This window comes from Ascaphus truei, chromosome 6 (assembly GCF_040206685.1).
Source record: "Ascaphus truei isolate aAscTru1 chromosome 6, aAscTru1.hap1, whole genome shotgun sequence".
NCBI classification, from domain to species: domain Eukaryota; kingdom Metazoa; phylum Chordata; class Amphibia; order Anura; family Ascaphidae; genus Ascaphus; species Ascaphus truei.
In genome coordinates this window covers 92,187,725-92,331,903 of record NC_134488.1, presented here as the reverse complement: position 1 = coordinate 92,331,903, position 144,179 = coordinate 92,187,725, and the positions used below count along the sequence as shown (strand labels likewise).

The 144,179-nt window shown below is 42.3% G+C and overlaps 1 protein-coding gene across 1 annotated transcript; it reads left to right on the top strand.

The window, feature by feature from the left end:
* Positions 1–63,904: 63,904 nt before the first annotated feature.
* On the top strand, positions 63,905–118,191 carry WNT4 (Wnt family member 4). The gene is made up of 5 exons (XM_075605125.1): positions 63,905–64,536; positions 100,208–100,443; positions 112,831–112,962; positions 113,618–113,760; positions 114,186–118,191. The coding sequence occupies exons 1-5, from the start codon at positions 64,460–64,462 to the stop codon at positions 114,651–114,653; spliced, it is 1,056 nt and encodes a 351-aa protein (XP_075461240.1). The 5' UTR covers positions 63,905–64,459; the 3' UTR covers positions 114,654–118,191.
* The last annotated feature ends 25,988 nt before the right edge of the window (positions 118,192–144,179 follow it).

The following is a 144,179-nucleotide window of genomic DNA, read 5'->3' as shown; positions in this document are numbered from 1 at the left end:
AAATTGCCGGGTGAGCCCTTTTCAGAGAGCCGATCAGCACGTCGTTGGCTTCTCGCCAGTTTAGCAAATGTTGCTATCACAGGTATTCTGGGCTTTCTGCATACCGTGATAGCAACGTTGTCAAAAATGGCACTTTAAAAAGAACTGTGATTTTTTTTATTGGCGCTTAGTGCATAGGCCCCAATGCATTGTATTTATCGCAGTATAAGACATGAAGTCAAAAGCGGAATTCACTAAGAAGTGAAGGCCATATTTTTAAGGCCGATAAAAAAAATCATCCGACCAATTTTTTGTATCAGTGTTATCGTGCTATAAATTCCATAGCGCGTTAGCTGATAGAAAAACTGCAGCCTGTATGAGCTGCATGGAGATGCTGCGTCTCCATGCATGGCTCTTACAGGCGATCGTGCAATAAAAATATTGATTTTTAGAATAGTGTACATGAGCAGGGGGTCTTCTGAGATGAACCGCATTGGTTTCAGCCTCGGGGACCCCTACTTCCCGAGATACAGGCCCCGTTATGGGGTGCCCGTATCCCCTGTGCTTTTAAATCTCCCGCGTCATGTGACCGTGCAATTTAAATCCTGCACTGGGATACCGGCACCCCATAATGGGGCCTGTATCGAGACCCCCTGGTCATGTACACTAGTATCAAAAAACTAATAACAATTTTTTAAAAAATCATTATCGTCGCGGCTATACGCTATGGTAATGAAGCAGCTTTCATTTTTATTAACAGTGTGCGGGAGCAGGGGGTCTCCTGTGATGAACCGCATTGATTTCAGCCACGGGACTCCCTGTTTCCCGAGTTACAGGCCCTGGTATGGGGTGCCGGTATCTCCTACAGTATTTAAATCCCACGGTCACGTAACACGGACGATTAAAAATGGCGGTGACACTGGCATCCGATGCCCCATACCGGGGCCTGTAACTCCAGAAGGAGGGGGTCCCTGAGGCAGAAATCAAAGCGGTTCAGCTCAGGAGACCCCATGCTCCCGCACACCATTAATAAAATTTACATTAAAGCAGCTTCATTACCTTAGCGGATAGCCACTAAGGCAATAAAGGGGTTAAGGCACAATAGCAATATGTACTACCCACCAATACACAACCCACCCACCCCCTGTGCCCCCAATAACCCCTATACCCCCCTAAAACACATAGAAGCAATTTTTTGTTTTTATGCACAAGAATGATACCAGAGGCCCTCAGGTGGTCCCTGAAGGTGTCTGGGGGCCCTTGGGTTGTCCCAGTAGGTGTACAGGGGCCCTCGGGTGGTCACTGCGGGTGACCAGGGGTCCCCGCTAGCCTGCGGGACCAATCCTGTGCCTAAAAAAAAAATATATATACATTCAAATAAAAAAAAGGGTTCAGTGTTGCACACCATTAATCAGAAAAGAGCGCAAAATACTTGCGTTTTAATACCGGTGCACCATGGTTCAATAGAGGTGTTAGTAGCATATTGTGGGACCATTTATTGATTACTTGTATCTCTTCCTCATATGGTGCTCCCTTTCAAGTGACAACACACCGACACGCAGTGGCACTACCCATACCCCTTGATCCCTAAGATGGAACCAGGATGGATGCGCATTCAAGCACAGTACCAGCGCATGCGCAAAGACGGATGGTACACAGCAAATAGGAGAAAGACCAGAGCACAACGCCAGCGATGACGTCAATGCGGCAGTACTCTCGCAAGATCAAAGAGTCAGAGGAAAAGCGTGGTGACGTAGATGGGACCAGAGAAGATACGGACAGTCCATGACGGCACCAATCAGGAAACGCGATTACCAAGGACCAATGAGGATCCACGGAGAGTGAACAACCAGACACGATGACGTCACCGGACCGGAAAAACCATAGGCATTCAACGGAATGCGGAAGAGGAATCAAGAAATAATTGGACTCACATAGGGTAACTGAGGGGAGTGTTTAGTTTTAATCACTTGTTTGTGGGACTATAAATATTGGACTTTTTGACACTTTATTATGCCAGTCACTTGATAAAGAACACTGTGCAGTTCGAAACGTTGTGCCTTTTGACAGAATAAATTCATTTATCAAATCCGAAGTGCCCTGGATTTTCCATTCATACATTCAAATAAATACATCCCCCACCCCAATACATACAGTACAGTAATGGGCAAAATTACAATTATCCAGATATGGATAATAGTGCATTTGCCTATTTAAAATAAAACATTAACAAGCAGAAATAAAGTAAATAAAACTTGCACTCACCCCTGCCAGCCTGCCACGATGAAGGCCGTCCTCATCCTCATCACCGTCAATGTCCTCCGTTGCCAGAACAATACAATAAAAAATACAATTAGAGGGCCCCTAACCCTTTAATCACCTTAGCGGTTGGTAAACGCTATAGTAATTAAGAGGTTAACCACCCTTCCCCACTACCCACCCAGGAGACCTAACCACCCTCCCCAGGCAACTATCCCCACCCTCCGCCCATTCATTGGTACAGTGTGAACATCATACTCATATAATATGGGCATGATTTGCCACTATAGCAATAAATGGTGAAGCTAAAAAAAAAACAGGCCCAAAATAAAACACATTACATAGAAGAATAAACATATTACAAATTTCAATAAACCAATTGATTGGCACAGTGGGTACATCGGGCATGATTTAACACTATGGCAGTCAATGGTCAACCTAAAAAATAAACAACCACCAACAAAATCCAATGCAATCATAACAATCACCAAATAAACAACAACAAGTAAACACCACAAAATGACCAGCAATCAATTAAGAAAATGCCAAATAAACACCAAAATTAACAATTAAAACACCCCCCAAAAAAATCAATAAATAAAAGAAAACTCCAAATAAACACCATTATTAAAAATCAAAAGACCAAAAATAAACCACAATTAAAAAGCAAACAACAAAAAAGTAACAGAAATAAACAATTGAAAACACCACAAAAAATTCCATCATTAAAAATCAAAACACAAAATAAATAGCAGAAATATTTCAAAGCAAAGGACCAAAATACATTTAAAAGAAATAAAAGCAAGTATTTGCCAAAAATCACTGCTTGTCACTGTATATATAGCCCTAAAGGGGCATAAATAAATACATTGACAATCAATGGGCAATGAAAAAAATGACAATTAAAAAAAATACAATGAAAAAACCTATAAAAGGAAAATAACATATATTCAATTTTTTTCTTACCTTTAGAGGTCTTCATCCTCTGATTCCCGTGGTCTCAGCATCTCTCAAACAAATCCACGATCCAAAACAGTAACGGGCAACAGATAAAGTCCAAAGTCCTTTTCTTCTCTCTTTATCTTCATCTGTTAATTGTAATCCATTTGGGGGTCTTCTTTCTTCTTTTTCTGTATCTTCATCTGTATCTTCTTCTGTATCTTAATCCATCTTCATCTGTAACACCATTGTAAGTCTGGGGGTGGGGGGCTCTTTATAGCAGTGTATTGCACTTTTTATTTTTCGGCACTGGATTGGTACTGCAGGCCAGCGGGGACTCCCAGACACCTGCGGGACAACCCGAGGATCCCCAGAACCTGTGGGGCCTCCGGACACCCGCAAAGACCAACCAAGGACCCCCGGACACTCATGGGAACCACCCAAGGACCCCCAGACACCCGCAGGGACTACCCGAGAACCCCCAGGCCCCTGTGGGGCCCCAGAACACCCATGGGAACTAACCGAGGACCCCCAGCCAACCGCATGGACAACCCGAGGACCCCCAGAACCTCATGGGGCCCCTGGACACCTGTATGACTTTTTTTTCACTGACTGTTTATGGGTGATAAAAAGCCATTATAGCGTGATACTGCACTGTTATCACTGCTTTGTGAATAGCAGAGCACGCAGTATCGCACTATACGTGCATTTATCGCACTTAAAAGCACTTATCACTGCTTTGCGAATAGGCCCCAGTATGTTTTCAAATATGTCACTGAAAACACAGAAATCATTGTTTGCCCTCACTGTCCTTGACCTATGAATATAAATCTCAATCATATTGCTGTGGTTTCCGTTTTATTGCAATGCATTTGCAGTTTTCTTTTGGTAAGAAAAAAATGCATCCTTCTATGGAACATCAACCTAATTACATTTTTTAAGTAAACTGAGATATCTATTTCCTTCTGAGTAGTCCATGACTCATCCTAAATTAAATGCTTCTGGCTCATATGCTTGATGGCTGACCTACCAGCCAAGGAGTCATAAAAATACAGCAATTGGATGTGAAAAACATGAATTACATAATAGTGTTCAAAAGTCTCAAAGATTTCCTGTCAGCTCACGTCCCTTAGAATGTCGATGTACCACAGTGACAGAAGCCGTGACCTTCCTCATTACTAAAAGTGAAGGTAGCTTCTACTGTACAATATTTACCCATCTTATTTTAGTAAGAGCATCTTAAATACAATGCAAGGTCAATGAGTGAGATGTGTGAAATTTGCCCTTTTTACTGTAAAGTCATTTTTTTCACAGTTTTAAACGTTTGCGAGCGGTTCGCCCAGTAAAACACAAACTCACTTCCTTAGCCTGAAATATGTTGTTTTTTGAGTGAGAGAAGGCCTACATGTATTTCAGCATCTGTATGGTGTTTGAAGATACCATAGATTCGCTGTTAAATTAGCCAATTTCCAGAGAAGTGAGACAAGATTGCCAATTCTTGGAGTCAAGAAGGAATTTATTTTCCCCCTTATGAGATATCATTGGATGATATTTCACTGGGGTCTTTTGTTTACCTTCCTTTGGATCAATATACTGTAAGTACAGATATACAGTGGTGTGAAAAAGAAAGTACACCCTCTTTGAATTCTATGGTTTTACATATCAGGACATAATAACAATCATCTGTTCCTTAGCAGGTCTTAAAATTAGGTAAATACAACCTCAGATGAACAACAACACATAACATATTACACTGTGTCATGATTTATTTAACAAAAATAAAGCCAAAATGGAGAAGCCATGTGTGAAAAACTAAGTACACCTTATGATTCAATAGCTTGTAGAACCACCTTTAGCAGCAATAACTTGAAGTAATCGTTTTCTGTATGACTTTATCAGTCTCTCACATCGTTGTGGAGGAATTTTGGCCCACTCTTCTTTACAACATTGCTTCAGTTCATTGAGGTTTGTGGGCATTTGTTTATGCACAGCTCTCTTAAGGTCCATCCACAGCATTTCAATCGGGTTGAGGTCTAGACTTCAACTGGGCCATTGCAACACCTTGATTCTTTTCTTTTTCAGCCATTCTGTTGTAGATTTGCTGGTGTGCTTGGGATCATTGTCCTGTTGCCTGACTTAATTTCGGCCATGCTTTAGTTGTCGGACAGATGGCCTCACATTTGACTCTAGAATACTTTGGTATACAGAGGAGTTTGTGGTCGACTCAATGACTTAAAACAATGTAGAGCAAAGGAGCACAGCAACAAAAAATAGATGGCAACGCCAGAATAAAAATAAAAGGTATTTAATTCATCAGCTTCCGCTCACAGAAATTGAAAGAAACAAACACACCAACGCGTTTCGTCCCGTGGGACTTTGCCAAGGTGTGATTAGAACAACAAATATTCTTACCTATATAGTGTATGCATTTCACGCCAAAACCAGACCAGTGTGACGTCATGGCCGCGCGCCGGAGGTCCGTCGCGTCAACGCGACACCCACCCAGATCAGCCAGAACAATCTGGCGCTCGGGGTGACGTCACAGCCACGCGACCAGACCCCAAGCTGACACGCAGCCAGGCACCACCCCATGTATGTTCAGGGAACCCATGCAACATCTCTGAACAAGGACAACTTATTAATACATATAAACAAACAAAAGAGTAAAAAAATATATAATTAATAAAAATACGCAAGAAAACTATACAAAAAGTGATGAAAAATACAAGAAAACGATATATATAGAAAAAATCATGTTGACAAAACACAAACAAAATCACTGAATAGTGAAGTAATCCCTAAAGGAATATTACAGAGAATGTGTGATAATAAAATATATAAAATTGAAAAAAATAAATACATAATCAATTCTAGAACAGCATATAAACCATCACTTTCATTTTAATGTTTGTGATATGTAATTGTGTCTTTCACCAATGATCTAAGGTAAGATATTAAGGTTGAAACATGTCTGTGAATGGTTTCTCTGGCTTTTCATCTGATTCCCATGTGCTTTTAAAGCTGTGTTAACAGCAAGCATTAGCTTATATGGGCTCCATGTAACAATGGTTTTTCAGACAAAAGGTGACACATTGTGTGCTCATTTGCATGTCTTTTCCCACTGAACTGTAGCATACATACAGTACTCCTAAATGTTAACCCCTTAGGAAGCACATACATGTCAGGTACCCCATGCTATTGACTATATCATTGTTTTGTTTCTGCTTTTCTCTATGCCAGTGTTTTTCAACCAGGGTTCCTAGGAACCCTTGGTTTCCCCGGGCATTACTAAAAGGTTCCCAGCAATTTTCAGGTAATTTGAAAATTGTACCAAATACATAAGAATTTACAATATTTCTGATCTTAGACGCGCTATTAGAGAGGGTTGGGGTTCCTTACAAGCATCTGATCTCGGATACACTATTAGAGAGGGTTTGTTGTTCCTTATGTAGCCAGGGTCCCTCCGTCCCCCTGTCTCCCGGGTTCTTTCCCCCTGACGTGTGTGCTGCTTCAGGGGCTCCCGGTGACATCAGTGATAAGGCGTCGCCATCTTGTGTGTGTTCGCGCATGTGCGGGAGTTCGCACATGTGCAGAAGGTGTCTGGTGGCCATGTTGAGGTTGGCGCGAGGTTCGCACATGCGCGGATCGCGTTTGCAGTCATGGTGGCCATTACACATAGCACAGGAAAGTGTAGAGAGGAAGGAAGGGACTCTAGAGTTGCGCATGCGCAGGGAAGTGGCGCGGCGGCCATTAGTCTAGTGCAGGCGCAGATAGGAAAGGGTAGGCGGCCATTAATGGGGGCCCATGCGGTCTCCATAGGCAAAAGCCTCACAGGGAACTACAACTCCCAGCAGGCTTAGAGGCAGGTGAGTCAGATGATTGCAGACAGCCAATAGTGTTTCCAGCTTCCCCTGCAGAGAGTAGATACATTGTATGGGCAATGGGCTGTGAGTCAGTCAGACTGAGGAGACAGTGGGGGAAGGAAGGGGGGCAGAGAGCTGTGAGTTTCATCCCTAGGCCAGAAGTTCCTGGGCTAGAGTTGAGGCCCTGACTCCCCACTAGTGAGGGTGGGTGTTCATAGGGACAGGCCCTTAGGTAAGGACCCGTGCCCCTTCAGCTGTGTGCTAGGCAGGGAAGGAGAGAGAGGCCCTGCTGCATGTTCCTTAGTGCAAGGAAGGAGAGAGAGGCCCTGCTTTATGTTCCTTAGTGCAAGGAATGAGAGGCCCTGCTGCAGTTCCTTAAGGCAGGGACCCAGTGATAGTGTTACTGCATGTTCCTGTATGCTGTGTTGCTGATCCATACGGTGGGACGTCTGGCTGGACCCCATCCCACGCGAAGGTACAGATCAGCGCTGGACCAAGCAGATCTGGTAGACCCTTTGCGAAGACACCCAGGTGCAGGGGCATCTGGGCAGGTATTTACACCCTTCCACACGTGCACCAACTTTACCTCGCTCCTCACATGTGACAGGCCTGTTCACACACTTGGGTGGGCTTGGACTCTCTGGACATGAGGTTGGGAAGGGGTGTAAGGGTATAGCCCAGTTAGGGTCAAGGTTATAGCCACCAGCTAAAGGCAGAAGGTGGCCTCTATATATTGTTGTGTATGCTGATGTGTATTGTGTTATGTTTTATTCTTCATATAGTAAACTGTTCTACTTATACTCCTGTGTATGTGGTTACTATATGTGGGTCTTGTGTAGGGAACATTCTACACTCCTAGAATCCTGCGTAGGTGGAGGCGCTGTAAGTAAGATCGTTCCAGAGGATTCACCCCAGGCTCTCACTGGCAGAGGCTCAGGCCTCCTGTGAGCTTGCAGGTATACGCACCACATCTGGTAACATATAGGTTCCCCCTCACATGCACTCTATCTGCGATTGGGGGTGGGGGAAAACCCATTACACTTACAATGCATATGATATCAGACGCGTTATTAGAGAGGGTTAGGCTGCACCTTATAGGCTGCACCTTATAGTGCCGGCGACGCGACGGTTACGTCACGCTGCGGTCCCTGGAAAAATCAAATTGACTTGACTTCCAGCGATCGCGACCAAGCCGTCTCGTCACTTCTACTATAAGCGCACGCGATGGCGGCAATACATTTGTTTTGCCGCGACGTCCTGGCAATGTTGCCATCGCTGGCACTATAAGCGCAGCCTTAGAGTTCCTAACAATGCATCTGATCTCAGATACACTATTTGAAAGGGTTGGGGTTCATTACAATGCATCTGATCACAAACACATTCTTAGAGAGGGTTGGGGTTCCTTACAATGCATCTGATCTCAGACGTGCTATTAGAGAGGTTTGGGGTTCCTCAGAATTTCAGATAGTGTTCCTTAAACAAAAAAAGGTTGAAAAACACTGCTATGTGAAGTGGAGGACATACAATGGACTTATTATAACATTGGCAGTATAGGCACCTGCTGACAGGGTCTCTCCCTTGATGTGGTGAATGCAGTCTAACATGTTTTTGCCAAAACATTGAATTAAATGACCCATACTTATGAGAAGAAAAAACAAAGAAATTAATCAAATAATTTGTAATATTGGATATGCGTTGAGACTTCTTTGCTTACTGTTATATACTGTACTTGAGGTCACTTTCCCAGAAGCGCTGCAGTTGGCACAATTAAATATCTACATATACTGTATTATACTGTGGGACTGGGTTTTGAGCTCGTTAAGATAGTGTATGTCTAATTATGTGAAAATCCTTCTCCAGCCATTTAAATGAATTCAGAGGTGGTGAACTTCTCTTGTCTTGTGTTTCCACCCAATGTTGCATTACCTTTTTCCATCCTTCCCTGATATTATATAAAATGATTTATAGATCAAATCTACTTTTCACATTAATGCAATTTTCGACAAAATGTAAAGCTCGCTTAATATTGTGAACTACTGCACAGTAATTTTATTTTGAAATTGTTTCCTGCAATGAAAAAAAGCAAAACATAGAGCGCACCTGACTATATGCATCAAATTGGTGATTTAGTTATTAATATTAGATATGAAGAACATACAGAGAGGGTTCTCCCTTTGTCAAGACTGAAATAAGGGTCATAGTATATCTGTTAATAAAGACATGATGAATCACTATGTTTCTCATACAATGATTCATTATTGAAAAACGTATCCATTTAAATTAGTATTTGCATCTATATGTAACTGTCTGACAGATATCCTAGTTATATAGCAGCTTCACAGACCATACTTCATCAGAGGGCACTATGGTTTATATTACTAGGGTTGATGCTACAACACTTATGCAAAATGTTCCTCACTATGTATATTTACATGGTATATAGGCCAAAGATACTGCATATTTAACATTCCTTCCACTCATATGCACATGTCAAATCTTAATCTTTTACATTTGTGGAAATAAAGACATGGCTCACACTAATGAAGACCTAGAATTCTTCTCACCATGTAAATTTCTACATTAATTTTACAAGCATCTTATAATTAGTGGTCCACCCAGGAAAAGTATGTGCATTTTTTCATTTTATAATGACAATTTATTTAACTAGATACATTCACATTCCATTTGTTGGACAGACAGGCAAAGTTACGCCCATATCATCTCCATGGTGTGTATATTTTAATACTTTTTGGGTGGAGTATAAATAAGCAAATATCTCTAATAATGCAGCCGAACAATTCCCAGGACTGAACGTTGAAACTGGATAGGAAATAGCAAGCAGCTCATCATAGTCATAAAGAGACGTTCAGGGTTTCTCTCAAACTTGACAAAAGTACAGAAGTGCTTCTTTTATGTTAGAAATCACAAATCATACCGTTAAATAACGGAAATCACAAACATGGAATCTTTTGATTGTCTATATCTAGAACTTGAAAATAATATTCATTTTAAAGATGCAATCCAAGCGTGTGTATTTGTTTTGCACATTTTGTAAATGTTTTCACATAGGATTGACGAGGGGGGTCTCCGGATCTGACCCTCATTAATTTCATCTCTGGGTCCCCCTGCTTCCAGAGATACTTACCTCCGCAGTGGGTGTTGGTATCCGCTCCGCCAGCAGTGATCACAGAATGCTCGCTTTGTAAAGCTTCTGCGTCTTGTGGGCTAATAGGAAGCTGTGACATCACCCGGTGCAGCTTCCTATTGGCCCACATAACTTGCAGGAGATACCTCTTCAGAGGTAAGTTTCTTCAGAAAAAAGGGGTACCTGGAGCTGAAATTAATGGGGTTTAGCTCAGGAGGGCACCTGCTTGAATCCTATGTTAAAAAATCGCCCGCTTGGATTGCTCTTTTAATCACATACAACCTCGTGTGATTTAGAGATAAACACACGATAAAACGTGAGACTTCTATCCCATCTGAGGAAGCTCCACAGACAGTGGTAGTGTAGATTTTGTTTTTCCATAGTTTTTAAACATTTTATTGGAAATTAATCCTGGAAACCCATACAAAACTTCTTAAATATGTGTTGCATATAAATAAATACAAAGGTATTGTATGCACTCTTGGAAAACCAAATATAACAAATGTACATTCCGATAAATACAGTGTTAAGTTTAAAATCTAAGGAGACGCCCTCACTGAATAATTAGAACACAGTGTGGAAACAGTCATATAAAGCAGCAGTGTGCAAACTTGGGGGCGCAAGATTTTTTTTGGGGGGCAGTTAAATTAAATGCCGGGGGATTGTGCGAGGCCTCTTCAACCTCTACTTACCGAGGTTCAGCAGGCTCCAGGACGCCGCGGGCCATGTGATGTCACGGTTGCCACGGTAACGTGACGTCAAATGACACCACGGGTTATGTGACATGACGTCACACGACCCAGCGGCGTCATTTGACACCGCTAGGTAAGGAGGGGAGGACACACCAAGGAGGAGGTAAGGCAGGGGGGGTGCCGCAAAAAAAGTTTGCTCACCCCTGAAAAGAGTACCTCCTGAAAAGAATTACTGTAGTAACACATTTAATTGAAGTTTGGGGTATTTTACTCTTTGCAGCATGATAGATGTTTGGGATGGACAGACTCTTTAGCTTGGAGTCATCCATATTTGGTTTGTTTGCATTCTGTAATGTATGAGTGAAAAAGTCTATATCCAAAACCAAATCAGAATGACAAGGCACAGATAAAGTGACAGAACACAAAACAGAATGAAAAACTTGCAAGCACATTCATATGTCTTTGACAGGTCTGCAACCCTGCCTTTTAACATTATCACCAAGCATACAGTGCTTCCACTGCAGCAAGGGATTCTGGGAAATGACATGCAAATGAGCACACCATGTCACCTTTTGCCTGAAATCCATTTTACATGGAACCCTTATAAGCTAATGCTTGCTGTTAACACAGCTTTTAAGCCCAGCATGGGAATCAGATGCAAAGCCAGAGAAACAACTCACAGACATGTTTCGGCCTTAATGGGTCTCATCAGTGTGAGGTTGGTTGTACTGGCTTTGCTATCTTCCACTGCAGTTCCATGTAAAAATGGAACTAAGCAACTTTGGGGCTATGTGTTACGGATATGAATACTTTAAAATGAGATAAATTAACCTTCAAAAATGTGCGACCATCTCAGGATCTACCCTTATGTAACAGGGTAATAAAATGACACTACAAGATGCATTTTTCATTGTACATCTAACACGGTCGATGGATCCAGTTACTTTACAACTACTTCGTGACACTTGTATTAGTTTGCAATCTGTGATCTTCAACTTTGTTTAAAAAAAAACATTGGCGCAATGAGAAAATATTTTTAAAAAAAAACCTTTTTATGTGCATAACCCCCAATCTCCAACTCTTTTAAACATGATGACTTAAAATCCTATCTCCCTGAATTCCTAATAATTTAATTGTACCCCGCTGTCTTTGGCTGTTGGTGCAAATGCAAGACTTCTTTTTCCCCATTAGCCTTCTAACGGAGAGACATGAACTTCCTACTGACTGGCAACACCATTGACAATCCCGTAAAACTGGCAAAATGCCACATGGGAACACCCGTGCCACACAAGCTGCCTTGAGGAATTATTTGGTTATAAAGCAATAGCATGAGTTGTTACCATGGGATTTTCATGTCTGAAAAATGAGCGTGTTGTTACAGCTATTCCGTCATTTCAATTAATTGTGCTTGCAACTCCATGGGATCAGCACATTATTTGCTTAGTAACTGTAAGCCACAGGATAGTGTAAAATGTATTACATCTCTAATCTATACATGACAGATTATCACTTTGCGAAATGCATTCAGCTGATATATACATATTGCACTTTATTCACGGAGTAACGACAGCCAGGTGTTAACATGTTATTTCAAATTAAGGTATTACACAAATGCAACAAAAATGAAAGGTTTCAGTGTTATGGGGAAATGTTTCTTAAGTGATATGGATTCTGTAATGCATCTGGTTAAATGTTAAATCCACTCTGAAGATTTTTGATGACAGCAGCGTGTCTGAGTGATCCCTTAATAAAACTGCTTAGTGCATTCCTTTCCTGGGGTGCCCCAGAACAGAGGGTGCTCAACTCCAGTCCTCAAGCCCCTCCAACAGGTCAGGTTTTCAGGATATCCCTGCTCCAGCACAGGTGGCTCAATCAGTCCCTGCTTCAGCACAGGTGGCTCAATCGGTCCCTGTTTCAGCTCAGGTGGCTCAATCAGAGGCTCGGTCAAAGACCGAGCCTCTGATTGAGCCACCTGTGCTGAAGCAGGGATATCCTGAAAACCTGACCTGTTGGGAAGGGAGGGGAGGCTTGAGGACTGGAGTTGAGCCCTCCTGCTTTAGAACATAGATTATCAGACTGCAACGCTGATACTATCACTGAATATATATGGACCACATTGTTAAGGAGTAAATGTGCCTTTAAACGTTTTCCCTAGTTCAGTAAAATCTGAATGAGACGTGAGGAGGACACAAGTGAATCCGTTGATAGGAATAGAAGAATTGCTGGAGGGAAACCTAACTCTCTACTACTATTCACTGTCACAAGCATCCAAAGGAAATGAGCCATGTATTTATTATTCAGTACAGTATATGTGCGTTACATGAGCCCTAGTCTTGGTATTATGTGAATTAGGTAATATTATTATTATTTCATATGTGTATTACATTCATTAGTTTGTATAACTCACTGAAATCCCAGTTCTCCCCTAAACAAGCTTATGGAAAGAGCACAGTCTCATTATTGTCGTTGTAGAGGTAAAAGTCATTAACTACATTCTTTGAGTACTGAGGAAAAGGCGATTAAATGTTCTTTCTTTACATTATTTTTAAATCATACTTAATGAGTTTTATATTTTTTGCTAACTCAGAACTATCACTAAATAGGCACTTGAGTTTTTCCATAGGAATATCAAGAAATTCCCAGTCCGGAAGTGCATTTAGTGAGGTTTTCCAAAAAAATTTTTTTGCCAAAAATGCACTTAATGAGTTTTATTTCTACAACAACTATATGTAATTAGCAGTATCAATGTTTATATCGCGAGCTGGGCCCTCATTACCTTCTGTATCTGTGTGCGGGTGTTTGTCCTTATTTGGTAGGTAATTCTGTTTATGTAATGTACGTAACTGTACACCCACACTGGGCTGCAGAGTATGTTGGTGCTTTACAAATAAACAATAATGATAATATATATCATAAAGGTTCATGAGAGTAAGAAGCCAGGCCTTTGCCATGAAACGGCTAACTAGATGCTGTTATAATCATCCTGAAGTTGTTCCTTGTATATTCCTAGCTCATCAGCACCAGTGCTCGGCAGTAAAGAAGTGGGTTAGCATGTATGTATATCTTTATTTATATAGTATATGTATTAACTAATGTAATTACCTCACGGAGTCTCCTCCTCACAGCTATACTCAGCGCTTTACAATAGAGACAATACAGTACATTATAATACAATATGGGCAACAAACAAAATGAGATCATAGGAAAGGCAATCCCTGCCCCAGAGAGCTTACAATCTAAGTGAGCATCCAACAATGAGACTATTGTAATCATTCAAACCAGCGCTCTTTCTTAATTATACTGCGCCCTTAATTATTTACAATCCCAAAAATATATAGTGACCTTTGTACTTCTCTCAAAGTAAAGCAGCACAGCTTAAAAACAGTCAATAGAAAACAAGGGGAAGGGGCAGCTAAAATAGTGTCCATCCTCCCAATTATCTATGCAGCTTTTTGCATTTGTTTCGTTTGGTAATGTTGCAATTCCATATCTCCAAAGCAATATAAGGACGGACGCAGGGAATACGGCTGCTGTAACATTTCTTTGAAAAAACATCCAGAAAAGATTTGATTCCAGTATATATCTAACACTAATACATGTTTAATAGGGATTTGAGGGCACTATTTACTATTTACTAAGATGCAAAGGTGCAGGCACTTTATAGCTCGTTAAAATGAATATAGCCCTTTTTTCTTAATCCCCAGGACTTTTATGTGCAGTTTAATATGTACCGGAAATTCATCGTCATCCCCTTCACTAGGGTGTGTACACAGCAATATGTTTCTGAATTAAAATGATTCAAACCATGCTTATTTTTGAACAAAATGTCTCTAATTATATAGCTGTCTACAAAGCTTCAGAAATCCCACCATGGATTGTTAGCAGGTGTAGGCAGAAGCGCACAACACCATTTCTAGGCACATAACTGCATTTCATTATCAAAACACAACTAACACGTGCTCCATGGGGCACTGAGGATGAAGCTCTGTAGAAATTGAACAGCTTCAGCACAAGTGGTTCCACCAGTGGCTCTGTCTCTGACCAGCCACCTGTGCTGAGCAGGGATATCCTGAAAACCTGACCTATTAGGGGTCTTGAGGACTGGTGTTGAACAGCACTAAAATAGACCAACACAAGATTATGTTGAACAGTGAATGGCAAGACCACACCCGTGCTGCCTTAACTCCAATCACTCACGCTGTAACCCCTGTACTACAAAGAAAGACAGTAGACTGTAGATTTATACTGTAAGCCTGTGTGATTATTCTTTTACAGCAAAGGCAAAGGCAGTTGCTTACAAGGATTACACAAAACCCCACACATATCACTGTCTGTAATTTTGTCAATCACCATTGTAGAATAGGGTCCACTGAAAATGTTGTTGATCTAATATATTGCTGGTTGAGTGGATCTGACTAGACTGCAGTGAAGCCTGTTTACCTAGAGTTTCAATTGATCTGAAGCTATGTAGGTGCTTGGGAATTCCCTTCAATACGTTTTTCTTTGTATAGCTGCTTTGCATATAATCCGATAGGTAATCTTCAACGTACAGCATATTATGTATAGCCCAATGTTTACATTAAATGTTATGACAATTTCCAATTTAACAGCTTCAGCCGGTCCCAACTGTGACCATAAAATATGTGACATTTTTTTTTAAAACTCAACATTTGTTTGTAAATGTGAGATTACGAGTCAGCTGCTTTCATACCAAATGGTCATTCTTCCATAACACAAATATGTCAACAGTGGTTTTAATGATGCAGGTATACGTCAGAAATAGGGAAGAGCGAATACATCAGACGTAGGACACATCACAAAGTCAGAAAGCTTTTGTAAATGACGTGGTTACACAGCATGTTGTGTATGGAAGACCATAACCTCCTAAGTAAGGTTGCCAGTCTAATTGTAACCTAGTAAGAAAATAACTTACATACAGTATTAATTAACCACAAGATTTATTGATGAGGAAGTCATCAAATCATGAAATGTGCTGGGATATAAGCCCCATCAGCTGAAATTTGCAAGGTTAGTGTGTTAATTGTTTATGGTTTTGCTGTCATAACAGGTTTAGAATGGTATATGAATCCGGTAATTAAATGTAATTAAGCATAGCTGACATGCCTACATAATACCTTAATAATGTTGAAATTTGAACAGAATTCATTGTATGTATTAACTAATGTAATTACCTCACGGAGTCTCCTCCTCATTTACATTTTTATAATGCAGCTTCTTTAATCCAAGAATAAAGCAGCCCAGTATACTCACCTCCACTCCGCATGTTGTTCATGCTATTTTTTCATTCACCTTTTCATTTCATCATCTTACTCCGTACTACTGTACCATTGGTAGTATGAAATTAAAAGTTAAATGTGTGAGACAATTTCCTTCCACGACATACTTGTTTTGTAAAACATTGGTTGTTCAACGTTCAACAGGCAAAATCTATTTTACAAAGTTATGCCAGGAATGTCTATACAATGATCAGCATGGAAATCCCAATGATACTGTATGTTTATGATGAGTGTTTGGGAACGGAAAAAGTAATCATTTTGTGTGTTCTTGGGGTAGTGTGATTTGCAGAATAAAACATTTTTTCGTAAAGTAATAATGGAAAATTCCTCTAATACCTCCTCCATGATTTCAATCATTTTTGGACTCCAAGTTCTTCCAAAACATAGTTGCTGCCAACACTGGGACATCATTTTCAGCCTTGGATGTAGATTTCAGAGCTGCTAATTGTGGGACTGCCCGATCATGAGTAGCAGGCAATTATTATTATTTTTTACCACAAAATCATTCAAAGCATTGCTAGACATAGCTGACAATCTTCATCACATTCCTATACTAGTGGTGTGCTAAGCGTACTAAAATCGGTATGGTTTATAAACATGCCAGTCATAAAATTGAACAATGGCTCTTTTTTTGCTGGTTACATTGACTTTTTTCCGATGCCCTATATTTTTGATAAATTAGAAACACAGAATTTTAAGTTTCTGTGCAACTGCTACCTGTGGACAGAGTCCCCACCTACTGCTCAACCGTGGACTGTCAGTATTACACTAGTGCCGCATAGAAACATATTGTAGGTACTGAGAAAACACTGGATATATGATCCGTATTTAGCTCAGATGATCTCTTTGGGCGTGATGTGGTAACTTCACTTTCTTGGAAGATCGTGTTGAGAAGCAGGAAGCTCTTCTGTCAGCCGGGGATAATTCCTCTCTATGTTGCTTGACCTGTCTACTCGTAGTAGTCAGGTTTAGGATTCCAGTTTTAGTTGCCGGTGTTAAAGTTTCCATTCGGTAAATCAAAATGACTCGATATCTCGCAGGTCCCGCGTGCCATTAGGAAGCTGCAACAGATGTTTGAATTCTGTCACAAGAGGACTATGTATCCAGCAGTTGCAATATTGTCCCTCAGTCAAATCACAATTTGTCCTTCAGCCTTCCCAATTCTGGCGTTCTTCCCCTCCAGACGCGAAAATAGAGCTAGTCCTCTCTCCTCCTGCAAAAGCACTATTTAAGGGTCAGACCATTTTTCTGTAGATCATATGACTTTCACGTTTTGAGAAGAACTTGCGGGTTCTCTAGGCTGCCATTTCCCTACCAGAGACATCTAATTCTGTCTGGGTTATTACCATTGCCTTGTTGATTTTGCACTGTGTTTGCACACTACCATCACTGAGCTAATTTATTCACAGTTTACAAACTAATTTCTGTAGGTGCAGCACTGAGTGTATGTTTATTTCTTTTTATTTTCATTGGATATATGATAATTGTATGATTTCGTAACCAGACAAGAATCTATATTACATTTATTGTTGAATACTGCTATTTTCACTTTGTGTAAAAATATGCACTGGCCTTATCTGCTCTCCCATACGCTTAACAACTCAGTCGTTAATCACTAAGGTTGGACACATTCACTGGTTCTTGTTTTGCCAGAATTTGATTAGTTTAGGTTTTGTAAAATGTCTGGAAAAAGGCAAAACATTATTTAAACATTTTTGGGAAATTCAAACTTTTGTGCAAAATGTTGTCGAGTTTTTCATTTGTGAAATCAAAAGTTTGCCCAATTTATATACAAAAAACGGAAATAAATAATTCAGAGGATGAGCCGTTTGCTGGGGTTGGCTCATACAGTATTTTGCTTGGAATCGAAAATTTGGTGCAGAATTGGACTTGGACATACGAACGAAAGTTGAAATTTGTGAAGTTTGGATTTTTGGATCCCATGACCCTGCCCACGTAATGGGACATTTAGTTGCAGCCATTTCGGTCGCTGGATACTTCGTTGCTGGCAGCTTCTACAGTACAAAAAGGTATGTTTTAGGGGTTTTAGTGGTTTGGGTAGGGGGTTAACTTTAGGGGTTTTAGTGTTATGGGTAGGGGGTTAGTGTAAGGGATTATGGTTTTAGGGATAGGGGCTAGCATTAGTATTAGGGGTTAACATTAGAGGGTTTGAGAGTAAGAGTTAAGGTTAAGGACTTACCTTAACTGCAAAGTGGCCGGTGGCTGAGTGTCCCAGCAGCGATGTGAGTCACAGCTAACCGCGGGTGGTCATTTGGTCACAGCAAAATGGGCATGATCAATTGTCCTAGAATGGCCCTGTTCATGCTTATTAATCACACCCACTTATTTTGTATAATCCTGCTCAAAGTATCACTTTGAGTAAATGACAAAGACAATTTCAGAGCTTAGGTTGAATATAGAGAACATCATGGACTTTTAGGCGGTCTAGGATATTTGGCTGCAACCAAATCGCCACCAGCACTCCGATGCCATAACTACTGACTGCAGGGTGACTCACCGCAGGTCACCTCAATGTCACCACCTTCCACATGTCCTCAGCTCCTCTCCCAACAGCAGGGCACCTCCCCTGCAGCATGTCCTTAGCGCCTCTCGCAGTCGCAGTGCACTCCGCCACAGCATGTCCTCAGCGCCTCTCCCAGCCGCAGGGCACCTCCGATGCACAGTACATTCAATGCGGCCGCCAGCAGCCAGTACACATTTTTTTTATTTCCCACACACCATGTGGCATCCTGGCTGCTGCACCCATGATGAATATCCTGTGTGTCGAAGCAGTAGAGGTGCCCTGTGGCTCAGAGAAGTGCTGACGACATGCTGTAGCGTAGGTGCACTGCTGGGAGAGGTGCTGAGGACATGCTGCGGTGGAGATGCCCTGCTGGGAGAGGTGCTGAGGACATGTTGCGGTAGAGGTGCCCTGCTGGGAAGGGCCCTGAGGACATACTGTGGCGAAAGTGCCCTTCTCGGAGAGGCACTGAGGACATGCTGCAGCGGAGGAGCCCTGCTGGGAGGGTCGCTAAGGACATGCTGTGGTGGAGGTGTTCTGATGGGAGAAACACTGAGGACAGGCTGCGGTGGAAGTGCCCTGCTGGGAGAGGTGCTGAAGACATGCTGCAGTGGAGGTGCCCAGCTGGGGGAGACACTGAGGACATGCTGTGGCGGAGGTGCCCAGCTGAGAGAGGCACTGAGGACATGAGCCGGTGGCGCCCAGCTGGGAGAGGCGCTGAGGACAGGCTGCGGTGGAGGTGCCCAGCTGGGAGAAGCGGTGAGGACATGATGCTGTGGATGTGCCCAGCTGGGAGAGGCACTGAGGACATGCTGCAGTGGAGGTGCCCTGCTGGGAGAGGCGCTGAGGACATGCTGCAGCGAAGGTGCCCTTCTGGGAGAGGTGCTGAACACATGCTGCGGTGTCGGTGCCCAGCTGGGAGAGGTGCTGAGGACATGCTGTGGCGGAGGTGCCCAGCCGGGAGAAGCGGTGAGGACATGCTGCAGTGGAGGTGTCCTGCTGGGAGAGACGCTGAGGACATGCTGCGGCGGAGGTGCCCAGCTGGGAGAAGAATTCAGGACATGTAGAAGGCGGTGACGGTGAGGTGACCTGTGGCGACTTGCCCTGCGGTGAGTAGTTATGGCGGCGAGTGCTAGTGGTGAATTGGTTACGGTCAAAGGTCCCATTCCGACTTACAGTACATGGGCCTATTCATCCATTAAGCTTTCTCTTTCTCGCTCTTTTTTCTGCAGAAAAAGCCCTATGCCCTCTTAGGGAGGTGAAAATTATGACCTTGATTTTCCAGGTGGTTTTACTTGCTATTTAATAAATAGCCCATAAATATGTCATTTTTCGAGTTTGCCTCATTTGCACACAAAACTTGCTGATCGCACTAATTTGCATAGCTGGAAAAAATTTGGTGTAAAAAACTGCAGAGTATGGACGTGTGATAATGGCTTAATGATTACAGTATGATTCAAACCTGTGTGAAAATGGCTGTTATTGTCTGGAAATGCATTTAGTGCAGTTTAATGGATAGGCCAATTGGAGTCCACCTGCTCACTATCAAAATGTCCCACTATTGCAGCGCTCAAGTCCACCTACAGTACAATTCCAAAGGCAACATCATGATCTGCACACGCTGACAAACTCACAACTCTAAAAATACTTCCCAGCTGAGCAGTAACCACTTTCATGACACACTTAGCCATAAAATTGCACCCAAACCACATCTGAAAATCTAATTGTAGTGTTGTATTCCTTCTTTCTTTAATTGAACTCTGCAGAGAGTTTGCCATTTACTAGTGTAGATTTTGCTGATCTCAGAAAAATCATAGAATTGTAGCCAAGTGCATGGCTTTCGAATATGAAATCTGTCCTTGCTTGTCTATGAAACCCAGAAGAAATTAGTACAAGGATGTCTGTAACCAATATGTCAAAAATCCCTTTTCCCCCCATTTAAATAAATCAGTTCTGTAGTATTAGATCAGTGTCTGCATTTTCCGTTAACTCATAATGCCATTTTTAATGATTTGTCTTAAAGTACTGATCATCCTTTGGTTGCTTCAGCAACAATTTAGAAAGTCATATCCACTTCCTCTTTTGAAAAAGGCTCTGACACACACCTTTTGAGCTCTGCACCTTGGCAACAAAGTATCACAAACTGATCTGTTGCTGGGTTCCAAAGAGCAAACTGTCTATTGGTCTGAAGGCTGTAACAATAATGTGTTACACTTAGTAATATAATGTTACGTATGAGCTGCAGCATTTCACAAACAGCAGCACAGAGTCAGAAGGCGGCCATTTCATTAGGCACACAAACAGGATTTTAAACATATTTTTAACAGGTGCACCAAACGATTGCCAGTTCAGGTAAGAATGTAGAATTATACATTGTCATATGCTGGACATATAAAAATAAAAACCAAAGAAAGAAAATGGGGGGAATGTAGAACTGCTGCTTTAATAGAATGAAAATCTCCCTTGTGTTTTATACATGGCTCTTGGTAAACTGGGCAGCTTTCAGCTAAGAACTATAACACTTTTGGCAGTAATAGTCAGAGCTACTCTTTTAAAACAGAAGATTTATGAGAAGTAAATATCAATATAATAATAATAATAATAACTTTATTCCCTATAGCCTTTTTCTCCCAATGGGACTCAAAGCGCTTCACAATTACAGTATAGTGCGCGGTACGCAGCACATAAGAATGTTACAGACAACCCCTGCCGAGATGAGCTTACAATCCTATGGTTTTGGTGCCTGAGACACAGGGAGATAAAGTCAAAAGGAGCTGACACCAGGAACAGAGAGAGAGATATGTACCGAAGCCTTTGTGAAGCGTAGGCTTGCTATGTTCAAACACTAACTTAGGCTTGTAATATAGTACAAGCTGGTGCGCGTGCAGATGCACGCGCGGAGTTGCGCGTGCACTTAGTTTCTATAGCGCAAGCGGTGACGTGCGGGGCTAGGTGGCGTGGCTATGACGTCACAGCGTTAAGCCACGCTGTGATTGGTTCATAGCATCACGTGGCGGGGGCAACAGTGCGAAAATACAATTTCCTTGTATTTTTTCTGATCTGCCGTGCCACCGCTCATGGCCGTGCGCGCGCGTCTCAAGTGTACAAACGTCAGGCTTACACAGCCAATTATCATTGATGCACGTGCACGGTAGCACACACGCGCGCACTATATTACAGCCCTTGGACTGTGCTCCGGCACCTGTACACACGCCCTTATACACAGTCGGGTGGTCACGAGACATGGGTACACACCTGCGCAGTGTCTACAATGAAGTGTTTGAAGCATATTGTGTATGTAAGAATGATCCTCTCGTTTGGGGACCACATGTTATCTGAGGGCCTAAGAGAACATGCTATAAATATTCTTGTGTTATTTACATCACTCCGGTATGTTTCCATTTGTCCGACCTACAGCCACGTGCTGAGTATAAGGGAGGTGGACTCCGGCCCCCACCTTAGCAGCGGGTGTCAGTATAAGAAGAAAATGTGGGGCTACATAAAGAAATAAATATAAACAGGTCAGTACAACATAAGATGCCTGTCTCCCATTTTTTAAAACATAACTAAGCTGACACTATAAAAAAATATACATTACAAAAGGTTTGAGCAGATAAACAATTGCACTAAATATATACTGTCATAGAGAGATGGCAGAAGTATTCCTTTTTTTTTGTTTGTTTTGTTTTTTTTTACAAATGTATCTGATCACTACTATAGAATTGTACATTAGGTCAAGGAAAAGCTCACTTTTTTTTAGGACCAAATAAATTAGTTAGACAGGGGCTTTAAATAAGCCCAAAATCTTAAAACAAATGTTTATGGTTTTGGTAATCCGTGTGAACCACAGCACTACTACTGCCAGCCACAATGAACTCTTGCTTTTCTGAAGACCAGCCATTTCAAATAAAAGAAAAAAAAACTTTCCATTTCCATTGTAAAAGAACATACACCTAGAGAAGTAAAGAGGAAACTCATTCTCAGCTGTTTTGAGTTAGTAGTTATTGTACCATGCCCAGCATTTAAAAAATAGCCTGTAATGCACATTTCAAAGCAGCAATACTACATTCACCCCTTTTTTTCTTTTCTTATTTTAATATGTAAATCATGTGACAATGTACAATTCTCCATTCTTACCTAAGCTGGCAATCGTTTGGTGTTCCTGTTATAGATCTATAAAAATCCTGATTGTGGGCCTAACATAATGGTCACCTTTCAGTTCCAATCAATCCTACTGTCAGTGCAACTCAGCAACTACAATATATCCTGATATTACAACGGTAACATTGACTATTAATTCAATTTACAGCTCAAACTGCTGGGAACATTGGTAACAAATGATCACAAACAGAAAGGTGTTACAAAGATCTTGCACTGTGGGGACATGTGCTAAAACCTGCTATAGACATCAAAGGATGCTCAGTATATTGAAACTTATTAAAAATGTCATTAAGAGATAAAAAAAAAAAAAAGTCACTGTTACCTAATAATAATACAGAACTGATTTTTTTTTTTAATCATATACGATTTCAAATGATTTTCTGATGCAGATTGGGTTAGGGTTAGGCTTGTCTAATTCTAACACAACAAGAGAGGTTATCACTCTTTCTCCACTTACTGCTGGTAAGAACAGGAAACATTGTTGTATTATATTCATGTGCTCAGAAAGCAATGATTTCCACTGCAATATATGGGAGGCAGCATTAGTGCTCGCAATAGAGGGAACCCAGCGCGCTTATAGTGCTGACGACGCGACTGTCGTGTCAAAACAAATGCATTGTCGTCGGCGCTTATAGTGCACGCGACGGTGACGGAGCGACAGTGCTACCAAAAATCTGGTAGTCACTGATATTTGTTTTTTCGGCGACGGTCTCCCCTTTTGAACAATCAGGAGCTTCTCCGTCCCTCTGCCTTCCCCCTTTATGACGTCGCTGGCCTTGTAGCCAGCGACGTCGCCTAAATTTGAAATGGAACTATCTCAATGGCGACGGGTGACATCATTGGTAGCGTCGCCTTCACCGGCACTATAAGTGCTGCCTTAGAGAAGAGATCAGCAAAAATATATTACCATCCCATAGAAATTCTTTGCTTATAATGATTGTAAAATAGAATGCAAAACATGGACGGAAGTACCATAACAATTCACATGGAATAGTAATGTGGAAAGTAATTTGGTTTGGTAAATTGGCCGTACCTTAAGTGATTAGAAGATCAATGGTATAAAAGTTTAAACAAGATACTGTAAATCACAGTTCTCAAATTGAGAATCAGCTTAATTCATTATAAGATGTTTGTGTCAAGATCCACTAACATTTGGTGATTGCAGTTGTAGCCTCTTTTCCCCGTTACTAAAGGAACTACCAGTACTGCTGTTACCTTTTTGGCTAACAGAAGGCCTGAGCCTCTGCCACTGGGAGCCTGGGGTAATCTCTTGTTCGCCTCGGTGCCGCACCTCCACCTGTGCGGGATCCCAAAGTGGTGGGATAAGCCAGGAACAATACCAATAATAATCACACACAGGGTATATAATAACTGATTTTACTGACATAGGATAATCCACCAGTACCCCATAGTATATAGCCCACACACACACAACCCTAGTACCCCAGAGGAGTGTCCCCAAAGTACATTGAGTTATATGAGCTTACTGGGTATCTGTGTGTTTATTAAGTTTGTCCAGCTGGTCTCGGCTGTTTTGGAGGTTAGTGGCCCCTCCACTCCAGTTTTAAGCTCGCCCAAGCCCAATTTTCATATGACAAGGTCTTTTCGTGCAGCTGTTTGTGACAGATCCAATGCAGATCATTCTTCCTGTAATTATACAGGTAAATAAGAATTTGAATCAGTTAGTGTTACGACCTGCGATATTATGGTCATGCCTTGAAGTGACTCGCAGGCTTATAATGCTTTGGCCAAAGGGTTAAACTAAATGACCCTTTAACAAGAGATATATATATAGGTATTTCACTGTGTATTTTTGTCATATTGGAAGTAGCTCTGGGCTCCCTTTGTGTTTTGTTTTTTGTAGTATACAACCAAGGCAGCAAGGTCCAAAAACAAAAAAGTTTTATTGGGTAATGAATAAAAAATAGGAGGTTCACAGCTCTCCTACGCGTTTCGTACATTTCTGTACTTTATCAATACTCCTTGATAAAGTACAGAAGTGTACGAAATGCGTAGGAGAGCTGTGTACCTCCTATTTTTTATCCATGACCCAATAAAACTTTTTTGTTTTTGGACCTTGCTCCCTTGGTGGTGCGCTGTTTTTTTTACCATTTTACCATTTTTACTCTACTAAACTTATTATAGTGGCTGGCATGCCACATAAAGACCTCTTGAAGTGGGATACTCTATACCAAATGGGAGTACTTTCCTGATTAAGGATTATTTTGGAGACACCCCCAATAAGGTTTTTGATAGGTGTGGGGGACTACACGTTTTCATTACCTTCAGGGGATATTTGTCACACTGCAATCAAATGATGTTTTCAGGACTGAGAATTTATACTATTCATTCCCACTAAGGAGGTCATTGCTTAAATATTATGGAATATTGAAAAGATCCAATTTCTTGAGCACTTTTATGCTCTTTAAACTATTACAAAACAAAACAAAACATAATAGCTGCATGAAGGAAGGGAGGTGATATTACATTTGAGACACGATTGCAAGGTGAAGGGAGCTCAGACCTCCTACTACACTGCTGAGAGAGAGGGGGATTCGATACCCCTGGGGATTTCCCTTCCGACTGGCCATGGAGCGGAATGGAAAACAATATGGCCTCCATTAACCTGAGGAAGCAGAGTCCTTCCTCCGTGACATGGGTCTGCATCTATGGCTAAAGACAGAGTGCCACACTATCCATCCCTAGACGAGACGACATAAGGAGAGTCGGTCCGACCCTCACAGCGGGAATCGCAATAGAGGGAACCCAGCACGCTGAGATCACGCTCTGCTGATCATCCCACTCCAAGAGATGGAGAGAGCCTAAGAAGGCAGCAAAGGAGTGAGCTTGATGCAACCCAGCTGAGTCTAAAACCAAAAGAGTTCCTCATCAGCCTGACATTTTGACAGAATCCTGACCCGGGTGAGGTAAGGGAAGACTCCCTTGGAGGGGAAACATTAAAGTCTTGGGAAGATTGCCTTTGCCATCCCTGGACTTATCTTGGGCTGGAAAGAGACACCTAAAAATAAGAGCGACATACTATCTTAATGGTACAGGGAGACCTTACACGAAACAGGGAAGGGGCTCAGACATGTGCTTCCTCCAGACATTATGGCATCTTCCCCTAGTGAACACTAGAATGTTTGAAGGGAGTGAGAGGCGAGGGAAGTCTGACATATAATTAAATCGAAAATAAATAGAAACCAGTTCTGATGGAGTTACAATGAACTTAGCACGGTTCTAAAAAAATTCTATTTCCCCCATACTAGTAATTAGAAGAAACAGTAGAATTTTGTTTGAGTTCAAAGCGCACATTTACAGTAGATAATCAACCAGTATTTAAAGGGGTAGAGATGTTAATAGCAAAATTAAGAGAATAGTAATCCTCCACGAATTATTGCGGTTATTGCAAATTGCACATAAACTTAGAATATATACCTTGGGAAGGTTGATAATGTTAACGTTATGGTTACTGTTATTATTGTTGAAAATGTTGAGGTTTTTCTAAAACTATTGTACCCGCTATGCCTGATTAAGTGATCAGAGGATTCAGGGGTTCCTGGGACCAGTAAGGAACATTAAAAAAAGTCTCTCCCTGTAGGAGATGGGAAAGGATGTTCCATGTAGCACCCGGGCCCCACAATTGGGAATTAAAAGAGGTGCATTGCTGTGGATGGGGTGACAGTCTCGTCCTCGCACCCGTGCCATCCCCCTGTAGGACATTTCTTAAGTTAGCAAACTATTAGAATTATCACTAACTATGATATCTACCCCACCCTTCTTCCCCTGTAGTTAATACGCCTTATCCCTTCCTTTACTACCCCCCTTACCCCTCCCCCCCACACACCCTCTCCCTTGGAGCCATCACCTAATAAATATATTGCTTAACGTTACCTGGACGTTGCAAACAGGGAACCGGGATCAGGCATCCATAGGTCTTCCCAATATTCCTATGGGAAGGAAAACACAAGACAAAGAAACAAACAGTATTTAGCCAGTCACACAAAATAAATAAAAACGGCCAAGCAAACTCGTATTAAACTCTTCTCTATAAATGTCAAGGGCCTAAACACTCATTATAAATTATGCTTTCCACTGAATCTGAAATCACTAGACTAAAAGAGGATACTATATTCAAAAAAGAAACCCATTTTGACTCAGCAGACCCCCACCCCCCCCCCCCCCCCCACCCCCAAACCAAATACCTTCAAAAGGAAGAACAAGAAGCACAGAGTGGCCATACGTATAAAACATTATGTTCCATTTCACACTCAGCAAATAACAAAGGACACAGAAGGGAAATGTATAGTAGTATAGGGTCTCTTGGCACGAGTTGAAATCACTCTTGTAAACATTTACTGTATGCTCCTAATGAGAACCAGATAGGATTCCTCAAAATGTACTAGAGATGGTGGTGTCTCCACTCCATGATAGTTGGAGGGGATTTTAACATGGTGCAACACCCATATATAGATAAATCTAACACAGACAGTAGAAGCCATTCAGCACAGACTTATAGGTTGGGGAATTACTTTAGAGCTATAATGAAACATTGTTAGAAAAGCACACTTATCAGTGTATACCCTTGTGTAATAAGAATAAAAGAAATAAGTCAAAACCAATGTGGCTAAATAAACAGGTAGGAGAGGAAATGGACAAGAAGAGGAAGGCGTTTAGATTCTTTAAGTCAGAAGGGACGGAAGCATCGTATCAGAATTATAAGCAATGTAAAACAATTGCAAAAGGGCAATCAAATGAGCAAAAATGGATAATGAAAAAAGGATTGCAATAGAAAGTAATTTCAACCCTAAAAAGTTCTTTAAGTACCTTAAGAACAAAAAAATGAGAAAAGAAAATATAGGACCCTTTCAGTGTGAGATGGGCAGGCAGATTATTGGAGATAAGGAAAAAGCAGAGGTATTAAACTAATTCTTTGCCTCTGTGTTTACCAGGGAAGAATCAATTTCAATAGTAGTGCCACAGGAGGAAGCCACAACCTCCATATTAATGAACAATTGGTTATCTGAGGAAGAAGTTCATAAGCGGCTTGAAAAAATTAAAGTAAATAAGGCACCTGGCCCCGATGGCATAAATCCAAGAGTTCTCAAGGAGTTAAGTTCAGTAATAGCCAAACCATTACATTTAATATTCAAGGACTCCATTTCCACAGATTCAGTACCACAAGATTGGCGTAAAGCAGATGTGGTGTCCAATTTTAAAAAGGGAGCTAGATCACAACCGGGGAATTACAGACCTGTAAGCCTGACTTCAATAGTGGGAAACTACTTGAAGGTTTAATACGGGATAATGTTCTGGAATACCTAATGGAAAACAAAATTATTAGTAATAGTCAGCATGGATTTATGAAGGATAGATCATTCCAAACTAACCTTATTTGTTTCTTTGAGGAGGTAAGTAGGAATTTAGACCAGGGTAATGCAGTTGATGTGGTCTACTTAGATTTTGCAAAGGCTTTTGATATGGTTCCACTCAAGAGGTTGGTGTACAAAATTAAGCAAATTGGACTCAGTAATAATGTATGCACCTGGGTTGAAAACTAGTTGAAGGATAGACAACAGAGGGTTGTCATAAATGGAACTTTTTTCAGGTTGGGCTAAAGTCGTGAGTGGAGTATCTCAGGGATCGGTACTGGGACTCCTGCTTTTTAACTTGTTTATTAATGACCTTGAGGTTGGCATTGAGAGCAAAGTCTCCATCTTTGCTGATGATACTAAATTGTGTAAGGTAGTAGAATCAGAGCAGGATGTAATTTCTCTCCAGAAGGACTTGGAGAGACTGGAAACGTGGGCAGGTAAACGGCAGATGAGGTTTAATACAGATAAATGTAAGGTTATGCACTTGGGATGCAAGAATAAACAGGCGACTTACACATTAAATGGGGATAAATTGGGGGAATACTTGATGGAGAAGTTTTTAGGAGTGCTTGTAGACAGCAGGCTTAGCAATAGTGCCCACATGTCCAAAGTCATGCAGTAGCTGCAAAGGCAAACAAGATCTTATCTTGCATTAAACGGGCAATGGATGGAAGGGAAGTGAACATAATTATGCCCCTTTACAAAGCATTAGTAAGACCACACCTCGAATATGTAGTACAATTTTGGGCACCATTCCTTAGAAAAGACATTCTGAAACTAGAGAGAGTGCAGAGAAGACCACCAAATTAATAAAGGGGATGACAATCTATTTTATGAGGAGAGGCTAACTAAATTAGATTTATTTACATTAGAAAAGAGGTGTCTAAGAGGGGATATGATAACTATATATAAATATATTCAGGGACAGTACAAGGAGCTTTCAAATGAACTATTCATCCCAAGGGCAGTATAAAGGACTCGGGGCATCCCTTTAGGTTGGAGGAAAGAGATTTCACCAGCAACAAAGGAAAGGGTTCTTTACAGTAAGGACAGTTAAAATGTGGAATTCATTACCCATGGTGATTGTGATGGCAGATACAATAAAATTGTTCAAAAAAAGGTTGGACATCTTTTTAGAAAGGAAATGTATACAGGGGTATACCAAATAAGTATACATGGGAAGAATGTTGATCCAGGGATTAATCCGATTGTGAATTCTTGGAGTCAGGAAGGAATTTATTTTTCCCCTTATGAGATATCATTGGATAAAGTATCTGTTGTCTAAATTTAGCATAGGTTGAACTTGATGGACGTTCATCTTTTTTCAACCTCATCTACTATGTAACTATGTAATAGAACATTCCATGTTAGATGCATAGAGGATTTGGAATCAGGGCCAAAGGGACGATTCATTCTACGGATGTATTACAGGGGATCTCACAGAAACATATTTGTCCAATCACATGATCAAATCATGCCCCAATAGAGGTTCACCTAAAAACTCCTTTTTTGATCCAAATGAGTAATAAATGGAGACTTAATGACTCTCTACTAAATTTCCCTGACATTGAGGCGAGGATAAAAAAGAGTCCCTAGAGGAATTCTTTAATCTGAATGAGGGCACCGTGGAATCATATGCAACCCAATGGGAATCGCATTAAGCAACTATTAGAGGAACAATCATATCCATAGCATTGCATAAAAAGCGCAGTAAAATGCAATTATACAAGGACCTGGAAGGCAAAATATAATCACATCTCCCTCTAAAAAACGATTCAGGTCACTCCTAAAAGCTAGAGATGATCTTAAACAACTAAATATAGAAAACATGGAAAAAAAGCTTAGATGGACCAAACAGCTGTTTTATGACAAAGGTAATAAGGCTGACTGTATCATTGCCTGCAAACTAAGAGGGATTCAGACAAGAACTCAAATAAATGCAATTAAACTTAAAAACTAAGAAATTACACTTAAGGCCCCTAAAATAGTGAAAGAGTTCCCTGAATACTACTCGAACCTATACAATCTAAAAGATAATAACACTCAAAATAAGGGTACCTTGTCCGCAAAAATGTATAAATGGTTAGATCTATGTAACCTGACCACATTGTCCGGAAAATTTCTAACGATATTACAGCTGCAGCGGCCGTTATTCAAACAAATCTCAATCGTCAAATCGTCAAAAGATTTTGTGTACTCACGTTTTAAGGTGGTAAGGTTGGAAGACATCCCGTGTCATGACATCGGTATTCCGATGTACACAACGCGTGATTTGCTTGAATAAAGGCCGCTGCAGCTGTAAATTAAAAAAAAATTAAAAAAAGGAGAGCTACAGGAGGCAATCAAAGAACTGAAAACCAATTAAAACCAAATTTGGCTTAATCGAAAACCCGTCAAGACTGATCCCTTCCACCAACAATCCAGGTTTGATCCCAGGATATACTGTAAATGATGTCAATTTGATGTGTGGCACGACAGGAATATTGTAGATTTTGGGCACATATTAACAAATGGTCAGCTTATGACATTAGAGATGAAAGCGAAATACTCCCTGACCAATGAAGATATCTACAAATATCTTCAAGCCAAGCATTTTGTCAAACACACTTTCCCAGGTGCAACTTTCCCAGCTTCCACAATGTTTGAAAACTTATGTAGAAATAGATCCTATCAAAAAAAACTTGTATCAACTACTGTATCTACCAGGAGTTAGGTCAATGGGGGTCAATGCCTGACCATAACTACATGATTAAGTGGGATATAACAAAATATAATGCCGCTCTCCACCTATGAAAGATATTGTAGAGGATAGGGTGCATACAGGATATGAACATACATATATAGAGGGGGATGGGGTACAAGGAGAGTAACCCAGCAAGAATCTATTTGCACTCGCTTATCTCAAATAGATGGTTAGGAATAATTTAATCCTTGGGTGGAGCCCATACACCATCTAATATTACATATAAAACATTTTATTAGCATCTATGCAAAGACACTTAACAACTAATGGTTAAAAATGATCAGGGGGTAGGTGGGGACAGAGGATAGCGTATAAGGTGCCTCCTGTGTATATATATATATAGTAGTATCACACAGGTATTTCTCTAGCACCAAAGGGTCGGGCTGATTGATACAATGCTTTATCTATTCCCTAAGTAGGCTGTGTATAACAGCTTATTGCTCATATGGAAGCAATGGAGAAGGTATGCAACATTTGCCACCCTTCATTCATATACTGCACAGAAAAACACTCGACCTGCTTCACAACGCATCAACCTGTACTGTAATACGTGTGTATGAATATATCACTAAGTGCACTCAGCGGCTGATACAAACGATCGATTCCAACGGGTATAAGCAGCCTGCTGCGTCAACAAATGTATATAGTAAACAGCCCTATTTGGGTGAGGGCTCACAGTAGGCTCGATCGCACACAGTCACAGTTTAACAACATATCCCAACTGGTCAATATACAGTCTGCTGCAGCATACAAATAGAGTACAAACAGTGTACAATTGTGCCCCTTAGGGTAATATGGGACCGGGAAAACAGACCGACTTCAGCGGATATAGGCAGCTAGCTGCGTCATCCAGGATATGCGGTATACACACCAGTCTCAATGATAGCCTCTATTAGGCTCGATCGCCCACTTGCGATCCTGCTGGGGAGAAGGCATACAACCTGGTCTTTCCGTCTCTCAGCTACCACTCCGACCCCGCGCCACCTGATGACGTCATAGTTGTGACATCTAAAAACGAAACCGACGTACGTTTCGCGCCGCCTGGCGCTTTCTCAAGGTAATGCAGGCACTGCTTGTGCGTCATTTACCCAGTGTTTTATCTATGTTGGCTGGGGGTGCGTCTTTCTTAACAGCCAATCATTATCGGCGGGGAAGCATGACGCGGGCATATAGAGACCCGCCCATTATTAGTTTGGCAAATGTGATGCTCTTGATGCCCTATTACAAAGATATTCCTTAAATGTGGTCCAGTTAATGTATCATAGCAATGAACCTCATAGGTGTAAGTACACCCATGTTATAATGTTAACAGAAATGGTATGCCATGGATTCAGCTGTATGATTGTGTGCAACATGCACAAGTGATACGATGGATAGGGGCTATGATGTGATGAATCAACACTGCGGATGGAGGACCCCACTACATATGTATCTATACATATACCCATGTACATACACACACATATATATATATATATATATATATATATATATATACATACACGTGTATATGTAAATGCCCATGTGTGGCGTAGGAGTGTATGGTCCTTAAATCGGCCGCCTCTAATAGTCAAAACGACCAAAGTGAGTTTTAAAAACTCCGACTGTATACCCAGAGCCCCCAAATCAGAAGCGAACATGTGCACCGTTATGTGCGTGTGTAGGACTGTAAGATCTTAGTTTCGCCGCCTCTAACAGTCAATACGGCTGTAATGAGTTTAGTACTCAGACTGTATTTCCCAGAACCCCAAGATGTGAAGGTACTTTAGTATACTAATGCATACCCAGAACATGTATACCTGGGGAAATAGAGATGTGTTAAACTATAAAAACGGAGTATAGATGTACCCCTCATTAAGCCCGTTTGGCTGAAGGGTCTGGAGGGTGAATATGTATTGACATTCGCGTTGTAGTAGACGCTTATCCCAATTACCTTTCCGTGGGCCCCATGGGAGGTGTTCAATCCCACAAAACGTTAAATATTTTGGGTCCCCATTATGGAGTTCATTGATGTGGCGTACATGGTTGGGCGACAGGAGACCAGTGGGATCATACCCTTGTGGTCGCTGCCGAGCTTGTCCCTATATGGGGGCTACGAAGAGCATCCCCGGCAAGATAGACACAACAGATCATAATATCAAAAGCTTTATCAATTGCCTTACAGTGGGAGTTATATATCTTATCACCTGTAGATGTGGCATGCGGTACGTAGGGAAAACTCACAGGGCCCTGAAGGTGAGGGTCCTTGAACATCTGGGGGCGATAAGAAATACTGTTGATACCCCGGTTGCACGCCACATCAATGAACTCCATAATGGGGACCCAAAATATTTAACGTTTTGTGGGATTGAACACCTCCCATGGGGCCCACGGAAAGGTAATTGGGATAAGCGTCTACTACAACGCGAATGTCAATACATATTCACCCTCCAGACCCTTCAGCCAAACGGGCTTAATGAGGGATACATCTATACTCCGTTTTTATAGTTTAACACATCTCTATTTCACTAGAAAGGGTGAAGGATCACAGAGGTGGCCTAAAAGACTCCTATTTGCACTCGCTAGACCAGATTTACTAGGCTAGGAAAAATACAATCCTTGGAGTTGCCCCCATAGCCATACATAAACAATTATGAAATCACATTTATTAAACATATATACAATAGACCTTATGTCTAAAATACCACTATGTGGCTCCAGGAAAACACAGAGAGAGCAGGGGTAGGGGAATAATTGCTAAGAGAGTTATCCAGATGTTGAGAGACTGCTATTGTATACAAGATCGTATTTGATATGCCTGTACACTCCTAGAAGAGATTCCCACCACAATCCTCTATTAGTGTAGTTGAGGCATATAGCCTCTATGGTGTGGACAGGATTCCCAGCGTGGGAAGGTTGCTAGATAAAATGAGTAACTTATATCAGTGTAGCATGGGGATATATAGTCTAAGGTAGCGTCCCTGTATACAGTCTGAGTACTAAACTCATTACAGCCGTATTGACTGTTAGAGGCGGCGAAACTAAGATCTTACAGTCCTACACACGCACATAACGGTGCACATGTTCGCTTCTGATTTGGGGGCTCTGGGTATACAGTCGGAGTTTTTAAAACTCCCTTTGGTCGTTTTGACTATTAAAGGCGGCCGATTTAAGGACCATACACTCCTACGCCACACGTGGGCATTTACATATACACGTGTATGTATATATATATATATATATGTATATATATATATATATATATATGTGTGTATGTACATGGGTATATGTATAGATACATATGTAGTGGGGTCCTCCATCCGCAGTGTTGATTCATCACATCATAGCCCCTATCCATCGTATCACTTGTGCATGTTGCACACAATCATACAGCTGAATCCATGGCATACCATTTCTGTTAACATTATAACATGGGTGTACTTACACCTATGAGGTTCATTGCTATGATACATTAACTGGACCACATTTAAGGAATATCTTTGTAATAGGGCATCAAGAGCATCACATTTGCCAAACTAATAATGGGCGGGTCTCTATATGCCCGCGTCATGCTTCCCCGCCGATAATGATTGGCTGTTAAGAAAGACGCACCCCCAGCCAACATAGATAAAACACCGGGTTAATGACGCACAAGCAGTGCCTGCATTACCTTGAGAAAGCGCCAGGCGGCGCGAAACGTACGTCGGTTTCGTTTTTAGATGTCACAACTATGACGTCATCAGGTGGCGCGGGGTCGGAGTGGTAGCTGAGAGACAGAAAGACCAGGTTGTATGCCTTCTCCCCAGCAGGATCGCAAGTGGGCGATCGAGCCTAATAGAGGCTATCATTGAGACTGGGGTGTATACCGCATATCCTGGATGACGCAGCTAGCTGCCTATATCCGCTGAAGTCGGTCTGTTTTCCCGGTCCCATATTACACTAAGGGGCACAATTGTACACTGTTTGTACTCTATTTGTATGCTGCAGCAGACTGTATATTGACCAGTTGGGATACGTTGTTAAACTGTGACTGTGTGCGATCGAGCCTACTGTGAGCCCTGACCCAAATAGGGCTGTTTACTATATACATTTGTTGACGCTGCAGGCTGCTTATACCCGTTGGAATTGATCGTTTGTATCAGCCGCTGAGTGCACTTAGTGATATATTCATACACACGTATTACAGTGCACTGGTTGATGCGTTGTGAAGCAGGTCGAGTGTTTTTCTGTGCAGTATATGAATGAAGGGTGGCAAATGTTGCATACCTTCTCCATTGCTTCCATATGAGCAATAAGCTGTTATACACAGCCTACTTAGGGAATAGATAAAGCATTGTATCAATCAGACCGATCCTTTGGTGCTAGAGAAATACCTGTGTGATACTACTATATATATATACACAGGAGGCACCTTATATGCTATCCTCTGTCCCCACCTACCCCCTGATCATTTTTAACCATTAGTTAAGTGTCTTTGCATAGATGTTAATAAAATGTTTTATATGTAATATTAGATGGTGTATGGGCTCCACCCAAGGATTAAATTATTCCTAACCATCTATTTGAGATAAGCGAGTGCAAATAGGTTCTTGCTGGGTTACTCTCCTTGTACCCCATCCCCCTCTATATATGATTAAGTGGGAGCAAGATCTCAAAACAGAAATAACACAGGAGGACTGCTGGGATATTTGGGAAATGGCCTCGAAAACATCCATATGCACCACTACAAAAGAAAATATATTAAAAAAATACTTTTTAGGTGGTACCTGACTCCCAAAAGATTAAGTGTAATTTTTCCAGGAACCTCACCAATGTGTTGGAGGAATTGTGCCCAGGTGGGTGACCTGATACATATTTGGTGGTTGTGTCCAGGAGTCCAAATATTTTGGAAAACTATACAAAAACAAATAGAGGAAACAGTGGAAATTACTATCCCATGGGAACCATTCATAATTATTTTGGCCAAGCCAGTAGAAAACACAAGCCACTCAAACAAATAACTTATAGTCCACATTCTGACAGCAGCGAAATGTACAATCTCAGCCATCTGGAGAAAAAAAGCAGAAAACTCCATCAAAAATCATGGTCAAAAATAGAGTAGACGACATGATGATGATGGTGATGGTGGTGATGTGACTTAGTCCCAGAATATTAGGCAGCTGTCTGTCCGATTTTAAGGCAGAAAGTGGAAAAAATTATCCATCCCACAGTTTCACAGTTGCTGAGACTGTGGGATAGAAACTCCAGGCCAGAGATTAGTGGTTCTGGTTTTTCACTCACCTGCTCACCTTATTACTAGAACAGCTATTTAGAGCAGAGAGGGTTGCTTTTTCAGTCTCTCTCTTAGAGCCTGGAGGCTGGGAGGAAAACTGCTGCTCCCCAGTATCCAGTTTGGGTTAGCCCCCCCCTCACCCCCCACATTTTGCAGCATCAAAGGATCTAATGGGACGCAGTCCCCATCTCACAGTTAAGGACTCAATGTTATCTCTGTGTTTTATTTTAAGTTGGTAAATGGCTTAGCCAGCCAATATTGCAGAGGGATATGCATGTGAGTTAAACTCCTGACAGGAGTAGATGTTATTTTTATGAGTTTGTTTTGACTAAAAGTGACGGTGTTTAAAACTATGTAGTGTCACTAATGGAAGAATAACCTGCTGAAGGTTGAGAGCTGAGTGCCCCTTGTGTGTATACACATGTTTGTCCCCCTTTAATACAAAACAAACCCTAGAAGACTGTGTCAGGAAGAGCCTGGGCAAGCGGCAGCGCTACACAAAGGAGCAGTTTGCCATAATTTACCCCCTTAACATTTTCCAAACGGATTAAAAAAGAAAGCAAAACCAATTATAGTATTGAGTGACACAGAAGTGGGACTCAACAAACAATAATAAAAAACTACCTTTGAACTACATCATGACTCCACTGCCTTCTGCTTTACCATTACATTACACTTTATATCCAACCACTGTGGGTCGGGTAAATCCATGTGCTAATTAATAATAATAAAACATAATCTACTTTTAGGTCTCAAATTATGTCTCACATCTTTCTGTCTGCATTTCATTACTGCCGAGCCCAGAACTCATGAAACAAATTGACTACAAATCTGCAGAGCAGTGACAGTAGTTTCTCCTTTTAGAAGTGACTCACTGGTCTGCAAGTTATGTTGTGATGGCATAATCACCAAATTAGGTGTGTAAGAACATTTGGTCCCTAATTTAGTGCTCGTCTGGTAGAAGAAAACCTACCTTTTGCAGCACGATAAAAAGTATCACTGAAATTGGAATATCTAATAAAAATCACTACTCTTCCAGATAATTCGTTGTAAATCCAGGTCAGAACAGAGTGTCCGAAATGCATTGCTTGTGCATAAAATGGTTTGTACATTTGTTATCCTCCTGAGAGATGTAGTATTTCTGGAAAAATAATAATACTTCAGGCTGGATGTAGTACATTGGTATAGTATATGGTTCCTGGTACATAATAAGCTTGTACAACTTAATAACAAAATGGGAATTAAAACGGCAATAACACTTACAAGTTAACACAAATTAATTGTACCAAAAATCTCACATTTCTTTTGTGAGCCATTACCTACCACAAAAGTTAAAAGAGGCCACCCTTTGTTTTACTAAGTTAGCCGGACTTTCCTAATGCCCGGTTTAACATTGCTAATGGAAGCTGGACCAGTTTGATCTGCTTTTAGACCAATTCCTTCCTGGTGGGAAAACTGCTATGTTACCAAGAAAATATGCTTCCCTTATTCACAAACAAAAAAAAGATCTTAATTGCTGACCAACAGAGGGTCCCAAATTAAATAAATTGGTCCCAAATGAAAGTGCATTGGCCACACACTAGCATTTTCTATAAAAAAAATTTTTTACATTTGTACCACTTTTTATTTTGTGTAAATAACCTCTTTGTGAAAAAAAACCATAATTGTTCCTGTCATGGGAGACCAGGTCTTTTAACGCCTTTATACCTTCTGGAATTAATTTACTAGGCAAAACAAGGTAGTGGAATAAAATGTAGTTTATTCGGGTAAACCCGCATACACACAATAAAATACAGGTAAAATACACACTTACTGGGGGTCTGGGGTCGAAATCTAGCCTCAAATAGGTGCAGGGCTTCTGCTTCGGAAGGCTTAAGCTGACCGGGACTTAGTCCTGAGCTTCCTGGTACTCTTTTCGGGGTAGAATACCTGATCGCGATCACTACAGTATGTTCTATTCTGAGAACTTGGTCCTCGTGTCTGACTTAGTGTCTGCTGGGCAGGCTTTCCTAGCTCCAAAAATAATGCCGGTTGCTCTGCTATTCACAACAGAGCAACTTTGAAAACCCGCCCTTGCTTCACCGACTTAAGTCACTAGATGGTCTGGTTCTCTGCCTCGGCCGTCTCCTTACATACCCTCCACTGAGCTATCTCTAGCATGGATGTCAGAGCGGCAACAAATCAGAGCGTGGGAATGTCTCCCACCGATCAATTGAAATGGGGGATCGTCTGGCTGCCGACGTCAGAGGAGGCGTGCCAAGCCTGCTGGAAAAGCCGGGTGAGCAGGAAATATGAATCAGCCAATGGGACCAGCAGCATCATCACCCAGGCAAACCATTGCACCCGCTGGGCAGGGTCCACCAGGTCTGGCAGTCCAAAAGGTGTTCCAATGGGGTGTCCTTTGTTCCCCGGACATGGCATATCGCCCTTCCCCGCTCACCAAATGTTTTTCTCACCTCTGCACATCCTCACTTCTTTGAACTACGATGTCTATTCAGATATCCCAGCACCTATGTAGATGCCCGGGCTGACTGCACAGACATTAATACCTACAGTATTAAACATTAAAAGACTGTCTTAATAAACTTATATATCTTAGTGAACCTTATACCTGTGAGGGAAATGGATCTGGGATACTTGGGCTTGAAAAACAGGCTTGGCGTAAAGCAGATGTGGTGCCTATACATGTGGTGCCTATATTTAAATCTGTGAGATTGAGGAAGCTAAAATACTTTTGCAAATGTAGAAGACATCAAAACTAGGTCATGTTTGCATAATGGGTGATTTTAATTATCTAGACATACTAGGGCAATGAGATTAGCATTACAACAAAAAGAAACAGGGTTTTGGGGGTGATTAAAGACAATTACATGACCCAAATTATTGAGGAATCAACCAGCAGAGAGAGTTAATTGCAGCCACTCAATTAACTAGTCTCCACCAGGACTAATGAGAGCTCTGTAAAAAAACCTCATGTGAGACACAGGAGAGAGATTTCTTAGTTCATATTTGGGCTGACATAAGGAGAGGAAAGACTGCAGAGATTTTCCTTAGCCCACAACTGGGATGACCTGAGGAAAAGATGATGTCTTGATGCACACAGAAGGACTGTATGCTGATAGCAAGATAAGGGGACAAGACCTCTATACCTGGACACGGACATTTCCATAGCCCACCAGGGTGCTGACACGGGAAAACAGAGAGATCTTCCCCTACAGCCACAAGAACAGAAACCGATAAACAGATAAGAGACTTTTCTTGTTGGACTGTTGTGTGTAAAAAAAAAAAATATATATATATATATATATATATATATACACTGTATAAAGCATTAGTAAGACCACACCTTGAATATGGAGTACAATTTTGGGCACCACTCCTTAGAAAACACATTATGGAACTAGAGAGAGTGCAGAGAAAAGCCACCAAATGAATAAAGGGGATGGACAATCTAACTTATGAGGAAAGGCTAGCTAAATTAGATTTATTTAAATTAGAAAATATATGTCTAAGAGGGGATATGATAACTATATACAAATGTATTTGGGATCTGTACAATGAGATTTCAAAATAAACATTTATCACAAGGACAGTACAAAGGACTCGGGGTCATCCCTTAAGGTTGGAGGAAAGAAGATTTCACCAGCAACAAAGGAAAGAGTTGTTTACAGTAAGGGCAGTTAAAATGTGGCATTCATTACCCATTGATACTGTGATGGCAGATACAATAGATTTGTTCCAAAAAAGGTTGGACATCTTTTTAGACATTAAAAGGTATACAGGGATATACCAAATAAGGAAACATGAGAAGGATGTTGATCCAGGGAATAATCTGATTGCCAATTCTTGGAGTCAGAAATTAATTTATTTTTCTCCTTATGAGATATCATTAGATTAAATAACACTGGGGTTTTTTGTTTGCCTTCCTCTGGATCAATGTTCTGTAAGAATAGATATAGGATAATGTATCTGTTGTCTATATTTAGCATAGGTTGAACTTGATGGACGCATGTCTTTAAAAAAAATATATATATATATATATGATGTGGTTGGTTCTGGGGTTAGAGCTTGCTGGGATTGTGTGTTTATTCATTTTAATTTTCAACTGGTATCAGTTGTTTGGAGGTTAGTGGCCCCTCCTCCCAAGGTTTAGCCTCACCCATTTTTTAAGTAGAAGGTTTTTTCATGTACCTTTGCAGGGCAGGTCTATTAAGACCATTCTCCCTCCACTGCAGAGGTAAATGAGAATTTTTACAGGTAGTGTTAGGACCTGCATACTGGTTATGCAATGAAGTGGCTGCAGGCTTATAACGCTTTGGCCAAAGGGTTTAAATAAATGACCCTTACTCATGAGAATAATAACATTGAAGTATTTAACTTCAGTATGTATTTTGTCACATTGGATGTAGCATTGGGTATTTTTGTCTTTTGTTCAATGAAAGCACTAGCCATAAATTATGTCTGGTGTAACAGAATTGATGAAGATATAGAAAGAGTTGTAAATGAGTGCAGCGTACACAGGCGGCACACTTAATTCGAGTACGGCTCATTCCGCAAGCCGGGATATGTTCCGGCTTGCGAGCCGCACTCCCTCAGCGTGATGCGCGGTCACGCATCATCGGGTGCCTGTGCCGCCTGTACGCGTGCCCAGGGCTCCCCGAGGGAGCCCTGGTGTCGCGCGGATGTTAGGACGGCGGCGGGACGTTCCGGGGGACCCGGCGGACCCGGTAAGGAGAGGGGGAAGCCCCGATCGGCGGGCCTCTCCTCCGAGGCTTCGGCGCGCGCCCGGCACCCTCCGGCGCGCGCCAGGTTACTGCTGCGGCCGAGAACGGGCAAATGCTCGAATAAACTCGGCCGCAGCAGTATGCCAAGCTACTTGACACAACCCACCAAAAGCCCCAACTTTTCTATGGGAAATAACTAAGAAATCTTGACCCAGACTTCACATGACTTTGCTGCTCCATTTCAAGGGAATAACTCCCTGGTAATTGTTGACTTCCACAAATATCTCCTGCAACAATCATTGCCCTTTAACATTTGTTTACAACTCGTGGGATACCAAATGTCCTTGCGTCTGATAATGGAACAGCTTTTACCTCTGAAAAATTCAAGATGTTTGCAACAACCAAAAATATGTAAATGATCTCTTAGCATACAATGCTTCCACTGCAGACAGGAATTCTAGGAAATTACATGCCAATGAGAACACCCTTTGCTTCTTACCCATTTTAACATGGACCCTTTAATCTTATGCCTGCTGTATTATACAGCTTTTCAGCACAGCCTGTGCTAAATAAGTGCATAGCCAGTAAACCTACTGACAGACGGATGTTTCGATCTTTTGGGTCTCATCAAAGTGAGGATGGTTATACTGGCTTTGCAATGTGAGGCTGGATGTGGTTTCAATAAGTTATGGTGGGTAAAAGATTTACCAAAATTTCCACCGTACAGTACACAGCAAATAAAATTACCACTTGTGACCACATTCACATGTCTTAAAAAACTAATTTGAGCTGTCACCATTGCTCGTCATAGTCCTTTAACAAATGGACAGGTAGGACGGATAGTATAGCCAACCAAAGATGCTTTAAGAAGAATGATTGAGGGTGATTGGCAAACAAGACATGCCAGGTTCCTCCTTACTAAACATGTCACTCCATGCCCAACTACTGGAGTAATTCCAACCAAAATGCTTATGGAACACCATCTCAAGATCTGCCTTGAGTGTCTTAACCCTGACCTATCTGAGGACTTACAACAAAATCAGGAACAGCCTCTGGAATCTCTCTTGTCATCAACCCTACCTTTCTTAACTTCACAAGCTCTTGTACTCAATGGAAGCTGTCAAGCTGGGCCAAAGTGGATTCCTACTACAATTACTGAGGTCACCGGACTGACATTGACATGTTGACCACTTATGAATACGGCCATTCACAACACATCACTTTAGAAGAGCCTCATCAGCCTCTGCAGCCAACTACCAATGATCGAGTTTTACTCACAGTTTGTCAGGACGAGCTCACCACAAACGAGGCGGGACCGCGGTGCTGAGGTGGGATAGGATAAAACGCCACCCACAGCCTCGAGGGCACATCTTGAGTGTAGAGTGTCTGGGAGTCCGAGTCGGGGCAGGAGAGGTTCGGATGGTCGAGGGTACTGTTTGCCAAATCCGGGGTTAGAGAGAGGAACGTAATCGTTTACCGTTTGTCGGTTCGGGGTGCCAGAGGTGCGGAGAGTCGTATAGCCGTATGCCAAGTTCGGGATGCCAGAGGTGCGGGTCGTCGTAGAGGAAGCCGGTTCGGTACACGAGGAAGACTGCAAAACAAGACAGGACAAGACAGGACTAGGGAGGCAGAGAGTGATGAGAACAACTGGTTCTATGCTCAGCCGACGAGTTAATGAAGCTGCAGGGTATATATAGGCAAGAGGGTCCAATGGCCGAGTAGCAAGGTGGGGGTGTGTGAATGGGCCAGACTGAGGCAGGGATAGGTCCAGAGGAACTCCTGGAGGAGGGACTAGACGAACGGGTACATTTGATTGAAGCATTATGAAGGGGAGATATGCCTTTAAGAGGCTGGCGCTCCTCCATGTGGGCGCGCCCCCGTGTGGCCGTACTTGCGGGTGCGTGACCGGGCACACGCCCAGGCCCGACACTAGAAGGAGAGCGCTGACGTGCGCGCGCGTCTAGGCAAGATGGCGATCGGCGTCCTGGAGGAAGGATCGCTGCGAGGCACGGGAGAACCCGGTGGAACCGCGGGTAAGTGGAGAGCACGCCGAGGGTGGCGTGACTCCCAGGTCGTTACAGTACCCCCCCCTTCAGGGGCAACCTCCGGGCGTCCATGACATGGCTTGGAGGGATTCTTACGATGGAAAGCCTGGACGAGTCGAGGTGCGTGGAGATCCCGGTGGGGAATCCATGAACGTTCCTCTGGTCCGAACCCCCTCCAGTGGACCAGGTATTGTACTCCTCCTCTGGAAATCCTAGAATCCAGGATAGACTGGACCTCGTACTCCTGTTGACCTTGGATCAGAAGAGGAAGTGGAGGAGAAGTAGTCTTAGAAAAGCGAGGACTCTGAAATGCTGGTTTAAGCAAAGATACATGGAAGACTGAAGGCATCTTCATCGAGGGTGGAAGGCGCAGGCGATAAGCCACAGGATTAATCCTCCTGACCACGGGAAAGGGACCGAGGAACTTGGGAGCTAGCTTCATGGTAGGAACCTTTAGTCGGATATTCCTGGAAGAAAGCCAAACCCTGTCTCCTGGGGCGAACTCCGGAACCTGGCGTCGAAGGCGATCTGCCTGGAGTTTCTGTCTCCCTGTGGCCACCTTTAAGTTCTCCTGAATCCTCGTCCATAAGTCTTTCAGCCGGGAGATGCGCTTATCAACCGCTGGTACTCCTGAGGATAGAGGGGAGAAGGGTAAACGGAAAGGATGAAAGCCACAATTTATGAAGAAGGGAGATTCTTGAGTGGAGTCATTGCGGAGGGAGTTAAGAGCAAACTCGGCCCAAGGAAGCAGATCCACCCAGTCATCCTGTGTATCGGTTATAAAACATCGAAGGTATTGTTCCAGGTTTTGTTTGGCCCTCTCCGTCTGCCCATTGGTCTGTGGGTGGTATCCCGAGGAGAATTGTAGTGAAATACCCAATTTTCAGGAAAAAGCTCGCCAAAATCTTGACACAAATTGGGACCCTCGATCAGAGACGATGGTTGAAGGCACTCCGTGAAGACGAAAAATCTCCTGGATGAAAACATCCGCAAGCCTGGAGGAATTCGGAAGACCCCTCAAGGGAACAAGGTGCGCCTGTTTGGAAAAACGATCAATTACCACAAGAATCGTATTCATCCCTTTGGAGTTTGGGAGCTCTACGATGAAGTCCATAGAAATATGGTTCCAGGGCCGGTCTGGAATGGGTAAAGGAAGGAGAAGGTCTGCTGGTCTGACCCGGGGTACTTTGTTGCGAGCGCATGTGCCACACGCTTTAACAAACTCCTCCACATCCTGGCCACCAGAAGGTACGTTGAACGTTGAACAAGGTCGTTGGTTTTCCGTATCCCTGGATGTCCTGCCGATTTAGAGGAATGGCACCACTCGAGAACCCTCTTGCGGTGTTGGGGTGCCGTGTAGAGTCTTCCCTCCGGAACCTTGAACCCCATCGGAGACTGTGATTGCTCGGATTGAATCTTGGCCATGATATCAAATGAGTTGGCGGACAGAATACATCTAGAGGGAATTATCGTCTCTAGCTGCTCTTCAGACTTGTCCTCTGCAAGGAACTGTCGAGACAGGGCGTCCGCCTTCAGATTTTTGGAGCCAGGAATGAAGGAGATGAGGAAATTGAACCGTGAAAAGAATAGTGCCAGCGGGCTTGTCGAGAGCTCAAACGACGTGCCCCTTCTAAGTAGAGAAGGTTCTTATGGTCTGTGAGTATGGTTATGGGTGTCTCCGTGCCTTCTAAGAAGTGTCTCCACTCTTCTAATGCCAATTTGATAGCCAAAAGCTCCCGGTTCCCGACATCGTAATTCCGTTCTTCGGGCGAGAATTTCTTCGAAAAGAAGGCACATGGGTGTAGTCTGGCTAAGCGAGAAGTCCTTTGGGACAGGACAGCCCCAGCCCCGATGTCAGAGGCATCTACCTCCAGGGTAAATGGAAGTTTAGGATCTGGGTGGGTGAGGATAGGGACAGAGACAAAAGCCTTTTTTAGAAGATTGAATGCCCGTATGGCGGTTTCAGACCATGATGAAGGATCTGCACCCTTCTTGGTGAGAGCAGTTATGGGAGATACCGTAGAAGAAAAATTGCGAATAAAGCGCCGGTAATAGTTTGCAAAACCTAGAAAGCGTTGCACGGCTTTGAGGGTGGTCGGAAGGGGCCAGTCCAAAATAGCCTTAAGTTTTTCTGGATCCATATTGAAGCCGAAGTCAGAGATAACGTATCCCAGAAATGCCACGGACGTGAGATGGAACTGGCATTTCTTCAATTTCGCAAAGAGATGGTTCTCCCGGAGGCGTAACAGCACCTGTCGAACGTGTTTGATGTGTTCTTGAGTGGACTTAGAAAAAATTAGGATGTCATCTAGGTAGACGATAAGAAATTTGTTAAGAATGTCCCGAAAAATCTCATTGACGAAATCCTGAAGACTGCGGGTGCGTTGCACAGACCGAACGGCATGACCAGGTATTCATAGTGGCCGTCATGGGTGTTAAAAGCAGTCTTCCACTCGTCCCCCTCACGTATCCTTACTAAATTGTAGGCACCTCTTAAATCCAGTTTAGAAAAGATAGTAGCTCCCTGAAGACGGTCGAAGAGTTCCGGTATCAAGGGCAGCGGGTAGCGGTTCTTGCGCGTGATGTTATTCAAACCCCGGTAATCGATGCATGGACGAAGAGAACCGTCCTTCTTTTTTACGAAAAAGAAGCCTGCTCCGACTGGGGAGGATAGACTTTCGGATGAAACCCCTCTCTAAATTCTCTGCAATGTAAGTGTTCATGGCTTTAGTCTCTGGGAGAGAGAGAGGATAGGATCGTCCTCTGGGAAGAGGTGCCCCGGGTAGTAGGTCAATCGGGCAGTCAAAAGGACGGTGCGGAGGTAGAACCTCGGAACGTGCTTTGTCGAACACATCACGGAATTCCAAATACACAGAAGGTAGGGAGTCAACCTTCTCTGGCAGGGTAGACAACTCACCAATCTTCTGGAAAATCCTGGTACATGTCTTGGCACATGGAGCACCCCACTGGATGGGTTCCCGATCCATCCAGTCGATGCGAGGATTATGGACTTGGAGCCAAGGAAGACCCAAAATCAGCTCAACAGAGGGAGTGTGGATAACATCGAGGGTAATGATCTCCACATGAACGTCGACGACCTGTAGTAGGAGAAGCACCGTCTGTAGCGTGATGAATGCCGGCTGTAGGGGTCGACCGTCAATGGCCTCCAAACCTACTGGCGTCCTTTTACTGATAAGTCGAATATTGTTCCGTTTGAGCTTTGATCAATGAAATTGCCTGCGGAACCGGAGTCTATAAATGCCCGTGCTTGAGTCTAGAACCCCTCTCCAGACAGTGTTACTGGCAACAGTATCCGGGTGGGAAGGACGTCTTTCATGATGGGAGAAAGGGTCAGTATTCCCAACGAGACTCTCCGGGATCTCATTGGGAGTTGGCGTTTCCCGGCTCGTGGGGACACTGGAGTACTACGTGACTGGAATTGCCACAATACATGCAGAGACCGGCATTGCGCCGACGTTGTTTCTCGGCAGAAGACAGCTTGTTACCTCCCAACTTCATTGGTTCCGGGGCATCCCCGGATGGGGGTGTGGGAGACACGAACGATGGAGCAAGAGGCCTTGAAACCCGTTGACGGTAACGAGAACGTTCAGTCCTCCGCTCCTGCAGACGCTGATCAACCCGAACGCACAGATCGATCAAATCCTCTAGGTCAGTGGGACGTTCCCGCGCCGCGAGCTCATCCTTTAGGGATTCGGACAGGCCTTGCCAAAACGCTGAAGATAGTGCTTCATTGTTCCATCCTGTCTCAGCAGCAAGTGTGCGGAACTCCACAGCGAACCGGGCGACGGAACGATCTGCCTGGGTTATGTGATGAAGAGAAAATGCTGCCGTTAATTGCCGTGCAGGGGTGTCGAAGACTCTTCGGAACTCATGGACGAAGAGGTCGATGTCCTGTGTGATGGGTCCTTGTTGTTCCCAGATGGGAGAAGCCCATGCCAGCGCCTCGTCGGTGAGAAGAGCCACGATATAGCCGACCTTAGAGACGGAAGAGACAAAACGAGAGGGCGAGAGTCGGAATTGGATGAGGCATTGATTAAGGAAGCCCCTACATCCTTGGAGATCCCCAGCATAGTGTTTGGGAGAAGGAATACGGGGTTCCAAAGCAAACGGAGGTGCTGGAAAGGCTGTTGCGGAGGCTGTGGAAGCTGTGGTTGAAGGTACCCGACTGGAAGCTCGGGCTTGGATGGTAAGGGAATGAAGGCTCTGCTGAAACATCTCCATCCGCCTATCATTTTGTTCCAGATAAGTCTCTAGCCTGGTGAAGAGATTCGTGTGGGTATTTAAAGTACGCTCCACCTCAGCGGGGTCCATGTTTGTAGGGCTGAGCATAATGTCAGGACGAGCTCACCACAAACGAGGCGGGACCGCGGTGCTGAGGTGGGATAGGATAAAACGCCACCCACAGCCACGAGGGCGCATCTTGAGTGTAGAGTGGTCTGGGAGTCTGAGTCGGGGCAGGAGAGGTTCGGATGGTCGAGGGTACTGTTTGCCAAGTCCGGGGTTAGAGAGAGGAACGTAATCGTTTACCGTTTGCCGGTTCGGGGTGCCAGAGGTGCGGAGAGTCGTATAGCCGTATGCCAAGTTCGGGATGCCAGAGGTGCGGGTCATCATAGAGGAAGCCGGTTCGGTACACGAGGAAGACTGCAAAACAAGACAGGACAAGACAGGACTAGGGAGGCAGAGAGTGATGAGAACAACTGGTTCTATGCTCAGCCGACGAGTTAATGAAGCTGCAGGGTATATATAGGCAAGAGGGTCCAATGGCCGAGTAGCAAGGTGGGGGTGTGTGAATGGGCCAGACTGAGGCAGGGATAGGTCCAGAGGAACTCCTGGAGGAGGGACTAGACGAACGGGTACATTTGATTGAAGCATTATGAAGGGGAGATATGCCTTTAAGAGGCTGTTGCTCCTCCATGTGGGCGCGCCCCGTGTGGCCGTACTTGCGGGCGTGTGAGCGGGCACACGCCCAGGCCCGACACTAGAAGGAGAGCGCTGGCGTGCGCGCGCGCGTCTAGGCAAGATGGCGATCGGCATCCTGGAGGAAGGATCGCTGCGAGGCGCGGGAGAACCCGGTGGAACCGCGGGTAAGTGGAGAGCACGCTGAGGGCGGCGTGACTCCCAGGTCATTACACAGTTCTTGGCATCCAGGATTTTCCAGAACAGCTTTCTGCAGAGGAGGACAAATTTGTCTCAGCAGAGTTTCAAAGGTGCAGGGACCTACTTCCCTGCAAAGTGAGGTATAACGACTACAGCACAGTAGAATGTCAGTGCATTGACAATTACATCAACTAAGGAGGGAGAGGTGTTATGTATGCAAAGAATGTGCTACAATATGTAGAGGGAATTTGTGTCTTCATTGGCTGATCCACTGATTGAGCCACCTGTGTGTGACGGTTCAGGGGATTCCTTCCCCTTCTTATGCTCCTGACGTTACCCTCTCTGTCATTCCCCGGCCAACCTCCCTTCGTTTACCCACTCCTGTCCCGCTCCGGCAGCCTCTGACGCCATTCCTTTGCCACGGCGCGCACCCCGCAAGTCTCGCGCACCCGCGTGGTCTCCAAGCCCCTGTGGCGACGCTCCCCGCTCCCAGGTCCCCTCAGTCTCCGCTTCCATTCCCTCACCTCCGATGGCTGTCACCTCCGTTCCTCCGTTCTCCTCTGCAGGTGTGCCCGCGGCGCTCCGTGCATCTCGTGACGCAGCCTGTGCGCGCGCACTCTCAGTTTACTTAGGGCTCACGCACACGCTCCTTTTATAAGGCCTGTCAATCCCTTAACTCCTCCTCCCATGCCCTGCAAGCAATCTCTCTGTCTGATCCTCCTGTCTCCTCCTCTTTTCCTCCTGACCTATCCCTGCTGTCTCCCACTTCTCCCTCTGCTCCTCCTCTCTTTCCTATTGGTGTTCCCTCCTTTATAATTCCTGTCTGTCCTCTCTATCTTTGCTCTGCATAGTTCCTGTTATCCCTGTGTGTGCAGTCCTATGCTTTGCTCTCTCTGTGTTCCAGCCTGTATCTTTGGATTTCCCTGGTTTTGACCCCTGCTCGTCCTGGACTACCCTGCTCTCTGTTACCACTGAACCCTGCTACGAACTCTACTTTGCTGACCTCTGGAACCCTTGGACTTGGCTTACGAACTTTACTACTCTGCTTTCTGGAACCCTGGACTTTGGCACACGGACACGACCATTCTTACGTTATATCACCAAGACGCTGCAAGTATACTAACTCTCTTCCAACAGGCCCAGCAACGCCGTACCACACTCCGGGCTTGCCCCCACTGCTGTGGGTGTGTGGTAATACCGTTCCCACCTCAGTATCGGGGTCTTGCCAGGTCTGCGGGCATACAGGTGTGACATTATGCAGAGCCCAACAAACGCAGACCCCCCTGAGGTGGGTACAGGTCTTTCTGTAGAGGCCTTACAATTTGTGAGTAACCAGTTGTCCACAGTCTCCCAGCAATTGGCTAAACTCTCCCTTCAGGAGACCCCCATGGCTCCAGCACCCCCGGTTGCCACAACCTATGCCAGCTCTGGACCCCGTATTCCTTCACCTAATCGCTATGATGGGGACCCCCTCGCCTGCCGCGGTTTCCTAAACCAATGCGAGGTGCAATTCGAGATGTCCCCCTCCCTGTTTCCCACTGGTCGTTCTAAGGTGGCGTACATCTACGCCTTGCTCACCGGAGACGCCCTCGCCTGGGCCTCCCCCCTCTGGGAACGTAAAAGCGAACTAACCCAAGATTATCCTCTGTTCAAATGCGAATTTCAGCAAGTGTTTGATACTCCTGCACGGCGCGAGACAGCCGCATTCTCTCTCTTCCATATTTCACAGGCCCGAAGATCTGCTGCCAAGTACGCAATCGAGTTCCGTACTCTTGCCGCAGAGACCCAATGGAATGATGAGGCACTCACCGCCGCATACTGGCACAGACTCTCAGACACCTTGAAGGACGATCTTGCTACACATGCCCGGCCTTCGTCCCTGGAGGAGTTGATTACCTTGCGCGTACGCATGGATCAGCATACTCAGGAGCGACGGCACGAGAGGCACTGTTCTCACTCTCTTTCTTCCTCTGTTGTCTCTCACAGGTCGCCTACAACACCTCTCCTGGCACTGGAGGCTCCGGAACCGATGCAAGTCGGCAGTCAGCAACTTCGGGTCACGGAGAGAACACGACGCAGTATGAATAGACTCTGCTTCTACTGTGCTTCTCCGGAACATCGTCTCCAGAATTGTCCCCTGAAGCCGGGAAACGGGAACACCCAGTAAAGATAGAGGGGCTTCTACTGGGTACTGTCTCTCTTTGCCCCTCTCTCCCCGAAACTCTCCCAAATAAGTTTTTGCTTCCTGCCACTCTGGAGGGTCCTAACCTTTACCTGCAGGTAAAAGCTTTCATTGATTCTGGATCTTGTGGTAACTTCCTGGACCAGAACTTCGCTTCGGAGAATCAAATTCCCATGGTCAGGAGGAAAACTTCTATTGGTCTCGAGGCCATCGACGGCCGACCACTCCAGCCAGCGTTTATCATTTGGGAGTCTATCCCTCTCACACTGACCTTGGCCGACGGTCATAAGGAGGTAATAATCTTCGATATTTTTCAATCTCCTACTGTACAACTTATTTTAGGATTGCCTTGGCTTCAACTCCACAATCCGCGCATTGATTGGACCGGTACCCTGCCCATCCAGTGGCCTTCGTCTGTGGATTCTTCTCCTGCAGTGTCTCCTGTTGCGGTGCTTGCCGGTCTGGATTCCGTTCCTTCTAATCTATCGATCCTGCCAACCGTGTATCATGAGTACTTGGATGTGTTCAACAAGGTACAAGCTGAGGTTCTGCCTCCCCATCGCCCGTACGATTGTCCTATAGATCTGATTCCTGGGACCATCCGGCCTAAGTCTAAGTCGTAACCTCTGTCCGTTCCGGAAACTGATGCCATGACGTCCTACATTCAGGAAAATTTGGAAAAAGGATTCATCCGCAACTCTACCTCCCCTGCCGGGGCTGGCTTCTTTTTTGTGAAGAAGAAGGATGGATCACTTAGGCCGTGCATTGACTTTCGGTGACTTAATAAGATCACGGTAAAGAATCGGTATCCCTTTCCTTTAATTTCTGAACTGTTTGACCGTCTCCAGGGGGCCTCTATCTTCTCAAAGCTCGACTTAAGAGGCGCCTATAATCTCATTCGCATAAGGGAGGGGGACGAGTGGAAAACAGCATTTAATACACGATCAGGACACTATGAGTATCTTGTTATGCCCTTTGGTTTATGCAATGCTCCTGCCGTCTTTCAAAAGTTCATGAACGACATCTTCCGCGATGTGTTGGGAACATTTGTCATAGTATATCTGGATGACATTCTTATTTTTTCTAAAAACCTGCAGGAACACATTCAACATACCAAACTAGTGCTGTCTAGGCTCCGTTCTAACCGCCTATATGCCAAGATGGAGAAATGCTTATTCCACCAGACCTCTACTGCCTTCCTAGGCTACATCATCTCCAGCCAAGGCTTCTCTATGGAGCCAGAAAAACTAAAAGCTGTTCTCGATTGGCCGCTGCCTAATTCACTCAAGGCTGTGCAGCGTTTTCTCGGCTTTGCAAACTATTACAGGAAATTCATCAAAAAATGTTCTTCTATTGCTCTTCCCATCACAGCGTTGACCAAGAAGTGCGCCGATACCACCTCCTGGTCCCCAGAGGCCATTCTTGCTTTTGAGGTGCTCAAGAAAGCTTTTGTGTCTGCACCCATCGTACACCATCTGGACACCTCCCTCCCTTTCACTTAGGAGGTCGACGCGTCAGACGTGGGAGCTGGTGCAGTTCTTTCCCAGAGGTCTTCTCCCCAAGAAAAACTCTATCCCTGTGGGGTTTTTTCCCGGAAATTTTCTTCTGCCGAAAGGAATTATGATGTTGGTAATCGTGAACTTTTGGCCATTAAACTGGCTCTCCAAGAATGGAGGCATCTTTTGGAAGGTACCAAGGAACCGGTTGCTATCCTCACCGACCACAAAAATTTGCTGTATATCGAGGGGGCCCAACGTCTGGGATCCCGCCAAGCTCGGTGGTCTCTCTTCTTCTCCCGCTTTAACAATACCATTTCATACATTCCTGGTACCAAAAATGTCAAAGCAGACGCTCTCTCTCGTCAGTTCGCTAAGGAAACCACGGAACTTATTCTTCCTGCCAAATGTATAATCTCCGCTAACAATTTTGATGTGTTGGACGAAATCAACAAAGTTCAAGCTCACATTCCCAGCAAGTTCAGGGTACCAGAAGGGCACTTATACGCAGCTCCACGCTTTCGCCATAAGTCATGGGTCATCCAGGCTTCAAAAGGACAGCAGATGTTATTAAACGGACATTTTGGTGGCCGAAGATGAACAAAGACATTTTCGACTTTACTAGTGCCTGTCCTGTATGTGCCCAGAGTAAAACGCTCCACCACAGACCTTCTGGACTCCTCTTGCCTCTTCCCATTCCGGAACAACCCTGGAAACATATCTCGATGGATTTCATTGTCGAATTGCCCAATTCCAAAGGGATGAACACCATTCTGGTCGTAGTAGACAGATTCTCTAAACATTCACACTTTATTCCCCTCAAGGGTCTTCCTAATTCTGCTACTCTGGCCGATGTTTTCTCCAAGGAAATTTTCAGATTACATGGCGTTCCCATTTCTATTGTCTCTGAACGTGGATCTCAATTCATCTCTAAGTTCTGGCGGGCATTTCCCCAGTGACTCGGAATTTCACTCCTGTTCTCCTCTGCATACCATCCTCAAACCAATAGTAAGACCAAAAGGATGAATCAAACCCTAGAGCAATACTTAAGATGCTTCGTATCTGACTCACAGGACAACTGGGTGGATCTTTTGCCATGGGCCGAATTTGCAATCAACTCTCTCAAAAATGAGTCTATCCAGGAGTCGCCCTTTTTCATTAATTTCGGCTTCCACCCCAGTAGTCTTCCTCTCTTTTCTTCCACTTCTGGCGTTACTGCGGCCGACTCTCATGTTACGACCCTACAGGACTCTTGGAAAAGGATCCTCAAAACCCTACAATCTGCAGTTGCCAAACAAAAGACCAAGGTGGATCGGCATCGTCAACCTGGGCCTTCTTTCAAGCCTGGTGACAGGGTGTGGTTGTCCTCAAGGAATATCAGGCTCAAAACTCCATCTCCTAAACTATCTCCAAGATTTCTGGGCCCATTTAAAATCATAGAAAAAATCAACCCAGTCGCTTATCGTCTTGACCTACCCCCCACCATGAGGATCCCTTTCGTGTTTCATGTCTCCCTCCTTAGGGGGGGGGATACTGTGACGGTTCAAGGGATTCCTTCCCCTTCTTATGCTCCTGACGTTACCCTCTCTGTCCCTTCCCCTGCCAACCTCCCTTCGCTTACCCACTCCTGTCCCGCTCCGGCAGCCTTTGACGCCGTTCCTTTGCCATGGCGCGCGCCCCGCAAGTCTCGCGCACCCGCGCGGTCTCTGAGCCCCTGCGGCGAGGCTCCCCGCTCCCAGGTTCCCTCAGTCTCCGCTTCCATTCCCTCACCTCCGGTGGCTGTCCCCTCCATTCCTTCGTTCCCCTCCGCAGGTGTGCCCGCGGCGCTCCGCGCGTCTCGTGACGCAGCCTGTGCGCGCGCACTCTCAGTTTACAGAGGGCGCACACACACGCTCCTTTTCTAAGGCCTGTCAATCCCTTAACTCCTCCTCCCATGCCCTGCAAGAAATCTCTCTGTCTGACTCCCCTTACTCCTCCTCCTGACCTATCCCTGCTGTCTCCCACTCCTCCCTCTGCTCCTCCTCTCTCTCCAATTGGTGTTCCCTCCTTTATAATTCCTGTCTGTCCTCTCTATCATTGCTCTGCATAGTTCCTGTTATCCCTGTGTGTGCAATCCTACGCTTTGCTCTCTCTGTGTTCCAGTCTGTTCCTGCTCCTGCATATCTTTGGATTTCCCTTGTTTTGACCCCTGCTCGTCCTGGACTACCCTGCTTTCTGTTACCCCTAAATCCTGCTACGAACTCTACTTTGCTGACCTCTGGAACCCTTGGACTTGGCTTACGAACTTGACTACTCTGCTTTCTGGAACCCTGGACTTTGGCGCACGGACACGACCATTCTTACTTTATATCACCAAGACGTTGCAAGTATACTAACTCTCTTCCAACAGGCCCAGCAACGCCGTACCACACTCCAGGCTTGCCCCCACTGCTGTGGGCGTGTGGTAATACCGTTCCCACCTCAGTATCGGGGTCTTGCCAGGTCTGCGGGCATACAGGCGTGACACTGTGCTTAATAGCGGATTTACAATTTTACCGCCCCTACATTTTTCGTCTCCCCTTCGAAGCTGCAAATTGATCAATAATATCAACAAATTACACAATGGGAGTAATTCGGATTCTATAGCGAGAATCGCCAAACTATTGAGCCTCTCTTTGAACATTCTCGAGCTTAAATAATTTTTTGTCTTAGACAAGAAAAGGAGCGTTCTGCGGTGCAGTTGGTGGCTGGTATGCACAGGAACATTCGTAGCGCAATGTCAACGTTAGGATAGAGAACATCTAGCCCATCGTCACTTTTTCCAGTTAATTGCGTGTGTCCGAAATGCAGGGATTCGGCAAGAATTACAGTTTCGATATCTTTTGGATAGTTTCCATGCATTCCAAAATAATCTCGAGTTACCTAATTTATAAACCAATTCGTCCGGTCCCTGTTTATGTTGGAGCTGACGATCGTTGTTGGTTTTTGAAAATCACAGGTGATAAATCTTCCACATCCTCCACCTCTTCCGTAACTCTACAGGTGTCATTGCTACTTCTTTGTTCTGCTCCTGATCTTCCTATACATCATTTTCACTTTCTAATATAGCATCGGCACTAGCACTATTATAGTTAGGAAAATATGCCATAATATTTTTCATTTTAGGCAGCATTTTTTTCTTTCACTTTTTACTTCAGCTATTTTTTTATATTGGGCGCCGCTCGATCTCTTCTTATTATCGCTCATTTTTTTTATTTTTTTGGGGTGAACTATCCCGGGATTATTGCTAAGTGACTGCGCTCCAACTCGTGCAGCGTCCTGCGTCCAGGTTACATACTTGCAACAGAACACAAAGGATGGACGACCGACCAAAGAGAGCGGCCCGCCGGGCAAGCGCCCAAGAAAAGAAAAGATCAAGAGAACACAAACCGATCAAATACATTTGCGGATTTGACACCGTGAAATAGATTTTGGGGGGGAAATTGCAGGGTTGGCTTTAGCCTTTGAGGGGACCTTGGCGGCACACGGGCAGTGGGGCCTCTTCGGTGGAAAAATTTACCTGCCAGCTTGGCGATTTCTTGAAGAGCGGCCTTCCTTCTGCAGCGCAGCAGCATCGTGATGTCCCCACACACCCTAAATCTCTACCTGACGCACGTGATGCACAACTGACACAAAGCAGCAATACAGGTATCATTTTTTAAATGTATTTTTTATTACAGGTTTGTAGCAGGCGGTGACCGGAGCTGAACTGCATTCTTTTCAGCTCCCAAGACCCCCCCTGCTTCCAGAGATATTTACCTCCGTATCGGTGTCACTATCTCTGTGGAGTTTAAATGTCCCGGTCACGCAGGCTAATAGGATGCCACACAGTTTCCTATTGGCTCACGTGACGCGGGATATTTAAACGCCACCATTTCGTTAGGCACACAGTTCCCTAGCTTCATAGATACCGGCACCCCCTACGGAGGTAAGTGTCTCTAGAAGCAGCGCGTCCCCGGAGCTGAAATTAACACAGCTCAGCTCCGGACACCCTCTGCTTCAATCCTGTATTAAACAAACAAACAAACAAAAACAATAAATTAAACCTGTATTGCTGCTTTAATTCACAAGTGACACAGAGTCAAAACGTAGCAATGCCAATGAGCTTGGAATGCAATACTTGATGCATGTTGTCCTAACAGGAAAAATTACTGCTCCTTTGAAGGAACAATTCATGTGCTTTTTATCATTGTTACTTTTTTAACATCAATTTGAAGCAGGGGGTCTCCGGAGCTAAACCTCGTTGATTTCAGCTCCAGGGGGCCCTGCTTCTCTAGATACAGACCTCCAAAGAGGGTTCAGGTATCTCTGCAACGTTTAAAGCTCCCGCGTCTCGCGGACCAATAGAAAGATGAACCTGATGACATCATGGCTTCCTATTGGCCCGCATGGCACAGGAGCTTTGGAACTCCGCCATTATTTGAACCCTGCTAGCCGAGCGAAGATGCTACCGGCACCTCCTATGGAAGTATCTCCGGAGCTGAAATGAATGGGATTCAGCTCTGGAGAACCCCTGCTTCCATGCTATGTAAAGAAAATAAATTAGGGGAAAACAAACAGCCGCTTGGATTGCCCCTATAAGATCGTGATTTAAAACCAATGTGAAATACTGTATATAATTCAATGATAATATTCAAATGTGGAGAAATACACGAGATATTGTACATAGTGCCAGTGTTGTTATAAGCCCTTTATCTCTGAATGTATCTGCAATGCTATGCAATTAACAAAATAACATGTGCCTGTTACATAAATAACAGATCTAAGAGGTGCGTGATGAAATCCACTGTATGAGGAGATCATATGAACACACATGAAACCCTTTGGAGGCCGCGTGCTCTAAAGCACAGAAGGGGAAATCAGTGGAAAGTGGAAAAGCTCGTTTTTGCAGGAGGAATGTCTTGCAATGAAAATAATTGCATGGGGTTTTCCAGCACCGATCTGGAAAAGGAGGGCAAGACCTGACATGATGATACATACCAAGGGCACAGAGGGTGTCACACACGAGGAGTTAGGAGCTGGCGTGAGAGCCTCGAAGATCCCTGGGTACATGAGCTGTATTACGGTGACCAGATTTCCAAAAGTAAAAACCAGGATACAATAAAAAATATTATTTATAAAACAAATTACATCACTTAATAATAAATATTATAATGGTATTTGTCTAATAGCGTCCCCAATTATGCTGTATTATTGATTTATTTCTCTCTCCCCCATCCCCTCTCCCCCCATTCCACATCCCTTCTCTGTCCCTCTCCTTCCTCTCTCTCCCTCTCTTTTCTCCCCATCCTTTCTCTCTCTCCCTCCCCATCACCTTTCTCCCCCTCCTCCCGCAATCCCACATCCTCTTTCCCCCTCAATCCCACATCCTCTCTCCCCCTCAATCCCCCGGCCTCCTCCCTTCTCCACAGCCTTTCCTTCTCCCCATCACCTCGCCCTCCCCTCACTTACACAGCCACTCACACACACTTACCCAAACACATACTTACCCTAACCCCACCCACATTCATACTTACCCAAACATACTTACTTACCCCCACCCACACACACACACTTATCTACCCCCACACACTTACACACACTTACCCCCACACACTTACCTAACCCCCCCACACACACTCACCTACCCCCCCACACACACACACTTACCCCCACACACACACACTTATACTTACTTACCCACAAGCACAGACACTTACTTACCCACACACTTACACCCCCCCACACACACACTTGCCTACACAGACACATACACTTACTTAGCCACACACCCACATACCCACACACACACACAATTACTTACACACACACTTACTACTTGCACAACTAAGGCCGCACGTATAGTGCGTGTCGTCACCCGTCGCCGCTAGCAAAAGTTGTAATTCACTTCGCGGCAACGTCGCGGGCGACCAGGTCATTTATTGGTTCAGAGGCTGTCACATGTGGCGACAGCCTCTGGAAAATCAGCATCGCTCCCGTCGCTCCGTCGCGTCGCGCTTACTATAAGCGCACGCGACGGTTGCAATACATTTGTTTTCGGGCGACGACGCCGGCACTATAAGCGCAGCCTTACTTACCCACACGCACATACACACCCTTGCACATGCTCTTACTTACACACACCCGCATATCTTAGCATTAACACAGCACACTGCAGTCAGGGAGAGGAGGAGCTGAGTGAGCCGCGCAGTGCGAGGAGACATTGCGCTGCAGCTGCGCCTCTCTCTACTCAAAACCGGGACATTACACCGATTGTCAGGACATCGGGACAGTAACTTAAAAACCGGGACTGTGCCGGCTAAATGGGGACATCTAGTCACCCTAGCTGTATACACAGGCTGTTAATATAATCTTGTATAAGGGCACTCAGACCCAGCCATAGGGGCAAACATTACAAAGCTGCAAATGGGGGCTTGACCATTATGCAGAAGATATTTACATATGCATTTAAACCTCCGCGCTTTACCTAGTGAGTGACTTTTCTCGAGTGTATAAAAATCGTTGCTGTTTCCTGATAATATTTTAACTGTATTTCTATTAAAGACAAAGTACTTTGTTGTGATTTCTAAGAAAATAATAAATTAATGCAATGAATGGTTGTCACCTATGAATATAAACAGCACCTATTTTAAACAGGTAGCGTCTTTTGTTTCTTTTTTTCTTTTTGTTTTTTCTTTTTGTTTCTAATTATAAAATAAGAATTTCTTCACACGGGATTCGTGACCATCATTTATTTTACACTAGAGGAAATTGCAAGGGTTTTAAAGCAGCACTCCAACAGGATCGCTTTTTTTTTGTACATATTTACTTTGAATGACCTCAACTTGCCCTTTGGAGACATGTTTTTATTTTTAAAAAGCGAGGCTTCGTTCAGGAGATATGAGCAGTTTAAATATTAAGTGTTAAAATTGAACGCCTACCCAGATCAGTCTAAGGTTGCCATGGTAACCCTTGATGCTAGCGATTTAAAAAAAAAAATGATTGTTGGAAAAAAAAGTTACGTCAGGGAATGCTCAAGGGGCAAGATATTAGTGGCACAATATGAGTTAAACTCATTTAGGATTCTGGAGAAATCGCCACTTTAAATATAGTTAAAATCGGGAGGGGGAAATGATCCTCGAGGCACTCTCGTATCGCGGTCCCACCGGCACGCAAAGGGTTAAAAGTCTACATTTACGCCACACCGAGTGCATTTTAACATGGAGAGGGGGCTGCCGCTTCTATGACGTCACATTTCTTATAGGAGCAATCCAAGCAATTTTTTAAAAACATAGGATTGAAACAGGGGCTCTCCAGAGCTGAACCCCATTCATTTTAGCTCCAGACACCGCCTGCTTCCAAAGATTCTTACCTCCGAAGGGGGCGCTGGTATCTCCTGCGTGTTTAAAGCTTCCGCGTCACGTGAGCCAATAGGAAGCTGCACCGGATGACGGCCCGGCTTCCTGTTGGCTCACAGGGCGGCCATTACGTGATCCTTACTAGCCGAGACAGAGCAACTACCATTACCTACTACCAAGGTAAGTATCTCCGTAATCCGGAGTTCCCGGAGCGGAAATGGATGAGGTTCAGCCCCAGAGACCCCCTGCTTGAATCCAATGTTAAAAAATAAATAAAAAAATTCACACGAAAAATCACCTGCTTGCCTCTTTAACTATTGAGTGGACACATTATAAACCTAAATCAAAAAAATACACATAGATTGAGATGAACAGTGAAAAATTAAAAAAGGAATAGAAAAGTATTATTGCAAAAAGAGGATGTCTTTATCCTGACAAATAGCGGTCGGCCGAAAACATGCAATGTATATATTCTTTTGCCTCAGACATTATTATGAATTAAAACTTTGATCTTTCCATATAGAGCTTGCTTTTATTGAGTTTGGGTTAACCCATTATTGCGGCCAGGACCTTCAATGTATTGCTCTGCAACCTGTTGCAAGCCTCTCTGGCAGTGGCAGTGTTAATAATAAAAAGAACTTTGTAACTAGAGATAGCCATTCGTCATGATCAAAATACGGATGTTTTCTTGAATATTAAAAAACACGGAACCAAAATACCTAATATATGGTCCAACCATTAAAACTGTACAAGAGGGAGAGGGGGAGAGATACTCTATGCTTCCTGTGTGGTTTTATATGAACTAGGGGTGAGGCCGGCCTTGTAGGTTCAAGGGGTTATTGTTAACCCCTTGTTCTACATATATTTTGTGCTTCTAGACTTTTTTCCCTTGCCTTGGGTATTAGGGGTCCATCAGTATCTTCATAGGGGATTTCCCCTGTCTGATACATATTCTATCACAGGAGGATATCAGGATATTTTTTGTATTTTATGTTTGATTATTTGTGCCATTTAATAAATCATATTTTTCTTTGATATTTGTTCTGAGTATACTTGAGTGCTGAGTTGGGACGCTCTTCTTTTTCTTTTCGTTGTTTTATATATATATATATATATATATATATATACACATAGGTAGACACATTCTGTACTTTTATAGTCATAGACACACCAAATAAATTGTGCACAGTCCCACAAACTGCAGATTGTTGGTATTAGAGGGCACAGCCAGCATGGGGAGCATGGTGTAAGGAGAGACACCATTATATACACATATTGATAACCAGAAATACATGTTCACACAGACATACTTGCAGAATCTTACATATGCATATAGACAAATTGGGTGCTATGAATCTAATTCTCCTGTAATCTGTCAAATGAGGGGTTACAAAAACTCACAGAAAAAGATCTGATAGTAATAAGTGGGATTTTTAGTACAATAAATTTGGTGAGTTTTGGTTGTTGTTGTTTTAGTTTTGCCCTGTTTTTGTAGTCAGTAGACTTTGCTACATTATATATATATATATATATATATATATATATATATATATATATATATATATATACACACACACATCCACACCGGGGGAAGGACAAGCACAGATAACATTCCAAGAGACACTGTTTTTACGTTATCCTTGCTTCATTCATTGTAACATCGCCGGAAGAAGAGATCAGTGTATCTCGAAAGCTCGCACAAATAAAAGCATTTCGTTAGCCACAGAACGGTATCATCTATTTATTTTTTGATTATATATATATATATATATATATATATATATATAAAATCTTGAAAGCTCGCACAAATAAAAGCATTTCGTTAGCCACAGAGCGGTATTGTCTATTCATTTTTTATTTGATATATATATATATATATATATATATATATATATACATACACACACACACACTATAATATATGTATATTTATATATATCTATATATATATATATATATAACCAGTGTTCGACAATGCTTTACATTTACACGCCCGGGGCGTGTGGATTTAACCTCCAGGCGAGTAAATATTGGCCCAAGCAGCACACGTGTGTTTTTTTTACATTTCCCCCGCTCGCGCTGCTGTGTTTCCCGCGCTCGCGCTGGAGAAAAAAAAAATCCGGAGGCGGGTTCATGTTGGTGGGGGAGATTACCCCGCCTCCGGCTCTCTGAGCAGTGCCTTCGCTCCTCCCCCGCCTCTCAGCAATGCTTTCCCTCCTCAGCGCTTCCACTCCTCCCTCTTCCGGCAGCCAGCCCCTTCCTCCTCTGTCTGCCTCAGGCCCCTGCAGGGCCATCTGTCGCCTCCCCTCCCATCGAGCCATCCGCCCCCCCCCCTCCCCACCCCAATCTCTCCCGGCCTCAGTGACCCCCCCTCACCCCAATCTCTCCTGCCCTCCGTGACCCCCCCTTCCCCCAATCTCTCCCGGCCTCCGTGATCCCCCCTCACCCCAATCTCTCCCGGCCTCAGTGACCCCCCCTCACCCCAATCTCTCCCGGCCTCAGTGACCCCTCCTCACCCCAATATCTCCCGGCCTCCGTGACCCCCCTCACCCCAATCTCCAACTCCAACTCCATGTCCCCGGCCTCCGTGACCCCGCGTGCACCACTCACAAATACTAGTTGTTGTCAACTATATTGTATGCAGCAGGAGGACAATATTAGTGGTGTTATTTGATATTCAGCACATCTCACACTGTTGCAAAGTCACTATTACCAGTGGTACATACAAGTGGTTAACAGCAGATAGCACCTATCTTATCTATTTTATCAACATTTTATTATCACTTTAGATTTAGGTTCACCTTGATTTTTCACTGTATATATTTCACAAAATAAATAAAAATTGTTAGTGTGATGTGCACCAAAAATGTACCCTTTTGAAGGAACTCGTGACTATATCATGGGCTCTTTCTATCAGTCCTAATTATGTGATTTTGTACATTGGTTGCACTCATTTGTGTCAATCTTTAGACACTAGTCAAAGCATTAAAAATTATAAAAAGTGAGTGTTTTATGATCTCAGACGCACTATTAACGAGGGTTGGGGTTCCTCAGAATTTCACAGTATAATTATAGGGTTCGTTCACCAGGCATCTGTGATGCTCTTAAAATATCCAGTATCAGAGCAGCATTAGAAACAAACAAACAAAAAATATGCATTTCATTACCCCTGTTGAAGTCTCTATTGCGACGAAACGCGTAGGGTTAATTTGGGTTGCCTATTGAATACTGAGTTGCCTACCAGACCCCCTCAGAAGTCAGACTTTCACACACTGATTAAGAACTGCTGAAACCTGCCAGCCTCCACCGCATACATAACTACATAACTGTGTGATTTCTATCGGAGATCACGGTGCATGGACGCTTCTCACTACGCCGACGTCATCCGCCGGTGATGAGAGGAGGACACCCCGGGAGCCCATAAGACAAACGCTGTACGTCCAAGAGTTTTGGTCATTTTATAGGGGGGACGTTCGAGATCACGGACTAATTAGAAGGGGGACCCTGCCCTGTTGTTAACATCACCAGAATCAGGATGCGGTCACAGGACGCTTTATTTTAAAATACACAAGTCGTTGTATATATAGACTTTTGAATTCATCTTTTGCTTTCTGCTGTGGCTTGGTTTCTGCTGTGGTTCTGTCTTGTCGTGTTCATACTGCAACACTGTACATTCCTTCTTGTAACTGTGTGAGTTTTTATCTACATTTAAAACACCTGCAATTATCTCTCACATAAGTAAAAGGCACGGCTCCTGTGGGAAGGAATTTGTATTGTATAATTTTAAATGGAAATTAGAATGAAATAAACCAGAGCTAGGAGACTATGTTTTACACTCAAGCAAGGTCATGATTTCACTGGCAATTCATTACATTACTTCGTTTTTGTGCTGAGAAATGAAACATAAAAACAGACTTCTCTTCTTTGGTTAATCATTTAGAAACTATATTTAATAATCCATTAGAAATCATATAGAAAGTAAAGCGTATTTAATCAAAATATAGCAAAGCTATTGATTTACAGGACAAAGCAGCAATGTTAGACACAGCATAATAATGTGCAGAGGGTGGAGCTTTGGAGGCATATATAAATATAATTTGCATAATGTGCCCGGCACGCTCCTGTCCCCCTCCTCCAATGTTGTAGTGGTGATTGCACCTATGGAACAGTAAGAGACATTTGCGCGCACACATAATCACACATGCACCACTCTAGGACAGTCACACGCTCTGTCTCAAGGTATCTGCCTTGGTAGGAATGCAGCCAGCTGCCTCTCACCCTTAATAATCCAGCCCGCAGTTGCAGTGCTAAAAGCTCCTGTTCAATTCCCCACACCCACCTCCCTCCACTCCCACATGCAGCAGCATGGGAGAACTAGCTGCTGTCTACACAAAGCACAGCCAACTCAGGGGAGAAGTGAACGGCAGCTTTAAATACTGCTATAATAATAGTGTGTAACCACACTGAGCTGCGGGAAACCATTCGCTTTGGTCCAAAGGTTGGAGAGTGTATCAGGCTGCTTAAAAGTTGACTCAGACTTGGTGCACCAATTTCACTCAGTGTTTGCGCCTATGCAGCCAGCTAAGGCAATGAATGAAATCAGTGTGGAACTCACTGTGTATAAATTGGAGTTAGCCCATGTAACGCCCCCAGTGGGTGTCTCTAATGTGTAACTCCGCCTGGGTAACACCATCCCAGACCTGCCCCTTCCTCCGCCCCTCCTCTGCCCCCCCTCTCCTTGTTGCTCCATCCAGGGATTCCTTCAGCTGAGCTGACATTCTCTGTCTGACCCAGGCAGGAGGCGCACTCAGGCACTGCCCGGAGTGTCACATTCTCTCTGCACTGCTCGCTGCTGCTCTCACTCCGGACTGCTGTCACCAACTAGAGGTCGCTGTGCTGCCCTATGCCACCTGCAAGCAACCCACTCCCATAAAGTTCAGTAACTAAGTGGACCTAACCTGCCCTGAAGGTCCAGGCTGACAGAGGGACCACCTAAACGCAGATCTGTTACTTCACTCCTGGACATTAGAGAGGCGACATATAGCTACTACCTAATATCTGTTGACACTGTCCTGATCTGCTCATGCTACCCTTTAGAACTGGATAGTACATACAGTCAGCAAAGGAGCAAGAGGGCACCTCTCTCTGTCACAGGGGAGCTCTGACCCAAACACCTTTTTGTGGGATGTTTTACTTTGAATTGACTTTTGCTGTAACAGGACAGTAAGGGAGAAGCAGGATCAGCACTGAGGATCTACTTCAAGCAATTGTATTTCTTTTCCACATTTTGGGATTTCCCCCCCTCCCCATCAGGATGACCCCAGAATACTTCTTGAGGTCTCTGTTGATGATGATTTTAGCTGTCTTCTCTGCTAATGCTAGCAACTGGCTGTAAGTTGGAAGACTTTGCTTATTTGTTTGGTGATTCTTGGGTTGTAATTAAGATCGACTTCAGCATGGGGTTATGGGTTGTAATTTGTAATACACAACCTGCTCATATAGCTTAGCTGCCTCTTGTATACCTAGCGTTGTGTGGCTGTTTTAATAGCTAAGCGAGCCCAGCCAGCTCCAGGCTCTCTGCAATGCGAGGCATGAGCTGCCGTGAGTACTTAGGAAGTTGGAAGCGTGCTAGGATTATTTTTGTTGAAGTGTGGTATACGAAATCCGGTCACTCGGAAAGTGATCCAATAAGCACAGTTACAGCTCTGTTTACCATTAATCCCAATTTCCTATACATATTAAACCGGAGTTCCATTTTACTTCCTATATCCACTGACATGATATGGAAGTTGAAACTATTCCTTGACTGTGAATTGCAGAACAGGTGTTTTATTACAAGGACTGAACAGGTCATGTCCCTGTACTGTGTATTATTTATATTTATACATGTCCCGCAGGTCCTTCCCTGTGCTCTGAACTAGGACTTCTGTTTGCAAAGCGAAAATCTTTGCAACATGGAATAAGTGAATCAGAAGCGAATTATTCTGTCATTTTAAGCATAAAACACCGTGTATCGGACAATAAAGGTTAAACTATTGGGTACCTCTACCGGGTACAGGAAAAGAGGTGAAAAAGTAAGTAATTAGCAAAGTACCTACAGTACTAACATACCGACCAACGTTTTGCTAGGTTAATGTGAGCGATCTTTTCATCTTTCGTTGACTTGCATGAAAGAAGTGATTTTATTTTTCAGTGAGAAAGCGACTTATGAAGGAGTATCCCACAAATAGAGAGAGAGCCAGTATGCCTAGCAATGATAATAATACATGAAGGGTAATACCTTCCAAAAGCATAACCGGTCACTGCAATCGTTCTGTTTGCAGCAATGCATTCTTCAACGTTTTCTCGGACCTTCACCTGTATATTAGCTGACATTTTTTTACCTGGCTAAAATTGCAGCTTTTCTTTCTAACTTCCTTCAGAACAGATCTGAAAGTAAATGACTATTAATGACCTGAGAGACACAATGCCAGTTTAATCCAGAGGGTAAAACAATCATGGCAGTTAATCTTTGGATATGAAATTAAGGTGTGATGAGTGGCATGCAGGGACCTGTTATTACCATAGGAGAAATAAAAGTATAGGCTGATTTGTATGGGCTGGTTTTAACCAAACTATTCTTACTACAGCTCAAATAAGTACAACAATCTGTCTCAAGGTACAACATTTAGACCTTCCTAAACCAAGTCATACAGTACATACTGTGTACTATGAAAAGACTCCTAGTGGTTACACATGGGACATTTCACTTACAAAATTAACTTTGCTTTACTTAACTAGAGGATTTGTAAATAAGTAGCAATTTCCCAACCGAGGAATCCAAGTGAAAGCAGAGCATGTTTCATGAAGACTTGCTTGTTGTTTTAGGTGGCCTTAGAAAAAGGGCGTGTGGAATGTTGAGAACTCTTGAATTAATATTTTTATATTTATTACTAAAATCCTATTAATCTGTTTGTACAGCTCATTTCCATAAATGTTATTTCCTTGTGATTTATTCTTGATGCACTTCTTTTTACTTTAGAAAGGGGTTGTATGATACTTAGATTTTTGCTGTAATAATAAAATGTAAAACGCCACAATAAGAATTTTAAAATAATCTTAACTCCATGGGGTTGTAAAATCATTGGCCTATCATCTGGGAGAATACCTCTGTTATAAGTCTGTCTGTTATGTGAGACTGGCGATGCTCAATGTGTTGGAAATTTGTACTGGTAGTAATCTGATATTTAATATAAATGTTCATGGAGCTAAAATAAGATTCTCCCAATAAGGTTGATTAATTGAATATACTTTTCATTGGATTTATATTATTCAAATTCCTTATCACCCAGGAGTCTCATAATGCACAGGCATATTAACTGTAAGATCGACTAATACTTCTTATGAAACTGTTCAGAATAATCTTTTTAAGTGGTCTCTAATGTGTATGAAGTTTATATTTCACAATATTTCGGTCCGTTTGTTAGTCCACTCAATTATTATGACCCATCCTGCATTTTGTCAACAGAACAATAGATTATTATTTATTTTGTTTCCATAAAGTAAACAGCAAATGGCCTATTTGCCACAATTTCATTATACTGAGGATGGTCATTTACTTTTTCAAACAAGTTAGCATGCACACATCTAGTTCTAGTTATTAGTAACTCATTATATGGCATCTTGCCTATTTATGCAACTGTTTTATATTCAGTAATTGCACCTTTTGTAAGTGTGATTTTCATAGGACAGCTGTATTCACCATATAAGTACTCCTTTATGTTTTTGGTCAGAAACAGTACTAATGTCTGAAAGTAACAGTTACTCTAAAAACATTGGGAATGAGTAACAAATTATATCCAGTTATTTTAAAGTGGGGCCTCATTAGGCCTGTACAATTGTGGTGGTCCTGTACAATTTGTCTAAGCTGCTCTTGCATTCAACTCTAATTAGTATCCCCCAGAAAAAAAGGCGTATGCTACAGTGTTCAATTTAATAAGATCATAGATTATTTTTTTTTTTACTGGAACAAAATGTGTGGTGTCAGCTAAACAAATCCATATTAAATCACTGAGAAAGGGTTTAAATTATCTAATATTATAAACAGAGTGATTGTTGTAATGTCAATGAAGCAGATCGCCTTCGTGTAACAGCTAAAACTGGCAAACAGTTTTATGTAAAAACAAAGGTCAGCTCTCAGCTGTTTTTGGTAAAAAAAAAAAAATTGGTAACGAAAGGCGTCAGAGAAGATAATCAGGCCTATATGGTACAAATTATGGATGGATGAAGAAAGTCGCAGTAAGAAGGGCATGCAGAAGATCAATTATTGATGACATGAATTATGGGAACCTCTCAGTTTCAAAAACGAATAACAAAATGTTCCTGCAGGTTTCCAAGGCAGTGTGTACGGGGTGCTAGAGTTATGGGCATGGAAAAACTGAGTGTGAGTTCTTTGGTTTTTTTTTTCTACTCGTCTTTCTTATATTATATATTTCTTCTTTTTCTCACACTCTCCTCTTTCTTTCTCTATTTTCCACCCCCACTCTATCTCCCTCCCCCCTCTCTCGTCTCTTTCGTTAATACTTAACTAAGTATTTTTCAGGAGAAAATGATACGTGCTGAATGGCTCTTTATTGTGCATCTAGATGGATTAGGGGAAATTACAAGGGAGTCTTTAACCCCATAATGGTGCCCAAAAAGTAATAAATCTGTTTGTTCATTTTAGTCTAATCTAATTTAGTGTTAATCATATCATGAGTTTTTAAAACATTTTACTACAGTCCATACCTTTATTGGCAAATGACAACGTTTCAATGGGTTACAGTTTCACATAACATTTTTATAGTGCAGTTTATAGGATAAAAAAATCATAGTCTACGTTTTTTATTTGGATATTATTCCATTAACAAGAATCTGTTACATGAATGGGAAATACAATACAAATGTGATGCAATGTATCAGTCCTTAAGGTATTTCTTCAATAAGTAGCTTTTAGAATATATTACGCCGAAAGTATCAATGTACTAGTAGAGATTTTTTTTTTTAGGGGAGATTATATCCATGACTGTTAATCTGCTATGTCTGCTGACTAACTCAAGGATACACCATGGCAGCAAGCTCATATATCATGAATGTCATGACAGATGCTGTCGCCACAATCCACATAGAAGAGACAGAGGTGTTGGTTATGAGCAGTGCCATATAACTTGCAATCCTTTGCTGGTCACTCACTACTACTCTGTAACCTCCCTTACCGTGAGAGCGGCATGCTAAACTATGCACTGCTCACCTCTCTGATAGAAAGGAGAGTACATTTTGAGCATTCCACGTGTCTTGCTTAAGAAGTTCTCCACTAGGGATTCTTGAGGTTTTTCTTTATATTATTTTTCAAAAAATATTCCACATTTTACAAAAGAAAGCTGATTTGCCGTCTAGTATGGTTGTGTACAGTAAATATGTGGTCATTGTGGGGATAGTTACAGTACTTACACAACTGTGATTTCAGAGTTTTTATTTTATTTTAATTAGTACAGTTTATACTTTCCACCAGATTTGCTAAAGAGAAACCAGCAAACAATCTGCGTTAAATACATTAACAAGGCTAATCTGCGACATTTCATTGCCATGTTCACGCCATTTGCACACAATGATGACAATATACGTAATCGGATCAACAAAATCTTGCACCATAGAAAACAGAATGGATTTTCAATTTAAAGCTGCAATCCCACTTTAGAGCGTGTACGCATATACTTCCATATTCTCACAGATATTAAGATGTCAAAATAATTGTCCTACTTGAAACTAAAGACTATAAAAAACAAATGCCCTTGTATTATCACACAATGATCAGGATCCATGTACTATGCATTGACTAGTTCGCAAATTAGTTAACATTACCAAAGGTAATCTTGTGGTTATGTGCAGATCAAACCATGGACCCAATACATTTCTATATTAATTCATATGGTGGCTAATCTTTCAGTTTTCTAGTAAGCATGTTTTTTAATAAGCATAGTTTTTTTTAGGAAGCAGTTTGCATTTTTTTAAATGGTTTTATATGTTTAAATCGCCTTGGGTGAGCTGGCTGTTTTCATGAAATGTAATGTTTTGAGGCGATCTTGTCACTGCCATTCAGTTAAACCAGCGGTGCGCAAACTGTGGGGCGCGACCCCCAGGGGGGGCGCGACACTGCCGACGGGGGGCGCGGGGTTTACAGAGGCCCCGCGCGCTTCCCGAAGGCACTTAAATTAAGTGCCGGGGGAGCTGCAGGGCCTCTGTAAACCTAACTTACCGTGGCTCCGGCGGCTTCCTCCCTGTGTCGCCATGGCAACGCGGCGTCAAAATGACGTTGCGAGGTCATGTGACGTCACGTTGCTATGGCAACGTGACGTCATTACGCCGGAGCGCGGGTAAGTTGGAGTTGGGAGGGGGGCGCGGGAGTGAGGGGACAGCCGGCAGGGGGGCGCAGGGAAAAAAGTTTGCGCCCCCCTGAGTTAAACAACCGCCTATGCACTATTAGGAAATGCTGCTGAATACAAACTGCCTCCAGTGTAACTTCCCCTGCATGTATCGGTTATATATATATATATATATATATATATATATATATATATATATATATATATATATATATATATATATATATATATAATCTGTAAATATTACTGTATGTTCATTTGCATGTCTTAGACAGGTCTGCAACCCTGTCTTTCCCCATTGTCACCCAGCATACAGCGCTTCCACTGCAGCAAAGGATTCTGGGAAATGACATGCAAATGAGCACTCAGTGCCACCTTTTTGTCTCAAGCTCATATTACACAAGCCAATCCTCAAGCCAATGCATGCTGTTTTAAACACAGCTTTTAGACAGAGGCTGGGATGAGATGCAAAGCCATTAGATCCACTCACATACATGTTTCAACCTTGATGGGTATCATCAGTGTGAGGTTGGTCTTAATGGCAAAGCAGGTTTGAGACTAGACTAGGTAATCACCACTGTCATTAAGGTTATGATATATATATATATATCCTAAGGATGTCTGCACATCCTTCTATGATAGGCTGAAAGGCCTGTCACTCACCCAGAGACAGCCAGTGAGGATGCACATCCCTCCTCCTCTGTGCTAGGCTGAGTGGCCTGTTACTCACGCAGGGACAGCCAGTGAGCTTTCACATACCTCCTCTTCTGTGATAGGCTGATCGGCCTGTCACTCACCTGGACACAGCCAATGAGGCTGCATATCTCCTCTGTAAAGAGACTACACATTGACTGTGTCACATATTAAGTGTTTGTGGCGTTCAAATTGGAATTGAATTGAAGGTGAAGAATACAAGAACTGGACTCTGCACTTCATCATCAACCCTGCAACTGTGAGAACTTGGCTTTCTAAATGTTCTGGCATTTTTTTTACCTCTAAAGACTAACTTTGTAAGCTGCTGTGTAACCTTCAGTGCTACACTGCTCTCCAGGCCTAATTTATACACCTGCTCTTTCAACTCCTTCTTCTTATCCTCCAATACCTTGGAACTCTATCCTCCTACCTTTCTATCCATGCATCTCATTGTGCCCTCCCTGTTGCATTTTTTGTTTGCAGTTTCCTCACTCCTTTGTAAAATTTTCTGTTCTCTCCACCTTCCCCACTCTCCTTTTATCCACATTTCTTCATCTTTCCTCACCCCCACCTATTCTTGTGCCCAGACACCCTTTCCCAACATGTCTACACCCATCAATGAAATGCACCCCCACAAATACTCTTCTCACCTCCTCTCTCTATTCTACTCCTCCTCCTTGCTGCTGGGGATATCTCTCCTAATCTGGACCCAGCCATATACACACCTGCTCTCGCCCACGCCTCCCTGCTACCTCTTTCCCTGCTCATGGTGTTCACCCATCTAATTTAATACTGACCAACCTTAAAAATCACCTCTCAAAAGGAGCATTCCAACAGCCTGCACATGATGGCTACTGTCCCACACAATCAATCCTACCAAACATTGTGGCCAACCACTGCCATCTTGCCCTTATTCCCTCACTTTCTGTCTCTGTGTCTCCCAACATACCACTTAGATTGTAAGCTCTCCTGGGCAGAGATTTCCTTTCATTTTCTCTGACTTTGCTGCGTTAGTTGTATTGATGTAATTCCCTGTACTGTATTGTCTTTGTAAAGTGCTACGTACTGTACACTGTTGGCGCTACTGTATATAAATAAAGACATACTGTACATCCCTCACCCTCTGTGATAGACTGAGCAGCCTATCACTCACTGAGGAAACACTGGGGGAGGAGATTTTAATAGCAGTGGAGACAGCACAGAGAGGAGGAGACAGATGAGATAAGTAGGAGAGGAGGGAGTGTAGTGTGCACAAGAGGAGCAGACACAGTAATGCAGGGAGTGCAAAGAGCAGAGGAGAGTGCGCAAAGAAGAGTGTGGCATAATGTAGTTGGGAAGGGAGAAGAGACTCCAAGGAGGGGGAGGGGACAGAGACAGCAAGCAGAGGAGGAGACAGAGAGACTGCAAATAGAGACAGAGTGACGATGAGGAGGACGAAATGGGGAGCAGTGTGCACATCGGGCAGGAGGGAGTGCAAAGAGAGGGGAGGAGAGACAGCAAGGTCAGTAGGAGCAGGAAACAGAGACCGCAAGGAGAGGAGGAGGCAAATGAGATAAGTGTAGTGTACACAGAGAGGAGCAAACAATAGTGTTGGACCGGGTCCTACTTTTAAAAAAAAATGGGTAACGGGTACTCGGCCAAAATCACACGATCTACCTGGCCGGGTACCCGGTTACCCGGTTGGCACTTACGTGGGGGTGGAGGAAGACGACGGCAACTTCTAGGCAGGTCAGCAGAGGTCCTGTGGTGGTGGCAGCATCAGCACTGTGTGTTCAGCCCGCGCGGGAGCTGCAGGACTCCATAGCAGTGTGAGCTGGGGAACCATGTGACCGGAGCAGGAGCAGAAGCATTCCTATTGGACAGCCGGCTGTCCAATACGAATGTTTCTGCTCTTACTTCGGTCACATGGTTCCCCAGCTTACACTGGCTATGGAGTCCTGCAGGTCCCGGACTGGCTGAACACACACTGCTGATGCTGCCATCACCACAGGACCTCTGCTGACCTGCCTAGATGTCGCCCCGGGTTTCCTCACGGGTCTTTCTCACCTTCCATTGCTGACAGCAGGTAAGTAATGATGTATTTTTCAGCTACCCTGACATTACCCGGCACTGGGTATTACCCGGTGCCGGCCCCACTTCTCTGTTGCCGGGTCCGGGTAATTTCCGGGTAGATGAAAATCCTCTGGGTACTCGGTACATCATGTATATGCTACGGATGTCTGTAGTATGATGTCACGTGCAAGATATATAGCCTACCAGGTACAAGACACATAAACAATCTACTATATATTTCAGAATGTTTGTCTAAGTTAGCCAAGTGATAGTGATGGATCAAGGTAGACAACAAAATTACAGACAATGGAGAGAAAATGAGACAAGAAAAGCCACTGATTAAACACTGTTCGAATACAACATGCACATAAAAGAGCAAACGAAACAGCAGAAGAAAGAAACCAACGATTAAAATCTAAATAGAGAAAGAAAGAAAGAAAGAAAGACAAATTTAGAAGATTAAATAGTGAAGTACCTAATGCCAATAACCAAGAAATGTGTAGAAGTCCATGAACATAACATTGGTAATCCAACAAGTGAATGTACATTTTGTAAAGCTAAATATTGGACCGTTGAACTAAACACATCAAAGAAATACACAAAGGACTGTCATGATGGGAAAGTTTGTCTGCCACCAGAAATACCCGAACTATTTAAAAAAGCTACTGACAGAAGTAGCACCAGAAGCACAAAATTACAGAGATCATATCAGAGAGTACAATTCTGCTCTAGCTTTTGCATCGATGGAAGCTGAAATAAAGACACCTCCTGGACATGGAACGTACTGTTTTAGAATACACGGTCACATTTATATGGTGTCTCCATTATACGCAAAACCAACAAACAAACCAGGATATGGACAGTTGTGTATTTTTGACACTGCAGAAGCAACTACAAAACAATTACAGAACTAATTAACCAGGCTGTAGTGAAATTGCAATGCTACAATTGGCCGAAATGTTACGAAAAACAAATCCATTTGCCAATTCCTATAAACAAATGCATGAAATGACTAAAACCATTCCAACTATGAAAGTAAAAATGGAGTGGCATTTGTTTCACATCCCAGTCTGCTATTCTATTTTGCCATCAAGGATAATGCACCATTGGTGTCTTGTACAGTATATTCATCTCTTGTCTTTTATACATGTGTATGATCGAGTGACACTGCATCAAGACAATTCTGGACACTCGACGTTGGCGGAGTTCATTTAGATCTACCTAAAGGTTTGGTTTGACTATAACTCATCTTCTGTTATTGTCCTCTTTGGCACCATATAGGTCAATAGATTCAAAAGTACTTTCTGGTTTTTGAGATGCCAGGTAGACCAGTTATGCGGCCTTTGAACTTCAGAGACATTGGGACTTTCACTTTTATTAATATTTTGGTAAATTGTATGTTGTTTAGTACTAGCGCTTATTCACTCATTTTTCACTATATCGTTTATGGAATACTTATTCAATGTTTCTTCTCTGTTCATTTCCTGAGTCATCAAAGGACAAGAGCATGTTAATAGGAGCAGAGATTCCACAAAGATTTGACTTCAAGAGTTGGCACCCACTATAAATCAGTAATCCCAGCTGCTCCTTTTTTGTATTGATTTTTCATTGATTGGAACCAGGGGTCCCCCAGAGCTCAACGACTATTTTCAGTTCCACCGGTTCCCCAGATATATACAGTTTTAGCTGCCGGTCTTCCACTCCCATCCCATGGAAAGAAAAAATGTCTGCCAAATCCATGGCCAATAGGAAGCCATAACAGATGACGTTGCGGCTTCTTATTCGATAACCGCCGGTGCAATCTTTAAAAAAACAGGAAGTGCACCGTAAGCTATAAAACTGTATCTCAGGAACCAGTGGGTCACTGCACTGAAATTTAAGACCTTCTGCGCCCTTGTACACTCAGAAACATACAGAAATACACAACCCAACTCACCTCCCTAATATAACATCGACACCTGTTTTATTCCTGCAGTCAATCAGCATTATACCTTTTTGTGACTCCCTCCCATGCAGCATCACAAGAAGTACTGTAGCAAAGGCAAGACGAGGATTCCTTCCATAAGCATTTACTGAGCCAAAACTAAATCTAGATCCTTTTAGATTCCCATTCCTCCAACTCCCAATTTACTTATTTTATTGCATCTTTATTGCAAAGTGGGACAGGATTTTTAAATTACAATGTACAGTTTAAGGTTCTAGTGACTTTAATAACCACTTAACCTTTGGTTTTGTGGTTTATACGTCACCAGAACCACTCAATTTCAGACTTATTTTACATAGTTGGGGGTATTATATCCTATGTGTAAACCATTGTGGTTTACAAGGCCATTATGTTTCAGGCACATACATTTCAGAGTTACAATTACAGAAGTAGATATCAAGTGCAGATGTGAAATTTGTGCTAGACTTTACAGTCATTTTCATCGCAAGGAATAAATTAGGCAAACATGCTGTGTGTGTTTGGTTTTAATATATATACTCACAGATCACAAGTGATTTAAATAGCAGTGAGAATTTCTTCAAAGTCCAAAAAACAGATCATGAAAAAGAGCCTAAGTCCTCCCCACAAAATACTAATCATAGTTTATTTATATTTAATCTGTTACACTTTGCAAGCCCCCAGCAAGTCTGTAAATTCCATATTTGAAAAGATCCCTGCTTTCAACAGTGTGACAATCAAAATGATGTACCATTTCATGATGGTCTAAAAGTAGCCCATGTATGTCACCTGTGCTTAAGTGTGCAGTTGTTTAAATACCATGGCATGGCACAGCTTTGTTACTGTCGTCCCTTTTTCAGTAGGCAACTGGATTAGTGATTCAACTCAGCGCTTAATAATGCATCACATTTTCCATAGCTTACTTAAAACGGGCTGAAACCCGTATCCCTGTACGGTAAGCAGCTATACTGACAATTTATTCTTTTTAAATTCACTATATAAGCAATATCAATGTTGCAAGTAACATCATATAATCCAGGAGTGGCCAACACCAGTCCTCAATGGCCCAGGTTTTAAGGATATCACTGCTTCAGCACAGGTGGCTCAGTAAGCAATTGAAGCAAGAATATCCTTAAAACCTGACCTGTTGGTGACCCTTGAGGACTGGAGTTGGCCGCCCCTGATCTAATCTAATACTTATTTCAGGGCTAAATTGGTCAATAGTGAATTAGAATAAGCATACTAGGTACTGTAGATGGACGTCTTGACTTTATTCCTACATCCTTTGGTCCGGCTAAGTATTCCACTTCTCTGCCCCATTCTTCCATTTCAGTTCTACAGTTCTAATCTCGAAACCTGCTGGTTTACATGTGATGTCACATAAAATGAGTATGAATAATGAATGGAAGTTGTGCCATTGTATAGTGCATACGACACAGTGTATGTGTATGTGAGATATATATATATATATATATATATATATAAATATATATATATATATACAGTGTTCGACAAACCTATACATTTGCTCACCCCGGGCGAGTGGATTTAACCCCCGGGCGAGTAAATATTGGCCCAAGCAGCACACGTTTGGTACTAGGTGGCGAGTAGATTTTTTTGTGTGGTGAGTAGATTTTTTGGTGATTTGTCAACCACATATATATATATATATATAATGTGTGTGTAAAGAAAAAACAAAAGGCGCAAACCACTGACCACAATGCTTAAGTTATTAAACAATAACAATACAATAATGATGCAATGAAAGTCCAATCTGTAGAATCCTGGATTGAGTGGGATCTATAAATGAAAAAGATAGCCAAATATGGTGAAGTAAGTATGTATTAATGACACATATAGCGTAAGCACAGATCCTACTTACGAAATCATAGAGTAAAATGTGCATGTCAGGATAAAAATCCTTGTCAGGAACTGTAATACAGGAACTGTTAGCCGCAATTAGCCGCAGGAATCACTCCAAAAGATGCCGTCTGGTTCCAACGTCAGTATACTGTATGTGGATCTCCTCCTCCTCAGCTATATTTATATATCAAATAAAAAGATCCCTTGAGAGCACATTCACATGTCTTAGACAGGTCTGTAACCCTGCCTTTCACCATTATCACCTAGCATACAGTGCGTCCACTGCGGAAAGGGATTCTGGGAAATGACATGCAAATGAGCCCACCATGTCACCTTCATAGGTGAAGGGTCAGATGGTCCTTGAACTGCTGATCCCATAAATCCCGTAGCCGGGCCCACATGACCTAGATGTTGTCGCGAGTGGGCTCCCGGAAGTCACGACCAGATGACCCCGCCACTGCCACACACCCCTGGCTTTATCAGCTTGAGCCCTACCTGGCAAGGACAAGCACTTACCCCCCAACTGCCGCCGCGACAGAGGCAACTGGTCAAACTGACCCCTTCTTAAGGAACTTCAGTCCTTTCCATTTCTTTGCGAAAGTACTTCGACTTCACACTGTAAAATAATGATATGAGTTAACATTATTCACTGGCAATATACTTAGTAGCGAACAATGGTGACAGTTAATTCTACTCGTTTACCAAAACGAGTGGCCAACCATTGATCACATGCTATCACTTCTCGTCAATAAGGGACGGGTGGGTGGGAAAACGTGTCAGCCGGGAGCAGAAAGAGTGTGCTTGTTCCCAGCTGTGGTTTAAAAAAAAACCCTTGGCTGATCCCGTAAATCCTGTAGCCGGGCCAACGTGACCTGGATGTTGTCGCGAGTGGGCTCCCGGAAGTCACGACCAGACCCCGCCTACTCGCCACACCCCCTAGCTTTATCAGCCCAGAGCCCCGTCTGGCAAGTACAAGCACTTACCCCCTGACTGCCGCCACCGACTATTTAACCCCCTTAAACTAGGCCCGTACCACCAGACCCGCGAAGACCCTCTCCACCATAACTTATATATAGTATGGTAAACCTACCCTGCCTTGAAAATTGCAGAGCCAGTACAACCAGCCTCACACTGATGAGACCCAAAAGGTTGAAACAGCTGTCTGTGAGTGGTTTCACTGGCTTTGCATTTAATTCCATGCTGTGCTTAAAAGCTGTGCAAACAGCGAGCATTAGCTGTTAAGGGTTCAATGTAAAATGGATTTCAGGCAAAAGGTTACACGGTGTGCTCATTTGCATGTAATTTCCCAGAATCCCTTGCCGCAGTGGAAGCACTGTATGCTAGCTGATGGTGAAAGGCAGTGTTACAGACCTGTCTAAGAAACGTGAATGTGCTCACAAGTGATCTTTTTATTTGCTATATGCTAACGGTGGAAGTTTTTAGTCACCTTTTTCACCCACCATAAATGATATAAAGTATGGTATTGTCACATGGGATTGGATGGATCATCACTGGGCAGACCAGCATACTTCAGCATATAGACGACGGATTTCATGGAACTGTCAGACTAGGCATGGACTGAGGGAACTCACTCTAGCCTGGATCAATAACCAACAGACCATCATCCACACACATGGAGCTCAAACGGACTGGTGGATTAAAGTAGGATGCCAGCCGAAGATAAAACACCAACCAGTGACCATGAAATGTCTACCACAGGATCTGCCAGACAAACCATGAGATTTAGTTACGTGCAGACTGGAGATCCAGAGGTACCATCAGGCTCAATATTCCTACAAGACCTCTTCGGGGAGTATCAGTCCATCAACAGGAGCATCAGTAAAGTTAATTGTGGCAGACAACGGATTACATGACTATTTGAGTCTCTCACTCAGAATATTAATGTTTGCCTGACAGTGTACAAAGTGCATCAGTCCACATATCCAGGAATTCTTTACTTGTGGTGTTCTGTGATAAGCTTTATTAGAATTGATATAGTTCCTCAATTGGGGTGGTTGATTAGCTTGTAGTGCTTGTTCAGCTCTCACTTAGATTCATTGTGTTTGCTAACAATTTTTTTTCTCTTATAGCAGAGACTTATAGCTGGATAGTATATGTCTGCACACTATATAGTGTGCATAGTAATTGTGTCGTGCAGCAACATCATTCATATATGTTTTTATTGTCCTTTCACAACTTTGTTTTATCACTGGGCTTTGACACTTTATTTCCTCCTGCCCCACACTTAATTCTGGTCTCTGGTGAAAGTAACACTGAGCAGACAGCCGCGATCGGACTGCAAACGGGTTGCTTACAGTAGCAACCTAAGATACTTTTCCACATGAGGACCTGCCATCCAGCCAGACATATATTTTTCTGGGTTTCCTGGAGTACAGGGCTTGGTAACCCAAATAACCATCGGAACGGGGACTCCTGGACATCTCAGCAGCGAAGTGACGGCGACCAGCTGCTCATTGTCTTTGGGGTCACTCTGGCTGACCCACTTCTGGATAGTATGAGGCAGACCCCTCAGCAACCGGTCTATGACAACCCTTTCTACGATCACGGCAGGTGGGTTGAAGCCACATCCACACGGAAGTAGCATCAGGTCATAGAGCTATGAGCATGGAGTCTTCTCAGTTTCATAGCACCAAGAGAGGAATCGCTGGGCCCAGACAGCTACAGTGACACCTAGCAGTGCCAGAATCTCCGCTTTCTGTGTGACATAACTTTGAGCTTGTTCTGGTTCCAAGTGATAGTAGGCTTTTTGGGAGTCACCTACTAGGTATGAAACAAGTATTCTAGCCCATTGTTCTGCTGGCCATCCTTGTACTGCCGTACGCTCAAATATAGAAAGGTACGCCTCAACGTCATCATCTGGGGTTATTTTCTGTAACAGATAAGACTTCCCCTGACAGTCGACCTGCGGTGCTTCCACAGTCAGGGAGGTGATTCTCTCTCCCAACGCTTGCAGTTCCTGGTGTAAGAGGTGGTTAGCTTGTTGTTTCTATTCTCTTATGAACTGTTGTATGGACAGCGCCATCTGGTGTACCAGTAATGCAGTAGTTTCTGCTTGTGTTTTTGAAAGGACTGCAACACTCTCACTTTAGGACTTTGACAACTGCTGCAAAGCCTGCATTAATGCAGCTGCATGTTAGGCTTGGCTCCGCTTTAAAATAGCTGTGTCCTCTGCCTGGGCATGCTGTGCTACCCTATTCCTCCATAGCTTCCACTTCTCAATGGCTTTTTAGAGTGCCTTCTGCATTCTCCACCAATTGTGACAACTGAGCTACTCTATATAATGAAACAAAACAACGGCTCACCCAGTTAACTCCTAAATATATGGAAATATATAAAAAGATTTGTTTGAAATGTAGGTGCTGGTGGGGATAGTAACAAAACTATAATGGTGTTGATACAAAGAAGGATCAAAGAACCATGCAAAAAAATCTCTACACAGCATGTAACAGGTTCCTGTGTGCCAGCTTCTATATTGTTTTTTCACACTGCTGATGTGATGGTCCGCCGAGACCCTTATTGAAGATATAGTCATGTACATGGGATTGTCTTTATAATGGAGTTCCAGCGATCCTATGCACTGACCGTTATATCAGCCTTGCATATTTGATTATGTGATGGTCCGCCGAGACCTATACTGATTATTTAGCCAATTAAATAAGCCTATACTATAGTGGGCTGTGCTGATTTTATGCCTATTACACCAAGTTACATGCTGTGTAGAGATTTTTTTTTTGCATGGCATTTCCATTGCTGGTTATTTGTGTGTCTATGGTTTATTACATCTTCACCATAGTCACACTGTGTTGCAATATATTTATACATTAGTCATATTAAGTTACATTGTATCATATAGGCTAAGTGTGACAGAGATGCACAACTCCATATGCTGGGATACATTTACAATGAAGTAATTCCACTGAAACAGTTCATTGGGATTTACAGTTGTTCAGATGACACTCCCTATATACATATCCCTTTGATCTGGAATTATCACACACTAAGAGGTTTTTTTTTTTATATTAGTTTTTGTTTAAATACCTAATTTTGTTGTATAAAATATAGAGATGCATTAAAGTTTTGTTATTTTGGGTTTTAACTGCTGATTACATTAGTCAATTGACTGCCTGTTACAAATTCTATTAAGAATAGACCACTGTAGTGTGTGTGTGTGTGTGTGTGTGTGTGTGTGTGTGTGTGTGTGTGTGTGTGTGTGTGTGTGTGTGTGTGTGTGTGTCTGTTTCACAAAAGGAAGTGGATATGACTTGCTGCAGCAATCAAAGGATGATCAGTACATTTTAAAAAATCATTAAAAATGGCAGGAGTTAAAAAAATGCACAGTATTATCTAATACTACAGAACTGACTTATTTAAAAAAACAAAAAAACATATAGGATTTTTCACGTTTTTCTGCTTTAAGTTAGTCAAACCTCCCATATGCCACTGATTAATATTAATTCCTTCTCAGTGATTACTAACAACCAGCATAACTATACCCCTCGAGTACAGTCTAGTTCAGTGGTAGGAAACATAATATACTTCAAGGGACGCACATTACACACATACAGTAAATGGTGCACAGTGAATACTGTCCCATCCATCTTACACAGGGAATTAGTGATTAGCACAGGAGACCAAGCGGGGCCAGTACAGTATTTATCAGTGCACTGTTATTAAGTAGTTCCTCTGTACTGAGGAGAAAAGGAGAATGGGCTGCTGAGTTGGCCAGAGGTTGGGGGTCGCAGGTGAAGACCCTGAAAACCCCATGCCGCCTGTTGCCCACCACTGGTCTCTAGTTCCGGGGTGGACAACCTTTTTTTTCAGGCATGTGTTTGTTGATTTCAGTTGGTAAAGCAATTTGGAGGTTAGCGACCCCTCCCGCATTTTGAAGCTCACTCATTTCACCTTTTTAATTGCAGTTCTTGCTAAGCACCTGTAAAGGACCAGTCTATTAACGACCACTCTCCCTCCATTAGAGGGGTTGCAGGTGCAGCAGTGTTAGGACCTACAAATGGGCCATACCGTGACATGGTTATAGGCTTAAAATACTTTGGCCAAAGAATTGCACTAAATGACCCTTGCTTATGAGAAGATAAACAAATAAGTATTTAACTATATAATATCTCAAGTTAGATGTAACACTAGGGCTTTTTGTCTTTTGTTCTGTACACAAGGGGACAATCTTAGTAGCAGTCTTTTTGACACAATATATATGATGTGGTGGATTTGGGTTCTGAGCTTACATGGGCTGTGTGTGTATGGCTATAAATGGGCACAATTCTTTGGGGGGCCTGCTGTTCTAATGACCCATGCATCCAGTTTAAATTAATAGCTAAATTATATCACGCCAAAAGTAAACAAGGATAACTAAAATATTACAAACATGTTTTTATTGAACAGAAAAAACTTGAATTCCCAATGTAAAAATAAAGAATAATCTGAATTTAAAATGTCTCAATGTGATTTCTGAACTTGCATTTCAGGTGACAGTTTCTCCATATTAGGATTGATTTCCAAGTTGGATAACAGGAGCAGACGGCGCCCAAATGAGCGTCTGTCAATACAGATCTGTACTTTTTTTTTTTTTTAATCAAAGTTAATTGCCAAAAACATCTTCTCACCAAAAAATATGGGGAATAACTTAAATCAATTTAAATAATGAAATGAAATTTGATTTCTTTTATGTTTTTAATTGGTAATGAAGTTATTAAAATTGTGTTCATTTTCAAAATATATGTTAATATTCATCAGTTTCATGTCATTTTTTTTAATTTTACGGATTTCATATGGTTCCTTCTTTACTCGATTTTTTTTTTTTTAGTCTATTTTTCTTTTTTGGTCCTTCATCAGGCTGGGCCGTTCCAAATGCCGTCGTGGGCCACAGGTTGGCCACCTCTGGTCTAGTCGATGGGCTTGATTCACTAAGTAGAAGTCACATTCTCAACTACCATTCACTTGAAGCAAGTACTGAGTAAGGCTCTTATTTGGTGTCTATGCTGTGAAGTTGCTGCTCTGGGCTGGAGAAGACCATTCTCATTCAGTGCTGGCATCAGTTGCTCAATCTAACAATCAATCAAACACAGTTTTAAAGAGGCAATACCCCCAAATCAATGTTTTATCTGAACAAATGGGTCCCCAGTAGAAATGGGGGGATCCGCCCAAATCCGTTTCCCGTTTTTACTCGAATTTTCCCATAAAATCCATTTTGCTGTGTAACATCCGTGGACGGGTTTGTCCGGTTTTAATCCACGCGGATTCATCAAAATCTAACATTGGATACAATCCGTTGACTGATTTGCAGAATGTAATCCGCGGATTCAGCAATCCGTTGGCGGATCCTTAAGCGGAGTGCATTGATAATAATAATGAAAAATCCGCAAAACGCAATCGCTCTTTTTTGAGATTGATCCACGGAACAGGCCGATCCGCTGAGGATCCAAATCCACCCCAAAAATTCGCTCAACTCTAGTCGCCAGAGGCTAAAGCACCGTACGCAACGCTCCCCCATCCGATTGCCAAGGTATTTATTTCCTTTTTTTACCTCTGTCCGTTGTTGCAAGGAAAAACAAAGATGGCTGCCGGGGCAGTACATTAGAAGCTGCAATGTGATTTCAGAGCTTTCTATTGTCAGTGAGGCTGACCCCAGGGGCCATAGTGTATGTCCATGGGGTTCCATGCACTCATCTTAATAGTAATAAAGCCAAAATGAGATATGAAAATAGTTTGTTTACTTACAAGTAGAAAGACATACAGCTAGGTGTATTGTACATATAATCACAGTATATAAATTGAACAAATCGATCCACAGTGTATAAAGAGAACAAATTGATCACAGAAACACCAACAGTTTGGTGTGTCCTCAAAAAATTAGACTAACACAATCTGTGATATGTTCAGGATAAGCCACAATTAAACTATATTAGAGACATCTGTGTTGGTTAGATGTCCAAAAGTATATGTCTCTATGTTGCTAAAGGGCAAACCCAGAATAGTCTGGGAGAGTAGAATAAATTTAGGCAAGAATAAATAAACTACCGGTATATAACCTGAACAGAAGAGGGAACACAGCAAAGTAGAAAACACAAAAGGTGAACAAGCATAGTCATCAAATCATATAGTCATCAAAAAAGGGCAAAATCGGTACCAAACGATAATCAGAATATAAGGGAGGCAAAAAAGCCAAAGAGGAGAAAATACTCTAACTATAAGGAGGGCAACGTTTCAGGGTAAGGATCCTTTCTTCTGGCCCATTCCCACACACTACAATCAAGAAACGCGGTAGTTGCCTTCATTTAGATGTTCAAAGTCCGTTCCTCCACAGTGTCCAAAAAAAGTAAAATGTGGAAAAAGCCACTAATTATATGACCAGTTTACTCGTGCTCCCTGCGGTGAGTCTGTTTCTAGGGATTTGAGGGGTCCCTCTACTGTCTCCTTCGCACCTACAGTACATACAGTAGATTCCCAGCTATTGTTTACATTGGTGTTGCTGTCGGTCACTCCCCTTGTCCTCATTGGCCACAGCTTGTCCCGATTGGCCACAGCTTGTCTCCATTGGCCACAGCTTGTCCCCATTGGCCATAGTGTTTCTCCCCAATAAAAACAAATATTTGTAAAGGAATTTCAAAACTATTTTTTCTTGGGTGGACCCCTCGTTTCAAATAAGGTAAAAATAAACGTACACAAATGGAAAAAGTAAATAAAAAGATTTAAAAAAAATGAGCAGCCTGGATTACTGCTTAAAAACAAATTTATAAATGAAGCGTGAAGTTTGAGAAAGCAGTAATAAAACATATTTCAATATATTGATTTGCTGCTTGGCAAGAGGCTGATAACAACAGTACCATGCTTTATTGTAATATTCACAGAATTTAGTTTTTTATCAAATGGTATATGGGAGATAAAATTAAGCAATTTATTTTCCCGCAGAATGTCATGCAAACTTAATTCACGAATCTACTGTAAAACCTGACTAACAAGTGTTGTTTTAATTTAGGTTAACTGCTTATAAATGTATTATGCCAGTGTGGTGCTATGTAGGTGACTCTGAACCTGCCTATCTATGTTTTTAGTGCCTAGAATACTTCACACTTACAATTTCTCAGGAGCGCACACATCACAGTAAAAAGTGTTTGGTTTTCAACTGCTGCGTAATAAACTATCAATTTTATCACGCCCAAGGATTGTGCAATGCTGGTCAATATAGTGAGCTTTTGGGGCTACTGTCAAAATGCTTCACAGAAGTTGGTCTTAATGAAGTGATTCCTTGAAAGCTTGGAAGGTGGGAGCTTTCCTGATGTTGCTATGAAGGTTGTTCTGGGGCCTTCTGCTGAGCATGCTCTTTTGTAAGAAACACAGAGCAGTGCATTGTTGGTTGATTGGAGTAGTCTGGTTGTTTGGTAGTCTGGTTGGTTGATGGGATAGTCTGGTTGGTTAATGGGAGTAGTCTGGTTGGTTGATGGGAGTACAGTAATCTGGTTGGCTGATATGGAGCGATGCATATGTTGGTGCTGTTATTTTACATTCTAAAAAATAGTCCTAATGTTAAGGGCTTTTAGGATAATGTGGGATGCTGAATCAAAACAGCCTGTTTTCTTTACCCTCCAAAAACTCTTTAAGTCCAATTTCTTGTCTGTTGGCTGACAGAATCAGCAATTAGTGAGGATAACAGGAGTTGGTCAGGAGGAAGATAGGGGGCGTAGAATCATATTGTGATTATCACTATACACTTTTTTCTTTGAAATTTATTTTCTTTTAAATTAACTCTGTCATTTAATTGACACTGATAAGTTATAGCCGCAAATTCACTGCATTTTACAATAGGTCAATTTCTAATTATGATTTAGAAACTCAGCCTTTGGGGCCATTCTCTACCTAAAGAGTATAATACTAAGCCTACAAAGAATATTATGGCTAAATTATGGCAGTGACCAAAACAGAATTATTCAAATCGGGGAGGGGAAGGGGGGAGACGGATCCTGCTCAGCTGAAAATTGACTTGCTGGAGTGGTGCTATCGGGGGTGAGAATAATGTATATAGAGAGGAGAGAAAAGACCCCGTGTGATGCACTCTACTCCACTAATATGAAAATAATTAAATTTTATTCTTAACAAAATCTAGTTAAAACCTAATACTAACGCCAGTACTAGTTATAGTCTGAGAAAAATGCTGAGAAAGTATACTATGCTGTTGAGTATACTCTCTCAGAATTTTTCTCAGAATATCACTACCAGTACTGGCACTAGTATTGGGTTTTAACTAGAATTTGTTTTCAATAAAATTTAATTATTTTCATATTAGTGGAGTAAAGTGCATCACACGGGGTCTTTTCTCTCCTCTCTATATACAGTGACCAAAACAGAACAGATTATCCGAATGATTAAAATAAAATGAAGTTGGAGACTTCCGGTGACATCACCAGGCATGGTCGCTTGAGTGTAGCTCTTGAGACCCTCCGCACGAATAGAACAAGTTTGACCACAAACAACACAAAAGCTGTCCCAACTTATAAGATCTATCCCACAGAACAGTCAGGATGGCTGCAAAGGGGAAAAACGCAAAATCAAAGCGTCTCGATGTTTTTTACAATGACTCAGCGCCCGGCGGAGCACTACGCTGACTCCCAAGATGGCGCCACAGCATACGCGCCGGGTGAACCCTCCCACGACCAGTCACACACGTTGCAGGGAGACACAATAAATAAAGAAATATCCAAAGAATATATGGATCAGTAATTTGCTAAAATGCAACAAGGCTTTCAGGAGGATCTGACCAGCGATAAATGGACTCAAATCGGAACTAACCTCCCTCTCGCAAAGGAAAGACGTTTTGGAAACTAAAATGGAGGACATAGGCATGTCTCAATCTTCGGCTGAGGATGAAATTAACAGACTGGACCACGAGATTATAATGCTCAAAGACTGTTTGGAAGATCATGAGAACAGGGACCGCAGATAAAGGTCCGCAACATACCAGAAGCAATTTCAGCAGAAGCCTTACGCCCTTACCTCAAGCTGGTACCGGGGCTCCGTGCAGAGGATCTCGAAATCGATTGCGCCCACAAAGCGCCGGGCCCCAGGTCTGAAGATGCCAGAAGACGGAAGGATGCGATCATCAAGTTCCACATACATGATGAAGGAAAGAATACTGCTGGCAAGCAGAGAAAGAGGGAACCTGAAATTTAAAAACGAGGTAATTCAAATTTTTTGGGATCTATCAAAGGCGACTATCACCAAAATAAGAGAAATTAAGCCTTTAACACAGATCCTGAGCGATCACAAAGTGCGATACAGATGGGGGTTCCCCTTTAAGCTCGTGGTCCAGATCAACTGGAAAAATAACTCACATCCTGAAGAAATTCCCCGGTTCCTTACGTCTCTGGGATTGCCACTCCCGGGTAGACGGGAGGGATCTGGTGATGACCAAAAGCCATCAAACTCGTCGGGACCCCCAAGAGCATCTAAAAGGCTAGCTAGCCAGAAGAACCCCAAAACGGGAGATTGACATTACAATGCCTCCCCTGAGAGAGAACAAGAAGCAAAGTTTAAAAGTTATTAAATCCTGAACTTTCCATGGATATGCTCGGATGTTTCCTGTTTAAAGTTGTATTGTTCTGGCTGTCACTTTATGTTATAGCAAATAGCCCCACTTGGCTGGGGCACTGCCTGACACAGAAGTGAAGAATCGGGAAGAAAAAACAAAAGATTCCAGGATTTGACTGACTAAGGGGGGTCTCAAAGTGGCTCCAGAGATTGGTGGCCTGCGGAGTGGGATGAGGGAGACCTGCCACTTCTCTGGACAGAGGAGAAGAAGAAAAGACCAACTAGCCTGAAAAAGAGACGGTCACGGAACGGTGTTCCAAACCCCATGGTTGTTGGAGTCCCCCTGCTCACTTCCCCCCCCCTTTTTTTTTTTGCTGGCCCCATTTCTCTTCCTACCTAGTCCTCCTTCCCATTCCCAGGTCCCCTTCACCCAGTCCCCTTCTCCTTCCCCTTTCCCCTCCCCATCCCCTACTACTTCCCCCTCCCCCAGCATCCCCAGTTTTCATCTCCCCGTCTCTCTCCCCTCCACATTCTTCCCTCCCCGACCCACCCCCATACCCTCATCACATGCGCTCCATCGGTTTGAGTTAGGAGAAAGAACTTGGAGGTCCCCCTTGGCGAACTTCTATTGGTACGCAGGGCTCCTCCGGTAGAAGAAACTCTTCTGAACGCTGGGTCCCCCTTTCAAGGGTCCCGAAATCTGTTATCAACATTTATGCCCCTAATGAAAACAAAACGGACTGCCTGAGGGATGTATTGGAGTCCCTTGAGCAGCAGGCCCTACCCTCTATAGTCATGGCGGGGGACATGAATATGGTAAGCGTCCCTGAACAGGATAATTCATCCACTCTGGTATTTCCCACTCAATTCTCGTCCAGAAATCTGACCAAAAACGGCCCAAAAATCTAACCTGTTCTCGAAACATTCAACTCTTTTCTGGAGGGCGCAAGTATTCCTACCTCAATGTCCATGGCCAACATCCACGAAGATGGTAGAGACCCTCTCCAGTGTGGAAATTACAGGCCAATATCTCTTCTCAATTCGGACCTAAATATTTATAGTAAGATCCTGGTGAACAGGTTGAACCCGATTCTCCCAAGGAAGATTCATATAGATCAAGTAGGCTTTGTCTTGGGCAGACAAGCCTCAGACAACACCCGAAAGATCATAAATATTATTGACCATGTGCACCTGACCGGTACGAAGGCTATTCTATTGAGCTTAGACGCCGAAAAAGTGTTTGATAGAATAAAGAGGGTATTCTTGGACCAAACTATGTTAACATTTTGGCTTTTCAGGCCCATTCCTGGAGGGCGTTAGAGCCCACAGCGTATGTGGATGCCCACAGCGTATGTCAAACTTCATAGAGGTGACTCAAATTCCATAAAAATTTAAAATGTAACCAGACAGGGCTATCCCCTGTCCCTGGTCCTCTTTACATTGTCAATCGAACCCCTGGCTGCAACAATTAGAGAAGTCAATATACAGGGAATTCCAATTGGGGGGGACAAATGATAACATTTCCTTGTTTGCGGATGATATAATATTAACGCTAGCTAACCCGCTGACATCACTTCCTAATTTGCAATCTAAACTAGACCAATTTGGCAAAGTCTCAGGATATAAAATCAACAACGATAAATCTAAAGCTTTAAATTTATCCCTTCCCGCCCCAGAAATTAAGGTTTTACAAGCGAATTTTAATTACAAATGGAGCTCTACATATATTAAATACCTGAGAATTAAGATAGAGAGCTCATATAAGTCGCTTAACCAGAGTAACTATACGCACCTCTTTGAGAAGATCAAAAACAGATATGCAGACTTGGAATAAATACCAGATATCATGGCTGGGAAGAATTGCCTCAGTCAAAACGAACATCCTACCAGGACTTCTATATAATTTCCAACCATCCCGATAATCATCCCCCTTCCGGAGCTTAAAGATATCCAAAATCAGGTTTTCCAATTCATATGGAATGATAAAAGACAGAGAGTGGCGAGATCGGTAATATTAGCCCCAAGAGCAAGCGGGGGCATGGGGGTTCCGGATTTCATTAAATATTATCAAGCGGCCCAACTTAAACAAGTAGTGATTTGGAATAATGATCCAGCAACTAGCTGCTAGTTGGGGATCGAAACTTTTTATGCGTCCTCAATCTCTCACATTGGCTCTATAGTCTCAAATGGACAGACAGACGCTAACAGGAAGGTTTGTTCTTGGATCGATGAGGTGCACGTGGAATATATGGTCCAAAAACAATAGGAAATATGCATTAACCTCATTCCTGTCTCTGTTAACCCCTATATTTAAAGAGTTTCCCTCCCGATGCTCACAAAAATATTTCACACAATATAAGAATTTGAATATTAAAATAGCAGCTGACCTGGTGGAGAATGGAAAGATCTTGTCCTTCCAGGACCTACAAAAGAAATACCAAACACAGGACTTACAGCTGTTTAACTATCTCCAGGTTAGATACTTTATAATCGCAATATCACAGAAAGCAAATTTCTCTAATCTAACAAAATTTGAAAGGTTGTGCAAGAAAGGTACCTACAAGAGAGGCCTTATAATGCGAATATATATGGGGATAGCATCATCAGCGGCTCCCCAAAATCATCTATATGTTGAAATGGGCGGAGGATCTCAACGTAGAAATAGATAGAGACGACTGGGAGGATATCTGGGAATCGGCAGCTAAAACTTCAAATTGTATGACCATAAAGGAAAATATATATACATTTCTATTTCAATGGTACTTAACTCCCAGTAGGCTGAGCAAGATCTTCCAAGGGATACCCGATCTATGCTGGAGAGAGTGTGGCCTGGGAGGAAGATATGGCCCATATATGGTAGACTTGCCCACAGATTCAGAACTTCTGGACCATGGTCCAAAACATGATCCAAGAGGTTTCAGAACTGAGAGTCCCGCTGGACACGCTGATCTTTTTGCTGTCTAAAGCCATAGAAAACCTGCAGGCTCCCATGGGACGGCTGGTCTTGTTTATCCTAACCGCAGCGCGCTGCTCTATAGCAGCGGCTTGGAAGAAAATAAACACCTCATCTATGCGCACTGTTATCAAAAGAGTAAACGAGGTCATGGTCATGGAGAAACGGTCAGCCCAGCTAAAACAAACCATGGAACAATTTTATAAAATGTGGGAACCATGGCTCCAGATCTAGAAAAGTCTAGAAAGAAAAAGAAGATAAGAGAATCCTAGTGTAAGAACAAGAAATTTGGACTCCAGGAGGCCGGGCGGTGCTGATGGGTTCAGGGGGGGCCCGATGGGGGGGGTGACCTGGTTCACCGCCTCCCTTCACCCCGCTGTCCTCCTCCCTGCCTCAACAAACACGAGTGGCCCTATTCCCCTCCCCGACCCCCGTCCTTGTCTACTCCGATCCTTCCTATCCACATCTTTACCTCCTCTACTATTTCTTGCCTCTCTCTGTCCTTTCTAAATCTTTCAAAGAGACTTTAAAAAAAAATACGGTGGTCAACCACATAATACCTCAAGATGAGTAGGATATTCTTTATATGTAAGAATGCAGAATCGTAAAATGTTAGGCGATCTTTCTCCAGTACAAGTTTTTTGTATAATGTAAGAAATATCTTGCTGTGAAAAAATAATGACAAATGTAATGTGAAAAAGAAGTATTGTAAAATCCCTGCAAAATCAATTTATTTCCAAGTATAACCTACTCAACATAGGGCTCTTATTTTATTCTGTTACTTTGAAGAATTAAAAAAAATTGCACTTTTTATTTGTTTCTGTTTTTTTTTTTTTTTGCATATCTTTATTTGGTGCAAGTCAATTAATTTCCTGTATACTATTGTTGACTTAAATGTCATAGGGCACTGATGTTATGTTATATGCATTGGTTATTAATAGAGACAATAAACACTCTTGGAAAAAGTTATGTCAAGGTTATGTTGTGGTTCGATGGTCAAAAGCTTAGAAATGGCCAGTAATGGATCAGTGATGGCGACTTCTAGTTAATACTTGTAGAAACATTTAGGGTCTTATTCTACATAGTCTGAAGCCACAACCTCCTTTTAGAAAAAGAGGACACATTTAACTAGAAAGGGGACAGTATGAGGACAAAGAACAAATAAATTAGACCGTAAAACGCCAGAAGGTGTTTTATGGAAAACCACTGCTTAGTAAAATAGGCCAAAGTAACACAGTCCAGTACATTTGGGGACAGACATATTCTGTACATATCCTACATAAAGCGCTCTTTTGGTATTAATTTGTTCTGCGTACTTAGTCAACATTCACCAAATATAAAAAAAAAAAAAGATACTTGTATGGAGATTATCATGCCGATTATAAAACGTCCATAACTCCAGGAAAGCTGCAACATTATTTTTGTGATTATAAATTGGCAATGCAGCATTACAATATATGTTTAAATTACAAAGGAACGGCTTTCGAAATCCCAAAGGACTGAAAGAAAAAATGTTTTTGGTCATCCTTCTGCTGGTAACTAGCAGTAAGAGTCTTGATTCATTCTGCATTTAGTAACTGGTAACTTTATCAATAATCTCGTTTTAGCTGGCACAGAATCTCCTGACCTAGGACACAGTCTTGAAGGAGGTAATTTGATCAATAATATAAGCTGGTTGGAGCGTCCTTATTTGGGCTGCTTTAGCAGGTGGTAAATCAATAACTTGGTGTCAGTGGCAGGAAACACATTTAACCGAAGTGTTGGAGCAGGGGAATCTCAAAGATATAAAAGAGACAAATAGGATTTCTGGGTAGCTGTAGAAAGGAAGTCAAAATATTTGGAGGCCTTTAAATCTTTTGTGGGCATGTCTGAAATGTAAAAAAACTTTCCATGAACCCGATATCATGAGGTCTGATATATTCAGTGCTGGAGGTTGTACAGTGTGAGTTCAGGACTTGTTGGGGGTTTGTTTCTAATGCGAGTACAAGAATTTCAGCAGCTTAGCACATAATTTATAGTTCAGCCGCTCCAGCAAAAATGAATGATGGGAATACACCGAATCTTAGATTCACTTGGTGGGCAGGATAGCTCCAGGCACTGCTTGTATTTCAACCCTGAGGCCGTCAAACAACGAACCCGGGAAATATTCTACATACAGTATCAGTCTTCTTTTTCCAGCTGACATATTTCAAGGAGTCTGTTCATTGTGTGACACTGAAGGCACATTGTAAATATATTCTAGTTTGCCTCCCTATTTACCTTTTAAAAACGTCAGAGAAATGCAATGCATTAAAAAAAAAAATGCAGCTAGAAATCACATTTGGTATAAACTGCTTTACAACGCAAATAATAAGCATCTCATAAAACCTTGAGTGCTGGGGGTGCCTGCGTTATTGTGAAATTGTCTTCACAATAAAAAAAACATCCTTAGCATATTAATAATAAATCTGCAGTTGGATGAAACCTGTAAAGAGATAACCTTTCTATAAGTCATGCAACATTAAGTGGGCAGCACTTTTTAGCATCATTTGTGTTTATTTGGCATTTAAATTCCATTTATTTTATTTTTTTTAAATTATAGGATTGGAACCGGGGGTCCTCTGGAACCAAACCGCATTGCTATTTTTAGTTCCGGAGACCCCCTGGTTTCTGAGACGCATACCAGTGAAGTTACCAGTGTCTCTGCCCCTCTAGGGAAAACATAACGGCTGTTCAAAACTTCAAGGGTCTGCAAACCAATAGGAAGCTGCAACATCATCCATTGTGGCATCCTATTGGAGAGCCATTTAAATTCCAGCAGAGAACACTGCTGGTAACTTCACCAGTATATATCTCTGGAACTGGAGGATCCCTGGCACTAAAAATAGTGAGGTTTAGCCGCAGATAACCTCCCACCCCACGTTAATCTGGCAGCTTTAAACATTTAATCAATGTGTTTTGGGTTGTAATGTATGACTAAATGTAAAATATTGTGATATACTTTACAGTATAAAGGGAAAGAAAGTCAATATGTTAACAAATGGCTAAAACGTACAGTATTAGGATGGCCCTTATATAGATGCCGAGAAGCCGCTTTTTTGCTAGAGAAGATTTGAATCTTTTTCATTTTGAACGGAGCTGAAATCACCCCCAGCACCGGGAAGCTGCTCATGCATATTGAATAAGGACAAAGTCATACTGTATATCTGTTTCAAGTCACATTAAGCGTAGTTAAGGTTGAAGAGGTTTTCCCAGCACGGCCCTTCTCTTGGTCTATTTATTTCAATTTGTCATGATAAAAATGTTTTAAACAATGGAGGTAATTAACACAGGCCAGAAAGTGTCCCAGACACATTGCATATATTTCCATAAATAATGTAGTATGTGGCATCATCTATCAAATGATGTAAAACAAAACAAATGTAACTGCTTTTAAACCTTAATAAAAAAACACAACTACTAAATTCTACTCTGAATCTATCATTGTCATCACGCTGTTGGCCCTTGATATTTGGCCAACAGCTTGTCTTTCTTCTCTTAACATTAGTAAGGCCATTGTTAGAATGCTGACGTTAGGGCGTGTTTCTTGCAGCACAGTCACTCTATATTTCAAGTGGTGCATAGCAATAAAACAATGTGCATTTGTTTATGAGAGGGAGTGAGTGTTGCTCATCATGATTATTTGTTTACATCATTAAAGAGGTAAGTACATGTTAAAATGAAGCCCTTTTAACGTCTATTTTAATGGTGAATGTGTCAGTGTGTCGTGGTGTTGGATGCTATGCACATATTCTTATTTCTTTTCTAGTTTCATTTATACAAATGTCCAGGCGACACTTCTTCAGCTTTATTGAATATAGCAGATGCCAAATTATTTTAATGTATATATCTGCTCAACATTAACCAGCAATATTTTATTCAGAGATACTAATTGACCTGAATGAGCCACTGTCAAGATGACCACGTGCAATTCCTTTTATTTTCTATCTAATAGGTGATTGCTTTATTCTGCAGGATTTAAGATTAACATTAAAGTAGCAGACAGAATTATCCCAGGTGGACCATAAATAGTGTAAGAATGAAAATGATGCCAACTGACACAGAACTTTGGATTTCAACTTTTTGAAACCTCTGAAAAAGGCTATTGAACATTCAGAAATGAAGTACAAGCCAATGCCAAGTGGTTTTCTTTTGGCAACAGCAGACTCCAGTTTCCCTACCTTAAAAGCACCATGCAATTCAAACTGGAGAACTTACTTGCTTCTCATGTCACCCACACATGTTACATACACAACGAACTGGATCTAGAGGGACATATAGCTGGACAACAGTGCAAGTCTGTATTGTAGGTCCAACAGTTGAATTATGAAGGGAAGTGGTTTGGAAGGAGATGTTTGTCAGTGATTAGAACACAGTAGAAGCTGAGTGAACAGTGTGGCAGCTGTGAGTTGGCGCACACAACTACTTTCTGCTTACTTTGGCTGACTCCGGAGACCTCTGGCTTTTCCTAGTAGTACTTGGATACGGCAGTAATCAGGATTTTTGACAAGATAGATTCAGAGCACGGAATGCGCATCTCTTCAGTATCAGTCAGATAGAAGCGAAAGTTGCCGAGTTGTAAGCATGAGGGTGTACCACTGCCCCAACTTCCTGCGAGATATGTCAATAGGAGGACGATTGATCACTAAGAGGGAGACAGATGGATTGTCAAACAGCCAAGATAACATTTCCAGAGGGAAGTGTTTCCAGCAAGGAAGAAAAGTTGGATTGTCAGCTATAGTGACTCCCTGCCTGCGGGTTTTTTTTAAAACTAATACCTTCTCCATTAAAGACCAGTCAGTGGTTTTTATCACTTTTTTTCCGCATACTGCACACTGTCATTTTTGAATGGTCTGGATATGCCGCAGTTGTAAGTAATTTACTCCTGTATTGCCAAACATCCTGCAAATCAACCAGTGAAAAGAGAATGTACTGAAACTGTCTGTCATCAGAGCTCTAGCTAATATGGTGGTGCATTCCTCGCACATGTTGTGTTGTATGGTGCCAGTGCATTACCAGAGAATAAAAATGTCCATTGTAGTTTCATGAAGTGCTAAATTAAAGATCTTCCTGTGGCACTGATAAACAAGGTCCACATTTCTACCTCAGTAGATAAATTCACTGCAATTTTTATTTTTTTAAACAAGACAAACACGTACAATTCTGTTCTGATTTACAGGACAGGGAGTACTCCACCCCATTACAGTAGAGGCTTAGGGACCCATTGATTGTGGCATGTGACTACGGGTAAAAATCACCTTTTCTGCAGGATTTAAATCTGTGAAGCAAAGATCAAGTGGAAGTTGTCCAACAAAGCTACTGTATGGGGAATAACTTGCAATATACCTGTATTGTTCTTCTGCGTACAATACAGGGAGATACGCAATTAAGTATTAATACTTCAACAGAATAGGTCAAGCGTCATTAGCACATTTGAAAGTAAGCCCTTGAATAAAACACGTGGGTTGATACAAAAGTAGATGCTGCTGTGTTTAAATACGTTATTTTTTTTTATTAAAACGTAGTTTTAAAGGGTTGCAAATATAAGGAAAATAAGGACTAGTCTGGGCATCCCCTCTTTTTTTTATTTTTCATTTAAACCCCACATCTTAATTTACCACATTCCCACATAAATGTAATTTTTTGAAATGACTGAAAAAATTATATCATCCATGACATTTGTGAATCAAAAAAGCAATTGGATTTTTTTTTTAACAGTAAGTGTCTTTTAATTATATATATATATATATACAGTGTTCGACAAACCTATACATTTGCTCGCCCCGGGCGAGTGGATTTAACATCGTGGCGAGCTCCTATTGGCCCAAGCAGCACACGTGTGGTACTAGGTGGCGAGTAGATTTTTTTGTTCGGCGAGTAGATTTTTTGGTGATTTGTCGACCACTGTGTATGTATATATATATATATATATATATATATATATATATATATATATATATATACAGTGATTGACAAATCACCAACAAATCTACTCGCCACCTAGTACCAAACGTGTGCTGCTTGGGCCAATATTTACTCGCCCGGGGGTTAAATCCACTCGCCCGGGGCGAGCACGAGCAAATGTATAGGTTTGTCGAACACTGTATATATATATATATATATATATATATATATATATATATATATATATATATATATATTAAAAAAAAACATAATACTGAGTTAAGTTATGGTGAGTAAAAAAAGTGACAAAAACCCTCCACAGGAAAGCAAATATGCAAATATAGCTGTATGCTCACCTGCATGTCTTAGGCAGGTCTGCAACCCCGCCTTTCCCCATTATCACCCAGCATACAGTACTTCCACTGCAGCAAGGGATTCTGGGAAATGACATGCAAATGAGCACACAGTGTCACTTTTTGCCTCAATAACCATTTTTAACATGGTTCCCTATAGGCTTAAGCTTGCTGCATGGTCACAGCTTTGAGCACAGCCAGGGTTAAGGTGCATACCCAGAAAACCACCCACAGACAGCTGTTTCGACCTTTTTTTTTTTTTTTTTTGCTTTCTTTTTCTGTTTTTTCTGCTTTTCCTGCTTTTTAACATACACCCATTCCATTATTTCCTCCCCATTTACAATCCCCACAAACTCCAAAACTTTTTCCACCTCTTCCCCTGAACAAAACTCTTCTCTCCTCCTCTCCTCTTCTTTTGCTTTACAGGATGCTGCTTCTACCTCTGCTGCATGTCTAATTATCCAATCGTCCTCACAGTCTTCCTCCACTAACTTTTCCCTTTCCACAGAAAGACCCTTCTTACTTCCCCTCTCAACCTCTACCTCCTCCTCTACTCTAGGCTGACATTCTTCATTCTCTTTATAATCACACAGAAAGTCACAAAATAACCTCTCCTCTGTTGTAAGCTGATATACTTCCTTCTCTTCAGACTCACACAATATTTCACTCACAAACTCCAAAACTTTTCCCGCCTCTCCTTCTTTTCCCTTTCCTTCCTCACTGACATAACCTCTGAGCTGACCTTTCTCACTATTCTGCACCTGTACATTAGTCTTTTCCGGACTCTGTCTCGTCATTTGTCTAGCACGATTACCCACAATTGATGACATCGTACTTGTCCTTTTTGTGCACCAAATCTCACTCTTCTTTAAACACTTTCTCGCCAAATGTCCAGACTCATAGCAAAAGTCACATTTCTTTTATACTCTGCATTTTGCAGCCACGTGACCCTCTTTACCACAGTTGTGACACACCATTCCCACCTCCCCACATCTCTCTTCCAAATGTCCATATTGTTGACAGTTCTTACATCTCTTGGGTTGGCCCCAATATTCCAAAAAGCCTTTTTTCCCACCCACCTTGAAAACAGCAGGGGGGTGCATCACTCCCCCTGCACATGCTGGGTCCGGTCTTAGACGTACGTGAAATTCCCGCTTGCCATTAAATATCCCATAGCAATTCAAAAGTTCTTCACCATCTCTTACAGTTGCACAATAATGTCTCAAAAACAAGGCTATCTCCTCCTTCTTCACAAAAGGATCATACATGTGCACAATTATGCTTCTTTCCTCCAACAAAAAACTTGGGATAACACTGATCCCCTTCATCCTCTGGTCACTCACGTTTTTCTTACATCTCTCATATGCACTCAAGCAGTCCTCCTCCTTGCGGAAGGTCACATCAAAGATTCCCTCTTCCTGGAAGTCCTGCAGACAGTAGACTTGTGCAATCTTCATCTCCACCAGGTCAATCAAGATCTCCTCCACGATATACTGGAGTCTCACCCGGGCTCTCTCCGCCTCAACCACCAGGAATCTGATGGTCTGCTTTCGGTTCTCCATCGCCGCCGTCTTTATCCTCGTCATCCTGAGCTTCGGTGCGACGCCCTAATAGCAGCAGGGGGGTTAAGCCTATTATGGCGATCCCCCCAGGCAAAGGCGTCGGCCCGTCACTCTCTCTCTCTCCTGCTCACGTGCTTGTCCGCTCCTTACCGCCCCCTGCGCTCAAGCTGTCATGCTCCGTCTGTCCGACCGTCAAGGATCTGGTGCGGCACCCCAAAAGCAGCGAGGGGGTTTAGTCCATCAGGACGATCCCCCAAGACCTTGATGGGTCTCATGCTGTATGCTGGGTGATAATGGGGAAAGGCGGGGTTGCAGACCTGCCTAAGACATGCAGATGAGCATACAGCTATATTTGCATATTTGCTTTCCTGTGGAGGGTTTTTGTCACTTTTTTTACTCACCATAACTTAACTCAGTATTATGGTTTAGCCTATCCCATAGCCTCTCTTGCATTCCCAGTAAAATCAACCCCACACTGATGAGACCCATCAAGGTCGAAACAGCTGTGTAGCTGAGACTGTGCCCCCTTGGCCTTGAGTCATCGTTCCGGAAGGGACTTAAGACTCATGCTGCTATTAGGGGGGTACGCCATCTCAGGCAGCGGGAGGTGATCAAGAGCGGACAAGGAGAGAGAGATGGTGAAGGGCCTTGGCCTTGGGGGATCGTCCTGATGGACTAAACCCCCTCGCTGCTTTTGGGGTGCCGCACCAGATCCTTGACGGTCGGACAGACGGAGCATGACAGCTTGAGCGCAGGGGGCGGTAAGGAGCGGACAAGCACGTGAGCAGGAGAGAGAGAGAGTGACGGGCCAACGCCTTTGCCTGGGGGGATCGCCATAATAGGCTTAACCCCCCTGCTGCTATTAGGGCGTTGCACCGAAGCTCAGGATGACGAGGACAAAGACGGCGGCGATGGAGAACCGAAAGCAGACCATCAGATTCCTGGTGGTTGAGGCGGAGAGAGCCCGGGTGAGACTCCAGTATATCGTGGAGGAGATCTTGATTGACCTGGTGGAGATGAAGATTTCACAAGTCTACTGTCTGCAGGACTTCCAGGAAGAGGGAATCTTTGATGTGACCTTCCGCAAGGAGGAGGACTGCTTGAGTGCATATGAGAGATGCAAGAAAAATGTGAGTGACCAGAGGATGAAGGGGATCAGTGTTATCCCAAGTTTTTTGTTGGAGGAAAGAAGCATAATTGTGCACATGTATGATCCTTTTGTGAAGAAGGAGGAGATAGCCTTGTTTTTGAGACATTATTGTGCAACTGTAAGAGATGGTGAAGAACTTTTGAATTGCTATGGGATATTTAATGGCAAGCGGGAATTTCACGTACGTCTAAGACCGGACCCAGCATGTGCAGGGGGAGTGATGCACCCCCCTGCTGTTTTCAAGGTGGGTGGGAAAAAAGGCTTTTTGGAATATTGGGGCCAACCCAAGAGATGTAAGAACTGTCAACAATATGGACATTTGGAAGAGAGATGTGGGGAGGTGGGAATGGTGTGTCACAACTGTGGTAAAGAGGGTCACGTGGCTGCAAAATGCAGAGTACAAAAGAAATGTGACTTTTGCTATGAGTCTGGACATTTGGCGAGAAAGTGTTTAAAGAAGAGTGAGATTTGGTGCACAAAAAGGACAAGTACGATGTCATCAATTGTGGGTAATCGTGCTAGACAAATGACGAGACAGAGTCCGGAAAAGACTAATGTACAGGTGCAGAATAGTGAGAAAGGTCAGCTCAGAGGTTATGTCAGTGAGGAAGGAAAGGGAAAAGAAGGAGAGGCGGGAAAAGTTTTGGAGTTTGTGAGTGAAATATTGTGTGAGTCTGAAGAGAAGGAAGTATATCAGCTTACAACAGAGGAGAGGTTATTTTGTGACTTTCTGTGTGATTATAAAGAGAATGAAGAATGTCAGCCTAGAGTAGAGGAGGAGGTAGAGGTTGAGAGGGGAAGTAAGAAGGGTCTTTCTGTGGAAAGGGAAAAGTTAGTGGAGGAAGACTGTGAGGACGATTGGATAATTAGACATGCAGCAGAGGTAGAAGCAGCATCCTGTAAAGCAAAAGAAGAGGAGAGGAGGAGAGAAGAGTTTTGTTCAGGGGAAGAGGTGGAAAAAGTTTTGGAGTTTGTGGGGATTGTAAATGGGGAGGAAATAATGGAATGGGTGTATGTTAAAAAGCAGGAAAAGCAGAAAAAACAGAAAAAGAAAGCAAAAAAAAAAAAAAAAAGGTCGAAACAGCTGTCTGTGGGTGGTTTTCTGGGTATGCACCTTAACCCTGGCTGTGCTCAAAGCTGTGACCATGCAGCAAGCTTAAGCCTATAGGGAACCATGTTAAAAATGGTTATTGAGGCAAAAAGTGACACTGTGTGCTCATTTGCATGTCATTTCCCAGAATCCCTTGCTGCAGTGGAAGTGCTGTATGCTGGGTGATAATGGGGAAAGGCGGGGTTGCAGACCTGCCTAAGACATGCAGATGAGCATACAGCTATATTTGCATATATATATATATATATATATATATATATATATATATATATATATATATATATATATATATATATATATATAGCAGTATACAAATAAAATATAATTCTCGTAATTTACGTATCATGGAAAAGTTATTACTGCACTATTTAGACAATCTCATGTCAATTGAGAGTTTTCTCTGTATTATTGCACTGGTTTTCTGCAAGAGGTACCTTTAATTTACATTTATGCCTCCTTTCATAGGTAACTTTAATAACAGTATATTTTTGTCTCATTTCATAGGTACCTGGCTAAGCTGTCTTCAGTGGGCAGCATTTCAGAGGAAGAAACTTGTGAAAAGCTAAAAGGATTAATTCAGCGCCAGGTGCAAATGTGCAAGAGGAATCTTGAAGTAATGGATTCAGTACGTCGAGGAGCTCAGCTGGCAATAGAGGAATGTCAATATCAGTTCAGGAACCGTCGGTGGAACTGCTCAACCCTCGACACTCTGCCTGTTTTTGGAAAGGTAGTGACACAAGGTAAGAATGCAGTTTCATTTACAATAACAAAGTGTAAAATAAAGTCTGCAGTATCCAGTGACAGGCAATATGCAGGTCCTTGTAATGATTGCTGGTAAAGAAGACATCATACAGTCTCGATCTGATTACTAGTGTCTATCGGAGATCAAAATTCCACTGCAGGTTTACACAGTTACAAGGACTTCAATATTTAATTTCACATTTCACATTAATGTCAATGTACTGTATGAACACACTGGATATATATATATATATATATATATATATATATATATATATATATATATATATATATATATATATATATATATATATATATATATATATATATATATATATATATATATATATAGCAAATGGAAATATAACTGTATGCTCATTTGCATGCCTTAGGCAGGTCTGCAACCCCGCCTTTCACCATTATCGCCCAGCACACAGCACTTCCACTGCAGCAAGGGTTCTGGGAAATGACATGCAAATGAGCACACAGTGCCACCTTTTATCTCATGCTCACATTACATGAGCAACCCTCACACTGATGATACCAATCAAGGTTGAAACATGTCTGTGAGTGGGTTTACTGGCTTTGCATCTCCCAAGCCCTTGCTTAAAAGCTGTGTTTAAAGCAGCATGCATTGGCTAAGGGTTGCTCATGTAATGTGAGCATGAGATAAAAGGTGGCACTGCGTGCTCATTTGCATGTAATTTCCCAGAATCCCTTGCTGCAGTGGAAGTGCTGGGTGATAATGGTGAAAGACAGGGTTGCAGTCCTGTCTAAGACATGCAAATGAATATACAGGAATATTTACAGTTGCTTTATGCTTTACTGTGGAGGAGAGAGAGAGAGAGAGAGAGAGAGAGAGAGAGAGAGAGAGAGAGAGAGAGAGAGAGAGAGAGAGAGAGAGAGAGAGAGAGAGAGAGAGAGAGAGAGAGAGAGAGAGAGAGAGAGAGAGAGAGAGAGAGAGAGAGAGAGAGAGAGAGAGAGAGAGAGAGAGAGAGAGAGAGAGAGACACAGAGACACAGAGACACAGAGACACAGAGACACAGAGACACAGAGACACAGAGACACAGAGACACAGAGACACAGAGACACAGAGACACAGAGACAGACCGACATACCTGTGGCTAACGAAATGCTTTTATTTGTGCGAGCTTTCGAGATACACTGATCTCTTCTTCCGGAGATGTTACAATGAATGAAGCATGGATTACTTAAAAACAGTGTCTCTTGGAATGTTATCTGTGCTGTTCCTTCCCCCGGTGTGGATGTGTTTTATGGCTAGAGGTGTCAAAGGGTAACTGAAGAAAGAGTGTGTATGTGTATCGAATTAAAATGAATGGAGAGCACACAGTATAAACAGTGCTCTACACAAGGTGTGTGTGGAGTGAGAGGGATATAAATATATGTATGTATATATATATATATGTATATATATATGCAGTGTTCGACAAACCTATACATTTGCTCGCCCCGGGCGAGTGGATTTAACCCTTGGCCGAGTAAATATTGGCCCAAGCAGCACACGTTTGGTACTAGGTGGCGAGTAGATTTTTTGGTGATTTGTCAACCACTGTATATATGTATATACAGGCATACCCCGCTTTAAGTACACTCACTTTAAGTACACTCGCGAGTAAGTACATATCGCCCAATAGGCAAACGCCAGCTCACGCATGCGCCTGTCAGCACGTCCTGAACAGCAACACCGGCTCCCTACCTGTAACGAAGCTGTGCGCAAGCGGGGAGACTATAGAGCCTGTTACAAATGCGTTATTTACATCAGTTATGCACGTATATGATGATTGCAGTACAGTACATGCATCAATAAGTGGGGAAAAGGTAGTGCTTCACTTTAAGTACATTTTCGCTTTACATACATGCTCCGGTCCCATTGCGTATGGTAATGCGGGGTATGACTGTATATATATATATGTATATATATATAATATAACTAACACAAACAAAGAGTAACACTAAAGTGTGAGAATGAAACAAGGTGTTGATAAAAACAATGTGCATAAATAATGATAATAGATATTGAAGAATGAAAAGTGATGGTGCAACACCAAAATGTCTTATAAAATATAATAAGTATCATAGAACCAAACACGTGAAGTTTGAGAGATGAAAAAGTCCAGATCAGGAACCAGTCTGTACGGGGAGGCAAAGCTTCTTAGAGTGATCTCGCCAGATCACAGATACCTACAAAAAACAAAAGAAAAGAAGCGCCAGCTCCATAGCATAATACTGTAAAATAGAGTTATTTTACAGTATTATGCTATGGAGCTGGCGCTTCTTTTCTTATATTTATATATATATATATATATATATATATATATATATATATATATATATTACACGTTTGCACTTTTGTATTTTTCATTAATATTGAGCAATATCCCCATAAAACCTCACAGTGACAATCTTATAGTCTATCCGTATAGTCCCCACCTCAAACTATTAATATGGGATGTTCAGGAAGTCTTTTATTGCCATTCACCCAGAGAGCCATCACACTGGTTTTAGGTGTCTAGGAGCTTGATGTCTGACTCATAGTAACTCACTTTGTCTGGTTACTGAGGCTCAGGTGACCATTTGCGGTGCTACTTACTAAACAGCTGAGCTGGAACTTGCAGAGTAAGTGACACTGCTTCTTTAACACATTGCATACCCTGCATGTCATTAGGGCCTGCACTCTAGGGGCCTTATGACGTACAGCAGGGGAGCTCAACTCCAGTCCTCAAGGGCTACCAACAGGTCCGGATTTAGGGATATCCCTGCTTCAGTCGTTGACTGAGTAATTGATTGAGCCACCTGTGCTGAAGCAGGGATATCCTCGAGGACTGGAGTTGAGCCCCCCTAACATACAGGGTACGTGATACTAGAAACATTGGGGGGCGATTGCATTCATCGCTCCAGTAGACGATGTCCTCCTCTTCCGTTCTCATCCTGGGGGGGCCTGCCTGCCAATCAGGAGCCACCGGTCTGCCAGCACTCAAAGGTTAAGAGACTTCCTGATGACTATCACAGTTCTCCTCCCGCAATTTTTACATTCATCATTGGATAAATAGCCCAGATCAATAGGTAACGATAAAGCATGTTATCAGTAGGGTATTGTCTTTAGCCCTTAAGGGAACCCCTATAATATTTTGAATAGTAATACATTATAGTTGTCTCCAGCATTGGGGAGATTAAATAATTTGCATCCTACACTTAGATTTTTAATGCTCCCATAGGAACCATCCTTTGCATTTTGCATGTAATTGCTTACAGCTGAACTACCAGATTATTTTATGTTACACAGATATGCTGGCATGATGTATGTTCAAAATAAAAATATATCAATAAATTCAAAATGTAAATAGGACATTTTATGAAAGCAACTAAAAATGTGTTGTATGTGTTTTGGTGTGGTTTTGAAAGTCATCGCTATTTATTTTATGGAAAATGACAGACTATTTGGCCAAACACAAACATTTGTCTTTGGTTATAAAATGGACGTTTTAGCATTATTACAACAAATTTCGAATAATATTTTGGTAATATAATAAATATGATTTTAAGTAAACCGTCTTTTTCCAATTTATCAAACACGTCCTAAATTCTGAAATGGAAACCAGGTGGCCAAATCCAGTAATACAACGTAAAAATGTAAGCTATTTACAGTTGTGAGCTTATTGGCCATGGGTCAATAATGTAAATGTTCAACTTCGGGATACTCAGACCCCAGACAATCCAGGCAGAATCCCAATTTCTTGTTTCACATTGAAATGATTTTATCAAGCATTTTATTTGCAGACACGCATAGCTGCTCCATGTTAAATGAAAGATGCATCATGAATGTCTCTTCATCATCAAGAATCGCTATGAATAAAATGTAATCGTTCTAAAAAAACAGTCAACTGTCGGACACTGCGTTATAGCAGTGTCTATGAATATTTATGTTGTTATTACTATGATAGCTCTCCATCAGTTGTGCAACTTAAATACCACAGCTACAGCCTAGCTATATACTGGATTTATTTAATTATTAAACTACTTCACTACTATATTTCCTGACAGTTCTTGTTCTGTTGATGTGGCAGTCAATTTTGAAGCATGTGGCTGGACTAGGTGAAAAAGTGAGCCCGAGTTACTTCCTAGTGCGTTTATGTAGCTGACCTACTTATTGGGATGGGCCTTCCATATAAAAGACCTCACAAGGTGAACCCCTAGTTACTTCCCAGTACATTTATGTAGTTGACCTGTCTATTGGGGGGGGTGGGGGAAAAGCCCATCCATATTAAAGACATCTTGCACTCAGGAGAGGGCAAGAGATGTTCAGAAGATGGACCCCAGAGCAGATGTTGCAAATGTTTCTCACTCCCTGGTGTCATGAAACATAGGAGTATTAGAATAGGATTTCCTTTGGTGAATTTGTAGGTTGTCCTTGGAACTGGAAGAGTAATCCAGTGGAACCTTCTTTAGCACTGGTCTAGTTTTGGGCTATTATATGATTGTCATATTACAGGTTCCAGGGCAATGGCTGTACATGCGAGGAAAAGTTTGAACCCATTACCACAGCAGTCATATTTATCTTACATTCATTCCCATTCCACATGTAGACATTTTAGTTTGTTCCACAGTGCATTCCAGTTTTAAAGTCTCGTGTTTTGGATCTTACTCCATCATAGTAAATATTTAAGTAGATTAATGCAACTGTTCACTTTTTTTGGTCACATTAATTATTGTTTACTTGGAAACTGTTTACTTAGGATTTTTATTTAAATGATGATTTAATAAATGTATATACTGTTTATATGAGTGAACATGACCATGCTCTTGTAGAAGAGACCTGTGAGGTTTTGAAAGCTTTGTACAGTATATTTCCATCGAACAAGAAATGTAATACTGGTGCTGTAAAAGTTTAAATACTCCAGAATTACGTATAAATAGCCGTGTTAGTTGAGTTACGATAGTGCAGAGTAAATGAGTACTTCAGTATAAGTGATACCTTTTTTATTTGGACTAACAATTGATACTATAAGACAAGCTTTCGAGAGTTCTCCTCTCTTCCTCAGGTCAGCAATACTAATTTACAGAGATTCCAAGAGTTTAACAAAGATGTAAAGAAACAAGATAATAATCTAAAGCAGAACAAACCCTAGAGCAAATTTGTACTTTTTCAGGACCCTCACGTTTACCAAAATATTAGGGGAGCAGCCCCCCTTGCTTGATTTTGTTTTTACACCCCCTCCCCCTTTTCACATGGGATGGCAAACAGGGGGTCACCACAGCTGAACCTCGTTCATTTCAGCTCCAGGGAACCCCTAGTTTCTGAGATACGCAGCTGTAAGCACCATGTAGCATCTCATCCAGGACAAAAACAATGGCAGTTTAAATCCCCCATGTTACGCGAAACATCACCTGTTGCGGCTTCTTATTGACCCCTGTGATGCGGGGGATTTAATTATGTATCAGTACCTGTGCTACCTTTTTGTAGTTTGTATTAACAAGGGGGTCCCCGAAGCTGAAAGTAATACGGTTCAACTCTGTGCTTCGCACCCATGTAAAAAAAAAAGGGGGGGGGATAATGGGGTGCAAGTTTAAACAATGCGACTGAATTGTGTAATTTATTAATGTATTGCATTGTACAACTGATGATAATTTCAATAATGAAAGTGGAAATATCGGCTTACACCTTCAAAAAGGAACAAAGGATTCATGGATTTCCATCTGTAACATTGGTTGTCTTGTATAGTGACTCATTAACAATTACAATATTTTGCCATTTTCGCAGAGAAATGAAGTTAGAATGTTGCACTGCATCATTGGCAGGCTAGCCAGTGTGAAAATCCTCATCCTATGGTGCCTGTTTAATCAGGGGTGGCCAACTCCAGTCCTCAAGGGGCACAAACAGGTCAGGTTTTCAGGCTATCCCTGCTTTAGCACAGTTGGCTCAATCAGTGGTTCAGTCAGAATGACTAAGCCACCTGTGCTGAAGCAGGATATCCTGAAAACCTGACCTGTTGGTACTGAAGCTCTTGAAGACTGGAGTTTGCCACCGCTGATTTAGAAACTAGGATGTAAAAAAAAAATACATTTTGTTCAAATCTTAAAAACGTTGGCTTTGTACCACCAGCCAGTTAAAGCGTGCTCATTGCAGCTTGTGCTTGGAGGCATGTTGGAAAGCAGAGCAGATGTACTGTACCACTTTAACAGTGCTATTTTGCAGATGAGACATGAAACCTCAGCCCAGCATACTTCTTGGACATTAAATATCCTCTGGTAAAAGTGTCCTGGACTCTGTTTCCGTTCGGTTTTGCTGACTCACTCTACTCCACTGTTGACTGTTTTTACAGTGGTTGTGTGAAGGATCCAGTGGGATAGAGAGAGCAATTTATGGTGAAATGGTTATTTCCTCTCGGCTTTCAAAACTGTACGTCATTGTTTGACACATTCAAAGTGCAAACCATAAAATGAGAAATCATCAAGGTCTCTAGGAGGATTAAACCATATTTGTTTTATAGTACAGTTTGAAATAATTGAATAGACCTCTATCGTCCAAGTGGAGTAAAGCGCCCCCAGAAAGCATATTATACAATGGTAAAAAGTCAGGAAGTATCATTGTATTCATTTGCAAGGAGCTAATTTTCATCTTTTATTCACATTTTTTGGAGGATTCGGGTGGTAATTCTATTTACGCCTGAATGGCCGCATCAGGTTGTATACAGTATAGAGAATAAGGCCCCTAGTGGAATATTTTACCAAGCTATACAGAATCCAAGCAGTTGTAAATTGCTCTATTTCTGGTTTTGTCTTATTCTTTACCATATTATTATTTATAGTGTTTGTAAACGACTGCTCCGTAATTGCTGATCAGACCACAGCATCATAAAAAATGAGTTATATTGTTACACTGCTTTATGTAGTAGATGGAGTTAAAATAATGTGCCTGGTGGACTTATTTAGTTTATTACAGTACTTCTTTTGTTACCTCTTGGCAATATGCTATGAGCTCATTTCACAGCACGGATAAAAGCAGAACAAACTATACTTTGCAACTTCATAGGTGACAATGCTGATATTTTTGGTGAACTACAGTATTTCAGCATTTTTCATCTTGAGACTGAAAAAGCATCCCAATGACTAATAAAACGGATGCGGATATTGAATCAGGAAGTGATAGTAATGAGGATAGGTACAAACCAACATACAGATGTAGTCGGTTATTGCAACCGCTGGCAGCGGTACATGGATAACGCGTCAATGCGAGAAGCCGGCCTTGTTCCGAATCAGCCGCATGAGAATGGGGTTGAGCTACTGTGCTAATTAACCCGTGGGAGCATTCCCGCGGTTGTAATAAAGTTGGCTATATCTGTATGTATTTACTGCCAATTATTTGCATTAAGAAATACTAAAATAATTAGAAATACCATTAAACCTGAAGCAAACCAATATGTCTCTAAATGTGACACACTGTAAACTTATTGAACTATTTAGACCCTTCATTAAAGTAATCATCTTTCAACCCATATTTTAAATTAAAGAAGCAGCCCCTCCATTTTTTCACTTCAATTTATTAATAATTAGACTAAGTGGGGCTACTTCGTAGCTCATCTGAGATGTCTGGAAACAACCCATTGCTTAGATATTCATTTTGCTGATAAGAAAAAATAAATCTAAAATGGCTGCCATGGTCAACCGACTAAAAGCTGTGACATCACAGGTCCACATCTGAGACTGATCTGTCAGCCATGTTGATTTTCCAGAAGGAGAAATAAACTGCCACAATCAGAAAGTTCCCATTTCTAAAAACAGAGGAGCAGTGCAGCTCCATGGTCCATAAGATCTCTTCTGAGACAGATGAAGATTTGAAGGGAACTTCACACCATGTTGCATATTCTGTCAGCATGTAAAACATTTAAGCAGATATCCTTCTTTTTAAAGTGCAGCAACACATTTACAAACAAAACGAACCCCTGAATGATATCATGCATGTGCTATTAAAAGATTGCATTCATATTTACTTATAATTATTTACTTATAATTTACAGTTATGTTACAAATTGACTGACTAATCAGTCAGTGAATCGGGTCTCATTAAATTCATGTAAATCTGCAAAATCACTGATTTTTAAAAAAAAAAAAAGTTTTACAAAGAAACTGCCTTGGTTGCAGTAGATGCTTATATAAATAGCGCCTTTGAACAGTACTTGTCATTGTGGGTCAGAACTATCACATCCTTATTTTCCATGCTGGCAAATCACAACTCAATTTGTGGTGAGAAAGTACAGGGCAAATCCTTGCAACTGTAAAACGCTGGCCTAAGGCTTTGCCTTGCCTCATTGTTTAACATTGGTTGCTTTTTAGGGTTGCATGAAAAGGGGGGGAAGACTTGTGGTTGTTGAGATTCCAGACTGGAAATACCAGCAATACCAGAAAATAAGTCCTCTCTTTTTAGGCAACCACAGTGCAAGACGACCCACACGAGCCTGCTGTTAACCTCAACTGACTTGGAAGGGATTCAGTCCCCACAATAGCTCAGTCTTGGATTGCTCCTTGGCAGACACTACCTACTATACCAGATTATTTGCAGTGTGGACTAGCCACCAGAGTCAGCCTGCGACCACCAAGGTTGCCCCACTTATGATGACAAGCTGTATTCACATGAGGGCTGGAGAGGTGAGAGACCGTACTAAATTCAGTGTTACCAGGATGCATCTTGTTAAATTGCTACATTATTCCAGCTTCCCAAGTAAACGAAATCAAGGAGTTATGTGTGTTAATGTGGTTAGATTATACATAGATGCTGGGCATATGTAACAATATTTTCTGTGCGTGTGTACAGCCGCTACATTTATTCAGAATTTATTCAAATAAGGTTTTTTTTATACTTCATGAAGATGAATGTAACGTTTTTTTTGATACGTATCATCATTTGTAAATTGATCAATAGCACATTCTGCAAAAGACTACTTTAGAATATCCTTTCCATTTACTTCACGTTATCTCTGTGATAATGATCCAGGCTGGTCTTGCATCAGATCTTACAGTACTTTATGCTACCAGAGTAGCTAACTGACCACATGGTGAAAACACAAAACAAGAACTGGGTCATTATTACACTTGTGACCTGGAGTTATTAATAGTTCCAGTTGGTTGGGTAAAGCATGTTATCTTTGGTGAAATGATAACAATATGGAATTCAAAGAAGACTAGAGCAAGATTGACCGTGGCGGCCATATTGTATCCACCGGGCAAGTGGAATCTGCTGCTATATCACAAGCCAGGGGATCTCTGCATCTTAAGTACCAAGGCCTGCTGCTTGAAATTACAGTGTGCAGGGCCTGCTTTGTAAACATTGTGGGCCTTCAGTCAATTTCTGCATATGATATTGTTAATACGAGTAAAATTACAGTATATTCAGTGTGGCTGCCATTAAACAAAACTAGAATTCTCACAACATTACTATCATAAAACTAAGCCATTTTAATCACTATACAGATGCAGCCACCAGTATCCGATGACTTGCCTGGGAAAATACTGTGGCTATCTTGCAGTAAATGCTGCAACATTTCTGTGAGATTCTGCAGCCAGACTAATGGCTCATCGGATTAACACAGCTGGGGTCCCTGCCACACCTTCAGGGACCCCCACTGTGTTAATCCGATGGGCCATTAGTCTGGCTGCAGAATCTCACAGAAATGTTGCAGCATTTACTGGGAGATTGCCCCAGATTTTCCAAGGCAACTCATCGGATACTGGTGGCTGTAAATACAGCAGCCGCCACTCCAATAGTCATTCAATCAATGTTGGTGCATGTCCCATAAAGTAATAACAAATATACGATACCGTTTCCAGTAAATCAGGCAGACAGCACTCGGGTAAGTGAAATAAATCAATAATTGTATTTAAACAAAGCACGAAAATCCTACAGTTCGTTCCCAACAATGGACCTTCCTCAGGACAGTGTATATATATATATATTTTTATATATATATCGATTCAAATAAAAAGATCACATGGGAGCACATTCACATGTCTTAGACAGGTCTGCAACCCTGCCTTTCACAATGATCACCTAGCATAGTGCTTCCACTGCAGCAAGGGATTCTGGGAAATGGCATGCAAATGAGCACAGTGTCACCTTTTGCCTGAAATCCATTTTTACATGACACCCTTATGACCTAATGCTATAAACAATAATATGTACCAAAACACATGTAGCTTGTATCTCAAATAGATGTATTGATGTTTAGTGCATAGAACCAATTATGACGGGCAAATCTGAATTTCCAAAATACCTTCAATCCCATATTCTGAATCTGAGTAAAATGTCTGTATAAACAGGAAAATGATTACACACGAGTCTGAATGTGCTGTCTTAATGCAAACAAGGCAAAAATGTTTTTAATGAAAGACTGGTTTTGTCATAAATATATATTGTAAAATAAGGAGGGAGTGAAATGAGGAAAATGAGGGAAAAGAGAGAAAGAAGCTATCGGCCTTATTTTCCCAAGGGTACTAGCGCCGATTTGGACAAAGTCCAAAGTCGGGATCACGTGACTGCTTCTCAGAGCGATCACGTAATCACGACGTCACAATTCTGAAACAGAAGCGGAGTCCGCCTCTTCCATCTCCCTGCACTACAGAGCGTGTTCTCCCCTGGAAACCGGGCAACAAAAAAAGGCATGACGTAGCCACAAGTTGTGGGACCCGTGGAGTGCCAGACCCCATGATGTCGTGGCCACGTCCAGCGGTCACACAAAGGGTTAAGGGGCAAAGTATATGAAACAACTGGATCTGAATAAACATCTTGGATTTCTTAATTCTCAACAACTTTGTGAATGATTCCCAAAACATTGTAGTTACATGCACCTTTTCAAAGCAAGGAGGGGTTTGCGTTTGATCATGGAAACCCACTACACAATAGTATAACTATTTTGGTTCTTTAAATGTTTAAAGCATGGATGTTTTTTTTTTGAGATGGTGCTTTTGTTAAGAATGAATGAACACTGGATTGGTGTTGATTTGCATTCTGCTTTTTAACATCCCTACTTACAAAAAAAAAAAACACTTTTTTTTTTTTTTTTAAACAAGCCACAGGGAGAAATAGCTTGATTTAGGCATTAATACATTTGTTTTAGTGTGGGAATTATAGTCTTTATAGTCTATAAGGGGTTTACAATTTTCTTGTGAGCCAAGTTGGACAGAGCCTGTAAAAGATATTGATTTTTGTATGGCTTATGTGACATTGCAATGCACAATCTGCTCTCTCACAGCCCAGTACAGTATACACTAAGCTCCAATAAAGGGGCATTGGAGCTCGATGTGGAGTTAACGGGCTTGATTAAAGTTCATTCACTTGAATCATAGCTAAAGCGAGATCTAACTCCAATACCTCTTATCAGACCTTAGCTAATCAACCCTTACATTGTACTAGTAACCAGTGTCATTTATTGAGATTCCAATTTTGCAATTAAATGTCTTATGTCAATGCAAATAAAAACAGAGTTAGTTATATGGAAAATTGTTTATTTTGTTAAGTATGCTTTTGTTATAGTTTGGTTTAATTATATTTGACATAAAGGCCAATGTGCGGTGAAGCCGTCTTTCCCTTGTTTGGGAAGGTTTTCATAATGATTGAATGCAATGTTTTGACTCCATTATGTATGGCAATGTTAACTGGTTAAAACAATTCTTAAATAAAAAGTACTTTACTGTACATTGCACCATTGTTTCTTTACACTAAGTCTTCACAGTAGTAACACAATTAGGTTTTCTATGTTAACCATATGTTGAACAGATGTAATTTTTAGCACTAACAACCAAAGTGTAAAACATTCATCTATCTCTGTATACTAAAGTTTGTTCTACAGCAGATTTCCCAACACGGGGTTCGCGAAATCCTAGGGGTTAGTGAGGTGTCTCCAAGGGGTTCACCAAAGAAAAGATGTAATGGCGGATAAAGCAGTATAGTGTGTTCCTGAGCCTGTGTAGTGACTGCGCACTTAGTAAGACCCCAATCTAAAGCTTAGGGTGGGTGGTATAGCTGCCAAGTACAGCCGGATCTTTCAAAGTCACCCCGCACAATGCTTAGAATCCACATTGGCCAGGTATTGTGGGGCCAGACTTTGTAAGCTCCTGCAGAGTTTGACAGCACACACAGAAGTGTAGTTTGGGGCCTATTTATGTGTGTGCTTCCCAACAAGCTCAGGAGTCAGCTTGAATAAAGTAGAATAAAGGGTTATTTTTCCCCAAATTAAATGTATGATATCCTATAACGAGTATCAGTTGTAATTTGATTGTTCATATTATGTTAAGTGATTTAGATAAACAAGAAACGGCATCCTCCTGAAATACCCACTAATAATTCCCTCGTTCACTCATTTCTTATGTTTCAGGAACAAGGGAGGCTGCTTTTGTGTATGCGATTTCTTCAGCTGGCGTTGCCTTTGCCGTGACCCGAGCTTGCAGCAGTGGCGATCTCGACAAATGTGGCTGTGACAGGACAGTGCACGGGGTCAGTCCCCAAGGTAAGCACATCACTCCAAACCCCAAGTCCAAAGCTAAAATATTAACAAAGCAGCCATAACAGCAGTTCCATAAGGGGATCATTATGTGATTGGTACTTTAGCCTCCTACAAAAGCCTTCAGAGCTCTACTGTATAACCTTTCCTTTTTGTATACAAACTAGGGGTAATTGTTTATTTGCTTGCACACCTGGTTGTTTCTTAGGGCTAGATTCAGTAAAGGTGAGCAAAGCTGGGTTAAACTTTAGCACAATTACAAAATGAAATTGTGGCAATATATTTTGGAATTACTGCCGTGTTAACTAAGACTTCTTTATTCAGAAAAACACTAGCATTGCAGTAAAATAATGTATGGCAATCCAAGTTTGTGGGTTCTAATTAGTGATAGCCATTTGAATAACATTGAACTCTTTTACTGTTAGAGTCTCATAGATAACATTGTTCTTCGACTCTCTGCAGGCCTCTCATGTTGAATGAATAATGTGCAGCTCTCCCCACTGATATTTCTCTCTACAAAAGTAAATTATTAGCAAAATAAATCACCAATCAAAATAATTGATTCAGGGACCTTAACAGAGTTTCCAACAGTCGCATAAACGAGGGTCTCGTTGAAAGCATAAGAGTTGTGAGTCATTGTTCCTATCACATTGATTTTTAGGTTTCCAGTGGTCTGGATGCTCAGATAACATTGCCTATGGGGTAGCATTCTCACAGTCTTTTGTGGATGTAAGAGAGAGAAGCAAAGGTGCCTCATCCAGTCGCGCTCTCATGAATCTCCATAATAACGAGGCTGGACGCAAGGTAATTCTCACATGCAACTAATCTTTGTGGGCAATGTCACAGTTTCTTAGTCTTTATTACCTCTCATAAATTACAACTGATGATGTTTAGTTTCATTAGTGAGCTTAGTGATTAGTCAGAAGAGAATTCTCTGCTAGTAAATGTTTGACGCAAAAGCAAGCGCTTGGTTACACTAAGAGAATTTTGCTGACTTCTCTGGACTATAAAGATGCGCATAAAATGCTGCGGGATTTAATTTTTGTAAAGTACATTGGACAAATGGTGATTCTGATTCACCACAGTTCTCCGTGATGTGCCTGTGTCCTTAGAGCGGTCATTTATTTTCTATTTGTGTCAGTAATGTAAGTATTGTTTGGCAGCAGTGGGTTTGAAGTTAAGAGGTCTACTAAACTCCTATACATACATATATTTTGTTTTTTTGATAGGCCATCTTGAACAATATGCGAGTCGAATGTAAGTGCCACGGTGTTTCTGGATCCTGTGAGGTCAAGACATGCTGGAAAGCCATGCCTCCATTTCGCAAAGTTGGGAATGTGCTAAAGGAAAAATTTGACGGAGCTACTGAAGTAGAGCAAAAAAAGATTGGCTCCACCAAAGTTTTGGTTCCTAAAAATTCTCAATTCAAACCACATACAGATGAAGACCTGGTATATTTAGACTCAAGCCCAGATTTCTGTGACCATGACCTAAAGAATGGTGTCCTGGGCACCACTGGCCGGCAGTGCAACAAGACTTCCAAGGCTATTGATGGCTGCGAGCTTATGTGCTGCGGGAGGGGGTTTCACACAGAAGAGGTCGAAATAGTAGAGAGGTGCAGTTGCAAATTCCACTGGTGCTGTTTTGTCAAATGTAAACAGTGCCATAAAGTGGTAGAAATGCATACATGTCGGTGATCTAAATAGAAGGAATAACTAATGACCAGAAAGGACAATACGGATCTCCACACCACCAATGTCATTCCTTCCCCCAGGACTGGTGAAGCTCCAGGGACTGCAGAAAAAAAAAAAAAGATGAGGGACAATAGATTTTAAAAAAAAAAGAATATTTAAAGTCCCCAAATATCATTGTTGTATATTTGTGTCTGTTGTTATTTATTGCTGACAAACAATGATGCTGTGGGTCAGTACTTCCCATCTACGTGTGGTGGAAATTCTTTTTTTGTTGCTGCTTCTACAAGGATTGGAGACCGAGGATGGACCCCCAAAACTGCTGAAGGAACAAAGCTCCTACATTATGCAAAAACCAGAATGAGACAAACTGATATAGGATGACCCACTATCCACCTTGTTATTCCAGTGACATTTAATTAACTTCCACCAAAAGACCAAAATAACTAATGAAAACCTTCATTATATTTTTTAAACTGAAACAAAAAATGGTAGCATAGGTATTTTATATCTATATCAATGTATATAAAAATATATATTCACATTTTGTATTACAAGTATTTCTGGCCAAGAAAGTTTTTAGGCCAAGTATGAGGTCTGCAAATAGGTTTTGTGATATTTTCTCATTCCTTGACGGAGGACAAACGATGGACAGAGCTGCATGCTGGTCTCGGCATGGTAACATGAACCAGTCACTGACCTTTCCGTGTGTTTCCTGCTGAATCCTGTTGGGTTATACCAGGCAAAAGAATTTGGCACTGGAAAACCAGCAGCCTTTGTACTGAAGTTAATATGTTGAAAAGGGTATAATCTGTTTCATGTTTTGTTTTTTTCCCCGTAGTAACGTTTATATAATTTTGTGGCTGTTCTTTTTTTCACAGTAAGTCCCCAGGGTCCAATTCATCGTAAGAACAAAACAAAACAAAAAAAAACTTGAATAGGCAATTTTCTGGTAATGAGCCAGGGTGGGCACTCCAGTGAACAAATTAAGATATAAAAGATAGTAATGCGCTCAAATATCAGTTCACATTGCCGTGTCCTTTTATTTTAAGCAGCACAAACTCATGAATCTCTATCCATTGTTTTACTTGAGTATGTGGGAAAGAACTGCATTCCTAAAATGCTTTGGACACAAAATATATGTATTGGTAATCTTTTGTATTGATTAATGGGTCCAAGTCTGAACATCAACAACATATTTAGTATGTTAGTTAAAACACCACGGTCCTTTAAGGCAGGGATGCACAATGTCCAATCCTCAAGAACCCCCCAACAGGTCAAGTGTTAAGGATATCCCAGCTTCAGCACAGGTGGCTCAGTGGAAGACTGACCCACCTGTGCTGGAGCAGGGATATCCTTAACATCTTACCTGTTGGCGGGTCTTGAATACTGGAGTTGACCACCACTGCTTTAAGGCATTCACTTTCATATGAGTAAGGATAACTGGCATGATGATAATAATTAGCCTCTTGAATGCATTGAGTTGATACGGTACATGTTTAGTCTTTAGCTTCAAAAACCAAACAATGAACAATATGATGTACTTACGACTGCTTAATGCATACACCCCTATCTAATAAAAGAAGGGACGTAGTAGGCTTTGCCTCAGGAGCCAAGGAATCAGATACATTACTATCTCAATAATGCATCAGCATTCAGTTAGATTTCGATTTCTGTGCAACAATTAATTTTAACACAACAATATTACATTTAAGCTTCTCCGGTTGTTATGAAGTCCCCATCTTTCCATCACCAGAAAATAGTCTATCCGTTTTGCAACATACAGTATATTTGATTTACAACAGTACTGATTAAAATTTCCAGAGATAGTCATAAAAATTCCATGCAATGTTCAGATGCATAACAGTTATAAACCCACTAAATAAATCAGTGCTACAGCCCGATATCCATACACATATAATATGAACAAAAACTTTGACACAAATAAAACTTGACAAGTACATTCTGCATCTATTTTCTTCCCCCGCAATTTGGCAACATTCTATTCTGTAGTATTTCATCTGCAAAGCCGTGTCAAACATAACATGTTATACAAATGGCTGAATGGTATCTCACCAAATTGGTTGCGCAGAAGAGGGCAAACCATTTTGAGATCGAAACCAGCGATGTGCATGCAGTCTTGCTTTGTTTACTGAAATTATGTACAAAATGCATAAACTAGCTCAAATGTGAACATGAAATTGTATTAACTTTTCCCAGTACTTTATTGGTCATTAATGTAGTCAGAGAAAACCAGACATTTGTTTAGATATTATAAATTGTGTTTGTTCAGCATATAACCCAAAATAATGTTAACCTAACGAGTAGATATGGAGAAAGACCTCCGTACTTCAGGGTTTATCCCACTTTATCAGATTTGTGCTACATATTTATATCACCTTATGGTTGCCCCCATAACGAGGTGCAATAAATATGCAGCACGAAGCTGAAGAAGTATTACAAACCATTAGGTGCGGCTTTCTTTCTTCATATCTACAGTTATGCTGTATGGGTGACGACAGGGCATCTAAGACTGACCAGCATGGGGGAACCAGAATGGTATCCACAATATATGTCTAACTCCAAAAGATTCACATCCTGCGAGTGTGCCTACAAGAATTCATTATCAATTTAACTGTAATCCAAGAGAGCCTGAGACCGCCTTGTCTGAGAAAGCCACAAGGTATAGAGAAGAATAAAAGCTTGTACAGCATGAGGTGAAACCTTGGGATCCCTCAGCTCCCAAAACCTTGTGAAAAGAGCAATTAATTACACTAACTTAAGCTAACATAATAGATTGCAGTCACATAAAACTCAGGAAGTGACCACTTATGCACCTCTGACTCCCAGCTTTAAAGAGGAGTTTTACTCAACTGAGCTTCCATTCTGCCTTGTCCTTTAAGTACTTGTTTATTTTCCAAGTATATTAAGTTTTATGTCAAGGTTGTATTATTATTTTTTTCATTTGTGAAGTAATAAGAATGGAACTTCATTGTTGGAGTCACAAACCCCAAACTGAGATACAGAGGCCTACAATTGGTCATTTACAGGTAGTGTGAAACATAGGATTACAATGATGTAATCTTTTGATGAATATCCATTTAGGGATGTGAAATGCTAATTGCAACAAATATTACTGAATTCACCCTTTTGTTACAAATGGTCTATTACATTTGGATAACAGTAAAGTTAGAATTAATTCTATCTTTTAGAATCTATGATTTCCCTCATTAGAGGAAAATACAAATGCATTTATATTTAGTTATTTACTATGCAAAAAGAAACATGCCATGCTTTGCCCATTCCCAAATCTTTCATATCCAGTCACCAATGGTTGAATTGTTTTGAGTTAGAAATTCAGACTGAAATAGAAAGACGAACAATATAAATTGTCTGGTTAATAGTTTCAGCTACTGACCAAAAAGCATCAAGACAAACATGGACAGAATTATAATTAAGGGAAACAAATTCACAGGCTCCTGCAGCTGTGCTACGTGGTTAATAACTGAAGGGGTATATATTCTATTGCAGGGGTGTGCAAATTGGGGGGCATGAGATTTTATGGGGGGGCGGGTGGGGGGCACGGCTGTTACAGAGGCCCCGTGCTTCCCCAAAGGCATTTAAAATAAATACCGGGAATTGCGCGAGGCCTCTGTAACTTTAAACTTACCTTGAGTTACAGTGAGGCGTCTTCATGGCAATCGGCGGCAAATTATGCCATGGGGTCACGTCACCATGGCAATGTGACGTCATATGACCCCGCAACATCATTTGACACCGGAGCCGTGCAGGGGGAGGGGGGAGGCGCGAGCCAGAGGAGAGAGGAGACTGGGGGGCGTATGATGGAAACTTTGTGCACCCCTGTTCTAATGAAACACAAAGATAATTTCACTCATTTTGCAGTTTGCGTACCATTTCGACCCCAAGGAAGTCTGAAGAAAATCATAACTTTCATTCAGAGTTGTACCCTTTTTTTTTTTTTTTACCACTTAATGTTTTTAAATTAAAGAAAAAGTAAATGTTGTGTCATTCTTGAAATAAAATGCTAGTTTATTTTTTAATACATTATAAAATAGAATGTGTTGTGGATTCTTTTGGGGGTTTTTTTTATTACAAGAAATAAAAGTAGTGAGTGTGATGTGAACTTAATGACCAATTATCATTCACAAGATGATTTTGGCATCTTCAAACTCCAGCTATAAATTTCACTCCAACTCAAATACATCTTAAATGAAACTGTTAATCAACACTAGCAGAATTCCTTCCTTCCTTAAGATATCACTTGAGTCTGTTATATGAGTCTCTTTGGCTCTCTTTTGCTTATGATGGATTCTGTGGAGTGAACATTCATGTAGCAAGAACAGATTTATTACCTAGTATTGAGCATCCCACAGCTTTCGTTCTAAAAAAAATAAAAAAATGACTGCCCTTCATCCAACTATCTGTATGTTAAGATGTCCAAACACTGTCATTTTATGACAATTGATTATTAAACAATTATTTTAAAATGCCTAACATTATTGTATTACGTGTTGTCAGTCAGTTAAAGTGAGCCTCTAGTGCTAATGAAGGGGGGCACCTTCCCTGAATTAACATGTTACAGCTGTCGCCAGTGTGTTGCCAAGAGCATGATGTTATTTAGAACATTTACACATTGGGAAAATCCGAAGGCTAAATTAGCATATTTGACTGGCGTGAAAATAAGAATATCACAAAAATATAAAAGTTATAGACTTTGAAAACAATACGTCGCATCGTTATCTGTATAGCTCAATAACGAGTAGTGCAGAAAACGATGTGACACATTGCATCAAAATACCTACTAAAACAAAGAAATCATTAGCAGAATTTTATACTGGTGAAGTGGCTAATTGCGTTGCTTATCTGTTCCTTGTCCAAGGAGATGACATGGTCTCAAATCAGATTCTCCCAGTTTCTTTCATTACATTGAGGCTCATTCTACTTAAGCTGAAACTTGCTAAGTGTCCATGTACTTTTTCTATTCTTATTTCACCTGCGTGATGCTAAAGTAAACAAACAGTCACAACTATTGTTAAATATATGATTTACCTCAATCCAAAAAAGTATATGATCTACTTTTTCCCATGGATCTCATTCAATAAAGCATGCTTGTAGCTGCATTGTCCTCAGCATATGTTCAGTAAATGAGGCCTCACGTTTTTCTACCATTACTGCGGTTTGGCCAGGTCAGTAACCTCTTTCATAACCATTTGTGAAACTTGGTTGTGCCACTAGAGAGCAACCTGTTTCATTTAAGGAAATATGTACTTTTCTTCAACCTGACAGACTAATGGCAATTTGGTGAATTGGTTTCCAAACCCATCCTTGTGCTGCTAAGTAAACCTTGTTTTTGGAATAATCAGACACAAATGCCAATTCACTTAGTATATGAAGACAGAGTTAACTCTAAAGAACTAGCCTGCCTCTGATCTTGACTGTACATTTATGCTCTTTGGGGTATTTAGTGTGTGTGCCTTACTCCTATTTAAGAATATAGGCTTCTAAGGAGGAAGTGGAAAGAAAGCAGCCCAGAAAAGAAACCGCATGAAGAGTTGGGAATAACGTGTAATAACATTTGCATGGCTCATTTCTCAGTGTTACACTTTTACATTTTGGATGATCCATCAACACAGTATGACAAGTCTAAACGATCTTGAAGGGGTGAGTAGAATTTTTGTTTTCTGTGTATTAATCCTCTCCAGAGCAGGGGTGGTCAACTCCAGTCCTCAAGGGGCACCAACAAGCCAGGTTTTCTGGATATCCCTGCTTCAGCACAGGTGGCTCAATCAGCGGCTCAGTCGAAGAAGCAGGGATATCCTGAAAACCTGATGTGGCCCTTGAGGACTGGAGTTGTCACCCCTGCTCTAGAGCAAGTTACACCTTAGACCTTAGCCAGGCCTTAGACCAGACAAGTCTTCATAGATCTGTGGATTGTGAGACATGGTTTATCATACAACTTACAATTATCATTCCCAGTGTATAAACAAAATTAGAGAGACTTCTGTAAAGACTTGCTGATTAATTATCTGACTGCTGCTCTGTAAAATGTGTGCAAAATAACAATTTCAAACCTTTCATCCAAACCTCCAGGTCATTTTCTGTACATACCTTACCTGTACGAACAGCTCATTTCAGATTTATCATGCTGACAGAGCATTAGCATTTCATATGTATTTTTCATCACTTGAACTCACCCTGTCTCACAGAATTTGTTTATCCTGCCTACTTTTTGGTCTTGTCTCGATGATCTTCTTTTCTTCCTGTTTATCCTCCTCTGTTCTGCTTCTTAAATACCAGTGACCTCTAGATAATATTTATTAGTTGCTTTTACATGTATTTCGAATATGTCCTTTATGTTCCTGGAACTTCATAAATCGTGTGACTACTTGGCGATTGCAGGGAAGTGTGAAGGAACCTGATCATTAACGTCATTGCACAGATTGCATTGAAAATGACATTAGTGTTTGATTAAACATGTCTAACTGTTGCTAAACTATCTTGGTCTGGGAACAAACTGCCTCAAGTGTGAAATAAAACACCACTGGGATCTCTGTCTTGAAACAGCATGTTCCGGAGATCATACATAATAATTAAAAAAGGGAGTCTGTATACACTTCCAGTCTCCTAAAGCACCTTCTTTATAGAGGAAATGTGTTGTAAAGTAGCCCCAGCAATTTTGTGATATTTTGCCCTTGTTACATTCCAAACACAGAACAATAGCCAACAGTATAAACCTAAGCACATATAGACCGGGGTTCTCCAAGTGCCGACGTAGGACATCGCACCCAGACCTGGTGTTCACTGCCATTGACCTGAATATCAGCAATCACTGCATCTGGGTGCAATACCCCGCATTGAATCTGCCGCATAATGGTTTCCCTATATAGACAGTCCTCGGTTATCCGACACAATGCGTTACTCAAAATGGCGTTGGATAGCGAGACGTCTTGAAGCGAAACACGTTTTCCCTTAGGAACACTGTTAAAATTAAAGGTTCCGTTCCTGAAGGCATTTTAACACTAAAATACACCAAATATTTTACGCAGGCAATAAGAAATGCAGCACACACATACATTATATAGTGTATATACTGTATTATATATATAATATAATAATATATAATATAGCATAATATAATCTAATATTATATAATATATATATTATATACACAAACAACTTTGCAAAGCGTCGTAAGAGCGTTGGATAAGCTGTTTTGGCGTTGTCAAAATGAACATAGGTATGCATTGCACAGCGTTGGATAAGCCATTCGTTGTAAAGCGAAGCGTTGTAAAACGAGGACTGCCTGAAGTTTGCAGTGAACATAAAGATGGGTTAGAAGATTTAAGCAACTGCAGTAATAATTAGTATATATTATTATACAACGGAGTAAATCTTAGATAGAGGGAGGAGTGCAGTCACACTCGATGTTCCACATTTATTGCAGCATGCTACAATACTTTGCAGTTGTTGCTAAAACTACATATGACTTAATTTTGCTGCTGCATGGTATATCAGTTTGTGTTTTAGCACATTACAGTTATGCAGTTAACTTATGTAACGGGTATTCCCCCCCACCCAATCGCATATATGGCATATGGAAGGGGAACCTATATGTTACCAGGTGTGGTGCAGTATACCTGTCAGGCTCACAGGAGGTCTGAGCCTCCGCCAGTGAGAGCCTGGGGTGAATCCTCTGAGAAGTTCCCGGTTTCAGCGCCTCCACCTGTGTAGGGTTCTAGGGATGTAGAAGGTTACCTACACAGGACCCGCATATACAATGATCACATACTCAGGGATGTATATAACCAGTTTATATATATGCAGACAATAACACTTATAACATTCCCCGGCGGGAGTAACTCCACAGTCACCGTGTATCCCCACACTGTCCACAGCCCAACCCCCTTGTCCTGTGGTCAGCGCTGCCACTATGTGTGATGATAATGTGTTAGGATACACCTATTGGTGCACATAGGAAGATACCTGCCGAGCGCTCCTGCACTCGGGCCTGCAAGCACTTCAAAAAGGATCTGCCGCTGGGTGATTCCGTCTGATCCTGTGATTCCTTGCACGGGGTCCGCCAGGGGCGATCCCACCCTGGAGATAGTCTCTATCTCTTTAACGCAGACTTGAGCCCAAGTCTCTTCTCGGGAAGCGCAGCGTCCGCTGTGTCCCTATCTAACACTAGTACTACTGTGACAGGATCCATAACCTAGGGCCTGTCCCTGTAGCACCACAAACTGGGGAGTGAGGACCTAGCTGGGACCTAGGGGGTTACTGGCCTAATCCGTTCCCCTAGCTCTTCCCGGTCCTGACTGCTAACTAATACTCCCAGCACCTGCAGCAACCCACTGCACTAACTGTACCTGCAGCAACGCACTGCAACCAACGCACTGCAACCTGCTTGGTACCTGCAGCAAACGGCTGCACACACACTATGCCTTCTTGTCAGCACTCACAGCACTGACAGCCGTGACACTGACAAGGCTGCACCTCACACGCACCTAAGGGCAGGGTCCCTAACCTAGGGGCCTTCCTTATGAACTAACCCATTAACCTAGTGGGGAGTGGGGCCTACCTGGGGCATGGGGTTTCTCTGGCCTAGTACAGCAGAGCCCTGCTCTGTGTACACTACCTTCCCCAATCTCTTCCTGGATCCAATTAACAAAAACCCTGTCTGCACACAACATTGTTGCAACTCTGCAGCATGAGAATCTGCCAGCTCTATTGGCTTCAATGCTGCCTGTGACCAGGGTGAAAGTGCAGTCCCCAGAGGCTGCTGGGAATTGTAGTCCTTGGCACAGCTCTTACCTATGGGGACCACGTGCGCGATCTTTACTGCGCATGTGCGATGCTGTAATGGCCGCCGCTACGCTTAACTGCGCCTGCGCAACCTTCCAGAGCTCCGGCACACTGGCGATGGCCACCGCTACCCTGGCCAACCTCTGCGCATTGCGCGAACCTCGTGCCGCAACCAAGATGGCGGTGCCCGCCGGGAGAAGTCGCCGTACCCTTCCCCCACTGCCACAGGGGTAAGGCAGGGGGCAAAGGAAGATCAGGGGAACCGGGGGTGACCCCCTTACACTTAGTATATATGCCTTGCTTTTCAGCTCTTCCCAGGGAAAGTAGAACTTGATATTACTCAAACAAAGCTGCCATTTTTTAATCATTTGAGTTGCACGACAATGAACCAGTCTAAGATATCAGCTCTAACCATAATTAGATGTGATAGTTTCTACATGTGGCAAAAAGAAGTATTCCTAAACAAGAGGCTTGTAAGGCACAACTACATCGATGAATAACTCTAAGGCATCGGCCATGTTACTTGCTTGCTGGCGGAACCGCGCTGAGGCGCGCTCCCGCTCAGCACTGAGCCCCTACAGCCGCAATTAGAGTGGCTTTAGTAGGGGCTCACCTGCGCTTCCGCGCGCTTGCGGAAGCGCAGGTCTTAGGGGAATTTAAAATTCCCCCGCTTGCCGGCGCGACAGGCCGGTCACGTGAGCGGTGCGTCCAATGAGGGCGAACCAGCTCCGTGACGTCACTGGCCCGCCCCCGGCCAGAGACACGCCCGCCCCCGGCCCACCCCCTGACGGCCCGCTGAGAGCGCGTGCGGTAAGCAACCGCAAGGCCAGGGAAAGCACCCGCTTTCCCTGAGCCTCAGCGAGCAAGCAGGGAGCATGGACTCAGCCTTACACTGATGCACTAAAAGGCATCAGAACCAGCAACCAAAATACATTTTCCAGGGCTAACATGGCCACTAGAACTCTACACTATCCTGTGTCACAGAGAGTGCGTCATCATGGTTTCCTAGGTCACAGTTCAATGTTTTAGACATTAGCAATCCCTTCTGCCCAAATATTACATCATGTCATTTTGTTTTTGAAGAAGGCTTATCTTGTGCTAAGTCTTCTTTACATTGCAAGACATACGAATGTTTCTATTTGGTAGGTTTCTTAGTAAATATGGCCTGCTATATTATACAGTTTCCTGCCTGCCTGGGAGGTGCTGTGAGACACCTAAAAGGCCAAGTTCAGGGTGGCTGTTACGGACGCTTGCGTCAGTGCACGCCTCCCCCGCATGCTCCTGCAGCCCAGCGATCTGTACCAAGGCTGCAGGAGTTGTGCCGCGGCGTTTGGGGGCGTGGCGGGGGGGCGAGGCAAACGTGTCACTGAGCTAGTTCGCTAAACCAGCTCACGTGATGCGTCTGCCGCCCCAAATATCATTTCGGGTTGTAGTGACAAAGTGTAGCAGCGTCAACGCTGCACTTTGCCGCCGGTAGAGTTTTCAGTTTGAACACTCCCACCGAACATCCCGAACTTGTTACGGACGTGCGCACGCACGTACGTCGCATATCAGCCACCCTGAACTCGGCCTTATTACAGCCATTTAAAGTCTATGGGTTTAAGGTGTCTTCGGGTGTTGGAAGGTGTTTTATGTCAGAATACTGCTTAGTAAATATGGGCCATAATGTAATAACCTAATTACTAATTAGCGGCGTATTTACAGTACCATACACTAGCTTTTTTAAACCATAAAACACAAACACATACGTAAATCAGTCTGAATCATACTCTGTTTATATGATGAATATGTGGTTTAAAGGTCTACATTTAAAGGCACAATTCTTCTGCCCCAAAGGCCCCTTTTTTCCCATACACTACCGACACACTTTATTAAAGTGTGGCCGGTACCGCAAGCCGGGAGATTTCCCGGCTTGCTAGTGGCCGCCCCTCGGCGTGCGACGCGCGGTCACGCGTCTTCGGGAGCCTGCGCCCCCGGCACGCGCGTCCAGGGCTCCCCGAGGGAGCCCTGGTGTCCCGCGATCGCGGGACGGCGGCAGGGGGTTCCAGGGGACCCGGCGGACCCGGCAGCGGTAGGGAGAGCGCCCCGATCGGAGGGCGCTCTTCCGCTGCTTCAGCGCGCGCCCGTCACCCTCGGGCGCGCGCCAGGCTACTGCTGCGGCCAAGAACGGGCAAATGCTCGAATAAACTTGGCCGCAGCAGTAGGTGGTCCCCGGAGCGGAACAGCATTGATTTCATTTCTCAGTACCCCATAGGGTTGCCAGGTGGTTTGTCCAAAAATACTGGACACAATGGTAAAAGATGCGACCGCCCACCCAATACATATAAAAAATACCCCACGCCCCCAAATTCATATACAAAATACCCCCATGCCCCCGCATACATATAAAAAATACCCCCACCTTCCCAATACATATAAAAAATACCCCCACCTCCCCAAATACATATAAAAAATACCCCCACCTCCCTAAATACATATAAAAATACCCCCGCCTCCCTAAATACATATAAAAAATACCCCCACCTCCCCAATACATATAAAAAATACCCCCACACCCCGAATTCATAGAAAAAAATAGCCCCACGCCCCCGAATACATAAAAAACATACCCCCACCTCCCCAATACATATAAAAAATACCCCCAAGCCACCGAATATATATACAAAATACCCCCCCCACCCCAATACATATACCAAATATTCCCACCACCCCAATACACATAAAATTCAGACTTAACTTGGGGATGGTGTCAGGTCGGGCCCAGTGGCTGCAGGGGGGGCAGTGGCTGTAGAAGGGTGGATGGGGGGGCAGTAGCTGTGCAGGGGGGCAGTGGATGCGAGGGGTGGGGGGGCAATGGCTGCGGAGGGGGGGTCAATGGCTGCGGAGGGGGGGCAGTGGATGCGAGGGGGGCGGCGGCCAGTCAGAGCAGATACCGCCATGCCCGGCTCTCCCCCAGCTGCAGGCTTCTCTCTCCATGTCTGTCCCACGCCGTGGTGTCTGATGCTGCCGACATGCGCCAGGCCTCCCTCTCCCGCCGGCGCTCACCGGAAGCTGACCCCAGCTGAATTCTGGCGCTGACGTCAGTGGAGCCGGCGCGTGTCAGCATCAGACTCCTCGGCGTGGGACAGATAAGGAGAGAGAAGCTTGCAGCTGGGGGAGAGCCAAGCATGGCGGCAACTGCTCTGACTGGCTGTCGCCCCCCCCTCCCCCCCCCCCCCCCGCAGCCACCCTGCATTCGGAGAGAAATAATACCGGACACATACATGTCCAGTATTACCTTTCATTTCATACCGGATGCAGGGGCAAAATACCAGGCTGCCCGGTTCAAAACAGGACACCTGGCAGACCTAGTACCCCTTGGTCCCTGAGATACATAGCGGGAACACTAGTGCCGGTACTTCCTGGTTGTTTAAATCTCCCGCGACACGAGGGACAATGGGAAACCTATCACAGGACATTGAAAGCACAATTCTGTTTCCACTGGACGTGACAGTACTGACACTACATTTAAATTTATGTAGCATGGGATCTAGGGGCTACCTGGAGCTGAAATTACTGTGTTTCATCTCAAGATACCCCGTTTCCCAGCTATGTAAAAAAAAGAAAAGGGGGGGGGGGGGAGAAAACAAGTTAGGATACTGCTATTTTAAGTTTGCCTAGACATTCAAAATAAGAATGATTAGGAAAGCTGTATAATTACTTCTTTTTTTTTTTTTTATGAAGTCTTTAAGACTGTCATTGCAAATGTTCTTTTAATCAATAATAGACAATAACAAAATAAGACTAATCCACCAGCAAATTAGTACATCTTGTATGACTGCTTAGTTCTCCTTAAGAACGCTAGGAATTTAGTAGAGAAAGTAAAAGGCATGTCCGGGCTAGGATTGTGAAAAAATAAACAAGAAAATAGGAATTCTAGCATTCATCGTCTTCTATAAAGAACTTACAGGCTTCCTTAAGTGCACACATCTCGTTCACACTTATGGTATATGACCATAAGAATAAATATTTGGTCATTTTTAGAAAATAGATATGTTGCAGAATATGCACTGGTTTATTTCTTCTCACAAACTACCCATGTTGTGTGATGGAGAATGCTTGTTCTTAGATGGTCAAATCCTATGTGTTATTACTTGAGAAAACGTGGACAACGCAATGCAGCTGAGAAACGTGTAAAATGGCTTGGGATTGTTTAACAGAGAGGCTCTTACCCCTCCTCGAGTTTTTGGACAGACCAATGCATTTGCACACGGCAAATGGACATCATTTGTACACGACTAGAATATTGACTGGATACGATTCCACCAAAAACCCGGACTGGCTCAGAGCCCCGAGGAGAGGTTTCAAACCCACTGGTTTATCTGATAATGTGGGGTTTATTCAACGTACAAGATAAGTTTGCAAGGAGATTCATTTCACATCCTTATTTGTTTTTTTTCTACAGGCAGTACTACACATGTTAGTGAATGTAACGATCTGATCAGTAAGCTCTGCAATGTAAACATAATAGGACGTAAAAAAAAGGGGAGAGTAAGTCAAACATATCAAAGTTGGATATTGCACCACCTAAAGTTATTCCCACACATTCAAACATCTCATTATAGAGGTTTCAGATTTTCGATTTTGAAAATAAAATTATACTGGGTCCTACAGTACCAGTTTAAACTGGGCAGTTCATACAGTGGTTCACACAGTAGCCGGTATACTTTTTATTGGGTTCTACTAGTAAAAGTTGCAAAGTGGCTTACATACCGAGACTTTGTTTTACTTGTACATATTCTTAAGTCCACTCTTCTCTCCTACAAGGCTCAAACTGAAGCCTACAGGCAGGTTGGTATTTCAAATATCTTCACACAAGTGTCTAGACTGGTAGTTCTCAGGAATTGTGGGGATCTTCTGTACTTCTCAAATAATTCAATGAGGCCACTGACCTTAGGAGTGTGGCCAAGATTTCTGCTCATTGTCCATTTAGGCTGAAGGCCAAATGTGCCTAAGAAGATCCAGATGAAAGTGCAAACAATATATGTTCAAAATATTTTGAAAAATGTGGCTGAAATCTGATCTGCGTTAATGTCATCCTGAGATCAAAAGACAACAAAACTGTCTGGTTGTTCTCATAAGCTGATGTTCAGCAACAGAAATTAATTTACGTATTTACCCTAAATCTGTTAAATACTATTGCTGCTTTACTAAATGTGTTCTAATTCCATTTAACCCTTCAATATATAATGCTAAAACAAACACGGCTTTTTCAAACACCTGCTATCCGACACCATTAATTCTGTTTAAGGCAAACATATTTCAACACATTCCTAGCGTAGGCATTTATATTTTTCTTTGGTCCGTAAACACATTATATGACATAATTGCAAGAGGATGAAACGGATAACATTGAGTTTCACTTACATGGCAGGTTATAGAAGTAAGAATGTTGCAGGGCATGTTGTTTGGGACGCAGATTGTGGAATTCGCCAAAAGAAAACAAGGTATGCAAACTAGAATAAAAATAAATGTATGTGGACATAGGATGAACAATAAGAACATTATGAAATAGAGAGGAAGCATCAATTTCTCCCACACCCCTGCTCCCCAATTTTTTGTTTCTACGGGATGGGAACCAGAGTACCCTGCAGCTGAATTGCACTGTTTTCCTGAGATAGTGGGGAAGTTACCAGGGGTTAAATCTCTCTCCAGGGACAACAACATTGATGCCAAATCTCAGGCCAATAGGAATCCTCAGATATGATTGGTTGCCTCTTCCTATTGGACGGCCATTTAAATCCCCTGTAAAAAAGACGGTAACTTCATTTCTAAGTATTTCTAAGGAGTCTGAGGAGTTGACGATAGTGTGTTTATTTTTGAGCACAGGTGTCTCTAAACATGTTGTTTGAAGGTTGTCTTGAGGGGATATATATATGACTTGGGGCTAAAATAGGACTCCCTCACTCTCTCTAACCTCTGGGCGAATCAAATGCATAAACATTCACAATCATATGTGCAGTGAGGGCCGGTGGTATTAGATATACACAAAGGCCGGCAAATGTTACTTTGTAAACCCAAGCCGTGAATATCCACAAAGGCGAAGAAACGCCATATGCGCTGCAAATTCGAATGTCGGCAAAAGATTCGCCCATCTCCACTTATATTTACAAAGACAATGTCAAATGTAATTTGAATATATTTAAGTCATCGTACATACCAAAAAAGGCAAGAAGGTAGAAATGACTGAGATAGGAGTAATGGGCTTGAATATGCAAACCGAGCTGTAGAAAGGAAAAGCCCCTTTCCGAGTAAGAGTTTCACGAAATTGTGGGGGGGGGGGGTTGTTTCTTTTTTTCCAGTCCACAAGCATTTATTAATTGAGGCCACGTTAGGCTGTTGGAGGAGTTTCAAATGATAGAAAGGGAGTCAGAAAAGATGACCAGGAATGGAAGCTTTTCTCCTATACAAGGAACCCAGATTTCAACTTTTAAATTACATACTTATGTCCTACAAAGTAAATTACAGGCACTGCTATGTTCAGTAACTGAAAAATAGGCACCTGCATGTTTTTTTACAGCAAAAATAGCAGAATAGAAAAATGTATTTCTAATAATTGTCTAAATTAATTTTTTTAAAGACCTCAATGATATCAACGTGATACTTTACACGTGACCGGCATCGGTGTTGGGCTGCTCCTTAGTGTGTTAGAGATGTCTGCCTTCTACTATTTAGCTTTCTGAGGTCATTATCATATACTGTAAGGCCGCGTCCATAGTCCGCGCAACGTCACGTGCGGCGCAAACAAAAGGCCGTACATCAATGAGGACGGCCATAGAACGCGCAATGGAGCGTGACGGACGAATTTTTTTTGGGCGCCATGTGTGCGGTTCTGCCAATGAGGGCCAATCGCTCATGTGACGTCACGGCCACGTCTCCCCATTGCGCACGTCATTGGAATCCTATAGGCCACAGGTCGCTTCTTCTACAGGTGCGCGCGACGGCCTATGTATGAAACGGCACAGTCTGTTTCCCACCATAACTAAAACACTACAATTTTTACTCCAAGTACTAGAGATAGTTTTTTTAGGCTTTGCTCCATTTTATGGAACCAACATAAGAGATTCCATAGAGAGCAATTATATTGCACAGAGATTCAAAACCTTACAAGTCTCTAATTCAAGTGTATAGTCAAAGTGCTGAAAAATGTAGATGGACTGTCCCATTTCTAACTTTTCATATTGTGCTCTCCCAGATTTACTAGCTTTTATGAGGTAGTTTGAGCTTCACACCAATTTGGGGAATTTGGGCCAAATTCAATAATGTATGAAGAGGGATAATGGCAAGTTACCAATGCACTAACATCCACTTGAATGGAAAGTACTGCATTGTTCACGGCACGAGTCTCTGTCATAATGTCTAATCTTGTCAACGTATTTTAAGGTTTCCTTCAGGATTTTTATGTTTGTGTTGGAATTACTTTTCCTTAAAGTTGGTATTTCTGTCAAAACTATATTACCTTCTAAAAACAGGTAAATAGGTGAATATATTTGGGTACAGGTAGCATAATCAAGTACAATTCACCCACTTTACAGAAAGAACCACTACATAGATGGCAGGTGTGGTAGATGGCTTTTGGCACCAACCATTAAAAGCTCTGCCACTGAGGTTTGCAATCATCAAGAGGAAAGACAGATGTCTGCTGGCACAACTTCATAACTATGAAAGTGGGGTGGGTTTACTGCCAGCATATGTATTTCAGCACTGGCAGCTGGGAATCAGCTGGAAGACAAGGGGAAGGCATTAGATGAATGCACTTTAAGACACACAGGAAGGGTATGCTTGGTCTGTGAGCTTGTTGGGGGATGTTGTGTTTTTGGTATGTAAATACAGACTGGGCACTGTGCAGCTGCTTTGTGGATTTTCTGTTAACTACCAAAAAGAAATACTTCTGAGAATCCGCATATGTCCAGCAGAGTACACCACTCATACATGACCTGCATTTGAGAATTTGTTTTAACTATTTAAAGTATAACTAACTTGTTAATTGCAAAACATTTATACCGTTTATAACATTTATAACTACAAGCACACTTTCTCATTGAAAAAAACCCAGTGAATCTGTAAATTACATGTATAACCCATGTCAAACAAAAACACAATTGCCATTATTTAAAAGACAATGTTACAATTACTGTAGCATCTACACATACTGTACATGGGGTTGTATCGTCAAATACTGTAATCCCTGAAACACGATCATTAGTGCAAATGTGTTTAAAACATGCATGAAGTTCTCACTCTAAGTAAGCTTTGTCAGGCTCTCTGGACCCGGGTTACTGTCATGTTAATGGTAACTGAGGATTCACTAAAGTTAATAACATAATGTTCACCCAATTTCACTCCATTAAAAAGCATAACGTTATTTAGAATGACTATTTGCGAAAGTTATATGCAAATGAAGCACTAAGCTCCATTAAGGTTAACCCCAGGAAATAATGTTGAGTTATTTAAGCCATAACTAAACTATGCATTACTCCCATCAAGACCCTGAAATACTGTAGGGCTTGGAAGGAGTGAGAATACCAAGAACAGATGATGAAAGTGATTTTAAAAAAAACGACTCGCAACGTTTTCGTTTTTGTCGCCCTCAGGCCACGATTATTGTGCCGGCGACGTCAGGCTGCAGTCGCTGGAAAAATCTAATTGAGATGACTTCCAGCGACCAAGCCGTCGCGCCGCACTTACTATAAGCGCACGCGATGGCGACAATGCATTTGTTTTGACGAGACGTCGCTGTCGCCGTCGCCAGCACTATAAGCGCAGCCTTAGTGACCTGCTAGCTATGCCTATTCCATAACTAGCTGACCACTTGGGATACTAATGGGCCAAGAAAAGTTTATTTGATGAACTTTTATTATCTATTCCTGGTATTCTTAGTCCTCTTCAAGCTGTAATAGAAGAAATTGGTCTAAAGAAAGACCAAAATATCCGGCGCTCTAAAAACAGTAATAGTGTTGTCACGCTGGAATCAAATGCTGTAATATAAAGACATATGTCCAGTACTTGAAGGGTCTATGATGAAAGTCTGCAAGTGCGTGGTTTGTAAGTGCTTTTTTCAAGTGCTTTTTTCAATGTCTCAAGCAAAATGGCAATAAAGGGTTCCATTCAATAACCACTCGTATACAGCAGGCAATGGTTGCTTTACTCACGCAACTTCAGACCGGTAAGACCCAATCAAACCAGAGCCCCGATCCTTCACATTTGCTGGCGGTTCCCCTGCGAAGATCCTGGAGGTAGGTAAGCGCGGCGTCACTCATGGTAGTATTCACCGTGTGTTCGTCAGGTGATTATGCTGACTCCATGGCACCCTGCGTGATGTCGTCGCCGTCCATATGCGCTTCCTCCTCAGCTCAGGAATCGCCAAAATCCTCCAAGGGGTAGGTTGCCGTGCACCAAAGCAGCTGGAGCGGGGCGGGAACAATAATTCAGGAAAAGCCTATGCACAGCGTATCCAGACTGGCGTCCATCCAGGCAGGTAATCAGCAAGAGAGTATATCCACGTAGGAGCCGAAGCACAGCCACACCAATGAAGAACAGGACATGAAAGTTCTTTCAAGAATTTATTAGCTAAAAAGGCATAAGGACAGACATCCTAATAGCACTTTGACAAAGAGTACTCTTTGATAAAGCGCCCTGTGCGTGAAACATGTCAGAGTGCTATTAGGATGTCTGTCCTTATGCCTTTTTAGCTAATAAATTCTTGAAAGAACTTTCGTGTCCTATTCTCCATTGGTGTGGCTGTGCTTCGGCTCCTACGTGGATATACTCTCTTCAAGCTGTACTTCAGGGTCTGAATGGGAATAACACCAAGACTTTAATGATGTCACGTTATTTGAAAATGATGTAGTATTATCCTGAAATAACACAATGTTTAGTCTATTCTAATGGGCGCAAGTTCGGCTGTTGTTTTTGCATAAAATGAATTGTCTTGGTGACTACGGCTGAGGGGGGGTGACTAGGGCTGAGGGAGGGGTGACTAGGGCTGAGGAAGGGGTGACTAGGGCTGAGGGAGGGGTGACTAGGGCTGAGGGAGGGGTGACTAGGGCTGAGGGAGGGGTGACTAGGGCTGAGGGAGGGGTGACTAGGGCTGAGGGGGGTGACTAGGGCTGAGGGAGGGGTGACTAGGGCTGAGGGAGGGTGACTAGGGCTGAGGGAGGGTGACTAGGGCTGAGGGAGGGGTGACTAGGGCTGAGGGAGGGGTGAATAGGGCTGAGGGAAGGGTGAATAGGGCAGAGGGATGGGTCACTAGGGCTGAGGGAGGGGTGACTAGGGCTGAAGGAGGGGCTCAGTGAGTAAAGGCACTGACTCTGGAAACAATGACACTGAGTTTGATGCACGGGAGCCTGGTTTATCTCCGTGTGCCTAAGGCATTAACAAAGAGATCGTAAGCTCTATGGGACAGGGACCAGTGTCTGCAAAAATTCTAACTACAGCGCTGCATACACTGCCAGCACTATGCAAGAAAAAAACTATTATTATTATATTGTGTTAATTAAAAGAAAATAACATTGTTCATGTTTTAGGTAACATCGGGTTATTTTCCCTAATTCAATGGGAATCTAACCCTTAGAAAGTCATATATGCTATAAAGTAATATAGTTATGAGAGAAATACCATACATCTGCCTCAAATATGCTTGTAACAAAACCCCACAATAACACAAAGTGATTTTAGATTTGTCAGATTACTTATTTGTAGAAATATTTTGATATTTTGTAGGGAAAAGGAGTTAAAACCCTATGTATAAGGAAAATGTATGTATATATATATATATATATAAAAACACACACTACAATAAATAATTTAGTTTTAAATAAAGAAATGGGGTAGAAAAGGCAATTATATGCTCCCAGACAGTATTCCTCCTATGACCTGTCTGACTCGGTGAACATATCGATCTCCTTATATCTCCCCAAACCTACGTTACTTTATGACAGGAGATCCTCTTCGCCCCCTTCAGCTGCGTCCAGGTGATGTGCTGCTCATTACTCACCCGCACGCCTCCTGTGCTCTTGGTCAGTGTTGAGTAGGACTCTAATAAGCAGCATATAGGAAGCAAGCAGATTAACTCACAGGACAGGAAGAAGCTATGATATACAGCATTTTACCTCCAACTACCCTGCTGTCTTCCCAGGCTTCATAGTAACCCTAGCTCCTCCATGACTCATCCAGACCCTACCAGTGCCTCCCCTCTGTGAACCCCAGATGGCTAATAATACCCCACCTGCCCCTTCCCATCCCACTGACTACATTCCCATTCCTGATACTGCCTGCTCTTGAGAGAGCAGGTTGTGCCGTCAATCCACAGTAACAGACTGCCATCAAATGGTAAGGCTACATCCAGCCTTCATAGCTCTAGCATTTATTATAGGCTACAATCTTAGAAGATTCCGCAACCAAACTTCCTAATTGGTGAAAATTCTAGGCATTATTAGACATGGAATACCCAGAAATGTGAAGATGCTCATATTAAAATAAACAATTAGACTATAACTAATTTAACTTATAATAGTAATAATGCCCTCAGAACATGCCTATTAACCGACCATCAATGCACTAGCAAGGTTATAGCCCCTTTGTTTTGTCCCTGGATTTCAGCTCCTCAAGTCAAGGCATTAATGTGCAGTTAATGCCCTGGGATTATTATTTAAATATTCTACATTCTGGGTCCCCTAAAAGGGAGGTAAGAGACAGATTTATATCACGCTTCAGTTTGTCTCACTTAAAAGGTCTGTAGAATGTCTCTCCCAATACATGATCATTATTACTGGAGTGTGGGTTAATGCATATGATGTGATGAGCAAGCAACCTATACAAATTAACTTTCCTGGAGCCAAGTAGAGCTGTTTCCCGTGTTGATGGTGTCATTATCTGGTGAAACACGTTCACATTTTGATCTGGGGAATTACTATAAGTGGCGACTAGCTTGCTGTGTAACATTCAGTCCAATACTTCTTTAAAACCAAACATTGTCCTTCCTTTTCTGTATGTATAGTAATGTATACAAAACCTTAATCTCTGTATCTTTGGAAAACGTAATGAAATCACAAAATGTTCCATTTGTTCTTTAAGACCGTCCTTTGGTATATATAAAATATAGGCACATTAGTTATCATGCCCAAGCACGTAGGTTTCATAAACATGCCTCCAAGCAACATTAACTCGAATGATTGGCACATACATGGCAGCTAGCTTAGAGTTGAGTAACTTTGGCAGTGTTCTAAGACAATTTTCCATAGGAAAAATAGTTCTTTAAACGGAATTAAGTACGATAACTGCAGTTCTAAACATTTGACAGTTACTGCTCTACTGATATACGTGTTCCACGTCAGCTTATTTTGTGCATCACAGCACCAAAGAACAAAGGAAATAAACAGCTTGTCATTGCCAATGAAGATTTCCCAACTCACTTTTTAAGAGTACTCGCTTAGTAAAAGGCTTTGTTTTATTGTAGTTCCTTGTTCAGTACATTCCTTTAGTTTCACTTCAAGAGTAGATTCCCTGTTCTAAAATGATGCTGTGTACAACCATCAGACTTATTTTTTTTTTTACTTTCTCGACATATAGGCCCACATTTGCTAAGCAGTGCTACATAAGACACCTTCCCAATGTTTCCAAAGAGACTTTACAGCCCTTTCAAGTAATTCGGCTAGAAGGTGGGGCTAACTCGCGATTGCACCTGCTGGATGTTTGCTACGTCTGTATGTGATAATATCGTTATAAATGCCTGAATGGGATATTGTGCAATTTAGCCTCGTCTGAAAACATGGCTTGTGTTGCAAAACGGATTCCTTCATCCAACACACTGTAGACCATAGGTGGGCAACTTCTGTCCTCAAGGGCCACCAACAGGTCAGGTTTTCAGGATACCCCTGCTTCAGCACAGGTGGCTCAATCAGTGGCTCAGTCAAAGATTGACACACCTGTGCTGAAGCAGGGATATCATGAAAAACCTGACTTATTGGTGGCCCTGAAGGACTGGAGTTGCCCACCCCTGGTTAAGACATTAGGCCTCTTGGAATTATACTTGGGGGTGGAAGGAAAAAAAACAGGTGGGTTGCATGTGAAGGCACATTACAGATATTACAATTCAGTTCAGAATTGTTACCTTAGGTAGGTAAAGTGCAATTAAAAAAGGCAGAACAAATAATGTTTGGATTCAAGTCATTCAACCACCTGCCGACAAGTCCATAATGCACCTTTGCCGAGATTAACGAAAGGTTGTTAAATAGTTGATATGTATCTTTATTTATAACTTGTCACAGCAGCTGGCACACACATATACTGTAAGAACTCCAGATGCTAGTCCCATAGAGAATAATAAAGGCAATATACCAGATTGTAATCCAGTAACCAGGCACAACCCTGAGGAAGGTTCCGTTTGCAGGAACCAAAACGTTGTTTTTTAGGTGTTCAGTACATCACTTTGAAGTATATCCCTTGTGTGCTGTCTCTCCTTACTGGACTACAATCTGGTTAATTGCCTTTATCTTTATTTATATATATATTTTAAAAGGCCAAATATCATCACTAATTTAATGCCCAATTCATAAAGACTAATTTGCAGGCAAGTGTTTGGCAATAATGATCCATGATACACACTATCACAATTTCCTCCATTGACATGCAAATACAAATATTTTCTACAATATACATTACAGTACCCTATGGCAGCAAAGTAATTCTCTGAGTGCCCCTACTACATCAAAAGGGGATACCAGCTAAAAATAAATAAATTGTGAAAAAAAAGTAAATGCAAATGTTAAAAAATATAAACTCCTTAGGCTGCGGTCCCAGTCACTGCTACAGCGCACACCTCGGCGTGCGCTGTGCGTGTAAGCACCGCCCCTCAATGGGGCTGGGCCCAGTACTCACCTTCACGCTGAAGGTGCAGCCACGCTGTACTGCAAGGTTTTTTAAACTCAATGAAATTGAGATTAAACCTTGCGACGGAGGCGTGACCACACCCCACCGGTGGTTCACCCAATGAGGGCGAATCAGCCACGTGATGTGATGGCCACGCCCCGCAAATCCCTGACCACGCCCCCTCCCGTCGCAAGCTCCCTCTCTCCTGGAGACCGCAGATCGCGGTTAGCGCTGTGCACGTGCCGCCCCCCCCACAGTCATGACTGGGACCGCAGCCTTAGAAGTCAAAGTAATCAGCCATGCGGGGTTTACCTACCTAGCGGCTCCAAAGGTCTTTTAAAGGTTATCTAACATCCACAGCACTAATTTGACATGCCCACAGGACCCTGTAAAGCATGGGTAAAAAAGAAAACCACCATGGTTAAGTAAAATGGGACAGACGGGGCATCATAGGAACCTTCTCACCCTATGAAAATCCCCTCTCTGGTATGGTCACACAAGCAAATCTGAGACCCTTGACACTGATATAAACAACGAGTCTATGACCACCTGTAAAGGAGGGCGATATTTGACTTAAACCATACGCCCTGTGGCTACATTTTATCATTTGTGATCCAATATTATAATTACTGTGCATTTGAATGGCTGAAAATGTACCCTACCACTCCCCCTCCCAAGTCTTATTTGTTTCAGTACCCATGCCACCTTCCCACCACCCACCCATTTTTAATTTCTGTACCCCACTCCTCTTTTCATTGTAAAAAAAATCAATAAAATATAATCACATCATATCCAACACATTACAAATGAAATACATTAAATACACTTGTAAAGTTGTCCGTTGAAGGGATGTGAATACTTGTAAGACTCTGGGGAGGTATTTAAACGCTGCTTTCCCCTAGCTGTACAGACCCTTGACAAAGGACGTCTTTTGCCCAAAATGTTGGGTCTCCTTGTCAAGGTGTCAGCCAGGTACAGTATACAGTATACGCCCTTCTATTTATATTGTTTCTATATTTCCTATTGTATCATACTCACATTGTGGGACTTACAACTGTAGTGGATTTTTATATATTGTTATATGTCTCAGTATGATTTTCTATTTTAAATAGAAAAAGTGTGTGCTGCGCTATCCGTGAAAAGTGTACGTGACTAATTAGTGCACTAAAAAACACTTAAACTTACATATTATAGTGTGTTCATGTGGCTGCCAATCAGTGAATATTACCACCCTGGTCAGATGTGAATAGTAGAAAAAAAGATACTGTGCGGGGCCTAGTTTAAATAATAAAGTGTTTGCAAAATGTTTGCAAGTGTTGCTATTGCAACCAATACGGAAACATCATTAAATACTCAGATAAATCTTAAACAATGTGTCTAATTAATACAACCGTGAACAATGTCCTGTTGAATGTTCAATTACGCCATTGCTGATGATGGGATCAAGGTTGAACTCGGCATATGAAAAGAAAAACCATACCAAACATAGTGGGTTATTGTATGTTAAGGTCAATAATAAACAAATATAGGTGACCAGCGCATCGGAAGTAGATTAGATCCCTTTTCATAAGGTATATATCTCCGCTTGGACCACTCCACTGTATTGGGGTATTAGTACAGCATCCCTGGCAAGGGATAAGGGACTAGTACCTAGTGCTCACTGGCACACATATATAGTACAAAGATTGTCCCATACAAAGCTGATAAATGCATAAACCCACAGGGGTAACTCACCGTTTTAACTCACAGGTCCTCAGTGCGGTCCAAGTTCGGTTCCAGACGGCGTGCAGATCCACCAGGAGGATGAACAGGAAGGTGAAAAAAAGCAGGGCAGCGCACTGCCAGAAAGACAGGAGGAGGCTCACAGTAAAATAAATACTGATAAAGGGCACATGGCCCGAAACACGTAGGTGTGGTGATTTTTGAGCTCTCTAGGGGTTTTGTTTGATCCATTTCAGGAATAAAGAATTTATTTTACTGTGAGCCTCCTCCTGTCTTTCTGGCAGTGCGCTGCTTGGCTTTTTTTAACCTTAAGGTCAATAATAAACCTATTGGTTTGATAATGGTGAATTCCTCCGAGTAGGAAATACTCAAGAAAGTGAGATGAAAAAGGTGCATTTAATAAACATTAAAAACAATCACATGTAGAACATTGCGATAAAATACACAACCTAATGACAGCAAAAATTGGAATCCAACTTAGTTTTTAGTTCCGTTTCTATATTTACATTAAATACATACTGTAAACAATACTTTACAATATTAAAATACGTTTTTATCACTTCTGTTTCGTCACCCTTCTAGTGAGGGCCCAATTGTGCTGAAGGGGTTAAAAGTAAATACAAATTCCACCTTACCCCATACTCCATTTTAAGCTATCCATGAACCCCTGGAACTAGTCCAAAAAATGATTAATATTTTACAAGACGTTATGTTTTTTACAGTCAAAAAAATATGTACTCTTCATGCTAATAATTTGTAAAAAGTGTAGTTTTCCTTGTCTAAAAAGATAGAGATATATCTTTGTCCTATTTTGTGTTTTAAGTCATGCTGTTAGGCAAAAGTTGATATGAATCACATTTGTTTCTCCAAAAAGTCATCAAAAATATCTTGTGTTTGAGCTATAATTACTGGGGAATTGTATCTGCTGAGCTATTTTTGTTTATACCACCTCTCCTTCCCCTCACCCCTCAACTACTGATCCAACTATTGCAAAATATAGAATTCAAACACTCTGCTGCCTGAGTTCACAACACATTATAATAGAGGGATCACCTATATCCAGTATTGCCATCCTGGCAATAGTTTCAAATACCAAAGTAGTCGGTCTTAGGAGAAGTAAACAGTAAGTTAGTAAGCAGGACAATTATCTGAGGACAAGTAAATCTGATGCAGAGAGAAATTTGGCTTTTTTTTTTTTACTATGTCCAGTATACAGTAACACAGTGATCTCACTTTAACAAACTTGTGTCAAACAAGTTCTGCATTATATCAAATGCTGATAACCTATATTTACTAAATTGTGTACAACATGTATGTTCTCGTTTGTAGCGTAGTGCACAGTACATCATAAACGATACCTTAATCTCTATAATAAATATATTTGTTTCACTATGCCTTTGTTAAAAATTGCAAAGTGAATTAGATGTACAGTAGTAATGCGATGAATTTCTTTTAACTGGGAGATGCACGTATATCTGTAAATAGACCTGCAGTTGATTGAAGTGTTTGGAGTCTGACTTGCACACCTGGTTGGGAGATGACTAATGTTAAACAGAAAATGAAATGCTTGATGGACACAAGATCATGATCTACAAACAGAATTATTTGTAGCAGTTGATGGGGCATAATGACATTTTGCATTGATACCATGCTAAGCTGTTTTCCTAGTATCCACTGAAACAAAAATGCCCAAAAATGCAGCTCTATGCTTTTGCTAAAAGTATTTAATAATTGTAGGGGGGTGGTCAGAATGATTAAAACTGCAATCCCGCCCATTTTGGACATTGATTTTTTTTACAGACCTCGAACTGGGGGGTTCCATGAAATGGCACCGTACTATTTTTAGATCTAGTTACCCAAAATACTTACTGTTTTGGGGAAAAAAGGGGGGTTCCCGCACTCACTATTGAATAAAGGCAATAAGGGGATATGCCAAATGAATTTATTTAATGAAAATGCCAGATGAAGCAAAAAGTACACAACTTGGATCATGCAACAAACACAAAAAACATAAATAGCAAAAAAGTAGCTCACAGTGAATAAGAAAAGGGAGATAGAACGGGGAGGGTGGACACGGGAACCCACAAAAAGGGGGGGGGGGTAGGAAAGGAAAGAGACAGGAAAAAGAGGGGGACAATGTTTCAGGGCGATGGCCCCTTCCTCAGGTCTGTTCCCAGAGGTCACAATGACCAGAGGTACTTCCCTTTAACCTTGTATAAAAAAAGAGACAAACTCCCTAATAACAGTTCATGTACCAATCACATAAGGAGCCCTATAGTATATGAAAGCAATAATGTCAACGGGGATCCTAATGAGGAGAGCCACCTGCAAGTCTATCAGGGAAATAATTGTGACAATCAATGTGCCGACAGCAACTGTCCAAAACGTCCAATAAACAGCAAGGAGAAAGATGTATAGAGCAACAATAAATATACTGCACTTCGTTTAGTCAACAGAATGCCTCTGGAGTTCCTCTGTGTGCTCCCTCCTATAGCCCTTTCAATAGGGATGCCGTTCGGGAATTCTGAAAGGATCATGTGAAATACCCTTCCGTATCAATGTCATCAGTGGGCGGCGACAGTACTGGCAATCACCGATTGGTCCGTTCTTCGTGCGTCAGGTGACGTAGACCATCCTCTCCAGGAAGTAGCACCCATTGGTCCAAGTGATGCATCAGGGAGGTACCCATCCACGCACGCGCATCCACAGAGTGGGGCAGACTAGGGGCGTCCCCATCTCCATTGCGATGTCGGGACGCGTGCATAGGTTGCTCCAGTTCATAAGGGAAGCCCATCTGTGCATGCACATCACCCGAATGCTGTAGATAGGAAGCATCTCTGTTGTCATGGAGATGGAAGGCTTGCCGCTAAGAGAGCGTGTCTCTGGAGCTCAGATGGAGGGAAATCTTCACAGCACTCCCAATAAATATATAGAGAGAAAAAAGAGAAACAAGGTTAATTCATATACACTGAATTCTCAATTTTACATACTTGTACCTACATATGCAGAAAATAAAAATGTGAATCTAGCAAAAGATAGATCATAATGACATTTGTGAAGGTAATTCTCAAGGGGCTTATGAGGCCAATATATGAATACTCCTAGACGCAGTATTTAGCCTACATGTAGTATCACTCCTATTCAAGTTGGGACCACCAGAGGGGTAATGAAGCAAGCACAATGAGTGACATGTCCAGATATCCAGCGCGTGTCTTGGAATAGAGGTGGGTCGAGACATGGAATATGAAGGATAGATCACAACAATCCCTGATTATGATGACATGAGAGGATATGGGCCACACACTTTAGACTATTGGGCAACATCGTCAAATTGGCACGCGGTCAAGTCTGCGAACAAAGGAAAAACAGAATCACTTAATAGGGTTAAGAAGACCGATCTTATCCTGAGACCAGTGCCTGAGCATGGTTGGCACCACGGGGGGATCATACATCTCACTCAACAGAATCCAGCTCAAAAACAACAGCTCAGGTCGAGCTCCTTGTTAATACTCCCAGGAGTCATGGTGCCCAGACGCCTGATCCACTTCGACTTCTTTGGCAGAAGCAGTCTGTTGATGTCGCCACCACTGTGGTTCCTCATCAATTACCTGAAACCACATTTAACTGGTGTTGTGTCCAGCGTGTGTGAAGTGATGTGCCACCGGGGCCTCCTGGTCACACCTACGGTTAGCGGCCTTGTGTTGTTGAACCCTATCCTTCACTGTCTGCAAAGTCTCGCCCACATATCCCAGGCCACAAGAGCATTTGATCAAATAAACTACACTTTTTGATAAACAAGTATAAAAGCTCTTAATAGTCAATTTCTTCCCTGTGTATGGATGGGAAAATATGCCACCACTTGTAGCAACCTAACTTCGGGGTCCCTAGAAAGGTTTATTTTTGTGTCGTACCTCCTATATCAAAATGTGAAAAAGAAAAAATGTGAACAAGCGCTAAAGACTAAAACACCAGTGTGACAAGTACAAAATATATATATATAAAGGCTGCCTAGTAATACTGTCAGTACTAACAGAAAAAGTGAAAACAAAGAAAAACCTGGCGCCAAAAGTTCATTGGATAATCCTGTACTCCTCAGGGGATCAGCACACTTGCTTGACAGGCCATGTAGGGGAAAAAACACAAACAGACACAGATCATAGTGCAACACTGTAGGGTTAAAACAGGTCTACACTAATACACACACTGCACATATAACATAGAGACTCCTAGTGACTATAAAAACTATTTATTAAATAAAAAGAACTATGCCATAAAATGGTATTAACAAAATCTTAAATCGCTTGAGAAGACAAACGCTTTGCAGTACGTATACGGCGTCTTACGTCGTGCTTGAAATGTGCACTCGTATAGGTTTGTTTTATTTTGTTTTTCAGGCGTGCGCTGTCGCGCGCAATATTTGGTATAATCACGGCCTAAGAATTTATCATGCATCGCATCAAGGCTTTGTGTAATGGTGGCTGGCGTGCTTAGAATTCTTCTAGCGTGCCGAAATTGGCTAAAAGGCAAGCCCTTGATGATACCTGGAGGGTGAAAGCTATTGAAGTGTAATAAATTATTCCTGTCGGTGGATTTAGAGTAAATATCAGAATCTAGTTTATGATCCATCACCCTAATAGTAGTGTCCAGAAAGTTGATGGTTGTTTTACTGTTGATGGAAGTAAAACTAATGGTATTGCGATAGGAATTTATGTAATTAATGAAAACCTGGAGAACTTGCTCAGTGCCATCCCAAATCATGAAAATGCCATCTATATATCGCACCCATGTACAACCATGACTAGGGAACAATGGATGGGGAAATACATAGTCATCCTCAAACTGTTTCATGTAAATGTTAGCGTATGTGGTTGTGACATTAGAAGGATTGTCTATGTCACCTGACGCAAGAAGAATGGATCAATCAGTGATCGTCAGTACTGTCTCCGCCCACTGATGACGTCAATATTGAAGGTTATTTCACATGATCCTTTCAACATTCCCTGACGGCATCCAGGATACCAGTCAGTTACTACTGTGGTCCAATAACAACAATCCTGAGATTTCTGGTAAATTTTCAGC

Excerpts from the sequence above, each read along its gene's own strand:
- WNT4 (XM_075605125.1), top strand. The coding sequence starts at position 64,460 with ATGACCCCAGAATACTTCTTGAGGTCTCTGTTGATGATGATTTTAGCT. Across the intron at positions 112,963-113,617 it reads GCACGGGGTCAGTCCCCAAG|GTTTCCAGTGGTCTGGATGC; the intron begins GTAAGCACATCA and ends ATTGATTTTTAG. Across the intron at positions 113,761-114,185 it reads ATAACGAGGCTGGACGCAAG|GCCATCTTGAACAATATGCG; the intron begins GTAATTCTCACA and ends TTTTTTTGATAG.